Source organism: Rhinolophus hipposideros (genome assembly GCF_964194185.1).
Source record: "Rhinolophus hipposideros genome assembly, chromosome: 5".
Taxonomy (NCBI): Eukaryota; Metazoa; Chordata; class Mammalia; order Chiroptera; family Rhinolophidae; genus Rhinolophus; species Rhinolophus hipposideros.
In genome coordinates this window covers 63,640,581-63,762,476 of record NC_138051.1, presented here as the reverse complement: position 1 = coordinate 63,762,476, position 121,896 = coordinate 63,640,581, and the positions used below count along the sequence as shown (strand labels likewise).

Below are 121,896 nucleotides of genomic sequence, written 5' to 3'. Positions count from 1 at the left end.
TTCAGCACTTCCAAATAGTAAACTTGGTTAACTGTGTCCAAATTCATAATGAATAATCCCTCTGCTATCACAAAAGGTTAGTAACAGCGTTGCAACAAGTTCACAACCTTAATTGCCAGACCTTGTATATACAATGGAATATTATTCAGCCTTAAAAAAAAAATCTGATACACACTACAACATAGATGAACCTTGAAAATATTATACTCACCGAAATAACAATTGAAAGGACAAATAATGTATGATTCCATGTATATGAAGTACCTAAAATAGTCAAATTCATTGATACAAAAAGTATAATGGTGGTTACCAGGGGCTGAAAGGAAATGGGGAGCTATTTGATGGACATAGAGCTTCAGTTTGGTGGATACTGGTGATGGATGTATAACACTGTGAATGTACTTAATGCACTGAATCATACACTTAAGAATGATTAAAATGGTAAATTTTATGGTATGTACATTTTACTACAATAAAAATGTATGAAAGTGGAGTAAGACTGTAGGTGGACTCTATCGCAGATGAGAAAGCAACTATGTGTCCAGACAGTTCAGATACAAACAGAGCTGTAAATAGAGGGAAGTAGGATGGCTGGAAGGAGGGAAATGATCTCACAGTATTCCTACAATTTACACAAGGTGAGTTTCTCAGATGAATTGTTACAATAGTAGCTAAGCTCAGCAGGGACTGTAACTTTCGACAGCCCTGCTCCCAGGGGCAAGGTTAGAACAGGGCCTTAGGCATTTCTGAGGTAGGGATGTGCTTCTAATAAGACACCAGTGCTCCTCTGAAGCACAAACAGTTACTTAGAGGTCAGGAGCCTTGCCTGATTCTCTGTAGCCTAGACTCCCGAAAGCCTGACTCTTAGAAGGTATTTATTACATAGCAGTTGAACATAGATGGAAGTTTCATTACGTTCATAAAATGGAGAACAGATAATGTCTTTTTGAGAGTGGCATATTTGATTAGAATTATGTAAAAACACTGATACAGAGATAAGGCAGTACGCTTAATATAAACAGGACAAAAAAGTCTGAAAATGTCCCTGAATGTCGTAGTTTATTTGCTGTGATCTAAATTCTTGGTGAGGTAAAAGTGATTTCCACTGATGACACAGGAAGCTCTGATTTACCATTTTCTTCTTAGTCATCTTGGAAGGAGTAGAGGACAGAGCTATTTTGTCTATCAGGTTCCTCAACTCTTACTGGGATATAACAAGGGATGAACAAATTAATTTACTATTCAGAAGGACACGGGGTTCAGTTGGAATAAAAACACACTAGAAAAAAATAGTCATTTGTTTCTTTTAGTGATTTTTCTTGCTCCAAACCCCTCCAGTTTTGGATGGATTTGCTGTGCAGGAGGAAATCTAAGATAAGGCATTAAGACTCTCACAAATCTTTCGTGGTAGATCACAGTATGCTAATCTAATAATATTTGACAATAAATTTACTTATCCAAGAAATTTTATTATATCTTGTTTCATATTATCTGCTTCCTATAAATGAGTATCATTTAAATCTGACACACGGAGAACAGTCAAGAATTATATCCTGCATTTATGATTTAAGAAGCTATATTTAAAAATTAAGATGTGTTTATGTGGCTATAATTATAAGGAAATTAGAAACCAAACAGATGGATATTTATAAAACCTGGTATTTCAGGAAAGGACTTAAAGTCAGAAGCCCTTTCCAACTCCTTTGTAAACTGGGGAATATACAATTGTTTTAAGAAGAATTTAATTTTTTCCCAACTGCATTCCAGCTTATGTCAAAGGAGAAACATTCAGAAATCTTAAGACTTTTACTTGCTCAAATTTTAGATGGCTTGCTTTCTGGAATTTTTCTAATCGACATTATATGAAATCCTCTAGCTGACAAAAAGCCAAATGTTTACATTCCTCTCAAGACCTGGATGAATTTGTATGTATTAATATGATGGTATCCAGTATTTACCACACTGAACAGGAAGAAATAATTACTTTCCTCATCCAGGAACCGTACAAATATAAAGTTAAAATACAATTTTCATTGAGGGTCAACACTGCAGATTCCATGTTATGATTAATTCCCAAAACACAAGTTTCTGCATCTTCAGTGGAACGTGTAATTTTCAGTTGTAGCAACATCCTCAAAGAGTTTTCAGTTTGTCTTTATCTTGCTCCTTTTGACTGCAAAGTGCAAAAGATTCCTGAACAAACTGCCTGCACATCGGGCACTGCTGAAAATACTTCACACAGCCATCACACAAGCACGTGTGTCTACACGGCAGGAGCACCCAGTTCACAGTCCCGTTCTGGCAAACAACACAGTCTTTGCTATTCTCCTCTGGAGGGTCTACTTCACTTTCAGAAAGTCCGGCCTTTTCCAACAAACTTTGGTCTGTGCTTTGTTCTTCTGGAGAGGAATTGTTGGAGGGAGTGGAATTATTATTTGCAGACATGAAAAGTTGCTGCAAATCAAAGAAACAAGTTTAAAGATAATTATAAATGACAACTATTCTTTAAACCTGAGGTCATAAGAGCTGCTCAAAAATTTATGAGCTAACAAATCCAATAGCAAATAATAACAAACTTCTATAAAAACTAACTGAAAAATATTATCCCTTTATACATGTTCATTCTTCAAAATTCTGCACGCAAAAGAGAGAAGACCACAGGGAACAACTTACCTTAAGATCATGAAATTGACCTTGAGCCAGGAGTAAATATTGATATAATATTCTACAGGAAAGTTTATAATTCTGATCAGGAATATGAATTACTGACACCATGGAAATCTAAAATAAAAATTGAACACTGGTCAGCACTTAACCTCTTAATATCATGTCACAGATACGTGAAAAATTTGTCTCAAATAAAAATAAATTGATAAATTAGAAAACTTACAAATTATTTAAGTCACAGTCACTACAGAGGAACCAATTATTGATATATTTTTGCTAGAGTTATTTTAATTATACTCAAATTTACAAATTTATTGTGATCCCAACAAAAATACCATTAAGCTTTTTATAGCTGAATCTAAAACTCTCATATAAAAAAATAAAACAAGGAATAGCTAGCTCTAGGAAAATACTGAAGAGAAAACTATGAGGAGGACTAAGTCCAGTCAGATATTAAAATATACTACAAAGCCTCTAACATTAAAACTGTGGTACTGGCACATAAATAGACAGATGGCTGGAACAGAATAAACAGTCCAGAAACAGACCCAATTATATATACAAATATGATAAAGGTGGCATCTCAAATCACTGAGCAAAGAGAGTCTTTTTAATGAAAAATATTGGGACAACTGGATAGCTACTTGGAAAAATAAAAAGGTACATGCATTCCTCATACCATACATAAGAATAAACTCCAAAAGCATGAGAGATCTAATTGTAAAATATAAAAATTATATACAAGCACTACAAGAAAACATGTGAATTCTTTTTTAGTCTCAGTGGAGGGGAAGACTTTCTAACTATAACTCAAACCCAGAGGCAGATAAATGAGACAAATTTGATTACATAAAAATTTAAAACTTGCATGGCAAAAAGCACCATAAGCAAAGACATATGACAAACTGAAATAAAATATTCATAATGTATATCACAGACTAAGGGTTAATATCCCTAATTTATGAAAATCTTTTAAAAACTGAAAAAAAGTGTCCAAAAGTCCTATAGAGAAAAAGGGCAAAAGACATAAACAATTCACAAAAGATATAAACATGGTCCTTAGCCATGTAAAAAGATGTTTAATTTTACTCACAACATCATAAATGCAAATTAAAAATTCACTGAGATATCATTTCTCACTCATCAGATTAAGAAAAATTCAAAAGCTTGTCAATACACATTATAAAGAAATGGTCAGTCTCATATATTGCTGGTGGAAATGTATATAAAAAAAAAAACAGGTTCCACTCCAAAAGTACAACCCCAATAGAAGGAAATTTGGCAACATATAACAAATGACATGCATTTACCCTTCAACCATACAACCTCAACAATATTAAAATACATATACACTGGTTATTCAGTGCAAGGTTATTTATGATTGCAGAATACTGGAAACTACCTGAATGTCCAATCAGCAATTGACTAAATAATTATGGTACCTATACACCCTACATTCAATGGAGTGCTATGCAGCTATAAATAATAATAATAATAATAATAATAATAATAATAATAATAAGCGAGGAAGATTTCCATGAACTGGTCTAGAGTGGTTTCCAGGAGATGTTATAAAAACAAACAAAAAAAGGAAGAACATATATAGTATATATAGTGTGCTACATTCAGTGTAAGAAAGAGAAAATTATATACATATGTATGGATAGATTATACATAATAATGATATATAATAAATAAAATATATAAATATATAAAATATAAAAAATATAAAACAAGTAAAATTATATATAATGAGAGATATAGTACACATATCTCTCCTTATTATTACAATAAGAAACATAGGAAGGATAAACCAGAAAACAATGAACTTGGTTATCGACAAGGGCTGGGATGTGTGAGCCTGGGAGCAGGGCATACGGAGGAGAGCAACGTTGGAGTGAGTATACATCTTAATATAGTTTTTTGACTTTGGGGAGAACTAATCCGAGTAATTTACGGATATAGTGTTTCACTATAAGCCTTCGGTCTTTGGCTGGAAGTACAAAAAGGACAGTTGGAGCATGAAAATAATCAAATTCAGTAATGAATTATAAACCACTGGGAAATAGATAAAAAATAAATGGGCAGTCTCTTGCTTATAGTAAAATACTGAGGATTGATTGGAGGGCAAAAGTTGGAAAATAATCATTTTTGCAACCATCACGGGAAAGATAAAATCTGGTAAGAATCAACAATGGATACTAAATCCACGGGGAAATGTTGACAAAGAGCAGGATATTTGCAGGATCTTAAAGTTGTCTCCCCACATACTGCTTATTATTTGCAGAGGAGGGAAAAAATGGAACAGTGGAGAAATTAGGTAACACCTTGACTGAGAGATCAAAATTAACATCACCAATGACAGAAAAGAACCTTGAATACCTCTAAAGGTGATGCCCTGAAAACGTACATTATCACCTGTGCAGTATACTGGCTGAAAATGAATAATTTCAATCTAATCATGATGAAACATCAGAAAAACAAAATGAGGAATGTTCTAGTGTACAAAAGGGTGTGTGTATGTAACTGTATTTTTCAAAAATGCTGTCATAAAAGACAAAGAAAGGCTATGGAAATATTCTAGATTAAAGGAGGCTAATGATACACGATACATACAGTATCTGACTCTAGACGAGAATTTGTACTGCAGGGGAAAATATGTTATAAAGAATACTGTTAGATCAACTGACAATTGGAATATAGATAACACATTGGACAAAATATTATATCAATGTTAGATTTACAAAGTTGATAACTGTACTGTGGTTATACAAGAGACCATCAGCATTATTAAGAAATACATAATGAAGTATTTAGGTGTAAAGAATCATCATGCATACATGATTACTCTCAAATCATCCATTAAAAAATACACACACACACACACACACACACACACACGGGCAAATAATAATGCAAATGTGCAATGTTAACAATTAATAATAGGAGATCTGGGTAAAGGACATATGACTGTTTTTCCACTTTTTTATTTGCAAATTTTTGAAATTATGTCCAAATAAAAAGTTTTTTAGAAACCCTACTATGGTTAAAAACATACAATATTACTCACAGCCTTATAAGGATTTATTAATTTGGCAATGGCTTTTAAGGCTTGTAATATAAATCAATTTTGAATTCGTGATTGGTAGAAGGTACTAATATTATCATCTCCTACTAACAATACTGTCATTTGTTTTAATATTAAACGCTTCTGAATCTACTATAATGCTAGTTTTAAATATATATGTAGTTACATATATATGTTTTGTATGGCAAAGGTGTTAAAATATACTATTAAATGAAAGCAGGTCACAAAATAGTCTGTATAAGTTGATCCCATTTTCATTTAAAAATTACATATATAAAGGTCTGGAAAGATACAGACAAATATTCACAGTAATTATCTTTGGATGATAGAATAAAAGTGATTATACTTTTTTCCTTTTGGCTTATCTAGATTTTCTAATTTTATTTCCTGCCATAAACATGTATTGTTTGAGTAATACAGAAAACCAACGAATGTAATTAAGTGAAAGTAAAATTTTAAAGGCAAAACCTTGCAATAACAATCCCTGTTTTCCTTTATCTGCCTAAAATAATAAACTAGTTCCTAATTACACTATCTAAACGTAATTTTTTACTGTTACAATAGGAATAAAAGAGTTTACTTTTTTTTAGATTTAGAGTCTCTGACTCCCAGATAAAATACTGAAAAACCACATATGAAAAAGAATTGTGAAACGCTCAGTTTGCTTTAAAATTGTTCTAAGAACAGAGAACATTAATATACTAACAAATATGCTTTAGTTCTAATATTAGGGCCAATCTGAGAGATAAAAGATGGAGAAGCAAGGATTAACAGGGAATAAAAAAAAGGGGAGCCCGCTCATGAGAATAAAAGGCTCAGGCAGGGAGACATACGTATATACAAAGGAAATGACTGTTAACCCTGGAGAGCCAGGCACGGGCTGCCCTATAGGAATAAGCTTCCCACAACTACCACAGGGCCATGGAGTCTTCCTTCCAGTTGGATCAGAGACCCGATAGCAAATCTTTCCCTGTTTATAATGTCATTGAAAAGTGGTTAAAATGGTGAATTTTGTTATATACATTTTACTATGTACACACCAACTCCTTCTGTTTAGATAGAAGAAGAAAATTAGAAAACAAAGAAGACTGACTCTGAGTACCTCAGGTAGACAGAAAGCACCAGCAGTGAGGGGAAAAGGAACCAAAAAGGGGCGGTAGGAGGAAGGTGACTGAGAGCTGACCCTTTTTGTTTGAAATAAAAGGAAAGTAGGGGAGCGAAGAAGAGGTGGAGGTATGGTGGTGAGAGAAGGGTTGCAGAGCCTGGGTAGGCAGGGTTATGAAACACCATACCGAACAGATCTTATTTATCTCTAGTTGAAAAAGAAGGGAGGGGGAAGAAACCAGAAGATTTCTCCTATACACTATCTCATGTACATGCAAGTAAGGAGTTTGCTGTCCAGCTCTATGAGGCTCACTAACATTGTTTGGTATGACTTTTTTCACTTACAAAATTTATTGAACACCTACTGTGTTCCATGCACTGTGCTAGATTCTGAAAATACACTGCTGTTGGTATGTCTTTTATTTGGAAAAAACAAGCTGACTTAGGCTCAATGGAACTTCAATTTGATAAGATTAAAAACCCCAAAGCCTAGAGAGACTTAACAGCATATGAGCAGGGTCTCGATTTCCCAGTAAGGGTCTACACCTTCCAAAGCTCAATGAATGCTTGTTTTGGAAAGATAGTCCTGTTAAAAAAAAAAAGGTGGGGAGAGTACTGGCCCAGGACTACTAAGGTTCAGGGTTCAGCCCATCTCTATTTCCTCAATGACTAGGATTTTCTTTGGATTGCTTCAGTCTCTGTAAGAAGGATTTTGCTCTAACACACAAGCTTATTGGAAGGAATAAATAAGTTAATGTTAGTGAATGTACTTTGTATATTACAAAGTACCACGAACATGTTACCATATCTTTATTAATGAACATATCTATATCATGCGCTTTAGAAAAGTAGTAAATTGTCATTCAAGAATACTATGAAGGACTATATGCCACCAAATTCAATAACTTAGAAGAAATGGACAGTTCTTAGAAACCTATAGCCTTCCTAGGCTGAATCACGAAGAATTGGAAAATCTAAACAGACCGATCACCAGTAAGGAAATTCAGTCATCCAAACCCTTCCCAAAAGCAAAAGTCCGGGACCAGATGGCTTCACTAGTGAATTCCACCAAACCTTCAAAGAGGATCTAATACCAAGCCTGCTCAAGCTCTTCCAAAAAAATTGAAGAAGAGTCTGTACTCCCTAACTCATTTTATGAGTCCAATATTACCCTGATACCAAAACCTGGTAAGGACAACACAAAAAAAGAAAACTACAGACCAATATCTCTGATGAATACAGATGCAAAAGTCCTAAACAAAATTCTAGCAAATCAAATGCAACAATGCATTAAAAAGATTATTCATCACGACCAAGTGGGGTTCATCCCCGGGGCACAAGGATGGTTCAACATCCGCAAATCCATCAATGTGATACATCACATAAACAAAATAAAGGACAAAAATCAATATGATTATGTCAATTGATGCAGAAAAAGCATTTGACAAGATACAACATCCATTTATGATAAAAATATTTAATAAAATAGGTGAAGGAAAATACCTTACTATAATAAAGGCCATATATGACAAACCCTCAGCTAATATCATAATTAACAGTGAAAAACTGAAGCCCTTTGCTCTACGTTCAGGAACACAACAGGGCTTTCCCCTGTCACCTCTGCTTTTCAACATAGTGTTGGAAGTCCTCGCCAGAGCAATCAGGCAAGAGAAAGAAATAAAAGGCATCCAAAACGGGAATGAAGAAGTTAAACTATCACTCTTTGCAGATGACATGATGCTATATATAGAAAACCCTAAAGACTCCACCAAAAAGCTATTAGAAACAATAAATACAGTAAAGTTGCTGGCTACAAAATCAACGTACAAAAGTCCATTGCATTCCTATACACTAACAATGAAATCTCAGAAAAATAAAAACAACAACAATTCCTTTTGCAATTGCAACAAAAAGAATAAAATACCTAGGAATAAACTTAACCAAGGATGTGAAGGACCTATATGCTGAAAACTATAAGACATTTTTAAAAGAAATTGAAGACACAAAGAAATGGAAAGACATTCCATGCTCATGGTTTGGAAGAATCAACATAGTTAAAATGGCCATATTACCCAAAGCAATATACAGATTTAATGTAATCCCCATCAAAATCACAATGGCATTTTTTAAAGAAATAGAACAAAAAATCATCAGATTTGTTTGGAACCACAAAAGACCCTGAATAGCCAAAGCAATCTTAAGAAAAAAGAACAATACTGGAGGTATCACACTGCTTGACTTTAGCTTGTACTACAGGGCTACAATAATCAAAACAGCATGGTATTGGCAGAAAAACAGACACATAGACCAATGGAATAGAATTGAGAACCCAGAAATAAACCCACATAAATATGGACAGATAATTTTTGGCAAAGAAGCAAAAAACATACAATGGAGAAGAGACAGCCTCTTCAATAAATGGAGCTGGGAGAATTGGAAAGTCATGTGCAAAAGAATGAAAGTAGACTGCTATCTGCCAACATCTAGCAAAATTAATTCAAAATGGATCAAAGACCTAAGCACAAGACCTGAAACAATAAACTACATAGAAGAAAACATAGGTACTAAACTTATGGATCTTGGGTTCAAAGAGCATTTTATGAATTTGACTCCAAAGGCAAGGGAAGTAAAAGCTAAAATAAACGAATGGGACTATATCAAACTTAAAAGCTTCTGCACAGCAAAAGAAACCAACAAAATAAAGAGGCAACCAACTGAGTGGAAGAAGATTTTTGCAAACAGTGCCTCCGATAAGGGGCTAATATCCAAAATATACAAGGAACTCATGAAACTCAACAACAAAAAAACAAACAACCCAATTGAAAAATGGGCAGACGACCTGAAGAGACATTTCTCCAAGAGGACATACAAATGACAAATAGACATATGAAAAAATGTTCAACATCACTAATCATCAGAGAAATGCAAATAAAAACCACAATGAGATATCACCTCACCCAGTTAGAATGGCTATCATCAACAAGACAAATAGTAACAAGTGTTAGAGAGGCTGTGGAGAAAAAGGAACCCTCATCCACTGTTGGTGGGAATGCAGGTTGGTTCAGGGCTGTGGAAGGCAGTGTGGAGGTTCCTCAAAAAATTACGAATAGAATTACCATATGACCCAGTAATCCCTCTCCTGGGTATCTACCCAAAAAATCTAAAAACATTTACCCATAAAGACAAGTGTGCTTCAATGTTCATTTCAGCTTTATTTATGGTGGCCAAGACATAAAACAACCAAAATGTCCTTCGATAGATGAATGGATAAAGAAGTTGTGGTATATATACACAATGGAATACTATTCGGCGTTAAGGAAAGATGATATAGGAGCATTTGTGACAACATGGATGGACCTTGAGAGTATAATGCTAAGTGAAATAAGTCAGACAGAAAAAGCAGAGAACCCTATGATTTCACTGATATGTGGTATATAAACCAAAAACAACAAAGAAACAAGACAAACAAATGAGAAAGAAAAACTCATAGACACAGACAATAATTTAGTGGTTACCAGAGGGTAAGGGGGTGGGGGGTGGGAGATGAGGGTCAGGGGCATCAAATATATGGTGATGGAAGGAGAATTGACTCTGGGTGGTGAACACACAATGGGATTTATAGATGATGTAATACAGAATTGTACACCTGAAATCTATGTAGCTTTACTAACAATTGTCACCCCTATAAACTTTAATTTAAAAAAACGTTAGTAAATTGTGTATAAGGGCATTCTTACCATATGATTTCACCAAAAGTTTATTTTATGTATAAGCGTCTACCTTACTTAGAGGATTGTCATGGCTCAGGTCCTCTTAGATCTCTAAGATGCTTTCACCTTCCTAATAGGGATAAACTATCAGACTAAAGAAATAATTAGTGTATAATGAGAAAAATAATTACTGAAAATATAGGGACCAAACATGTATAAGATGGAGGTGTAGCAGGGACTCTGATGGAAACAAGATGACTATAAACATGCGAAGAAAAGAATGGGTACCATCTTAAAATCGAGCACTTGTAGATCACTACAATGCTTACTTATTTGGCACTAAGAATATTAATAATACACATGCTTCCCAACAGATTCTTTCCTAAGTAGGAAACATGACAGAATATAGAATGATGAAATTAATCTAATTCAAATATATCTTTTATTTTCTAAATAATAGCATATTCTTGCAACCCATACGGGGAAAAAGGTCATACTCTGAAGGTCCTGTTAAAATATATAAAAAAATCATACAGGTGTATTTCCCATGTAGGCATTTTTTGAAGAAAAATGTGTTATAACTTTCTATGTCACCAAATAATAAAGACCCATTATCCAAATCACTTCAAAGTAATGCTTCCAGAACTTTAAAATTACTTACAATATCATAAATTTCTCGGTCATCCTCATCAGCTAGGGTCAACAGGGCTACCAACGGATAGCGAGATCTGGGCACTATACCAAAGTCTTCAATTTTAGTATCTTTTGGTAACTGGCAATATATTTCTTCTTTGCTGTCCTTTTTAATACTTGTTGAAGATGTAAAGGTAAATTGACACTATAACCAAAAATATAATAATACACCAAAGGTGATCAACAGTACCTTCGCAACACTTTATTTTATCTATAACAAGTCTAATGTCTAAAGTTTTCAGGTGCTAATGGATATATCAGATAAAAGGATACAAATATTGTTCTTGATAGAGATATTCGCTATACAGAGCATCTTCCAATGCTTGGGGCGTGCTTATTCGGAAGCAATAAAAGTGCTTCTGCAGAGCCTCGTATAATTTCTGAACACTGCACCCCCAGTAGCATGTAAGGAGGCTATCTTCAAGGCAATCTGTTGTCAAAGTTATACCAGCTGTAGAAGACAAAGCAAAGACAATTACCTAACGTCATTTCTAATACAATCATACAGAGCAAGTCACAAAAGCTTCCTTTTGGAAGCTGGCTAGGCTGCAGGCAGTTAAAGGAACGCATTAAAGGGTATGTGCCTATAAATGAAGGAACTGGTCTCCAAAACAAGATAGATCAAAACCTCAATATCTACAATTTTGAAATGCTATCAGTAAACTTCTTATTTATACATTTATGCTTGGAAATTATCAATTAAATTTTTTTTGGTGACTCCAAGGCTTTCCCCACATAGATTTTAAACACTGAAGTATAGTTCACTATTGTTAACCTACCCCTCTAGTAGTGTCTATATCCCAACTACAAGGAACAGCAGAGCTGTCTCTGAAAGTGGATACACACCACCCATGGGTCCACAAGACGATCACTGGAGTAGGAAACATATTAAAAAGAAATTGAGCTTTACTAATATTAATATATACATTGACAACATTAATATACATCATTAATATACATTCTTGTCACACAGTTAATGTCCCATGTAATATGCAAAATATCCCAAGGAAAGAGTGGGGATTCCAAAACATGGTGATGTCCTCACTTTCAGCATAGTAAAAGATATTACAATTTGAGGAGACCTGACTAAGTGGACATACAAATTATATCATATAGTTTTACCTACTTACTCAACACTTAATTAGGATTTACTATGTGGCACCTATATGATTTCTTCCCTTGCTTGTAGCCATTGTAGCAATATCAAGTTCAAGGGCAGCAACATCCCGTGTCTCACAGCTGGCGGTGTAAACTGCAACATGTAGTGCTCAATGGCAGTCGTGTACTTACTAAACCAAAAGGGCACTTTTGGTCATTGTTCCTGGCTGACCAGACTTGGTCTCTGATTCTGGCTCTCCAAAACCTTCTGGCAAGTCTGTAAGCCATCCAATATCCTTTCATTGGAGTCATTTCTGTTGCTTGCTAATAGGAATTCTGACTGACACATTACCTATTTCTTTTAAAGGTGATCAAGAGTATGTGTTGGAAGGAGATACACGAACATAACCAGATGATCCACAGGCTACCGAACATTGATTGATTGTTTCCACTTTTTTTCTCAGTATTTAGTAGTAGGTACACAGTCTCAGATTATGAATATGTATAATAGCAGTGACAGAGAGCAATTTCCAATCATAGTTCAGCAAAAATTGTAATTGGCAGAAACTTTGCATATACAATTAGAACAGAATTTGATTTCAAATTTTTCTAATTCCAATCATGAGGTATTAATTAAAGAATGAAAAGTTCAATTAGCTATTTTTTCAATTAGTTTTTAAATAACTGAAGAAAAACACTCCATTAATACAAATTTAATATATATATAATTTAAAATCACATATAATTTTCTCTGTCACTTCAGAACAACACGATGCAAGAAAAAAAGTTGGAAGTAGACAAGAAAAGGAAAAAATTTTAGAGCATACAAAAAAAGTGGAAAAAGGAAAAAAGAACATAGAAAATGAATACTTAATATTATTGTGTTACTGGCAAAAATGAAAAAAACAGTATGTATAAGGCTATTCATTGTAGGACTAGTTATATCAAAATGCTGGAATCCATCCCGATATCCATCAATAGGGGATTAAATGAATAAAATATAGAATACTCTCCAATGAAGAAGTACTTTTCAGCTCTTAAAAAAGAATTGAGGTGTATCAAAATATCTCTATATACTACTACTGTGGAATGAGCTTTAGAATATACTGTTAAATGAAAAAAGGTGGAGAAAAGTAAACATAGTATGGTAGCGTTTATCTCATAGGAGAGGATGTCCATGTGTATGCATTTGTTTATACTAAAAAAGAACAATGGAAGGATAAACCTTAAAATAAAAACTCAACTTACAGAACATACAAAACTACCCGTTTATTTGTGAAAAGAATCAGTTTACAGAGATTCAAAGCTGCATAAAACTTGTTTACAGACTTTGTATACCTGACTAAAATGAGGAGAGTGTCAGAGACTAATGATAACCGGATATTAATCACACTTTACTATAATGTCTCTGAAATCAGTATTATAAGTAAATGAGGAAGAACTACAGAATCTATAAAACATTCCACAGTCTTTCATAAACTTGTCCATTACATAGACTGAGAGAAAAATATATTGATTTACACTAACTGATAATAGTTCAAATACTCCTACGCAAAACTATTCTGCCTTTAGTTTTTATCACTTCTTCCACAAAGATCCTTATATTCAATTCCTATTCTTATATTTTCTTAGTCTTCTAAAATTCAGTGCACACACAATGTCAGTTTAGATCAATAACATTAACAGAATCAGGATATAGACATACACCAGACAATTCAGAATCCACATGAAATGAAGCCGGCTGGGTGTGATCTCTCGCCACCTGCCCTTACCTGCCTAGCCGTAACAGCCAAATAAAGGGTAAGAGACAATGTAAGAGACCATCGTGCAAAAAAATGGAAAAAAATAGGGATGATAGTCAAATGAGTTGAGCCATTAAAAAAGGAGAAACATGCAGGAGGAAAGCCACAAACCTCCTTGCAGAAGAAGACTTGTGAGAGAAGAATTAATATACCAGGAGACCACCCATGAGGGTAACAAAACCAGAATACTGGGAGATGAAAATTTTAGGTTGTAAGGATCAGAGGTTCACAAATCCTCCAAAAATGCGATGTGTATCCTTTTGCTGAACCCTTTTACTTTATGTCTCTCAGGGAGAATAAGTCAAAATACAAAGAAACTGTTTGCAAAAAAGGACCGCAGAATTCCTGATCCAAATTAATACTACTTTCAATTTCATTAAGGCCTCTACACTGGGGACATGGAAACATCATAAATCCAAATATAGTATCGTTACATAACAACAACAACAAACCCTCCCCCCCAAAAACCTCTAGTAAAGAGAACTAAATGAGTAAGATTAAAACTGATTCTCTGGTTTATCTTCAAGTATATTAGGTCTCCAGATGTTCCCTTTTCCTCCTCTGTGTGTCAGGCATCTTAGATACAGTGGTAAAAAAAGACCTGGATTTTTAAACTATCTACAATCAAATGAAATAACCTTTTAAAATGTCACGATTATTGCTTAGAATATTATTTCAATACCCTGGTTAGGCATCTTTAATGACAACCATTGTTCCATAATTTTAACAAATGAATTTTATTCTGCCGAGTACAATTCCCACCAAAATCCTTCTCCTTATTTCCCCATAGAAGACAGATAATGAATGATATGTATTGCTATCATAAAAATTAAAATATTTCAAAAACCACGCTATTTAAGTCCACACTTTGAAAATTTTTTTCATGTACTTCAGTAAAGCTATTATACCTTACTGTTGGTTAGCACCTAGTGTGTTGGGCAGAGCAGTATTCTACTTAGTGGGTATCTTTTCATTTGCTTCTAACATTTACAGGGCAGGCTCTATTTGAGACTTTCTGTCTTAAAGGCAGACTGATGGATTTCCTGACACTTTCTAGCTCACAAGTGTCCTGTGTTTGCTTGCTCACAATGTATCAGTTATTTTTTCAGTGTTTCCAGGCTTGTGGATCTGTGCTACAGGAAGCACCACTTTGTAATAATGGTAGTTGTTTTTTACTGTAGTCCTGCTTAAGAGCCAGATGTGACATTATAACAGGTCCCAGTGCATGGCCACAAAGGTCAGAGATCACCAACCCTCATTATTCTGCACATTTTATTCAGGCATGTTTTCTAAATAAGTTAGTTTTCTCTGTCATATCTTGAAATTTGGTTTTCCCAAGTGAAAAGTGTCAGAATGACACTTTTTATCTACCATTAGAGGAGGAAAAAAGTAGTCCTTAGTTCTCCTCAATTCATAAGGGTTATATCTATGAAGCTATCGATACATATATCATTTACAACTAAGGAAGAAGAATAAGACATTTTCTCCTTTTCATTGTAAATCAAGATTTACTTAAGGTTGATAATGCCTGTTGACTAAGTACACTAATTTCTGACAAGCAATTCTGAAAGTTACAGGCAGGAAGATGACTAGACAATGTTCATAGAAGGAGCAGGGTGTCAGCAAGGAAGGACTAGCTAAGGCTGGTAAACACTGCAAAGAGAGACCTAACTCAGGCCTGAAAAGTATCCACTGGATTTCAAGACTGCTGGGGGTCAGAGGTGGGGGCAGAAGTGGTAATTACTGACCTTGGAGAAATATATTTCAATAAAGGGGTTCAGGTAAAAATCAGATTACATTGCTGTAAGGAGTAAAAGAGAAGCAGGCTAAGAGAAGGCAAATGCAAACTGCTTTTAAGAAGCCTGGCTTGAAGGGGAGATGAAAAGGTGAGAAAGTTTGGGGTTGTTTGTTTCTTAGATACTGGAAATGTGAGCAAGTGTAAAAGATGACAGGGTCTCAGCCCAGAAATCTTTATAGAGCTACAAAACTATATCTAGAACTGCCTACTCTATATCTCTACTTAACTGTCACAGAGGCATTTCATAGTCCAGAAGTTCAAAATTGAATTCATTACCTTTCTTCCAAAACCTATTGTTCCACCCTTATTCTTCATCTCAGTAAAAGGACCTGTCGATGGAGGATCCAAACAAAGAATCTGAGTCTCTCTCACTCTCTCTTATCTGTCCGCAGCACCCTCCCTTCTCTTTCATTCCACTGGTTCCTAGATATTCTTGCAGGCAATATTTTCTCCCAACTTAAGGATATAAACAAACAACTACCATCTATGATTACCATCTACCAAAATAACATTTTATACCAAAATACTAATTTCAGATTAAAAGACAGCTGTTCTTCAGAAGGTTAGCAACTTGACGTTAACTGTGCTTATACTACACCCTTCTTACATTTCTCACTGCACTGAAGACCAGTGAAATGGTACAGTGTCCTAACAGACTTCTCTTATGAACACGTGTGATACTTTATTTTTCTCAGACAAATGCTTCAGTTTACTAGTTGACAAATTCCTTTAGAGCAAGGTTTGTGAATTATTAGTCTTTGTATCTGTAGTATGTAATACAGCTTCTGGAACAAAACAGGTGCTCAATACATGTTTGTCAAGTCTAATGAAGAGAAAGCAATAAAGAAACAAAATTAAAGGGCTAAAAAAGGGGCATGGAAAGAAGGAAAAATCTTTGGAAAATGGCTACCAACTTGTAATTGAAGCTGAAGAAGGATTAGTGATCTCTAAGCCAAAAGGATTCTTGACTTGTCTCATTTGCTTTTTGAAAACTCTTGTATGGAACTGGGTCTCTTCTGAATTTCTCAGAATTACTGGAACATCCCAACCAAACCTGAAGAGAGGTAAAAATAATACATAATTTTAACAAATGAAACTTTATGTTATATGTAGAGTATGTTATGCTTCATTCAATATTCCTTTTGACATAAGTATCAGAAAAAGAGATAAAGTTACTCAGTTTACATTCTATTGTAGAATTAATCTAGAATTAAGAGAGATTAGAGGTTTCATAGAATTGCAATATATTGTTCAGCTGGCTGAATCGATATACTCTTGGAAACAAAGAGCTCTATTGTTAATAGTATTGTTAACAAAGGAGTATAGTGATTATAAATTGTATCTAATGTAACAGCAAAAACATAATAGAATTATTACATTTTTTAATGATACGGAAAACAAATAGATATTTAATATACAGACTATTTGATATTATTTATAACACTTAAACACCAAATCACTAGACTAGACAAGAATGTTCATAGAAGACAAAGGAGCAGGGTATCAGGAACGAAGGACTAGCCAATGCTGGTAAACACTGCAGAGAGCCCTTCATTCAGATAACATATTTTCTCCTTTTAAATTTCATGTAAAAATGTGATAATGCATACTGAACAGACTTAGAAGGAAAAAGAAAGGGATGAAGTTCAATTCTTTATAAAATTAGAAAGCAGCTAAATTTACTCAATTTAAATAAAATAACTTAAAATAAATACACATTAGTTAAACCAGTGGACTTAGGTTAAGCTGGCAGTTAGGTTCATACTTTGATGCACTCTCTTCTCTTCAAACACTTAGTAGTGATAGATAAAAAATAAAAAGAGAAATCAAAAAAGACCCTGCTGAAATGAGTACACAAACTGTGGTATGTTAAAACAAAGGAATAGAGGTACTCAGCAATGAAAAGGAATAAATTATTTCTACGAAATTATTTCTACGAAAGAGTACATGCTATATGACTCACACAGATAAATCTCAAAAATAACGTGCTGTGCAAAACAAGCCTAACGTGAAAGAGTACATGCTATATGATTCCGTAACATGAAATTCTAGAGCAGGCAAAAGTAATCTATGGTACAAAGAAAAAAACAGAACGAGGTTGCTTCTGGGGGTGTAGGAGTATGGACTGACTGGGAAAGGGCATAGGAAACTTTCTCTGGTAATAGTCTATATCTTGATAGAGGTTTGAGTTGTATAGATGATGTGTTTGATAACACTTAAGATCTGTATATTGCATTGCATGTAAATATTACTTCAAAAGAAAAAAGAATTATAAACAAAAACAAATACTGTACTCTAGCTAATAATATGCAATGCTTTAGTACTTATGGGTGAAGAATACAAGTTACTTTGAAGTGATCAAGAAATAAGATGGACTGATGGGTGGAGAGAGGAATGGATGGATCAGGACAGATACGTAATAAAGACATAGCAAAATGTTCATTTAGAAACTAAATGATGAGCATACGTGTGTCTTCTGTGTAATTCTTTCAAGTTTTCTGTAAGTTTGAAAATTTTAATAATAAAATGTTGGAAAAAGAGACATAGCTGGGTTCAAAGACAAAACTTTATGGATCTCAAAAAGGAAAAAATACAAAGTAGTAAGGTTGATGCCATGGTTTGATGGGTGCTGAGTCTGGCAGCAGGCAGTGGCAACTAAGCCTTCACAGAGTAAGAGGGACTTATAGGTTGTCTACTCAAGACAAGGACCAGAGCCAGGTTCACAACTGGAATCTAGGAGTTGGGTTAGGCCAATATCACTATGGGACAGAAGACATGGTCCTTTATGGCGGGGGGGGGGGGGGGGTTGTTCTACAAATCTGGGCAGAGGCAATTGTAAAATGGTTAAACAGAAAGGATGAGGACAAAGTGGGGGTCGGGGGAGCTTCCACTAAAATTTAGGTTGCAAACTAAAATTTCAAAGCACATGAATAAATTTATGCCAAGAGAAAGCCAATAAAATTAACAAATGGAATAAAATTTCACTCTAGATGAATTTAATTTTATAGAACAGTTGGATAAGGCTGTTCTTGTCCTGCCTAAAAAAGCTGAAGAGGAAGCCTCTAGCAGATCAAATGTTAACTGTTTCCAAGTAAGTTAACTGCATCCCAAAACAAAGCTCAAGAATATTTACATGAATATAAAAACATCCAGCACCAGATAAGGTAAAATTCACAATGTTTAGGGTTCAATAAAAAAAAAATAACAGGCATGCAAAGAATCAGGGAAATATGACCCACAAAGAGGAGAGAAACTAATCAATGGAAATAGACCCCAGAAATGATATAGGTACTAGAATTAGTAGATAAGGACATCAAAACAATTGTTATAACTATACTTTTTCAAGAAGGTAAGTAAAGATTGAGCATATTATACAGAGACATGGAAGATATAAAAAAAAAGACTCAAATCCATTTCTGTAGATAAAAAATACAATGTTTGAGATTAAAAATACAATGAATAGGATTAACAGCAAATCAGACATTACAGAACAAAAGATTAGTACATTTGAAGACCTAGCAGCAGAAAATATCCAATATGAAACACAGAGAGGAAAAAAAGGCTGAACAAAACAAAACACCAGTGAGCTGAGGGACAACTCCAAGCAGTCTAATGTATAACAGAAGACTGCAGAGGAGGGGCAGATAATACGAGAAAACTACAGACAAATATCACTCAGGAACATAGATGCAAAAATTCTTAACAAAGTTTAGGAAATTAAATCCAATAATATATAGAGAGTCATACATTATGACCTAGTGAGGTCGAACTCAGGAATGCAAGGTTGGCTTAACATAACATTAAAATTTTAATATAATTCACCATATTAACAGACTTTAAAAAAAACATATGATCATCTCAATACATGCAGTAAAAGCACTACCTACAATCCAATATCTATTCCTGATAAAAACCATCAGAACACTAGGAATGTAAAGGAACTTACTCAACCTAATAAAGGACAGGAAAAAAAAATGTACAGCTAACATCATACTTGAAAAACTGCTTTACTCCTAAAAGCAGGAACAAGCCATGTAATAGCTATGTGTCCTTAAGCAATCACTCAACCTCTGTGTAACTGTTCCCCCACCTGCAAATGTTAGTAAGAGGGTGTGGCACTATGTAAGGACAAGCAATGATAGTGATGATGATGAAGTAGACAGGAGTTCGCAGAAGAGCTAGAGTAAAAACAAATCCAGTAACTTCCCCTCTTCCAGCCTCAGAATCAATTACCCCACAGGTCCTGTCCCCACTGCTCAGCCCTGCCCCAGTGCCTTTTAGAGGTTCAGTCAGGTAGGTGGAGTGGTAGGACACCAGATAGCACCTTCCTATGACAACCGTAAGATAACACCTGCCCCTTCTTTCCTTCATCCCTTGGAGTGAAAAAAGCACAAGAAGAAAACCACTCTATACATACTCATTATATTCACTGGCCCTTTCCTCATCATTCCCCCCCACACACACACTTCTCCCCACCCTTTTTTTTTTCCTTTACCTCCACTGCCTGGCTCCTTACACCCCTCCTTTCCTACCAGCAGAAAAAGCTAGCATTCAGATCTCATAGTGTTCGCTTCTACTGCAAGTTCAAGCACTGTATTTCAGGTACTTTACCATGCTGTACCTAGAAATTTCAATTAAAGAATCTTTGGAGATGTAAAGAGCCAGAAACTGCAAAAGGCAGGGCTTTGGGGAAATAACTGGAAGCAGCACATGGTGAGCATGAAAATTCCTTTATAGTGTGCTTTATATTCTCCATGGTATATCATGGTTTTAATATAAAAAATATTTCTCCAAATCTATACATAAAAATCAATGTTGCAGGAAGTTATACCGTATCTGGTCTCTGGCTTTGTATACACCTCGGAATGAAACAAGTAATTTCAGATGGAAAATGTTGCTTCACTTTAAGCACAGATATCCAAGGCTGCTTGGCTCAGCATCACAAGAGTTGACAAAACACACTTATTATTAAAAGAAACATACCTTTCCAGACCTTTTTATTTCTCTGCTTCATCCTTAATCATGGGTCTACGTTTTCTAATATCCTAAGGTCCTTGATTTGATATATATACATCTTTTCAAATTAGTATTATGAATTATGCTCGATCTTTGGGCTTTTTATCTGTGAAGGTAACCTTTCCTAAAAAAAGACAACCTTTTTACTATGAAGGATAACATACATATAGAAAAGTACACAAAGGATAGTGATTACAAAGTAATTGTTATTCAGGTTAAGAACCAGAAAATGTCCTCAGAAACGCTCCTTGTGTCACCTCCCATGAAATACCCCTTTCCTCTCCACTACCTTGACTTCAATTACCATAATTTAGTATGCTGTTTTTGAATTTTTATATAAATGGAAGTATGCTGAAGATACTTTTACTTCCTACTTTACAGCACGCTTAAAGATTCGTCCATGTAGCTATCTATATTCAGTGCATTTTTTGTACCTGTACTCTATTGCATAAACATGCCATAATTTGCTTACTCATTCTACTCTTCATGAACATTTAAGTTGTCCTCACATTTTGGCCACTATGAATACTGCATACATGAACATTTTCATACAAGGCTCTCAGTGCACAGACATGGATTTCTTAGGTATACACTGGGAATGGAATATCTCAGCCCTAAGTCTGTGCTTCTTCAACTTGAGTGGATAATGCGAACAACTGTTCTACATGGTAGTATCAATTTACACTCCCATCAGCAATGAATGAATTCTCCCCTTGTTCCGTATCCTTGCCAAAACATCATTGGTCATCCTGTTAGGTGTGGTGGCACTGCATGATGGTTTTAATTTCTATTTCCCTGCTGACTAATAAGGTTCTTATGTTTATTGCTACTGAATATCTTCTTTTGTGAATGCCCTTGTCAAGGCCTTTCCTTGTTTTTCTACAGGTCTTTTTCTTATTCATAGAAATTCTTTATATGCTCTGAATATGAGCCCTTTGTTGGATTTATCTTGAGCCCTTCTACATCTTGCCTTTTCAAGTTCATAATGGTATCTTTTGATGAACAAAGCTCTTAATTTTAACACAAAGTTATTAACCTCTTCTTTTAAGGTTAATGCTTTTGCTCCTTGGCTTTTTATTACAGCCTTATCTGAATTATGTTCTAACACTGCTCCATTCTGAATTATAATCTCAGACATTCTGTATTCCCGTCCTCTCAAAGGAGGGAGCCAAGCATGGCCAGGGCAGTCAGGCCTTGCCAAAGTCCACATTTGACCTTGCCAGCCCTGTCGCCCTGACATCCTCATGTCTTGGAGGGAAAAAGAGGGGCAGAGGGCAGAATTCGCTGTGTAATAGAGTGGCATCGTAGTCTGATCACACCTCTTGTCCTAAACATTATGCTTAATGGACTCTAAGATCACGCAAGTTGTTTTTTGGGCAGCTGACACATTGATGACTCATGTTGAGCTTTCAGCTTAGTATAATCCCAAACCTTTTCACATTCCAGCATGAACTTGCTCATTTTGCACAAAAATCCACAACTTTCACAGACTGATGCAGGCCAATATTTCTATCTTTAATATATTACTCAAAAGCAAATGTGCAGAAATGCTTTGGAATGAGGTTAAAATTTGGAGACTGGTTAAACAATCTATAATAGGTGCTAGGAAATGATTCTGTAAAACACTGGTAAGCAGACCCAGTGACCACCATCCTTACATATGGCCTTCTCCACATTTTTAAAAACATTTTTATAAAAAACATAGCTAACATACAATATTATATTAGTTTCAGGGGTACACCATAATTATTCAACATTTATATACCTAAAGAAGTGATCGCCATTAAGTCCAGCAACCATCTGACACCATAAAACACTATCACAATATTAACGACTATATTCCCTTTGCTGCATATTATATCCCCATGACTTATTTTATACCTGGAAATTTGAACCTCTTATTTCCCTTCACCTTTCCCTACCTTTTTCAATCTTTCAATTACAGCTGACATTCAATATTATTTTATATTAATTTCAGGTGCACAGCACAGTGGTTAGACGTTTATATAATTTAAGAAGTGATCGCCCTGACTAGTCTACTACCCATTCAACACTATACATAATTACCATATTATTTACTACTCATATATTCCCTATGCTTTACTTTACATCCCCATGACTAATTTTGTAACTACCAATTTGTACTTCTTAATCCCTTCACCTTTTCCACCATGCCCCCCAACTTGCCTCTCATCTATCTATCACCCTGATAAATCTAGCACCCATCCAACACCAGTCATTACACATTATTGACTATATTCCTTATGCTATACCCCACATCCCCATGACTACTCTGCAACCCCCAACCCCCAAACCCCCCTCCTACCCAGAAACCATCAAAATGTTCTCTGCATCTATGAGTTTGCTTCTATCCTGTTTATTTTGTTCTTTAGATTGCACATATAAGCAAAACCACATTGCAGCTGTCTTTCTCTGTCTGACATACTCCACTCAGCACATTACCCTCCAGATCCATCCATATTGCCACAGATGGCAAGAACCCATTCCCTGCCAGGGCTGAGCCATATTCCATTGTATATATGTACCATCTCCTCTTTATCCATTCTTCCATTGACAAACACCCAGGTTGCCTCCACCTCTTGGCCATTGTAAACAATGCTGCAATGAACATACAGATACACATATCCACTCAAAGTAGTGTTTAGGGTTTCTTCGGATAAATACCCAGGATTGGGATTACAGGGTCCTTCTGTGTCTCTTGTTATAGCCTTTATTTTAAAGTCTATTTTGTCTGGTATAAGTATTGCTACCCCAGATTTACTTGTTTGTTTCTGTGTTCTTCAAATAACTTTTTCCAGGGTGGCCGGTTAGTTCAGTTGGTTAGAACATGGTGCTAATAACACCAAGGTTACCAGTTTGATCCCAACATGGGAGCTGCATCCTCCTTAAAAAATAACGAAAAACTTTTTCCATCCTTTACTTTCAGTCTGTGTGTGTCTTCTAATCTGAAGTAGGTTTCTTGGAAGTCCCTCTAACATTCCTTGTAATACTGTTTTGGTGGTGATAAACTCCTTTAGCTTTTTCTTGTCTGAGAAGCCCTTTATTTGTCCTTCAATTTTACATGATAGTCTTGCTGGATGGAGTAATCTTAGTTGTAGGTTCTTACTTTTCATCACTTTGTATATTTCATGTCAATCTCTTCCGGCCTGCAAAGTTTCTGTTGAGAAATCTTACAGGGGCTTCCTTAGTTGCTTTTGTCTTGTTGCTTTTAGGATTCTCTCTTTGACTTTAACCTTCGCCGTTTTAATTATAATGTGTCTTGGTTTGACCTGTTTGGGTTCATCTTGTTTGGAACTCTCTGCACTTCCTGGGCTTGTATGTCTACTTCTTTTACCAGGTTAGGAAAGTTTTCAGTGATTATTTCTTCAGTAGGTTCTCAATCCCTTGCTTTCTCTCTTCTCCTTCTGGTACCCCTATGATGTGAATGTTGTTACACTTGACATCATCCCAGAGGTTTCTTAAACTATCCTCATTTTTTTTTTTATTCTTTTTTCTTTTTGCTGTTCTAATTGGGTGTTTTATGTTACCCTGTCTTCCAAATTGCTGATTTGATCATCTGGTCCATCTAGTCTGTTGGTGATGCCTTCTAGAGCATTCTTCATTTCAGTTATTGTATTCTTCACTTCTGACTGTTTCTTTTTAATGGTTTCTATGTCCTTTTTTACACTTGCTATGTCTTTGTTGAAGTTCTCACTAAAGTCATTGAGCATCCTTATAACCATTGTTTTGAACTCTGCACCTGGTAGATTGTTTGCCTCCATTCTGTTTAGTTCTTTTTCTGGAGTTTTCTCCTGTTCTTTCATTTGGGATATATTTCTTTGTTTCCTCATTTTGGCTGCCTCTCTGTGTTTGTTTCTATGTGTTAGGTAGATCTGGTACACCTCCCATTCTTGGTCGGGTGACCTTATGTAGTACGTGTCCTGTGGGACCCAGTGGCACAGTCTCCCTGGTTACTTGGGCCAGGTGCTCCAGGAGTGTCCCTTATGTGGGTTGTGTGTGCCCTCCTATTATAGCTGAGACTTAATAGCTATTGGCACGTCAATGGGTGGGACTGGCCCTCAGGCCGGTAGGTTATGGGCTGCTGCCCGGGGGGTTTACCTCACTGAGCGGGATTTGCTCCATCAGGCTCTGGTATCTGTTGAGGCGGCCCTTTGTGAATGCCGCTTGTGTGGCTAATTGGGATGCTGTGGTCTGAAGCCAACCTCCATGTATGTTGGTTCTGGGGCTTCTTGGGAGGGTCTTCGGTGCAGACCCAGGCCATCCACTGCCTGAGACCAGCCAGGGACAACCTGGTAGGAGCTACAAAGTGATCCATGGTTGGTCACTGCCTCTGCTGAACCTGGAAGTGTGTTGGAGAGACCACACTGCAAACCGAGGATGGCTGCCACCATAACAGTGCCTATAGTAGCTCTGCAAAAAACCAGGACACCCCGAGGCCTGCTGCCACCTACTGGCTCCTATAAGGTTCAGCTGCTGATAAAGCCTCATGCAGTACACGAGCTGGGTGAGGCAGGGTCAAAGGGAATCACCAGGGTGGGACGAGCTGTGTTTACCAGGTTAATGTAGATTATGGTTTGGTGCCAGTGCTGAGCCTGGAGCTCCTCAGCAACAGTCTCAGAGAACACCGAGGCGAGTCACCTCCCACCTGGGGCCCAGAGACCCCCGATAGTTGTCCAAGAAAGAGTGCAATGCCGGCAGGTATGGCTGCTCACCAAGAAAGTGCCTCCAATGTTGGATGAGTTGGGTAAGGTGGGATCCCAAGGAGTTACCAAGGTAGAGCGAGAGGAGCTCACCAAACCAATTCAGGTTCAGATTTGGCCATCAGTGTGGAGGGAGGGCTCAACACTGCTTGCCTGCTGGCTGAATGGGAGAACCCCACACAGGGAAAATGGCAACTGTTCCTCCAGTCATTGCTCCAAAGCCACACAACTCAGTCTGTCCCCGTATGTCTCTGATGCCCCGAGTCACTGTCCTTACACCAGAGCCCAGCGTGAGTGTCGGTGGGTGAATGAGTCTGTGTGTGAGCTCCTAAAGAGGATGTCTTGGTTTCCCACAGCTTTCAGTCCCACTGTTTTTCACAGGTAGATGTTGGTTGTGGGTGCTCCTTTCCCTGAGCCAGTGCTCTGGGCTGGGGAGCCCAGTGTGGGGGCCGGGTCCCTGGCTCCTCTGGCGGATACCTCCGAGGCTGAGATAACCCTCCCCATTCTCAAGTTTGACACTGGCATGTTCTGCATCTCCACCCCTCCTACTAGTCTTCACATGGCTTCTTTTTTATACCCTTAGTATAAAACTTCTGTTCAGTTAGACTTCAGATAGTTCTCCAGGTTGCTTGTTCTATAATTTAGCTGCATTTTTAGTGTGTTCATCGGAGGAGGCAAGTACAGCGTTTATCTACTCCGCCATCTTGGATCTCTCCTAGCCTTTTCCATTTTAATCAAAAACTTGAATAAAGATATTGATGCCCTGTGTATCAGATCATGGCCGATATGACATTAGAAGGAATGGTAAAATAGAAAGTTAACCAATTTTCTTTTCAATCAAATTCCATCTTTATCTTTTTCCACTCAGTCATTTTGGAAACTGTTAGTAATGGAATACCAACTAAATAAATACTTCTTAAAATCCATTACTTTCTCTTTTATATAAACTTAGTCCTCCCTTTTTTCCATAAAGGGAACTTCCCATTCTCTTTTCTTTCCTGTTATAATTTTATACTTAATCCTCCTGGATTTTTCTATAATTCTGGTTTTTTTCCCCCATTTATAAACTGTTTTTTGCATTTGTTCATAATGCTTAAATTTCCAGCACAGCAATAACCTGTGGACTTCCAATTTTGCCCACATTTTTTCCTATTGCCTATACTATATGTTACTTTGCACACACTTCCTAAGCATCTTGTCAGTAGCTAAAGCAGTAGAACTGACCTCCTTTCCTTGTCCCTGGAGTATTATGGAGTCCCTCATGAATAAAGGTTACTTTGAGGCTAACGTTTCAAGCTCAGCAGTAAACAATTTTTATCTCCCCTTCGGCCTTGAGTTCTAAAACCGATCAGAAAACATAGAGGCAGTTTGTGGAGCCTCCTCTCCTGTGCAATCTCCTGAAAATGGTCTCACTTGGCTAGTTGGATACTGAGACTGAATTAGCATTTAAATACCATGGTAGAGGAGGAGGGTTGCCTCTGAGGGAACTGCTGTGCTAAATATACGACTGTTGAGAAAATGACCCAATCTCTAAAATTCTGTGCCTTTAATTATAAAAAGAAGGGTTAGAAGTCATCTTAAGGCTTTGAAATGCCATTTCAAACAGTTTTGTGTTTTCTTTTAAAATATTCCAAGATAATTCTTGCCAATGCATCATATATTTTGTACCCTAAGCAAATACAAACTAAAGGCATATTCTTTTCCTAAGAAGGTATCGGTATCTCATCACCAACCTTGTCACATACAAACAACCTACTGCATTCGACAAAGGAGACAAGAAATAGTCAAGGTCAGTGTATCAGGCAAGGTTGGCAGGAGACAAACACCCTATCAGTTATTTAAACATCAAGAATTTAAAATAAAGAACTGTTAACCAACTACTGGAGGACTGAAAAAAGCAAGAAAGGGACACTAAAGTATCCTAGCAAGAAGTAGTTATCACTCCTAGGACTGGGGAAACAAAGGGAAGAGTGGGGATTGTTACAAGTTAGAAACTTGGAGAAGGGATCCCCCAGGGCTAGGACCCAGATATTTTAGGTAGAAGTGCTGCTCAGCTGGTGCCAGTACCTCTGAAGGAGTGTCATAAGGCTGGTTCTAGATATGAGGAAAAATTATAAACTAAAACTGCTGCAACTTGGGCCAACTGCCAGGGTGAAGGTCAATGTTGCAGAAACGTAGACCAGGAAAAGGAAGCAAACTGTTAAGTGGAAGTTCCTTCTTCTTCCAGCCTTCCAGTCTCAATCTAGCAACTCCTACTGGCCTGATACAGTGTGAACTCGCATAAGACATATGTGGTTTGCAAAGTCCCACCCTCAGTATCACAAAGCACAGTAGAAGAGCATGTTTGCAGCTGAGAAAATAGCCTTTGAGAAAGATTTGGAGGATGATTTACAGTCTATCCTTGTGGCAATACTGCAGAATATAGGGTCCTTCCCCAGGGGACCTGATCTCCCCTTCGATCAGAGGTTCCCTGTCTATGGATTGGTTTAGATCTAGAAACTGGGTGAAAGGTCATAACTCTCCACTGCAATTAAAGCTCTGATCAATTTTCAGCTCTGTGGCTACATGAAATAAAGTGCTTCAGAACCATAGAAACTCTGATTCTCTAAGACTTCATCTGAGAGTGAAAAGACTTGAGCTTGTCATTTTCTTTCTGTAAGTGCTCCAGTGATCTCAGAAGCAACCATGCCACCATCCCTTACTTCCTAAAGTCATCATTACTACATAGTGGTCAAGTGCTTTAGCCACTTGGCCCTTAAGGCACTTGCTTCAGAAATCATTTTATCACAATCAACCAAAGGTAGTGACTTGATTAACTGTGATGCCAATGCATGCCAAGGATTATTAGCATCGTATTTCCCATTTGCAAGGAGCTGAAGAAACGACCAAACCAATCCCCAAATTCTATCTTTGAGAGTCTCCCACCACACCCCCAGGATTTCATTCTTAGTAACAATTTCTTTCTCCTTATCCTTGTCATTCCAGTCAGGAGACCATATCCACACTAGTTATTTTAATAGAGACAATTTAATATAAAAAAATGTTAATCAGATGTTGAAGAACTGAGAAGGCAAAAGGGGGACACTGAGTATCAAAAAAGTAGTAACACTAGGAAGCAACTATCACTCCTAGGACAAGGAAAGAGAGTCACTACAATTTAGAAATTTGAAGGAAGGACCCCCCACAGAGCTGGGACTAAGATCTGAGGAAACGGTATTAATGTCTTTGAAGGGGTGCAATGAAGCTCGTTCTAAGAGAGTGGAAAATTACAAACTCAGACCAACTATTAATGCCAGATTGAGGCACTCTTGCTGTAGTGAGACAGATAAAAAGAATCAAACAGGAAGCACCAAGTTCTTTTGTCCTCCTCTAGCTTTCCACTATCCCTCCCCTATTGGCAAAGCCTCATGGGCAGCCAGCTAACATAGAAATGTGGTTTGGAGCCTCTGCCCCAGATTCACAAAGCAGAAACCACCACTATTAAACAGAAATACCAAACTGCTAGTGGCATGATTCTTTGCTATTGCTATTGAGACCCCAATAATCAGATGTTCCTGTTCTTTCTTCACTCCCACACAGTACAGCTAGACAAGGAAAACAGTGACAAGAGTAATGGGAGAGAAACTTGGAACAGTACTGAGGTAAGAACCACGAGAGCAAAGACAGATAGATGACCCATAGGGATTATATTTTGGGATTAAAAAAAATTACAAGAGTGAAGAGCATAGTGAATTAATGGAATTACTTTCTGCCTGGGTTACAATTAGAAAGTTGCTTTCATGAGATCCAGATGACTTTCACTGTTTCTACTCAATGAATCTGCGACCTTGCTTAGGTTAGCAAACAGACATTAGTAAAAAGTTTATCTACACGGGCAAAGCTAACCCAGACGGAGCGAATAGTTGGGTTAGGCTCAAGATGACTCGTCAGACCCAAATCAGGATGGAAGGAGCTGGCATTGACATGGTCTTCTGGCCTCAACAGTGCTTAGCCCAGACTTCCAAAAGTTCTATAATTACGTAGGCTTCCACTCTTGTAAAAGCCATACCTAAATGGAATGGTTAGGCAATCATTAAGTTTTCAACCCAAGTCTTAAACCTGGCTGAGCCAGGATTTGAACATAGGTCTGTTTGATACCCACGTCTGTCACTTACCCACTATAAACATGAGGTTCCTGACCACCCTTCACACACAGAGATGCTCCCATCATTATCAATACAGCCTTCACTCATTTTCCTCTTCCCACTACCAAAGATAGATATCTAAGCTATCGAATTAGTTGACCTATTGAAAATTAAAAATTAGGGATATAATGCAATTATCAACTAGTTACCTATTTTCCTTAGTGGAGAAAAATTACATGTCTTTAAGAGAATAACACTAATATTATAGTTATTTAACCTGTGTTAAGACTGCTTTTCTCACTTGGGCAACAGCTTCCTAATTCCAATTACAAACTTTCTTGAAGAACAATAGCAATAAAATCTGATGTGTCAAGCATAACAAATTGTGTAAAATTGGTATTTATCTTTCCCCCACCTACAAACAAGTAATTCCATCTTCTACTGCTTATAGTGTGGGGAGTAGTGTAAAAGTGTTAAAACTTAGTTCCTAGAGTTGGCTTATATTTCCAGAAAATCACAAGGCCTTATGTCTTTTCTTTAAAGTAATCACATATATGTGATTAAAGAGTATTTTTAAACTCATTTTACGCGGCTTGCTCTGTGCACTAACCTGTCTCCTCTGCCCTTCTGCTCATATTGTATTCTCTGAAATACCTTCTATTCTCTACTATACACACTTTACTCCATTTATCTTTCAAAATCTAGCTCAGGTCTCCTCAATGGAGGGACTAGGTACGGTAGTTCGTAACTAGTTGTATTTATAAGGCTTCTCTAAACATGACACAATGGAGTTCAGTTACCAATTATGCTGACAGCGCTGAAGCCAAGTACTGAGTCCACAAGTACAACAATCAGCCTTGTGTGCTGTGCTGTCCATGTCCCTGCACCGTCCCGCAGGTGACGGGCACTCGGAGCACACAGTAGGCCCCAATCCGGGTCAGAAGAAGCCTGTTGGACAAGCACTCTATTCCAACACCAAGACCAGGCCCTGACCGGATGCTTTATTACCCAGAAACAAAGCTGGGCAAAATACTTCAATCCGACACCCCCTCCGTACGCCCACAGGGACTGCGACAGCGCGGTACGACGCGGCACTGATGCAGGTGCGGTGTCCACCTAGTTTTCCCCGCGCGGCCAGTTGAAGCCCTCGGCTCCGGCTCCCCGACATTCCCAGGCGCTCCAGCCCGCAGCTCCGATGCCCCCTGCTCCTCACTGCGACCCCACTCCCCGGCGGTCCGCGCCTCAGTCCCTGGCCCTCGCCCTGAGGCACTTACCATCCCAACACCAGGCCGGTGGTCACGATGAAGCAGGTGAAGACCACCGCGATGTAGAACAGCGGTGAGTACTCATAGAGGGTTACTAGAAACACCGCAGCCATCAGGGTCTCCGACACTGCAGATCAGCTGGGCTGCAGCCGCCCATCCCAGTCCAGCCGCTGCGCCGGGGTAAAAGCCACTACGGTGCCCCGCAGTGGCCAAACTGCATAGATCCGCACTCGCCTGGCGTTACCGTAAACTGCACGTCCGGGCAGCCTCCCGGGATGCGGGAGCCGGCGTGCCAATCACGACGTCGCCGGCAGGGCTCGCCCCGCCCCTCCTGCTCCCGTCCTGAGCTATTGGCTTCACGGAGGGGCGGGGCCCGGGCTCGCACCGCCTCGACTCAGGGGATTGGTCGTCAGCGGGCGTCTGCTCCGTCCGTCTGTCCTAGCGGTTCCCGCTTTCCTGCGGTAAATTCTGAGTAGATATTGGGGTCAACTCCGTCCGAGACTCAGGTAAGGTTTTTCTGATGCCAGAGGGAGGATTCACAGTCCGAAATCCACGTCACAGAGCCTAAATCCTGAAATCCTGCATATCAGATCCGAGGCAAATTTGGGAGGAGGAGGAAGGGCGGCCTCTTGGGTTCTATAAAGTGAAATAACGCCATCCCTGCTCTTGTTCTATCTAGGAAACTTACAATTAGGCCCTGTACGAAACACCAAAAGGAGTCTCACAGGGCAGGTTATGCGAGCCTTGTCGGCCTTTTCAAGTTGGATCGAATGATAGAAGAGAATTAGCGTAGGGAGGTGCTCACAGAAATAGATAAATCAAATGTCTTTACTATCTCCTGTTTTCTCCTCCCCCTACACCCCTCAAATTAAATTGATATTTGAATATTTTTGGTGTTGATTTTCACGTTAACAATTTAAAACGTGTATCATGTGTATGCTTGTGTCTTTATATAAGCGTGTTTCTTTTAAACCGAGCAGAAACGTTTAAGTACAAGGAAGCGAAATGCTCACCGCTTTCTCTCCGTTCCCGCGCGTCAGCTCCCTCAGGTTTGCCTCCCTGGACGTCTCTCACACTTCCACTGACATCTCACTGGTTTGCGATTCGTCCTAAAGCGACACCTCGCTACCACCTAGATGGGGACATGCAGTCTTTTATTCTGAGCAGCAACATCCTTGCTACTAATGGGCGAGAGGGACAGCGGATCTCGGGATGGATAACGAGTGGTCCCTCCACACTCCCAAACCACCAATAAAATTAGTGCCGGAGGAAGGTGAGCTAATTTTGTTCTACGGCTTCACATAGCCCTTGGCAAATAACCACGGCTTGCCTATTCTTTGGAGTAGTGTGCTGTGCGAGAAGCATGAACCAACATCATTTTTAGTGGCTGCACATATGATTTGTGAAAGTATATCGTTTATTTAATCAGCCCTCAATTGTCGGACAGTGTTTTTATTGTAAATAACACTGCAATGAACATTCTTAAACTAAGTCATTTCTTTGGGATAAATTCCTAGTGGTGGAACTTTCCATTCAAAAAGTATGTACATTTTAAGCCTTTGGAGAAACACTGCTCTCCAGAAACGTACCGGTTTACACTCCCACTCTTTCACCCTCAGTTTTGACATCATTTGATAGCATCCCTTAAGAAAAATCTTGGCCAATGTGAAAGGCAATTTTCTTACAATAAAGAATTTTCATGATGAAAACAAAAATGTAGGAGTTCCAAGTAGTATATTAAACATGCCTATAATTTTGCTCTGTTCCAAAACTCCACTAAAACTACAGTAAAGTGATTTTAAAAATAAATCAATAAAGACAAGAACAGGAAATAAAATAATAGCAGCAACATATTGGAAGATGGAAAACAGATGAACAAAGATAATTCACTAACCAGACCATGAAAGCCAAATCCCAAACCAGCGGTGGGGAAAACTGAGACCCAACCTGATTTACACTGAAGAACTCGGAAAAAGAACAGGAACTAACACAAATTTAATTCTAGCCCTTATTTCCCACTTTGATATCTGCTACAACCATTGAAACCTGTCACTTTACTTCCAACATAGATTCTTTCAAACACATATCTTATTTCACTCCACCACTGAAAATCCTTGATTGCCTTGATATATACACTTGACATGAAGTCCCGTATTCCTTATTTGGCATACCCACCTCTACATGACCTGACTCCCACTCACCTCTTACGTATTCAGAAACTGTTTCTTGAGTGTCAGATATGTTCCAGACACTGTAGAAGGCATTAGGGATACATTAATAAGCCAGAAATGACATACCTCTGTTCTCCTGGAGTTTATTGTCTAATGGAAAAGCCAAAGAATCTTGGACAAAATATAAAGGCAAAATTATGATAAGTGCTATTAAAAGAGGTATATGGAGCGCACAACGGGGGAATGGAGAAATATAAGGAAGACCAGGGAGGGCTTTCCTGAAGAATGGACGATGATCTGAGAGCTGATGGAGAGAGGTTTACCATTCAAGGGGACATGCGGGGAGAAAGAGCATTTAGGACAGAAGCTACAGCACGTGCAAAGGCTCCGAGGTGGGAGAAATCATAGCATACCTGAGAAAAGGAAGGGCCAATGTTACTAAAACATGGAGAGTGAGGAAGAGCATACTATGAGATGAAAATGGAGAGAGGTGAGTACCAGACCATAGAGGAGTCTTGCCATTTTAACTACTCGACTTTATCCTAAGAGCAATGAGAAGCTATGGGTATGATTGAAAAAGGGGAGTGTTATGGACAGATTGTGTACCCCAAAATTTACATGTTGAAACTCTAACTCCCAATGTGTCTATATTTGGATACGGGACCTTTAAGTGAAGTCAAAAGGGTGGGATCCTAATCCAATAGGACTGGTGTCCTTATTAAAAAAAAGAAAAGGAAGAGACATAACTCTCTGGGCCTATGCACACGAAGAAAAGGCCATGTGAGGTGGCAAACCAAGGAACCTGTTGGCACCTTGATTTGGACTTCTAGCTTCCAGATCTGTGAGAAAATTTTTTTGTTCTAGCCTCTCAGTTTGTGCTATTCTATTATGGCAGCCCAGGGACACTAATACAGGGAGCGAGATTCTGTTTGCATTTTGAATCAGTCACTTTGGCTATAGTGTAGAAAACTCACTGGAAGGAAGCTGGGATGGATGAGTAAACATGGGGATATCAATGAATAGATTCTTATAAAATTGCAGGCAAGAAATATTGGCAACTGATTAGGATAGTGATGAGGACTTGCACTAAAATGGATTATTTGTTGGAAATTATTTTGACTGTGAGTGACAAAAAAATTAACAGTATCTTACTTGAGATAGTTTATTTCTCTCTCAAGTGAAAGTCCAGAGGTAGGCAATGCAGGACTGATACAGTGTTCCATACTGCAAGGGACCCTGGCTTCTATTTTGCTCCACCACGTGTAGCCCCATTTCCTTAAGTCATGTCGTGGTCCAAGATGCCTGCTGCAGCTCCAGCCATCATGTACATATTCCTGCTAGGAGGAGGGAGGAAAGAGAAGGAAAATAAGACACCACTTCAATTTAAGGAAACCCTAAGGATATAGCACACATTCTATTGGCCAAAACTCAGCCTCATGTTCACATTTAACCAGAACGGAGGCTGGAACATAATCTTTGTTCAGAGTGGCCATGTGTCCGGCTAAAACTAGAGAGTTCTATTACTTACAGAAGGAGAAACCAGAGCTTGAAGGAGAAATAGGTGTCTCTGTCATAGGAGAGGTATAGTGGACCTAATGATGGGTTGGACGTGGGGCATGCGAGAGAGGCAGGAGTTGGTTTCTGGCTTCGTCTACCAGATGAATGGATGTAGCTGTCATTCACTGAAATTAGTTCCTAAATCTCCAATCTCTCACAACTCATTCCTGTTCCCCTTCCCTCATCCCTTCTCCCTCCCCTATAAATACTAATCGTAGACCTACGGAATGACCAATCTTCTAAAATGCATTAAAGATGGATGCAGGTAGGTGAGGCCTGAAGCTCATACCATTTGAGGGACCCATTCTAAGAGTGAACACAAACTTACAAATACAAATTACATAATAGGGCTTAGAAGGGGCCCATGCCAATGAGGGGGCCCCAAACATAACTTTCATTCACTTTAGTGTGCTTTAAGCCTCACCTTTGTCACCAAGAACAAAATTGTAAGACACCCTGGGTCATTAGGTCCCTCCTGATTTCAGAGAAGTTAAAATTGGGGGTTGGGAGGAATGAGTTTTAAAATCAGTGAAATAAGCTGTTTGCAGGTCTCAGAACTGGCCATTGTATTAGGGTTCTCCAGAGAGAGTGGGGGAAAAAGAGATTGGACAAGAGAGTTTGATTTATTGTGAGGAATTGGTTCCCATGATAATGGAGGCTGAGAAGTCCCACAATCTCCCATCTACAAGCTGGAGATCCATGAAGGTGGAGGTGTAATTCCAGTCCAAGTCTAAAGGCCTGACAATCTGGGGAGTCAATAGCGTGGGTCCCAGTCCAAGGGCATGAGAAGACCAATGTTCCAGCTGACTAAGCAGGCAGGAAGAAAAAGGCGGGGGTGGGGTTAGGGTAGGCGGACAAATTCCTCCTTCCTCTGCCTTTTGTTCTATTCAGGCCCTTATTGCATAGGCCGATGCCCACCCACATGGAGGGCAATCTGTTTTGCCAAGTGCACTGATTCAATGCTAATGTCATCCAGAAATACCCTCAGAGGCACACTCTAGATTATTTAACCTGAACACCCCATGGAGAAGTCAAGTTGACACAAAACTGATCATCACCGCTACATCATATGTTCTTCCCTACACCTGAAAAGCCCTTTTTTCCTCCTCCTCCTTCTCCTGGCAAACTGCTAGTTATCCTTAAGACTCAGCTCTCAAGCTCCCTTCTCCAGAAACCTTCCTGGACACTTTCAAACCCTTGAGGAGATGCCTCTCCCATAGGACCCACTGTGGATCTATATGGAGCCCTCTGACCCTGGTGAAAACATCTGCTCACTAGCCTGCTGGGTCCCCAGCTCCCTAAGTTCAGTAATGGCACCTAATTGATGTGTGTGCCAACAGTACCTAACGTGTCTTGTTCTACAGGTGTTTATGGAAGGAAAGGAGGGAAGGAAGGGAGGGAGTTCTCCATAAAATAACTTGGCAGCACAAAATATCTATATAAGTCTCAGATGAACAGAAAGAATGGTTCTTCTTTGTTATCTCTAGCTGATTTTGTTTTGCTCTTGAATCCTCACCCCACTGAGTAGTAAAAGAGAAAAAAAGAGACAGGATAATGGGAACTTAAATGTGTCAAATTAAAGGTATCTCTTCCAGTTTAACCGCCCCTTTGGGTAGCTGGTCTGTTTCAGGAAAATTCTTACTTTCTCTTCTCACTCCTCCCTGTTCTCTTGCTTCTCTCTAAGATGGTATCCTAGGGATACCATCTGTACTGGGTATTCACATGATCTCATAGTAGGGTTGGGAAAACGAGTCCTCAATAAGGTAAAGCAGGTTTCATCTGGCTTTTTATGTCACTGGCTGGCAACCACTCCTGAAATCCAGGGTTCCAGTCATTTACCTCTGATTATAAAGTCCTCATGCACTTTGACCTCTTAGCTCCCCTGGTTCACCATACTGCTCACCATCTCCAATTTTACTTCCTGAGGGAATGTACGAATATGTTGTTTTTCCCATGTGTCACCTGCAGGCCACTGAGAACCAGCTGTTATCTCAGAATACCAAACAAGGACACCTCTGCCATTGAACACTATTGCTCCTGAGTCACATTCAGAGGAGCAGAGCCAAATGCAAGGCCTCTCCTCCTTTCTTAAAGGAATGGACTACCAATTCCTATTTCTTCAGGTTCTCCAATACCACATCCATTTGGGTACTTTAACCTTTTTGTTGTGACAGTCATCTATAGGTGAATGGTATTTCCATGCCGCTGACTGTGGCATTCGACTTTACCCCACAAGTTCAGTGTTCCAGAAAGGAAGTTTAGGAAAGCAGATGTACATTTTTCTATATATTTGTGTTTTTCAAGAATGAATAATAGGAAATTTTTATACAGTAATCATTTATTTTAATAAAATATAGCACCTTAACTGTATTTACTTAAAAATGTAAGTACTATAATTATTTTCTGTGGATTTTTGACACATTTTGGAGAACAAACTTGAAATCAACCCAGTGAAAAGGTGAATACAAACCCTCCCTGCTCACCCCTCCCCCATTCTGAGACTTCAGCCAAAACAGGTTGGGTATGACTGCCTGCTGCATTTACTCAAGCCCTGTCTCCATCCCACCCTTTTCCAGACCAGCACAGAAAGGCTTTCCCTCCTTCCCACTCAGCAGGCACTTTCCTTATGTCATAGTCTCTGTTTTCTCTACCATATGGTATATACTAAATGCCACTTGTAATTTTGTCAAAGTCTAGGATTTGAAATGGTAATGGGGCTTTAAAATTTTATAAAACCTTTCTCTCATAGTAATGTCTGGCTTTTTCGAGATTACTGTGTTTCTTGGGACTCAAAAATCTTATTTTGGTAGTTAAAGCTGCTTTTTCTCTTGTGCATTCCCAACATCACAGCTCTATTTCTCCTTTGAGGCTGATAGATGCTGGCCAACCAAGGAGAGGGCTTCATAAGAGAAATGCAAGCATCATTACTATGTTTTCAAAATTTATTATCTCCATTATATGTTTTTCTTGGAGCTGCCAACCCTTTCATTCATTTTATATGGCCTCTATAGCCCACATTATTTCCTATAAGGGCAAATTTATTTCTGTTTTGGAGACATCAATAGGAACATAATAACTTTGAGTTTCAAATTTTGAGGCAGTCCCTGCACAACAGCAATGAATGAATGTGCAGTTTGAGTATACTCCCATAGATGACAGGAACTGTGAAAAATCGTATAGTACCTAAGCAGAACCTAACCCTTTGAATCTGTTGAATTTCCAAGTCCCTGTAGTGAAAAGCTCTGGTGGTCTTAGGTGTTGGGTTTCTGTCATCCGTATACACTAAGTGGCTTGAGGATACCCGAAGCCCGCTCCAACTAAGCTGACACTGGTGGTTCTTATGGTAGTCTGTGGCCCAACGCTTAGGACAGTCATCTATCCTATAACAGGGGTTCTCAACTGGGGGTGATTTCCCACCACCCCCTCCTGGCAACACTTGACAAGGTCTGGTCACTTTTTGGTTGTCACAACTGGGAAGGTGCTACTGGCCTCTAGTGGGCAGAGGCCAGGAATGCTGCTACACATCTTACGTGTACAGCACAGTCCACCCACAACAAAGAATTCTTGGACTCCAGATGTCAGCATTGCTGAAGTCGAGAAACCCTGATACTGAAAAGTCTACTGGGTCTTGAATTGTAAGAGTACATATCGGCAGAGTTGCCCACTCCCAGTGAAACGGACCATCCTCTCTCAGCGGGCGTAGACACACACAAGTGTCCCGCGATCCGGCGAAGTTTGAGCCGCGCCTCCCACCGTCCGCGGTCACGTGTCGGCCGCCGCGGCCGCGCCGCTGGTGGGGGTGGCTCTTCCTGGCGCGGGGGCAGGAAGGGAGGCGGCCACGGTGCCATTCTTAAAGGGGCCAGAGGAAAGGCGAGAGAGTGCTGACGGCCGGAAGGAAAATGGTGAGCTGCCTCCGGGGAGGGTGGGGGCCAGAGGGCTGGGTCGGCTAGCTGGGCTTTTCTGTTTGCCGGCGCCGGTCCCGGCGGGCAGCGTCCGGGGTGGGTCGGCGGCCGCTTCCGCCCTGGCTGCTGCCCACAGCCGGACTCGGCTTCCCCGCACCGCTGCCGCCGCCCCGCCCAAGGCGGCATCCTCCAGCCGGGCCCGGTGTTGATCCCCCAACAACATCCCCCGCGCCAAGCGGGCTCTGGGACCCAGGTGCGGCCAGGAGGCGTGGGTCACCCTCGCCCGGTCCTTCTAGACGGAGGGGTCCAGCTCCTGAGCTGCAGGGTTGCAGGGGTCCGGGGTCTGGCCCCGCGAAGGGCTCCCCCAATTGCTCTGCCAGGGGCGGGCAGGCGCCGAGCACCTTCGGCCTGGCGGCCTTCGCCGGGAGGGCTAGCTCGAAGTCTGATTCCATTCTCGCGGCCTCACCTGAGCTTGCCTCCTCCCCCGGCCTGCCTCTAAAGATTTCTCCTTATCTGCTTCCTTTGAGTTGCGGCAGTTGGAAACCTTTTGACCCAAGGTTTTGCCGCGTGGCATTAAAGCGACTGTCAAAAGCTTTAGTTTTGCTGGGTCTAGGGGCTCTGGCTTCCATTCTGGTCTGAGCTGGACCCCATGCTCAAAAATAAGTGGAGAATTAAATCAGTTGCCCAATAAGGATCCTCTGGACCTTTCCTATCGGGTTTTTTAAATATACTCATTTCTTTCATTCAAAACCAACCAAACACAAAATCCCCCACCCTCCTATCTCTGACCTCCCACTCATTTCTCAGCCCACCTCCATCGAGTAGATCTTGTTATGGTCACTTAAATCCAAGGGACTCTTCCGTTCTTGACTTTCCTGACCTTTCAGCTGCATTCCAGGCCGTTGACCATGCTCTCCTTTCTGAGGCATTCTCTCCCCTCATGCCTTGGCTTCTGGGATACAAAACTCCTGGTTTTTCTCCTACTTCTGTTGATCCATCTGTGTCCCATGCAGACTGTTCATCCCTGGACATCACACATAGGAGTCCTAGGTTCTATCCTAATGCTTCATTTTCCATTCCGTATTCCTGCTTTCCTGCACCCACAGCTTCAGTTACCACCTACCTGTATGCAGATGACTTGTGAAATTGTATCTCAGACCTCCTGAGGTCCAAATCCAGTCCAGACCTGTGTATCCCATGATTTAGTTAACATCTAGAAAACTTTTCCCCAGTGGGGTTCTTCAAAGCCACGTCAGTCTGTCCAAAATAAAACTTGTGCTCTTTTCCTTCAAACCTGGTCTTCCTTAGTGTTCCTTAGTGAAAAGCAGCACTATTTAGTTCTGTTCCACAAGCGAGAAGTTGAGGAGTCATCTTGGTAACCCTTTTTCCTAATCCACCGCTCCCAATATTCAATCTGTCTGTCACCAGCTCCTTTTTAATGGTTCAGAGAGTGAGTGGGCTAAAGGTCAGGCTGCCTGGGGTGAATCCTGGCTCCACTAGTTGCATAACTTTGGGGAAGATACTTCACCTCTCTAAGCCTTAGTTTGTTGCAAAATGGGGATAATACCCATTTCGTGGGATTGTTTAGAGCATTAAGGAAGATCTGTATAGAGAACATAGCACAGTGCTTCTCTCATAGTGTCTAACATGTTAACTATTATTAGCAGTATTCACTTACTTCTATGTATCCTTATCAGCCTGTCTGAGTTACTTTTCATCTCTCACCTGCGCTAGTCAGTTAACTAGTCTTGCTCTGTTCATCCTGGCTCTCTGCCTGTTTCCTGCATGCAAATCTGATCATGTTTTCCGTTACCACCGGGCTTAAAACACCTTAGTGGCTTCATAGTGCTCATAGGATAGAGACCTTTGCTCTTAGGATAGAGACCAAAATACTTAATATGACCCACTGGGCCCTATGTCGTCCAGCCCAGACCAATCTTCTTTCGTACCATGTTTGCTCATTTTCTGTGCTTGAGTCACATAGGCCTTTCGTTGTCTTAGATGTGCCATACTCATTTTAATCACAGGGTCTTTGCATTGGCAGTTATGGTCCTTCAGATGCCTTTCTCAGGTAAGCCTCCTGTGACCATGCTGTTCTTCACTGGTCATAAGTTCTCACAGCATCCTGTGTCTCTGCTTCCTGGCTCTTATCACAGGTACAAACAAGTGCACATTTTTTTTGCCTGATCCTTTTGATGTAGGTCTATTCTCTATTAGCCTATAAGCCCCTTGAGGGCAGGCCCATATTTTTTATTTGCAGTCACGTGGCGCTTAATGATCCATTCTAAGAAATGCATCATTCGGAGTCATTGTGTGAATATAGAGTGCACTTAGCACAAACCTAGGTGGTATGGCCTAGTACACACACCTAGGCTATGTGGTATAGGGAGCCTGTTGCTCCTAGACTACAAACCAGCACAGCGTGTTACTGTGCTGAATACTTGGCAATTGTAACACAGTGGTAAGTATTTGTGTATTTAAACATACCTAAACACAGAAAAGGTACAGTAAAAATATGGTGTAAAAGATAAAATGGTACACCTGTACAGGGCACTTACCGTAAATGGAGGTTGCTCTGGGTAGGTCTATGAGTGAGTGAGTGTGAAGGCCTAGGACCCTACTGTGGACTTTATAAACACTACATTTAGGGCACGCTAAATTTATAAAACAACAAGATTAATAAGGCATAAGAGAAAATTACACAATCGAGATACAAAAAAAGAGCTATATAAAAGAGCAGTTTTTTTTCCACTTGGTTTCTGATCCTTAGAATGTCAGGATTGTACAAGAAGCTCTGGGTATCAGAGCTGGAAGATAAGACTTCCGTGATAAATTGTTCTTTGCCTAAAAAAAAAAAAAAACCTGAAATATTTAGTAGTTTCACTAATGGATTCTACCTTTGAACCGAAAACATGAGATGTATGAGGCTGCTGTCAGCATAAAACAGCATACTGTTTTACAGCAAACTTTTTTTGGAAGTAGGAAAAGTACACTATAAAATAATGATAAAAAGTATAGTAAATACATAAAGTAGTAACATAGTCGTTTTATCATTAAGTATTATATACTGTACATAACTGTATGTGTTATACTTGTATATGACTGGCAATGCAGTAGGTTTGTTTACACCAGTATTACCACAAACACATGGCTAATGCATTGTGCTACAGCTAAGACGTCACTGGGCAATAGGAATTTTTCAGCTCTGTTACAATCTTATGGGACCACCATCACATGCAGTCCATTGACCGAATGTCATTATGTGGTGCGACTGTTATTTTTTTTATATGATTGTATCCCTAGCATTTAGCATGGTGCTGACACTAATTAAATGTTCGTTGTATGGATAAACCAATAAATGCACACTTGAGCTCAACTCTCCACTTTATGTGTTAATATTTACCATATAAACTTGTTTTCAGGGCATTAATATTGATTCTTAAAGGCTTCTACGAACTGTAAGCAATTAGAATTCGCTGAGCCTGGATCCGTTTTCTTGTAGGAAGGAATTTTTGGCCTTATTATGGTATTGGGAGGGGTGAAATGTAAAAAAAAAAACAAAACAAAAAAACTATATAAATTAAATCAAAGCATTTCTTTTCCCACTTGGTTTCTGATCCTTAATGTATCAGGACTGCACAAGCAGCTCTGAGTATCAGAGCTGGAAAATAAGACTTTCATGATAAATTGGTCATTGCCTATATACAAATCTAAAATATTATTAGTTTCATTAATGGGTTCTACTTTTCATTAAAGAGAGAATGAAAATTGTAATTTTCTGACTTTTATATCTTTCTTGGAAGGTAAGAAAAAATAGACTAAGGTTGAATACTACCTTCAGGAAGCTCCATATAACTTAGCATCTCTTTCTCTAAAGAGAGCTAAAAGGATGAATGGACATGACAACTACAGGGGCCTTATCTGTTGGATAGTACTTTCCAACAGATAAGTATGGGTGGGATGTACTTTCTAACTGTATGATAGCACATCCAATGGTATATCCCACCTTACATTACCAGTGTTCTGAATTTAAAAGACAATTTAAATGGCCGGCCCCGGTGGCTCAGGCAGTTAGAGCTCCAAACTCTGAAGGCTTCCGGTTCGATTCCCACATAGCCAGTGAGCTCTCAACCACAAGATTGCCCGTTCGACCGGTTCAACTCCCGCAAAGGATGGTGGGCTGCGCCCCCTCCAACTAGCAACAGCAACTGGACCTGGAGCTGAGCTGCACCCTCCACAACTAAGATTGAAAGGACAACAACTTGACTTGGAAAAAAGTCCTGGAAGTACACACTGTTCCCCAATAAAGTCCTGTTCCCTTTCCCCAATAAAAGTCTTTAAAAAAAAAAAAACAGACAATTTAAAGTTGATAGCCACTTCCTGTTTTAACATATGCTTTAATTTACCCAACACAGGGTCAAAAAAGCAGGCTTTTATTAACTTTTTATTTTAACTTAAAATTGGAAGGCTTAACCTTTTGGGTTATGAGACATGTATTTAGCATTGATCTCAGAACTGTTCTAATTTTCTTAAAGAAGGATGGAGGAACCTATATATGAAAAAAGACCAAAGTATGTGGACCTTCTTTAGAATCTGACTCAAAAACCAACATAAAAAGAAAAAAAAATATCTTAAAACTGAGGGAAATTTGAACTATCTGAGTGTTTGAGACTGGATTTATTGTTAGTATTTTTCAGGTGAGATAACGCTATAATTGTCCTTATATTTCTAATGGCATATGCTGTCATTTTAATAATACATAGAGAAATATTTACAGTTGAAATGGTTTGTGGGCTTTGCTGTGGAACCGTATTGATGGTGTTGGGTGAAATAAGATTGGCTATGTGTTGATATGTAAAGCTGAGTGATAAGTGCATAGGGTTTCACTATACTGTTCTCTATGTGTTCAAAGTTCTACACGTTAAAAAAGGAAAGTATTCCATTCTTGTGTTTGCAGTCATTAATACATTTGCACCGGTAAAACAGAGTGCTTTTCATCATTTCCTTGCCAAATTTCTGGAAAAGAGTCTAATGTTTTTTTCATAATTTGTAAAAGTTCCTTTTAGTTTTTATATTTGTTTCATCTGGTTTTGCTTTCATAAGTCTTAATAGCTCCTTTTTTGAGTGCCCATAGTGATTTAATTAATATAGAAATATTATTGGTCTTTACTCTTAGGGTTTATTTTTCATACTTTTTTGTATTTGTATTTTTTTCACAGTTGAGACCCAAAAATGAATCAAGGTCTTAATTCTAAGTACAGTAAGATGACTATCCTGTTCTTCCTGCGTAGTGCCAACATACATACTTTCTACCAGCCGGCAGTGATCCTCGACTTTTCCCACATTCTTCCCTTCTTCTCGTGCTAAGAAAATATCACAGTATTATGTGCCTAGTTCTTTGAGATATTTATTAACCAAAGAGAAAGTGAAAGTATACCCTACATATAAGATGAACAAATGTGTGTAATTAAATAATGTAGATACAAGGGTTGTTAGTTTTAAAAGCTCTTTAAGTGTTCATGTATTTCATGTTAATACTGTCACATAATTGTGACATTTGTAGATGTCAGTATACGTGTACCTTTATAAAGGTATTAGGTTTTATAACTTTAACATGTATATATCGAAGTTATGGCATTTTAAACGTTGTGTTCTTTTCTAGAGTGAGTCTTTGGTGGTTTGTGATGTTGCTGAAGATCTAGTGGAAAAGCTGAGAAAGTTTCGTTTTCGCAAAGAAACAAACAATGCTGCCATTATAAGTAAGCTAAAAGTGATTGCCTCTGTTACATGGTGTTAGTTTGTTTTTATCTTATAGCTACATTGAATAAACTGAACCTTTAGAAAGTAATTTACCTCCTCCTGTTTTAAGTCCCACCCTCCTTAGAGATCACTTTAAAAAAATAAATGACAGCTAATATCACAGAACAGTTAGAATGTCCTACCTCCCCCCTCAGCTGCCTACACAGAGCTGGAGGAGATGATCTTTTTGGTCTCTTGATCCTTTGTAGTGATGACCCATCGAACTCCATCCTTTAGTTTCTCAGGGAACTAAAAATTGCCTGGCCATTCATCCTCTAAGAGAAACCTTTGCCGACAACTAAAATGGAAAAGTTCAGCATTGTGTTTAAAGTGATTTGGGGCCTTATTTCAATTCTAGACTCGAATTCTAGTTTCATGGAGAATACATTTAAGTGTCACTGACTTCTGACAATAGAAAGAATGATTTGAATATTGTCTCTCCCATTGTGTGCTGTATCTAATGGTATCTAGATTTACTTTATATTAGGTAATATTTAATATGTGGGTAGTGATTTAGAAAGATAAAGGAAGGGTGAAGGGCTGCAAATGTAAGTCTATAGCCTATGCTTAGCAGAGATGGAGCTAGCAGATGTGAATTAATGAGGTGGTGATAACTTGTCATGAATTCTGGTTCTATTACAAATAAATACTACAGCATAGGAGTACAGTTCTTATAAGTGATAATGTGTGTCAGTGCCATTTTGCCATAAAAGTGAAAGCTATTTGAGAACATATTGTTATCTCAGGATTTACTATGAAACTAGTGCAAAACCAAAAATGGCCAACTTTTCAGGGTGACGGGAAAAAATAGAGGCGTAGATTATCTTTGAACACATTTAATTTGACTTTGGATTATGTTATATATATTTGAATATCGATATCACTGCTATTTGTAAATCACTTTCTCGGAATACCATACTGTACCATGAAATCCTAACTATGGAGAAGCTCAGAATCTGGTGGTGTTTCTATCCTAACTCCTGGTACACTTTCCCCTTGAGCTTTAATCATGTTACATAGACCAATCTCAATCAGTCACCTTTTCAGACCTTATTATCTAGGAAGTTGCATTTGAATTACAAAGTTCTCCATATACACAGCAAATCTAAGGAGTGGACATAAAGTTCTAAATAAGCAAATTAAGTGCTGGGAATTGTGGGTAAAAGCTTTTTAAACACTGACTCTTTGAAAGCAAAGCTAGCTAATAGACCATAATCTAAAACTGAATGAGTTTTATGCTTGTGTTTCTTGATGTTTTAATTTTATATGCCAAAAAAAGGGCTGAGACTCTGTGGTTTGGGTAGATCAAGGCCACATTAGAATCACAATTTACTCATACTATGTTTTTATTTTAGTGAAGATTGATAAGGATAAACGTCTGGTGGTACTGGATGAAGAGCTTGAGGTTTGTTTGGTCAACTAAATACAGTTTTATAGTTAAATTATTATTGCCCAAAAGTTGCTATATTAGTTATATATACTTCCAAAATGAATTCTAAACCTTTAAATATATGTTCATTATGCATGAAAAGCACTTGCTAATTTTTATGTAGTGCATTGTCTTGCTAATTAACCACCTTCTTTAAAAACAATAAAGAAATCCAGTGTAGTAAGTAGTGGAAGGTAGGGCCATACATCCAATAAATACTGAGTCAACTTTATAATTTGCTTCTAAATTACTTGGCCAATAATTAAGTACTAAAATTCTATAACCTAAGAATTTAGTTTGTCAAATTAAGTAATTTAGAGTGAAAATAATTAACTTATTCCCCCCTAAATCAGACATTGTTGTTTCTTCGGTGGAGTTGGCTTATTTCAGTGTTTACTGACAATTGGACTACTGTACCTCTCAGCCCCATAATAAGCGGAATTAAACTGAGTGGGCGGGAGTGGGCTTCCATTAGATTGAGGGGAGGGTTTAGTAACCTCAGCTTGTGTACAATTAAATAAAATAAAATTTTATGTTGTGTATGGTTATGAATTTATACCGATTAGTAGAATGGGTGCTTGGTACAAGGATATGGGTTGAAAAAAAAACTTAAAAGTTGTTTTTCTTTATGGTGCCAGGGCATTTCACCAGATGAACTTAAAGATGAGCTACCTGAACGACAACCTCGATATCCTTTTCTTATGCTTTAAAAAGATTTGGTTTTTTTAATGGTCAGAATTTATGAAGTTTATTTGCTCAACTTTTAAAAGACATACATTTTACAAAATTTTCTTTTATGCCATGATCACAACCATATTTAAAATATGCACGCACATATTGGATTAGAAAATGAAACATTGTATTAGTGGGATGCATTATTTCTTTTACACAATTCCATTAATTATGTGTTTACAGTAAAAATGCTAATGATAAGAAAGCCATATTCAATCCATACTTTTAAGTATATTTATTTTTGAGAGATTAATTGATTTTATAACTTATCTTTGGGGCCCATTTATAAATTTATGGAAAGATAATGAATAATGAAGGTGTGGCCTAAATGGGCAGGTTAGAAATTTACCACTCAGTAGCTTCCTAGGTCTGTGTTTCAAAACATTATTGTAAGTACTTGTCTCAAATAGAACAGTAATTTTAGTTTCTTTAACTTGAGAAAAACCTTCATTGTGTATAGTTATAAATATCAACATGACGATGGAAGAGTTTCATATCCTCTGTGTTTTATTTTCTCCAGTCCTGTTGGTAAGTGAATTTCTTTAAATCGTGCAGGTTTGTTTCTGATCTAATTAATAAAACCATTTTTTGATACTAGACAAATTTTATGCTTGTTTTAAAGATGAGGTGTGTGTGCACACATATACTCGTGAATGCATTCCTGGAAATGTTACTATAAAGCATCATCTCTTAGAACTTGCTTATTTTCTTAGAATAAATTCCTAGACGTGTAGTTGTTAGGGCATTTTATACACACATTTTAAGGAATTTGAAATGCAGTGACATTTTAAAATAACAAAAGTATATTTTCTCCTATATTTTAATTTTTTAATAAATACGTGAACTTCGTGTACAATCATGATATATATTTGAGTTTATCTTTAAAATAGTAGTTACCCATTATATGCCTATGATCTTAAGAATAGTCCCAGAGTTCCTTACATTGGTATTGAAATGCCTTATTGATATTGAAGGTGTGTATTACCAGAACTACTACCATCACCACCACTATTCAAGACAGTGAAGTCTCTAATAATGAGCTCTTCTCTAACCGTTATTATTTGTATTTTTAGCACTTAAAATATACCGCAGTGTATTAACTTAATATGTAATCAGACTGGCTTTTTTTCAGGGCAGATCTCCCTGCCCCCCTGACCCACCCCCATCCCCAAACCTTATCTGTGTTAGGTGTCCATAAAATTGATCTTGATATTGAAAGTCAAAATTAAGAAAATGTTGAAAAGTTTTTAAGTGTTTGCATGACTCTAAAAATCAAGATCTATTTGACTTTTGGTCAGATAGATTTAGCCTCGTTTATTTTTGCTGATCTGGGGCTTGTTTGTTTGTAATCACCTATGTCTCTGTATAGGCAGTATGCAATGTAAGACTCAAAATACGACCCATACGCATTTAGACTGAAGTTTTTGTAAACTCTAAGGCACAGGAAATCCTAAATGTGTCAGTTTTGAAAAGCAAATGAAAACCCAAGACGGTTTCACAATCGAAGTCTCATTTCTGCACTAATGTCTCCTCCAGGGTGTAAGCCTGAACAACAGATGATGTACGCTGGGAGCAAGAATCAGCTGGTGCAGACGGCTGAACTAACCAAGGTGGCGCCTGCGTCTGGCCTGCTCGTTGAGACAGCACTCTCCCCTCCTGTGCACTAGTCCCCCCGCCCTTAGCCACAGTCCCACTTCCCATGGCTTCAGTTACTGGGGGTCAGACATGGTCCACAAATACTAAGTAGAAAAGGCGAGAAATAAACAATTCGTAAGCTTTAAATTGTGCGCCATTCTGAGTAGCTTGATGAAATCTCGGTCCTGCCCAGGACATGAGTCATCCGTTTGGCCACAAGTAGATTGCAACAACTACTTGACTTGGAGCTGATGGGCCCTGGAAAAACACTTAAAATAAATAAACGTTAAAAAAAAAATGTAAGTAGGTTTAGAAAATCCCACTATAACTATTCAATATATTGAGAGTTCTTTACCTTCCATAATAATTTTTAATAGATAAAAGTCAGCACTAAAGCGTCTCTGAGCCTTTACCATAGACGGAATGAGCCAAATTCTGCGCGGGAATTCCATATGATGCAATTGACTGTTGCTTCCAAATCTAAAATTAAATTGTTAAGAATACTTATTCATAGCTTTATTAAGCTAGAACATTCTGTTTTATATGAGACATTTGCTTTTTGATTTAACATGTCGCTGTTTTATGGCATTTTTGAAGGTTAACGGTAAGAGGTGTGCTTGCTCTTAAACTTGAACTTCTTCATATTAGTTTGAGTTGAAAAAGTATATACATTTAAGGTTTTGAAATAGAATATCACATCACTGAAATGGTATTAAGTAATACTTCTTTCAGGTTTTATTGTAAGGACAGCATCAGTGTTTTCCCCTCGGGTATTTACCATCAACCCAGGGGATGTCTTTAAGTGCCCTCTGCTTTTCCCCTTTAGCTATATGATTGTCACTGATACCATCAATTTACAGACACTACTTTTTCTCATTTATACCCTAAGAATTCCCTGGAATTGCTCTAATGGGCTGGGTGTTTAAAAACGAGCTCTGTTAACTGCCTCAGGTCTATTCTAATCCTGGGCGTAACCTAAAGCGATGTAATTAAGGCATGGCAATTTACAAATCACTTTTACAAATAATCCCATTGAATCCTCTCCGCAATCCTGTGAGGGGGTATTCCTGTTCTGTAGATGGGAAAACAGCTTCAGAGGATGAATGACTTGCCCAGAGTTGCATAATAATAAACTACAGAACTAGGATTCAAACTCACGTCTGGCCTCAAATCCCATCCTTTCTGCCATATTATTTTCTCTCTGTAGCCATTATACTTTCTGGGCCTTTGTGTTCAGATTCTTGCTGGAGATTTGTAGCCTTGGACCTCTAGTTCATCTTTATCAAAACAATCTACAGCTGGTATTTCCTCCAATTAAGGAGGACCAGCATATGTTCTTCCTGCTCTTAACTAACTAGATTGATTTGCTTGGGTTGTCTCTTTCAGTGTGTAGGTTTACAGAATTGCTCATTTAGGATATTTATAGATTTGCACTTTCAAGGTTTTTTTTTTTTTTGCCATCTTAATTGCTAAATTTTGGTAACTGAGTACTTAGTATTTAAAAAAAAAAAAGTACCTCCCAAATGGTGTATCTAATTTACACAGATTAAGTTATGACCAATATGCAAAAAAGAATTTGGTATTTAATACTCAAATATATAATGTTTGATTTTTTTTGTTGTTGTTGAGACTATCAGTATAACCTGAGTTTCTTTTCTTAAGGTATTTGAAATCAGAAATACTGAAGACCTAACTGAAGAATGGTTACGTGAAAAACTTGGATTTTTCCACTAATGTGAAGTTCTGTTTCTAAAGTATTTATGTATTAACCTGACCATACTGGAAGCAGACATAAATACTTATTTATGCCTAAAAATGCACTGTTACTTACAGTTTGTTTCCTGCAGTAAAGAAAAATTCTTCGTTTGTTCAAAGTTTGAACAAAGAAGAAATCATCTTCATAGTAACGAAACTTTGTAAAGTGTTTCCTTATATTTGTAATTGTTAGGTGGACTACTTTTCTCCAGGGACTTTTTGCACTCTTGTGACTAATTTCTATAACTTATGGTTCAGAATTTGTTACTATTTACAGACACCATTGGAAAGTGGGTATTAGATTATGATGGACAACAGTTGCCTCCTTTTGACAAATACTGGATATTAGCGGTTTATATATGGAAATGGCATATTATCATTTGTCAAATCTTTGAAATTAATTTGGGGTAAAAGACTTGAGTGACCCAATTTTGAGCCATGAATAATAATTTACTATAGTATAACTTGCATAACAAGTACATTTTTCATCAATTCTATCTCTTCTTTGGTTTCCTGTATCTTTTTAATCAAGTCCAGAAGCTTTGTTCCTCAATCACTCATTCTTAAGGTCTGGGAGTTAGATTTTATAATAGTCATGACTATTCTTAATGGAAAATAGCATCTGATGATGGATTGTAGCTAATCAAGGGCTTCATTCCTGGGTATGTCATTTCTGGATAGTTTTGAATCTAGGTCAGTAACACTTTATTTATAAAGCACCTCTTGATGTCCTGTGAAAACTAGTTATTTTAAATGTGTTAATACTGTGCCTTTGATTTATTAGCTTTAAAGTTAGTTTAAGACTTTTACACTGCCAGTATTCCAGATTTGGTGAAATTAATACTTTTGTAAAGGGTCCAAGTAAAACAATTTTCTAATGTGTGTATCTGAAATTTGTAATAAAATCGACTTCATATTTTAAAAATTCCAACAATCTGCTTGCACTGGTGGATATATGGCAGTTGAGAGTTACAATTTGGGGCATATTTGTGATTAGTTTTGTGCCATAGGAAAAAAATTACTTACCTTAAAACCTTAGCCATAGTTAATAGAATTAACACATCAATAGAAATTATATCTTACACCCTAAACTTCAGAAGCTATTCTAAATTGGCTACCTGTCTTGTCAGATGATGGTATCCTTGGCAAGCATTCTAATATGTAGTGTACTTTAAAAACAAACATATAAGTAACTGTTTAACATTAATTTGACAAAAAAGGTCTTGCGACTCTAAAGACTAACCAAATTTGCTGAATTCTTATATTAAGAATATCTTAGTCATTTCAAAACTAGCAAAGGCATTTTTTTATGTTGACATTATTTTCCATTCATATGTTCTTCACATTTTTTTGAGGTTTCTGTGCCAACTTTAACAAAGGTAAAAATAGTTGGAATTTTCACAATATTGAATAGAGCATCATCTGTTCCCAACACTGTTTGACTTCACTAATCTAGAAACCGGAAGCAATAGGAAGTTAGTTGGAGATGAGAAGGTGCTAGAGTTTTAGTTAATGAATGGGAAGGATTCTTTATTCCAGTTTCCAGAGAGAGAGAGAAAACTTCACGCAGGAAGTTTAAGAATTCTTTAAACAGCTATTTTGATTTTGGACAATAATGCTTATAATTCTGCAGAAATGCAAGTGTAATTCAAGTGAGTGGAGAGTGTTTTTAACGTTTTGAATGAAGGAAATGAGATTTTGTTTCATCTGGTCTGCAGCAATAAGAGAAACGAGTGCTGCAAGAATGTATTTTTTATTGCAGTTCCTTATTTTGTCTTGCACATTTTAGGTTTTTTGTTTTGTTTTGTTTTTTTTAATTTTAAAGTCCTCCATAATGTAAGGTAATATTAACCTCCATATAGAACTTTTAGTTCCCTTGTTCTCTAACAGGGGCAAAGAACTGTGATAAACCATGCTTTTTTGAGCTTGTCTGCTTCTTATGAATAACGTATTTTTCAAGACAATAGATTGAGGTTAGAGGATCAATAGAACATTTTTTACTTCCTCTGTCCTACAGGGAGATTTACAAATCCCATACTCTAGAGTGTTCTCAGACTTTTTTATTTAACTTTCCATCTAACCAAATTTTGCATTGTTCTTTTCAAATACATTCCTTATTTGATCTCTTCTGCCTTCTCTCAAATAACAACTCCAGATTTCATAATTCCAGTTTTTATATTCTATAACTTTCTGGTACAACCATTCCTATTCAGACTTGAATTTTAATCTTTCCTTTTCGGCAGCAGTTTTTTTCCCTGGGAACCTCCTTCATGGTCTTCTAAATCAGCATTCGTTTTGAAATTGTTGGCCTTGCCTAAGTTCTGCATAGCGTCTAATGTTGTCAAAATAGAACCAACTAGTAACCACAGCATGTTTTTAGTATGGTTTTTGTGGCAACGTAAATGACATATGAAGAAACTGTTCTCAGGTTACTATGCTGAAATTCCAAAATGTCAGTTTTGAATAGCATTCGCTTTGTTCTGGTATTGAATCAATTATGTTAGGAAAAAAAGTTGGTTGACTGACTGTTTTTGTTTAATTGACTGCTAAAATAAATGTTCAAATTGTCTATTTCTAAAAAGTTTACTAAATGCATAGTGCAGTTAAACATACTCTTGTTTAAGAGGGTGTTGCTAAATTTTTTATTGTCATTACTAAATAATCTTTGTAGCAAAATGTCTGTCAGCACTTTTCTCTCCCTTTTTATCTCCTATTTTCAGGAGTCAAATGGAGCCATAAATTGTATTCTGGTCTGACACTTTGACTAAAAATTTCCAGTTAGAGGAGCTTATTGCCAAATTAAATTTGGCTGTCTTTATTCCCCACTGGTATAGATAGTAAGGAAGGTGTACTTAAAAAAAGTTTGAACTACTTTAAAATCCGAGCAATGTCATTAATCCGTAATGTGGACTAATGATGGATAGATATTTTCATAAGAGTTTAAATGCTGATATTTGGTGGAAGTAGAGAGTAACTTGTATTCTATCAATTCATATATTCTTTGTACGGTTGCTTTCCCAATTTGTTCAATAGACTGATAATACTGGAATCTATAGAGTTTGAGCCTTTACAACGTATTTGAAGAAGTGACTCAAACATTTCTGGACAAATCTTTTGTATTTCTGGAAGAATGTAAACAAACCTTCTAGGCCACTTAACACCAATGGTCCCATGTTGAATATTCTTGAGAGATTTGTTTCCTATCATGCCATTTGACATTTCAAATCACCGGTCATATTCTAGTAATGTTTAAAACAAGTACATTAAGATTGTGATAGAAACTGTTTTCTTGCTTTTTGGAATAGAGTCCATACACATATAATTACTTGAATACTATTTGAGATCACTAACATGCCAGGGCAGTTCCCACTTGATTTAGATGGTCCGATAGAATCTCATTCAGGAGGCTTGAAACATTAATGGTTTAGTCTTGTGAATTTTAACAGTTCCCTGTCATTGTTTAACAAAGTCAACAACTGGCACTACTTCTTAAGCTGTGGTTTCAGTCTCTGCTAGTTCATACTGCATGTTTATTTTGGACAGTCTTCTGTTAAGCATGTTGCTTGTACTGGTTTAAATAAAATGTTAACATGAAATCACTTCTAGCTTTTCATTTTTTACTCACCTCCTCTCCCCATTGGAGTTACTATCACCTGCCTGGCTCACTTGTGACATTTGTGTGAGCCACACAGGCTCAGCAGTTTACTTTATCTGGAAAAACTGAGAGACAAAATAAAAGGGAATCACTTGGCAGTGTAGGGTTGGGGGAGGGAGAACAAATTGAGATCATAAAACTTTCTAAAACTTGATCCGAGGCTAAAATTATTTGTTTGTAGCAGTAGAGGACATTTCAAATAATGAACTCTTGATTTCAAAGGGAAACTAGACATTAGAGGTGCTGTGTACATCCTAAGAAATCAAATTAAAGTTTCTTTTACTGAATATAGTTTATCACCGTTTATTAAACATCCATTGAAGACCCATCTTGCCTTTATTATAGACTGTTCAACACGGTGAATTCATTTATCTATTGAATGAATTACAACTTACTAATACATAGTTTTTACCATATACTTCTTGTGATTGAGTATGTGGTAGTAGTCACAGTTTGTTTATGGTTGTCAATGGAGTAGTTTATGCCTTCCTATCTTTAAGAATTTTACTAGGAGAATTGACCCAAGTGAGGGAAGCATGTCTTCCTTCTCTAATTTGGCCATTTAGCTACTTGGCTAGCCCCTAACTTTCTTCACCTTCCTTGTCTTTTTGTCCTTTTCACTTTTCAGCAGCAACAAAAAATATTTGTAACCACTTAACTTATGGCATGGGCCCACTCTCCTTTGCATGAGGACACAGCCTGAGTGGATATTGTATCCTTGTACAGTATATTTTTAGCTATGTCAGGGAACTAATTAGATTAAAGATCTTATTGCTAAGCATCAGAGAGTTACACAAAACTCTCATCCTTTACTTGAGCTATGCTCCTGAGCTACATAAAAGCTCCCTCTTTTCCAATTATAAGGAAAAAAAAGAGTGCCTAGCTTGCATCCAAAAGCCACCCTGTAGTACCCAAAGCAGGGAAGGCTGTGTGTACCTACACAATTACATACAGATTCCTTTACCCTGGAATTTAAGGTCCTCCATATTTTGGCCCATTCCTTATTTGTAATGGACGAGCCAAGCCCAAATAGGCCATAGCCCTTTGTTAGGTAGAAATGGCCCAGCTACTGCTGCTTGCTGATGCAGCAAGCCTTTAGGCAGCTGCGATTGGTCCCAAATGGATGTACCTTCCTGTCCTCAACTCTCTCCCACCCTCACAATACACACATGATCTCTTGATTCCAGCCCTTGCCTGTTGAACACAGTGCCAGGCAGCCTGTATGATGTTGCCTGACTGATACCAAACAATGAGCTGGGCCAATCTATAAAATACTTTCATAGTTAATGCCTGACATTGGGAAAATGACCTCATTCTCTGGAATGAGGCAGTCAGCAGTGGGAGCTGAACTTGGAAGAACGCCATTAGATGTAGAAGAGGCCATGTGCAACCTACAGAGCAGAGGGAAAGATGATGCCAGCGAGGGCAGTGTAGAATGAAACAGGCAAGCAGAGAGTAACTGAACCGGAGAGCCCCCAATTGAAGAGACACACTCCTGCCTTTTAGGTTCCTAGAGCCTTCTTTCATCTGAGGCTACTCTTTAGGGTCCCATCTTTCTGAGGTCTGGTGGCTCAGCTCTTCCTGGTTGCCTCAGTATCTCTATCCTTACCCATTCCCCCACTGGGGACTTTGGCAACGGGTCCCTTGACTTGGGCTATACCTCCAATGGCTTTACCACTGCCCCTCCCAGCTCTTGGCTTCTAGTAATCAGCTCTCTGTTATCATCATCTTGCTTCTCCAGACTGGCATCTTAAGCAGGGTCCATACCTGGCCCACAAGAAGCATGCCGGTGCCCTGTCTGTCAGGGTCAGTTCTCAGATCTGGCTTCTGCCTACCTCTGACCTCATTGTATCCTATTCTCTTAGCCCACTACACTTGTGGCTTATTTTTGTTCCTCAAACACACCAAGCTCAGGCCTTCTCACTAGCTGTAGCTTCCCCGGGGAAGATAGCTCACTCCCCGCTGCTCCCCCATTTTCTGGCTGGCTCCTTCCTTCTGAACTGAGCTTAACTGTTGCCTTTCACAGAGGCTTTCCCTAATCATCCATCCAAAGGTAGCTACATACTCACCATCACGTCACCTCTATTTTAATTCTCTGCACAGCACTTACCACCAACTGATACTTTTCTAGTTTATGTAACTGCTCTGATGGAGGACTCTCAAATGGAATAGCGTAACAACAATTTTGGTGGTGTTTTTCAAAAACTGCGACCTCCATTCCCTGTTAAACCTTTCTTTTTTATTCTGGTTAGAAAGCTTCCTTGATGATATAATATTTCCACAATGTTTCAGTGTCTTGGTTGTTAAAAGTGCCTCTTCTGTTCGTTTTAAAATTCAATCTCATATTTGCTTCCAGCCTCTTCCCCCCTTGGTACAGGCTAAGCCTGTGGCTCTGGAACAAGGATGGTGCAGGGACACCTGTCCTCATGTCCTACTCTCTTGCACTGTCACTCTCCCCTGGTGTTGGGGAGGGGAGGAAGGAGACAGAAAAGATGTTAGCTTCTGTGACTGCCCATGGCGGGTTGACTGTGTGCTCCTTCATCGATTTCTTTGTACATTTGCACGCGTTGCTGGTAAGTAGGTCGCTATTCTTTCGGATGTTATTATTTCTCTATTTAACACTGACTGGCTGTGAGTTCCAAGAGTGGGGCAGGTATTCAAATGATGGTTCTTTCTTAAGAGTCATCTTTTGGATCTTTGATGGCTTTTCAGGATGTCTTCAAGATTACTCTTTCTACAACTTTTGTTTCACTTAGATTAGTGATCATTTCCCCCACTTTGCTTCATTTTCAGTGTATTCATTGCTATTTTTTTCCCTACATACCCAATAGATTAGTTAAATGTCTAGCGATTTTGCCAAATGCTTTAACACATAAGAAAATCTGTCAGTTCCTTTTTTTCTCCTTGGAGCTCCCCTTCCCTGCAGTCCATCCTCCCCTTAAAATCTGTACCAGATGCTTTATAGGCATGAGCCACAGCTGTCATCCTGAAGCTTCCCTTGCTTGCTTGTTAGTTAGAGCCCCTTGTTGGGTCCCATGTATTCTCCATCTTGTTAACTCATTTTGCGGAAGCTCATGGTACATGAAGGAGAGCTCTTGTATTTCTGAAAATGTTTTTCATCCTTACTCACAGATGATCGGTGGTTCGGCTGGTGCACCAGATATTTTTGGTTTGTCTCTCCAGAACCACTGCCCGCCCTTCTCTACCCAGATCTCCCCCAGGAGGTTCAACTTTAGGAACTACACCACCTGGCTTCTTGCCCTCTGGTTTCTGCTTGAGTTTAGCCAATCTCTAGGGAAGACGGAGCGTGAGGACAGGGTATTTACTCCCTAAATCATTTCATGAGAGCTTATTGAAAGTCACTCACTCAAGACAGCTCTCTCCACATGACCTGCTCCTCTGAATCCTAGTAAGTGCTACCTTTCCTCCTTACCTGGGCTTAGTGATGGGAACAGCAGAGCTTTGAGGACTATGCTTTTCCACTCTTTAGTAACAGCCCTTTATCAAATCATCCTCAGATTTCCTAGAGTGCCATCTCTTCCCTGGATATCCAATTCTAGGGTGAAAATCATTTCCCTCAGAATTTTAAGGGCCTGCTTCTCCTCCTTCTAGCTTCAGTATGCTGTCAAGATGTCTGATGCCAATCTGACTTCAATTCTTTTGTGAATTACATTTTTTTCTTCTCTCTGGAAGCTTTTGGGATCGTCACCTTATTTCTGGTATTGTGAGATGTCGCTGATAAACCCTGGTGTGGATCTGGTTTCATTCATTTTGCTTAGATATTTCATGGACCATTTGAATCTGGAGATTAATATCCTTAAGTTCAAGAAAAACATTTTCCATTATTTACATGATAACCTCCTCACTATGTGTTTTTTGGGGGGGTCTCCCCACATCAACAATTTTTGAATACAAGCCGGATGTCCTGCAAGTGAACTCAATTCTGACACTATCTACCCAGAAATCGCATAAGATCCTACAGAGTAAAGGTTCAGTCCCACAGGACTGCCCTCCACTTCAGATGCCAATTGCAAGCCCAGGTTGTTATCTGTGTTATCATGTTGTACACCTTAAATTTATATATGTTATACGAGCTCTGACAATTAAGTTCGCGAACATATTGCAACAATGTTGCTAACTATTTTTGATATCAGAGGGATTATTCATTATGAATCTGTACCAACTGGACAAACAGTTAACCAAGTTTACTATTTGGAAGTGCTGAAATGGCTACGTGAAAAAGTTAAATGATTTAAACTTTTTGCCGACAATTCATGGCTCTTGCATCACGACAATGCACCAGCTCACACATCACTGTCTGTGAGGGAGTTATTAGCCAGTAAACAGATAACTGTATTGGAACACCCTCCCTACTGACCGATCTGGCCCCCAATGACTTCTTTCTTTACCCAAAGATAAAGGAAATATTGAAAGGAAGACATTTTGATGACATTCAGAACATCAAGGGTAATACAACGACAGCTCTGATGGCCATTCCAGAAAAAGAGTTCCAAAATTGCTTTGAAAGGTGGACTAGGCACTGGCATCGGGGCACAGCTTCCCAAGGGGAGTACTTTGAAGGTGACCGTAGTGATATTCAGCAATGAGGTAAGTAGCACTTTTTCTAGGATGAGTTCGCGAACTTATGTTTCTGAACTTCTATGTCAACATCTCGATAAAGCTGGAAAAAAAATTTTAATATACATTGGTTTCCTTTCAATCTTTTCACATGTATTTAAAAAAGATATTTGTCTATGGTATATATCCAATTTCACGAGTAACAGAATATATGCATTCTCCATTAAAAAAGAACTTCATGATTTTTCTGAGTGCATATATCATGGTTTACTTAACAATTTCCTTATTGTTTGATATTTTGGTGGTTTCTAAAACTATTGCTAGATATATTTTTCGTGCAAAAGGCTTTTTCCATGTTTTGAATTATTTTCATGATTATTATACTGTGCGGGACTCCCAGAAGCTGTGGACAAGGAAGGCTTGCCAACATTGAATACTTTCATTTATTTACAGTATTGCCTAATTTGATTTACCAAAATGGCTATCTTTATTTTTAAATTTGCTTTTTTCTGATTACTGGAGAGAGTTGGCGATTTTCTCATATGTTGTTAATCAACTGCAACTTAAATTGTGTAATCCTATCCTTTGTCCATTCATTAAGTGGGCTTTTAGAATTGATTTTAGTGAGTTTTCAATATACTTATTAATCTCTTGTCTTTTTGATGGGAATATTTTAGTTTCCTTTTTTATTCTGGTATTTTTTTCTCTTTTAAAATTTTTACTTATTTATTTGCATAACTGATCTGTTGATCAGTTATGTGTGTGTGGTGTGTGTGTGTGGTGTGTGTGTGGTGTGTGTGTGATGTAAATCACTGATTTTTGGTTTAGAAAGTATATCCATGCCCAGACATTTGACAACCCTATGTGTTCTCTTATTGTATGGCTAGCCTTGGATTTACTTAATTTTATGATATAAAGAGAGTATTTAAATTATTAATGTACCTAAACAAAGGTTTTAACATCATCAAAAATATTTTTACCCTATAATTTGGGATGTCTCCTTTAAAGAGTATTTAATTCTTATATGGAATTGGATCTTTTTCTAGAATAGTTATCCTAACACATTGATGTGTTTGTCGATTTTTGTGTCTCAATCATACTTATAACTATTGCAGCTTTATAAAATGTTTTCAAATCTCATAAGACTAATTTCTTTCCACCTTTCTTTGTTTTCAAATATTTATTTGGTATTTTCGTTTGTTCATTCTTTAAGGTGAACATTAAAATAATTTTGTTCCAAATCTCTTTGGGATTTTGGTTACAATTGTGGTAATATAAATTAATTTGGGAGAGATTGACATCTCTTTAAACTTCAATCAAAGAAAATTCCTTATTTATGCTTTTCATCTTTTTTCTCAGTGAGGTCGTATAATTTTTCTTATATTGGTAGCACAAATTCCTTGTTGAAGTTTCTGGGTATTCCTTTTAATCGGGCTTGAGTTGTGAGATTATTCATGATAATGAGGAGATTGACCCAGGAATGGCTGTACAGTTGTGCCTCACTGAGACTGGAATAGGGCTCGGGAACTGAGTTAGAGTTAGCACCTAACTCTAGCTGCATTGACAATTTTCTGGTTTTCACATCAAATGCAGAAGTTTGTTGATCCTCTGCCATAAGGGTAATACAGCAGCTTCCTGTCTGGATCCATGTCCCTGCAGTTGAACCACCTGGCCACGTACTTGTTAATTTTTTCTCATTCTCACTGCTTTGACTTACTCAAAACCAATTTGACTTCCCATCACCCATGGCCTAGCTTAGCTCTTCCTGCGTCATAGCTACTTTCATATTATAAATTCAGATTTAGTTCTCTTTACAATCTTTTAGGCCTGTGGGTGGTAATGGCTCCTGGCTATTGCTGGCTGCAGAGTACTGTACCTTCCTTTGTTAGTTTCCTTCAGCCCTGCCCACACTATTGCACACAGTCCAGTGCATTGCAACATGGTGCACGGCTGGACTGGCACGTGCCCTAGGACAGGCCAGGACACACCCAGCATCCAAAGGTGAGAGTCCTTGTAACATTGAAGGTGAGAGGTAGAATCTCATTGCTGTTCTCCTAGCCTGCGGCCCCCTCTGAGAAACAGAATGGAGCTAGTCCAATAGGACTGCAGGGAAATGGGTTCTTTTAAAATTGTAAACTTTTTACTTTAAAAGAATTACAAAATGTTTCTAATAGTGTATACAATTTTCAATGTACAATTTAAAGGTTAAGCATAAAAGAGTGTAAAATTCAAAGATTAACAAATGATAAAACAGCCATGCACTCACTATCTAAGCTTATTACCACATGTAGAAGCACAGAGAATGGTGCTCGGTGCTAGCTGAGCAACATCTCCAGTTCTCTAGGACTTGTATGTTACATCTGCAAAAATTTGCTCTTTTTATCATGTGTTCTGAGCCAGTGGAGTTATTAGACTCCCAATGTCAGGTTTTCTGATGTTTCAGGGTCTAATGAGGTTGGCCTAAAATGACATGAACAGCAGATACAAATAGCAACCAAGCAGTGAATATATTAAACTTTTGATGATTATTGATTTTTTAATAACTACCCATTCTTGTTTAAGAAGAAAAGCAGGCTCCTGTGGGGGAAGTAGCTATAGCTACTTTACTTCTGCTTAGGCATGGTTTTTATCTACTCACAACATGTGTTATTTATGGTTCCAACTTGTTCTGGGATTCCACTTACTCCTGGGTTCTGTTGATTGATTTCTCTTTAGTGTCTGCCCACTTGTGGCCTTGCCCTCCATTGTGGACTGTCCTTGTATAGTTCACATTCAAACTCCCAGAGAGACAAAGAATCTACTCGGCTAGCAGGGGCGTGTTGTCCTGTTTAGGTAGAGCCAGCTACCCTCTCCTCAATATGTAGTATAGATGGGATACATTTATAAGAAGGGGACTGAATCTCATGTTTTGACTTGAACAACTCCCCGAAAACTCTGTTTGCCCTGAGACCAGGAGACTGCATCTGCCCCTCATTAGTTTATGAATGCTCCTAGACAAATATTGCCCAATGTTGTATTTTGCTATGCTTCTGTGGCCTGTAGTACTGAATAAGTCTTCTTTGATGCCTTCCTGTCTCTCACCATTGTGCCCAATCAATCAACTCCTGCTGAGCTTTTCTTCCAAATACTTTCAAATATGTTCCCCTTTCTCTCCCAGCTTCCACTACTTTAGTCAGAGCCACAGCCACTTTGCCTGGAGACCACTGTGAGCTCCTTGTGTCAGTTCTACACTCCTTTAATCAGTATCATTGTGCACAGCTGGACAGTTTGTATCCTGCACACAGGTGGCTGGTCAAGGAGGTTAGTAGGGCTGAAGAATAGAGCCTGCATTCCTGTACCCTATTTATCTGGACCTCTATTTATCTGGAGAGAGTACCTTTGTAATTTGCACAAGGGTGCCTGCCACATGATCCTGGTGGCATAGACCTGCACTGTCCTAGACAGTAGCCACTAGCCTCACGTGGTTATTTAAATTTTATTTAATTAAAATAAGAAAAATTTAAAGTTCAATTCCCCAGTCATACTTGCTACATTGCAAGTACTCAATAGCCACATGTGCTCGTGGCTACTGTCTTGGACGGTGCAGAAAAAGCAAAGTTCCACCAGTACAGAAAGTGTGTTGCACAGTGCTGGATAGACTGTGCTTCTAAACCATTTGCTATATAATTTGCTAGTTTGAGCGATCTTTAATGCAAATCTAAACATGTGCCTCTCTTGCTTAAAAGCCTTCAATGATTTCCACTTGCATAAGCAATGATTAGTTAGCAGGAGGTAAATCACTTTTGTGTGTCACAACCAGCATTAAAAACAAAACAGCAAGAAAGAATACAAAGGAAAGCACTCATGGATCCTTAGTATTGTTTTGTGAAATTTTTGTTTCAGCTATCTCTCTATTTCTTTGTCTCTATATCCAGATGTCCATCTCTCTATAACTCAATGTCTATGTGATATTCAGGTGGGTTGCAATGAAAAAGTCTAATTGTGTGTGGTGAGCGAAAGAGTTTGAAAAACTTGGGCTTATGTAATTTCATGAAGTCTGAGCTCCTTAACCAAGCATATAAGACCTTTTGTGATGTGAACTCTGGCTAACCCCTTTCTAACTTTCAGCACTGTCTCGCTCTATGTCCCACTAATTTAGAACTGCTGGTAAATTCACCTAAGACACTGAGCTTTTTTCTTTCTTTCACCTCTGTGCCTTTGCTTGCGTGGACAACTTCTACTCATCCTGTAAGCCTCAGCTTAGGAAACGTCTGTTCCAGGAATGCTGACTTGAACGCTCAAGTGCGGGCTGCGTGCCCTTCTCTGACCTTTCATAACATGCCGCATACTTCCCTGTTAACGGAAGATTAACAGGGTTAGAATGTAAAATGATTAATTTAGGTGTTCGTTTATGCAAGTAGTATCTTACTTAGTTCTGCATCTCAAAGGAGAAGACCAGTACCTGAGACATGCTAGGCACTCCTTCAGTAAATATTTGTTCAAAGAGTTAACAAGGGAAGGAAAGAAAAAAAAAATAGCGGTGCGGATAACGTAAGTGCGGCACCGACTCTAGCCATCAGAGGGCGCCGCAGGCCCTGGCCCAGTGCGCAGGCGCGCTGGGAGGGCGGGCGCCGCGGCGGCGGCGGCGGCAGTGGCGGCGTTGGTCTCGGTTGTGGCCAGGGGAAGTGAATGGTTTTACCCAGAGGGCCCTGCGCCGCTTTTCTCCGCTGGCACCGGCGCTGCTGCCTGCTCCTCCTCCCCAGCCATGGCGTTCACGTTCGCGGCCTTCTGCTACATGCTGGCGCTGCTGCTCACCGCCGCCCTCATCTTCTTCGCCATCTGGCACGTAAGTAGCTGGCGCCGGGGGAGGGAGGGGGAGGCGGTGGCGCAGCCTCTTCTCGCCCCGGGCCCGCGGGCGATGTGGCGACGGCTCCCGGAGGTCCCCGCGCCCGGGGGTGGGGCGGGGACGGCGCAGGCCGCGCGGCGAAGGGTCTGCGCTCTCAGCCACCCGGGGGCGGCTGGTCCTGGAGGAGCCGCGGCGTGCGGTGGCGGGGTGGGTCCGCCCACTGTGTCCCGATCAGGCCGCGCGCGCCGCGGCTCCTGTGCTGCGTGCGGGGGCGGGGGTCCCGGCCGGCCCTGCGGACGGCGCGGGGCTCGGCGTGCGCGCGTCCCTGCATCCCCACACCCCGAGGAGGGTGTCGGGGGCGCCGAGGCGCTTCTGCGTCGGGCTAACGGAAACGAAGCTTTCCGAGTGTTACTGAACACAGGTTGCCTTTCTCGTCGGGTCTCCGCAGGGGTATAACCCCCGAAAGACTTCAAGCCTGCGTGAGAGATGAATTGCCGACTCTGCTTTGCAGCACTTGTTGGCTGCTCCTCCAATAAAATCACTTTTTTTCCCCCGGATTCTTGTTTCCCTGTGAACTTTGATGCAGATTAGATTGATTACTTTGTTTATCGCATCTCCGAACTTCCCTCCTAAATCATACTTTGACCGCCAGAGTTTCTCAAGAGACAGTCTTCCTAGCCACCTCTGTGTTCAGGGTAGTTTGATTTAGTAAAGGTAGTTTTGATTTGGTTTTTTAAATGCTCAGAAACCTTAAGCGTTTCTAGGGCATTTCTTGTTTCCCTGTGCTAACCTCGTGCTGCAGGATAGAAACACATCCTTACCGGTCCGCGGAAGGAGCGAGTGAGTTCCCTGTGACTGTTCTGCAAGAAATTTTTCAGAGTCCTGTTTTGTGTAGCACAAAATTCGTAGCAGCCTTCTGGAAATCATTAAAAATGTGTCTTCTATTTATTATCTGCCCCCGACCCTTCCGTAGTCTAGTATCTTCTGAATTATTGGTCGTCATTTGAATGATTGGGTGTGTTCACTCTCATGTAAATTTTAAGTCAGGTTTTATGCCCATAGCCAGGATTTGTTACGGAGCATAGAGGGACAGAGTCATTTAAATGGCAGCAATGTCCTTTGCAAAAAGAAATCTCCAAAGTAGAGTGCTATCACTAATCCATTCCCTTTTGCTAAAGAATGTGATTATGGTTGTAATTGTTTTAGGACACAACTGGTTGTGTGGAGGGGAATGCTTATGGAGGCTGTTAAGGAACTGCGCCTTCAAAATGCTGGTCAGTAGGAACTGATAACTTGAAGAGCGTGGTATGGTCTGTGGTTGAAGAACAATAAATAAAGACAATTTGGGGTGCAGACCAGCTCTGTTTTAGTAAGCCTCTGATGAAACTGAAATGTGTGGTGCCCTTCTATCTGCACATGTGGATGTAAGTCACTTCCTGCTTGATGGGTGCTCTTTGTTTTGTGTGATGATGAGGCTTCATAGAAGAGAGATGTGGATAGCCTTTTTATATTGTGAACCAGATTGTCTTTGGCTGAAGGAAAACCTGAACTGCACTTTTAAAAAATGGGTAATTTAGTGTCAGCTTTGAAAGGAATCTGTGTCCAGTGAAGTAGATAATTTTAAGTCCTATTTAGAGAATTTAAAACAGTTTGTATGCTGCAGATTAGTGGAGAGCTTTGATCCTTAGGTTTTTTTTTTAAGTAGTTCAGAGGTTTATACATCCTTTGAGAACAAATGGAAAATTCTAAGTAAATACATAGTTTTAATTTTTCTGTCAACTACATAACCTTCGGTTTATTTTTCTTAGGTAGTTTAAATACTTGTCAGAAGACTCGATGGAAATTTCAAGTATAAATTTTAAACATTCTGTTTACATTAATCATTGTATGGACGATGTTTTTTATGCTGATGGTTCCGTGGGTCAGCTTAGTCCTAATTCATGTGATTGATGCTCTGTGGAGAATAGAGTTGGGAGCATAGATGTATTTGAATGCTGAAAATGCAGAAGTCGTTCCCTAAAAACCTGCATCAAATTTGAAGGTATCCTGAATTGTGTAATGTGGTATCTTTAGGGATTTATCTGTTTTATTGTTTTTGCACTTCTGTGGAAAATTTTGTGACCATTTATCCAGATGCATAGTCGCAAAAGATTTGAGAACCACTCGTTTAAGAATCTTTTCAGAAGAGTTTGAAAACTAGATCATAGCACTCAAACCGTTAAGCAACATATTCATGGAAAGATAACCTGAAATCTCCTGAAGAAAATGTTAAGTCAAAGAAAGGTTAGTTTTAAAACATAAGTTCTCTACTCTGCTATTAAATTGGATCTTGTTATAGGCAAGTATTTGTGTTTTCGATCTTGTCCTTGTCTTGAACTTTATTACTGAAATGCATTGGGGATATACCACAACTAATATCAGTTAATTGAGTAATAATGTCCATAAGTAATCAGAAATTAGTATCTTATAATTGTATGTTAATATATATATTTTAACATTTTTCTGTGTTAGGGATTATTTCTAAAGGGAAATGCCTTTTGAGTGAGTTCTGTACTTTTTTTAAGCATAGGGCTAATGTTTTCTCTTTTTTCCCCCCCTCCATTGAATAAATATTGATTGAACACTTTTGTATGTGCCAGGCACTATTTTAGGTCCTGGGACATAGCAGTGAACACAGCAAAAATCTTTGCTCTCCTGGAGTTTACATTTTAATGTTTAATTGTTTTCTTTCTATTCCTATTTTAGAGTTTTTATTTGGTCTGGTTGGTCAGTTTTATAAAATTCTATACACTAAAAAAAAGCAATACAATATTTAATGAAGCCAAGAATTTTAACGGAAATAAACCAGCATTTTAAAAGCTAGAAATATGTGACTCCATGGATTACTACTAATATTGAGTAACACTGTCACACATATAAAAATACTACTTGTAACCCACCACCGGAAGGGCAGATTAAGTTCTCTGTCCCCTGTGTGATCAGTGGCAGCAACTAAAATAGTTCCCCCATAAACTTGGTGCCTTTGGCTTCTTGACACCTGACTTAACACCACAAAGTGGTGCATTGCCCCTCTTGATTTTTTAGTACATTTTGACTTTGAAGTTCTGTGTTTAGTGACCCTAAATGTTAGAGTCACATTTCTTCAGAGTGGACGAAAGTATGTTTGCCATGTAATTTAAGTGGAGGTGATTTTTCTCCCCTTACCACATTTATAATTGTTTGACTCCTCACACTGTGGGAAGCTGGCCTTACCTGGGTTTACCCTTGTTCAGTCTTTAGTTTGAGGATCAGATGAAATGATCCGCATGCGGTAGGAATACGTGTATGCATAGCCGTAAAGGGAGGTCAAATGGATCACTTTTATAGTGGCCTTGAACAGGGCTCTGCTCTTGCCTATGTGGTACCATTAGGTGAATTGGAACAGGATGCTTCTGGGGCAGAAGAATCCTCCCTCCTGAACTGACACAGTCCCTGGGTACAGAGCCTGATGCCTAACACATGCCAGGGTGGTTGGCAGCAGGAGCAGGGGCTGGCTAGGAGCCCCCACCAGGCCTTGTGTCCTGTGCAGAAGCTGCCCTACTGTATGCAGCTATCCTGGCCATGACGTTGAATAAGCCCTAGTGTTTATTCTGAGACCATTTCTTGCATTGCCAGATTGAAGCAGGAACAAATGGGAACAAATTGAAGCGTACGAGTCCATCTCTAGTGCCCCACTGAACACTGTGACAAGAGAGCGGCATGCACAGATGATTAAAAATACTTCGCCCTGAGGGGCACAGTCTCATGGGGGCACAAACCTGTACGTAAATGCTCTACTCCAGTGTGAGAAATCCATATTGGCAGCATTATAAAGCCCTGTGCTATGTGGGGATTAGGCAGACAGTCACTTATTTCTGCCCAACGATCGGGGGAACCTACAGAGAGGAGTTGACATATGAAGAGGGTTGTTTTAGGATAAAGGGTAGTTTTGATCGTTGTGGGTTGGGGAGGGGTAATTTCAAGTTGAGAAAATAACTTGAAAGAAGCATTGAAAATTGAAGATCTTTATCACAGTGGTATCAGATCATTTTAGTGATAATATAAAAGTGTTTTCAGTTCTTTAAATCTGTTTCTAGTTATTAGCACATACTGTGTTTACTATAAATTGGTACATGTAATGTTGGTACACTTTTGCTTTTGTTTTATTAACTTTGTTCAATTATTATTTGATGATGTGGAATGTTTGTTGCTGCTTTTTGTTAAAGTGAGAGGTCCTAACTATTTTAATTTTATTTTAGATTATAGCATTTGATGAGCTGAAGACTGATTACAAGAATCCTATAGACCAGTGTAATACCCTGAATCCTGTAAGTTATAATAACAGATTTTTTAGATTTTTAAACCGTTTCTGCCTTTAACTTGATATAATTTGAAAATGGCCAATATTCTCAGTAGCATGATATATTTGTACTTTTTGAAGAAAGCACAATTAAAAAAAATAGATTCTTTTTCCTGTCCTGCTTGACTATTCTGACTATTATTAATCTGCTGGTGATCTTGTCAGCTGTCATACTAACATTCTTTCAATCTGCTTTTTACATTGTCGGCCAAAGACAGTTGAAAAGGTCAAAAAGATTAAAAGAGTCAAAATTGCATTAAAGGTGTGTACTGCTTTTAGTTTAATGTTTTAATGCTATATTCATTTCATGGGGAGGGTTAGGGCATTTGTATTTGTAAAATGTTTTGTTCAGTGTGTTCGTTCATATGCCTGTTGAGGTTTATGATTTCATGAAATCTCATATTTTATGCAAATGTTTGCTTGCTGGCTCAGTCAAGTAGGGAAAGCTGTTAAATGCTTATGCATTTTTTTAAAAAAGGTTACATTATTTGTTGTAGTGTTTGATAGTTGGTTAACATAGAATGACCTTAATAGATGAGATTTATTCTGCTGTTGTGACTTACTGTGAGGTAGTCAGCAAATGGAGTCTTTAGTACTCTATCTAGTTTATCTTTTATTATATCTATTCTGGAATTCATTCATTCATTGTTTCAGCTGATGTTTCTTTAGAACCTTTTTGTTGGAGCCTGTTCTTTCTTTGGCTCTGGAATCCTGTCCTAATGCCGACCGCTGGACTCTCGCTGCCAGAATTTTGTAAATAACAATTTGTATACAAATATCTACATAGTTATTTCTAATATATATCCACTCTAAATTTCTAAAACAGACCTGTCTTACACTAAGTTCTGAGGTCTGATGGATTTAATTATAATGTGGCTCCATTGTGCTTAGGAGATTATATATACTGGGGGTGCCAAACAAAAAAATGTACACAAGTGGACACTTTAGTCAGTGTTGCTCCAGCAGTAGTTGGCCATAATCAGAAGTGTCTGGATGCTGATGGTAACCACTTTGAGCACCTCTTGTAATTGCAGAAGTCAGATGTGACTTGTATTCATCTTTTGTTATTGGTGTATATTGAATATTACAATTTTAATAGTTTTTTCCTTTCTTACAATGTGTACACATTTTTTTGGCACCCACTGTATTTGTGACTTCATTTCAGAAGATTCTCCTTTAGCTTGTAGGTTTGATTTTACCGAATTGATCAGAAACTGAAAGATTGTAAGAAAGCAGTGGGTATGTCTTTAAGAAATAGAGTACAACAATTCATCTTTAAAAATAATGAAGACGAAAACTTGGGTAGTCTTCAGTTGTGTAAAGCCATAATGCACTAGTGTGCTAGAGGTATTTTATTTGGAAAAGGGTCTATAAAGTTAACTTGCTTTATCATTGTTTCCTAGATAAATATAAAATGATGGAATAGATTTCTAGTGTGTCTTTAAAGAACTGTCACAGACTTGCTATAGGTACGAGATGTGATCAACAAATATGATGAATGTTTAAATTAAAAAAAAAATTATTACAGTAATGACACGTTGCCATTAATACCCCTCAAAATACTCTCCCTTGCTTTGAACACACTTTTCCCATCGTTCTTGCCACTTTCTGAAGCAGTTCTGGAAGTCCTCTTTCGTGAGTATCCAGTTGCGCTGTCGTGGCTGCCCCGATGTCCTGAATCGAATCAAAACATTTACCTTTCGTGGTTATTTTGACTTTGGGGAAGAGCTAGAAGTCGCACGGTGCCAGATCTGGTGAGCAAGGTGGATGAGGACACACTAATGTTTTTGACAGAAATTGCTGTACCACAAGTGATGTGTGACACAGAGCCTTTCTGTTGTGATCACAAAATACGATGAATGCTGCTGCCGAGTGCCATCCCATGGAAAGGCAGGGGTCTTCTATACAGGAAGTGGCGCATCGAACCTTAGTAACAGTGTGTGTGACAAGTTTCAACTTGTTCAGTGCAGTCAGCCGGGTGTGAACTATGGTTGAGAGAAAGTGTGTGTTCTGAAGTGTGCCATAAATCATCCTGCATCATGACAACGCTCCGTGTCACACATCGCACTGGTACAGCAATTTCTGTCAGATAAAAATATTATGGTGTGTCCTTATCCACCTTATTCACCAGATCTGGCACCATGGGACTCTGGCTCTTCGCCAAAGTCAAATGATTCAGGACATTGAAGTAGCCATGACAGCACAACTAAAGACACTCACGAAAGAGGACTTCCAGAACTGCTTCAGAAAGTGGCAAGAACGATGGGATAAGTGTGTTCGAAGAGAGGGGGAGTATTTTGAGAGGGATTAATGGCAATGTGTCGTTTACTATCATAAATTTTTTAAATTTATTCACTGTATGATCACACTTTGTACATTTAAAAGTATTAACTTACTAGCTCTTTCTATGCTCTTGTGAAACAAAATGAGATGAATTTGCCTTCTCATTGGAAAGTAATAATGTTCATTGGAAAACATGTTAACCTACTTTTGAAAGTAATTGTTACCAAGAAGTTTAGAAATTGAAATGTCTCCTTTTGGCATCTGTTTAATAATAGTATTCTATCTTTCTTGGCTTTTCATTACTACAAAAAGCCCAAATGATGATGAGGATAGTAATAGCTGAAATCAGATGAGGGCTCTCCTGGGTCCTAGGCTTGGTGCAAAGCATCTATATCTGGTTTTTTTCATTCCATTCTCATGACAATCCTGAGGTAGGTATATTGTTATTTTCATGAAAAGGAGAGTAGTACACTGAGGCTTAGCGATATTAAAGCACTTAGCCCAAGGTCACACAGCTAAAGTGGAGCCAGAATTTGAACCCAGATAGCCTGATTTTTTAAGTTCAAGCCCTTGTATTTTCCTAATTTATTATAAATTTAAGAGGGACTGATTTCATTTTAATATATAACGTGTGATTTCTGCCTTTTCTTAATGGAAAGAAATTCTCAACTTAGAAAAGACACGTGCTTAGGATATCCTGATGCTGCAATAGGTTGGAAGGAAGTTTTTATACAAGTACAAGTTGTCTTTTGGATGGGGTGCCGATAATTGGCTTAATAGCAGTGCATCTGACAGTTTTCCCTATTAAAAATTTGTTTTGATAATTCTGCCAAAGTATGGGGGAAGACAAATATAATTATTTTTAAAAACGTGAACCTTAACTACAGAATATTATGATTTGCATGTTTAAGTACTATCATTTCAGCCATATTCACATAAGGTATGTTTTTTTTTGGGGGGTGCTAGTTTTTGTGTAAATATTAGTTCCTAAATGGGATAATTTTTGTGATGGGAAAATTTCATCATTGAAGAATGATTGGATAGCCCTGGTTTTTGTGAGGGTTGCATAATAAAAGTTTCTGGACTTTTTTTTTTTTTTTGAGGAGAAGGGGCAGTGTGGTATTTGTTTCATATTTTAGAACGGGTGGAGTTAACAGGTTATCTTTATTTTTACTCTTATCAAGGTATATTGTTTAAGAGCAGTAGGGATTATGCTTTGAAAATCATTCTCTCCCTATACCTCAGCCTATAAGTGTAGGATGAAAACTTGGATGATAATTTGTATTGTTAGATATCAATTGGCTTTTCGAGGGCTGAAATAGGCTTATTATAAAGAAAAATCCCATAATTTAAACTACGATTGTAAACAGCCACTCTAGTAAAGTCCTAATAAAATCTCTATTTTTCTTTGTTTGTCCTGGTTGTAGTCATTGAATTTCAAAGATTCCCTATGGACATTTTGTTATTTAGTGTAGGTGTTTTAACTGTGATGTTAGATAAACGCTGGCTGAAAGGTTCATGTTATTTACAAGTTTTTATACATATGCAGAGCTCATCTTTTGTTATTATAGTGCTTAAGTTTGTAGAAAACATCTGGTTAGTGGTGTAGACTGGTTGGTTATACTGGGATTTCATTTAAAGTAACATTCATTAAAAACTTCCCTCTACACCTTTATATTGGAAAAAGTAATTTAGGAGTATTAGAAAATGGGCTTGAATATGGAGTATAACTACATTATTTTTATAGCTATATTTTCTCCTCAGGAAAGATGTGATAATATTGAAGAGTCGTGTAATTTTAATTTGGCATGATGCGACATTTGAGAAGCTGCCTTTGCAGCTGTGACTTGTAGGAAGTCCTTTGGCTGAAACTTCTAATGAAAGGTGTTGATATTTTTATTTTAACCAAGTCATTAGGCTGAAATTTTAGGATGGGAAAGATAATTTAAAATAAAACTCCTGGTCGTTTTATAAAAAGCATTTTGCTTAATTTTTCCTCCCTTAATACTGCCTACTATCAAAAGATTTTGTTCTTGAGTTCTGAGCTTCTACTGGGCTGCTCTGTTTGTAACATTTCACTGGAAAGCAGGCTTAAGAAACAGGAAGGCTATGTAAGTCATGGAAGCTCGGCAATTGGGGACGATTCCAGTTTCATGGATCAGAACTTAAGTCTTTTCCCTCCTACATTGCAGAAAGCACATAGTTTGCATTTGTGCATATTAGCGTTCTTTCCTCCCTGACTGTGCTGAGATTATTGGCTGTTGGCTTTCCATCAAAAAATTACTTTTGTGCTGATGTGATGTGGTTTGCTAAATAATGTATGTGTGGCATTCCTGGTTCTGTTAAAGACTTAAAAACACTAATGTGTAAACTTCTAAAAGGGAAGTTTTGTTTTTGTTGATTTTTTAGTCTCATGTTGCATGTGATCAGATGTATCATTTTTGTATTTTTATCATTGTTGAATAATGGAAAGAAAAAGTACTCCAACTGATAAGCAAATTAACTATGTTTGAACAATGTGGGCTGTAATTTTGTATAAAATAACTTGTTACTCTAAGAATTTGAATTTTGTTTTATCTTATTCTTTTAGTGCAAGCTATATAGCCTCTGGTCAGTTTTCTTGTAATCCTGGTTTTGGTAAAAGTTAAATATGGAAATAAAAAGTCACTAGCATCTTTACTGTGATTCCAAGAAAACAGTGTGTGTTTTTTGTTTTGTTTTGTTTTGTTTTGTTTTGTTTTAATGGAAATTTGGTTGCCACCTGCTTTCCAAATTAGCAATTGACTTAAATGCCCAGGCATTTTGGTAACTGGCTTGTATTTTTCTTCCAGCTTGTACTTCCAGAGTACCTCATCCATGCTTTCTTCTGTGTCATGTTTCTTTGTGCAGCAGAGTGGCTTACACTGGCTCTTAATATGCCCCTCTTGGCATATCATATTTGGAGGTAATACTTAGATACATTTCTAATACTTTTCCTAATTAAATTTTAATTATACTGGTTGATGTGGTTATCTTACATGCTAGTCACTGAAATGACGACTGAAAATTAGTTGGTATTTATTTTAAAAATCAAGTGGATGAACAAATAACGGTTTTAATGATCTCTTATGGAGCTTATATTATTATTCTTTAAAGAGGTTTTTTAAGAAATGAGCTATAATTTACATACAAGAATGTGTGTAAGTCTAAAGTGTACATACAGCTCAGTGTATCTGTACATATGTATACACCTGTCAAACCGCCACCAGATCGAGACATACAACCGTCCCAGCCCCCCAGAAGACTACCTTGTGCCCCATCTCAGCCAGTTACCCTTGTACATCCCAAGGAGAACCGCTGACCTCTAAAAACCTAGATTAATTTTGCTTGTCTTTGAACTTCAGTATAAATCAGTATGTATAGTGTGTAACTTCTTTCTCCATGTTTACCTTATGACTTTAAATGTGGTTATTTGTAAAAGATATTCATATTTCATACCTTCTAAAAGTTCTATCTGATCTATACAGAGTTTTTTGTTTTAAATAGGCATGTAAAAATCTCATTGCCCTCAATTTTAGGAAATACATACTGAAGAAGTGTTTAGGAGTAAAGTGGTATGTCTGTAGCTGACTGATTTAACAAAATGTATGCATAGTTAGAGATAGAACGAGAAAGAGAAAAATGAAGCAAGTGTGGTAAGTGAACATTTGGAACGTCTGAGTTGAAGTGTTCTTGTATCTTTTCTATAAGTCTAAAATTGTGTTAAAATGAAAAATCTTTTTCCTTTTTACAGTTATTCCTATTTTTCTTGGATTTTTGATAAAGTATAGGGTAGATCAGATGTGACTTGTTTAGCTGTCCTGTTCTGCTCATTTAGGGCCTCTAGTTTCAAAAAAGGAAAGAACTCCTTCTATAACTAAAAGTATGCTTTCCTGTGTGGACCACCTCATTGTAACAAATATTAGGAAAAACCCATCCTGAAGGTTTGCTCCCTTTCTGAGTGGCTAATAGACTATGTTTATTACAGGTATATGAGTAGACCAGTGATGAGTGGACCAGGACTCTATGACCCTACAACCATCATGAATGCAGATATTCTAGCATATTGTCAGAAAGAAGGATGGTGCAAACTAGCTTTTTATCTTCTAGCGTTTTTTTACTACCTATACGGGTAAGTTTAAAAAAAATAAACGAAAATACGATTTTAGTTTGCCACCCAAAAAGTTTGCAGGCATTAGGATCTTACTACCTTAGAATCCACTTGAAGGATAATTCAGTGTCTTGAAGGGTGGTTATAACTGGTAATGACACAGAGCACACCAGCAAATTCACACACAGTGAGTATGAATACACTGGTACTTATCGAGGCAGTCCACTGGTGTGCTGTCAGAGGCAGACAATTTGATCAGGGATGCTGCTTCCTAAGTTCTCAGACTCATTCAGTGAGTGAAGGACAATCCTCATTCGCCATTGCAAAGTGATGGCATTGGCAGGATATGGCTTGGTGGGTTTACACAGAAGTGTTTGCTTGACTTTAGTCTCAAGATTGTGTTTCATTTTTTCTTTATCATTCTTTGTAAGCTATATCCTCTGCCCTTTTGGTTTGCTTGATCTAAATGAGATGAATGAAAGAAACAGTTCTATCTCACAGGATGGTGCAATGACCAATTTTTCGCCGTTTCTACTCTGATGGACTCGGGTTGTTCCTCTAGGCCAGGATTTCTCACCTCGGCACTGTTGACATTTTGGGATGGATAAATGTTGGTTGTGGGGAGCAGCATCTGTGTCCTCTACCCACTACATGCCAGTAGCACCCCTCCCCCAGTTGTAGTCACCAAAAATGTCTCCTGTGGGGCAAAATTGGCCCTGCTTGAGAACCAACTGCTAAGTGTGCTATATGTGAAATAAATGGCTGCTTACTAAAACTAGGAAAGGACACTGACAGAAGTGGAATTATAATTTTCCTTTAAGCTACATAAATAGGCCTTTCTCATCTTTTGTTGATATATATTCAACTAGAGAGGGCTTTCCATCTGATTTTCAAATTATGTAGGAAATTAGCTTTAAGAGATGAACTTGTTATAATTAGCTTCCATTCCTTCTGTTTGTTACTTGAAAACTTCCTAAGTATTATGTGGTAGGCTTACATTCATAGTTCACTTTACAGCATATAAATTTCCATTGTAGAAAAGTGTGCATGAAGTGCTAGACTGGAATTTAGGGAAAAGTTATTTTTATGCTTTTTGAGGTTATAATTGTGAAAATGAGTATCCTTTAGCATATATACAGATGTCATTCATATGTGAAACAAAGATACTAAGTTCTGAAAAGTAAAATTACATGTGTCATTCTAATTTCCTGTTTTCATTTTTAAGTTTTTGTGACAAATATCTGGAACAGTGCTGGCATATAGTAGGCACTTAAAACATATTTGTTGAAAGAAAGAAATTAATGATTTGATAACGCATAAAATTAGACATGTATAGTTGTGGGGAAATGCTAATCAGGAGACGATAGCACTAAGACATTCATTTCTGTTTTAAAGTGTCTATTGAGTTTGCGTACTTCCTTGCTTTGTATTCCATTTAGAGATACATGTTTTTGAAGCACGCCTTTCCCACATCACTCTGTAGAATTGTCTGGCAGCCCTTAAGCCTAAATTAAGTGTTTATTGCTTTTTATTTTGCTGGTTTGTCCCCTTTTTTAACCTGCTGCTGTTGCCTAGAGCCTTTCTCTCATGGGAAAGTTCCTTAATTGAACATTCCTATCTGTACAATGGGGATAATAATAACACTCACCTCCTAGGACTGCTTGGAAGGTTCAGCGAGGTCATGTATGGAAAAGACCTAACAGGGCCTGGCATGAAGTGAGCCCTTGGAGATGCCCGCTCCTTTATTAGGCTCAACCCCAGAGCAGTGTGCTGTTTTGGCTGTTGCTTCCCCCCTAAGCTCTGATCCCACATTAAGCTTTCAGCTGTGCTGTTCTACTTGTTAAAATTGGAAAGCAAGTAGAGGACAACTATAGAACACACACTGAGCCAAGTCCTACCTTAGGCAAAAGTCCATAAATGCAGATTAAAGCCATATTGTGAACTTGTCTTTTCATTTTCTGTGATGGTGTGATACTATAAAACCATCTGCCATATAAAGCAGACTCAAGTTTTTGGTGCTTTTAGTTTTTATAACTAGGAATATTTGGATTAACAGCCTTTTTCTTCTTTACAGCATGATCTATGTTTTGGTGAGCTCTTAGAACAACACACAGAAGAAATGGTCCAGTTAAGTGCATGCAAAAAGCCACCAAACGAAGGGATTCTATCCAGCAAGATCCTGTTTCCAAGAGTAGCCTATGGAATCTGATCAGTTACTTTAAAAAATGACTCCTTATTTTTTAAATGTTTCCACATTTTTTGCTTGTGGAAAGACTTTTCATATGTTATACTCGGATAAAGAATTTAAATGGAATTATGCATAAATTAATATAAAATGATTACCTCTGGTGTTGACAGGTTTGAACTTGCACTCCTTAAGGAACAGCCATAATCCCTTGAATGATTGCATTAATTATTGACTGACCTTAGTCCATTGGAAGTTTTTGTTTGTAGGAACGTGTAGGGCCATTTGGTTTTACTGAAATGCCATCGAATTATAAATTAGCTGTAGATATCAGGTGCTTCTGATGAACTGAAAATATATATCTGACCTGTGGGAAACTTCATGGGTTTCCTCATCTATCATGTAGATGATTATATATATGGATACACTAAAAAAAAAATAAGAGTGAGATGTTTTTCTTCGACTTGAATATTATTCCTGTATATTGCATGAATGAGAGATTGCCCATATTTCCATCAGAATAATATACTTGCTTTAATTCTTAAGCACAAGTGAACATGATATAAAAACATATGCTGAATTACTTACGAAGAATGCATTTAAAGCTATTTTAAATGTGTTTTAATTTGTAAGACATTACTTATTAAGAAATTATTATATTTACTGTTCTAATTTGGTGGTAAAGGTATTCTTAAGAATTTGCAAGTACTTTAGATTTACAAAACTGAATGAACAAGAACATTGTATAACCATCCTGCTGTTCCTTTAGTGCAATACAATAAAACTCTGAAATTGAGACTTATTTTCAGTGCATTGTTTTAAAGATTACAAAAAGCTATTTCATAAACTTGCTTAATCCATAATAAAGACAGACATATTACTCACTTTTTTTTAAAAACTAGAGTATTACATTGTATTTTTTTTTAATACCATCTCTGGATCTAAAAAGGATTTTTAGATGGCTACGCACATTACCTTCTGTTGTCACTTGACAGGATTCATTGATGGCACCTCATCATCATTTTTCTTACCAATTTAAAAAGTTATTGTGACACTTCAAATGTTTTAATTTTCTTTTACCTTTTAGAAATAAGTAAAATGACTTATACATTTGAGTTTTTGCTACTTGCAAGGCAGGTAAATTATGGCTTGAATGTTTTCATAAGGATTTTTGTGCTTTATTTGTAATGAGGAAGTTAAGGCAACTGAAAATAGTGTATGTGGTTCAGAAGTTTCTTAAAGGAAAACCAATATATGAGAATTCCACATAATGATCAAGGAAGTTGAGAGCTGTCTTTGTGGCAGTCTTACTCTAAGAACGCCTTGAAATAGATGCTGTTTTACTCTCTAATAGTGAAAAAGGCTTCCTCACGTTTGGGAGAGTAGCTGTTCCTGTTTTGGGATTGGGTACTGGGTTGATGAGTATGTTGAAGAGGATGTAGAACCAGAGGACAGACAAGTCAAACCATTTCAGAATGAAAGAAGCGTTCAAGACTTTGTGTTTTGTAGTCTGGAGAACACCTTGAGGGATCTGACCCTGGGTCAGTAAATTATTTGTTGAGCACTTGCTGGGCACTGAAGTTTCATGCTTTTGAGTATGAGCGATCATTCAGTTTCTGATCCACCTAATTCTATCAGCACCCACTCATTTTACTTTCTTGTTCACAAGTACTTTTGATCACGAGAGACCTGCCCAAACGTTCTGTCTTCCAGAGAGGTTCCCTGGGGCTGTTTTGTATTCCTGTCAAAGTATTTTCATGAGCCCTTGCTGTCTTTTAGCAAACACTACTGTATATGTTTTTAAAAACTTTTTTTAATAATGTATTCTAGGATATTCTCCAGGATTAATGTAAGGTTTACTCGTTGCAATTTGTGGAAGCCACCTTTTCATGCTTCAAAACTTAGATATGTAGTCCTCAGCTGATTCCTCAAAGATGATTGACAGTGAGGTTCACCCATCTTGGTGGTAGGTTGTTAGGTCCCAGGCATGTAAGTGATTAGAAGATTGGGTACCTGGATGATCTCTTAATAATCTACCCATCTTTACCTTTTCTAGTGTTCTACGAAATTAAATCCCGAACAAGAGAAAGCAGAAACAAAATACTCATATTTGACAGTATCCCATTAACTCTTTTCCTTGCTCTGAATTTAATTTGTCCCCCCCCCCCCACTCATTAATCTGTTTTTGGGTGTTCTTATATTCCTGCAGGTCTAGCTGAGGCATAGTTAGCCTGGGTTTGAAATCCTTTCTAGCTTATATTAAACTGCTCCCTGTGCAGCGACAGCTGTTTCATTTAGGTACTTTTTTTTCCTTCCCTTGTTACAGTTACTTTTGATATTACATGCTTTGATTTATCTTTAAGAGCTTTCCAACTCAGAAACCATTAGTATAATACACTGGTTTGTATTTATACTAACAACTCTTTGTCATGGGTACTATAGATTCTCCTGAGTTAAAAAATCTTATATAACAAATGTAGTCTATTTAGCAGTTATTCTGTTGAGTCAGAGCACTATATCATGGCAGTATGTCCCATTACTACTAAGGAGGTGGAGGGATAGCAACTTATTTGAATGCTGATATCTGCATTTTATTGACGTTTGATGTTTTCATACTGCTTAATTGATTTCCTCACCCACTACCCCAGGGTAGAAGAGAGTTGAATCCCAGGCTATAGACAAACTGCTAATTTGTTTGAAATTTGAATTATTTTCCATGGGAAGGTGGAGTGATAGGAAATGACCAGACAATCTACTTTTGACATGTATCAGATATTACTAAAGAATTTGAGTAACCTCCTGGGTTATATACCATGAACTGGCAGACCTACCAGTTAAGTTCTGGCAGTTAATAGTCTATCCAGTTAATGGTCTTTCACAAAGCAACAAAGTACATGGCAGCTTGCAGTATGTGTTTCTTTTAAAGCTTGTTCAGTAGTTTTCAGCTTGAGGACCACTCATGTTAATAGCTCCCATAAGAGTTTGCTCCCCAAATCAACAAATTTTGAAAATATGTCAGATATTTATATAGAAAAGAAGTAGAGATGTAGATATACTTGGAAACTAGCAAAGTATTTTCCTTGGTACAACAGTTTTCTTTTCCTCTAGTTATATGTTTATGATTAGTGTTCATGGAATGTTATTGCCATGGTGCAAATAATGTATCTCTTATACACTGCAGGGGGTGGGCGTTTATCTTAGTTGTGGCTACATCATAGCTTTGTGATATACTGAGCCCATTCAAGTAATCTGTATTTAAAAGTATACATCTAGTTTACTGACTTACATAATTTAACACCCACAAATGTACATCTCTCATTAATGAGTTGTACAGTATAATTGGAAATCAGAAATTCTGACAGCAAAAATATTTTAAAGCAACATTCTTTTCAAAGGGGGAACATAAACAAGTTGACACCATGTCTAGCATTTTCATAAAAGTATTCGTATTCATCATTTTGGGAAACTAATAATAATGTTAATCTTAAATAATTTAAGCTCTTTTGCTTCAACCAATCATTGATCTGCAGTCAGATCAGCAGCTAATGAGTTTCCGGTACCAGTATTATAGCTTAGAAGATGGTTCTCAACTAACAGGTCTCTGGTACTAATGACATAGCTCAGAAGATGGTTCTCAACTAATATATTCCCCAGGGTGACACCAAGAGAAAAAACTTCTGTTTCTGAATATGTTGAATAGCTTTCTTAGGACAATTTTACTTAAAATTGAGCATTCTAAAGCTAAATGTCTAAAAGGAGCCAACAGCTCTGCTGCTTGTTCTGCTTGGTTTTGGAAAGCAGTATTAACCACGTGAGGTGACTGATTGTGGGATTGGAGTGAAGGTTTTATACATTAATTTATTAATGTACATTGTGGAAGTGAAGATGTACTGAACATCTTGACATGAAAAAGAATGAGTAAGTTAATTTTATTGTACAATGCTTTTTCTAAATATTTACATTTCTTTGGTCACCATGTAAATGTATTCTGGAGAAGAAAAATGTCATAAATAATAGATGGGAGAGACTGGGAAGACCCTAAAACTGCTAAGGAAAACAGAATGTAGTTAGCCATCTGTGTTCATAGTTTGTTCAAATCGAAGTTAACCTTAACGGTGCTGTACCACTGTCCAAAGAAAATGCCCTGAAGTAGTCCTACCTTCTTAGAGTTTGCTTGATTTATTTTGCTTTTGTATATTTAATAAAAAATGTCTCAAATGTTTCCTTGTGTAGTTGATGGATAATGGTTGAATCTGTGTGTTAATTCAGTTTCAGCAGCCAACAGGCTTGAGGATGACCTGGGCTCTTACGTTTTCTCTCTGCCTCCCCTCCCCACTGTTTTGAGGTGCTTTCCCATAGGTTAGTCAGAGAAGACACTTCTGAAGAATGTGGGAATTACATATTATTCAACTTAATTGGATCATTATATTTGAGCAGTGCCATCCCATGTTTCTCTGTTATGGAATAATTGGGTGTTTTTCCTTATACTTGGTATTAAAGTAGTTTAGTTAAGCATTTTAAGTGTAGAAGGCTTCACTAGCACTTACAGTGGAAATTGAGAAATGCATGCACTTTGAAAATTCAATTATTAAAGGATTTGATAAATCCATGCCAATATTTTCTCTCCATTCCGTAAGTATTCATGAATAAACTATTCATGAAGTATTCATGAATAAGTATATTTATATTGGGAGAAAGCTAATAATAAGTTTTGATTTGGTCAGGTCAATTTTAGTGGCTTCCTAAAGTTTAATAGAATATGATTTTAAAATTGTATTTGGTTATAATATCAAAATCATGGGGTTCACTCTATGATTGCACCCTGTACTTTAAAAAAACTACTTTCTTGCTGTAATTTTTGGCATTTATTATGTTAGATTAAAAAATCCCTACTTTAAACATTCATATACTGGTGCGACATGTGATTTTCCCATTTTCCTTAGTATTCTAATAAAATCTGAAGTTCTAGAAGCAATATTAAAATACCGATTTTATATTATGGTACATACTAGTCCTCTGGTCTGAAGTTCTCAAACAACACCAGTAATTGTTTTAAAGTATTCTCTAATGAAATTAAAGTACTTCAGGGGCACTAAGAAGAGTGTGAGACAGTAAGATTTTTGGTAATTATATGAGTATTTAAAAATTGTTGATATAGTGAAATTTACTTTGTCTTGTGTGTAAGTGTCTGTGACCACTGGTTCTCATTTGTGATTACCAGTAGCCAAGTGATCCATGGACCTACCTTATGTGACGCTGAAACCACCAATGTCTGTTAAAACAGGTGGCTTTGACTCATTGTAGAATCCTGTCTATAATCCAAATGACTGCTTTTGGTAGCTCAATGTTGAATTTAAAGACAAAAAGACATGTTCAATAGCGTAAGGTAAGGTGAAGGAGAGAATCGGAGATGGTTAATCTATAGATACACGTACGTATTTTATAAAAGTGAAAAGGGGATTAAACATTTCGTGTAGTTTCTAGAGTGAAAAAAATGAATGCTCTGAAAACAGAACAGCTGTTTGAACTAATGTTTCCTTGTCTCTGAAATGTCCTAGCAAATGCTGGATAAATACCTGCTGGGGATGATCCGATAGGTGATTAGATAAATCATACTGCTCCTTACAATTTTGTATGTCTATGAAGTAGAAAAAACAGTAGGAGAGATTTTGGGAGAAATAAAGGGTGAAGGTTATTGAAATAATTTTAGCTTGGGTGCTTACACAAATTTTCATACTTATTACTATGTTGTATATCACCCAAAGTTACAAATAGGAAAAAGGAGGTAAAAGTGTGGTAAATAAATGCAGTCAACTATTTTTCCATATGCTTTTTCAGCATTATCTCCAGATACAATACACCAGAGCAGTCACTGCATTTCTAAAAAGGAAAATTATATAGCAATTTTTCTATCTCTTATAAGAGATGAAAAAGACACAAATTTGTCAATAAAAGCTTTAGGAATATCTGCACATAGACACATTCGCGTTGATAACACTAGAAGTTTAATAAAGATTACGTTAGAGAGCTCTTAAATCTCTGACATGGTCATATATATATATGCTGTTTGAAATTTTTTTTATCTAGATACAGATCTTGATAGTGAATCTCTTGATGATAGATGTGCAGCTAGTTTGTCCCGGAACTCGTGAAGATAATTATATTGCTGAAAAAAGTAAAGATCTATTGAAATACATTGTACAAAACTAGTTACTGTAGTAGTCACAATACTAGTAGGAATCAGGAATCAAAAATAATCTGCTAAGAGCAATTCTATATCCTCTTGGGTAGGGAAGCATTTGTATCATGGGGAAGCTGTATCGTTCAATAAAGCTGCATATAGTGTGAAAAACTATTGCTTTAAAAAATCTAGAAGTCAGAAGATAGCATGAAATACAGATGAATGTTTTATAAATCTGTAAAAATCCTTTTTTCCTTTACTGGCAGGAACAAATAAAATTAAAAATAGTACATGAAGGCATTCTTTTTTTTACTAATGAATTTTCCCTTGCGAGGTAAGTAAGGAGAAGGCACTCTGCGTAGCAATTAACAGCAGTCTATTCAAGAAAATCTATTTCTTAATTTAGAAGCCCTAGTTTTCTGCTTTTTGTGGTGACATATCCATTGGCATGATTTTCATACTAGACAATATTAAAAGTAAAATCTAAACATAAGCAAAATGAAAAAAGCTTTAAATAATTTATTTTGAGTTTTAATAGCTTCCTCGAAGATATTCTGCCAATAATCCCATCTCATCTCATTACTGAGGAGTTGAAACCTTACAAACTTAACATCAGCAGAAAGGAAAAGCCTGTTTTGCCACAGAATGCTGAGGTGAGAAACTGACAGAGCTCTTATTAATGTGGGCTTAATTCTCCAAGATTAAAACATGCATATGCACATGTGCTTGACCATGTATTTTGTTTCAAAGAGAGACTTGAGAACATCTTAAATTTGAAGCATCATTTGATTTTGATAGATAATAAGGGGAGCTCTGTTTTCAGAACCTGTTCAACGAAGCAGATCCTGTATGGATTGTTTTTTGAATGACCTATTTGAACATTGAGAACAGTCTACTTGGTGAGTTTTATCAGTTATAATCATTCACATTCATGACACTTGGTGAGACCCGAACCCCGGGAAGATGGAGTCTCCAGCTCAGGGAGCTGCCTAAGGCCTTTATTCTTTAATGCTCGATCCTGATTTCTAAAGCTGAGGCCAGGTGCTTGGGAAAGGAAGGCAAGTTAGCTCTATAGAGCTACAATTAAGTGAATCTGTGGAATCTTTTCATTAACATGATTAATACATATTAATATCCTGGGCATTGCTACTGCAGTATTTTTGAAGTGTTAAGGGGAAAGGAAATGTTGGAGATGACACCTTTGGCTATCCACAGTGAAAGACAATTAGCATTACTTTACATTTTTTGTATTACAGTCATCTTAATAGTGTTTTGGTTATGTAATCGGATGTTCATTAGATCTTTCTGGCCAAAAATCTACCCAAGAAACTACCAAGTTTATAGTAACTATTTTATTTTTCCAAGTGAGAGGATCTACTCCAGAATTGAACGGGGAAAAAATGAAGTCGTAGATCCTGGAGGAGTAAACTGGGACGTTCAAACTAGGAATTTAAGTCAGGAGTCTTTGCCCATAATAAACCATGATCAGAGGTAACCTACCTATATGGCGGGGCAAACTACTGATTACTTAATATGCGCTGCCCTGCAATGACCTGAAGCCCCAAGCTGCATTTCCTCATCCCTAGCTCAGCATGTCTTATATATCCACTTTCCCTCTCTGTCTCTGAACCTCTTGTGCATATGGAGTCTCTGACTCTCCTGTATGTGGGGTTCCCATGCACAAGAAATTTAATTTGATATTCCCTTGTCAGTCTGTCTCATGTTGATTTGATTATTTAACCAGGCAAAAGGAACCAGAGGAGGGAAGAAGGGGAGAGTCTTCCCTCTCCCCATAATGATGACTTAACACAATATTTATAACGGTCTGCCCCGTAACCACACCCCCATGAGAAGTCAGCCTCCTCACCTTTATGGTTTGTATGGCTCCAGATCCTCTGAGGTCTCTCAGGCTGTCTATGGCTTGCTGTGGTGACACTGTGTCAGACAGATATAATAGGAGACAAGCGGCTACTAACAACATGATAGAAAAATCGTATATTATTAAATAATTAATGATAGGGTAGAACATCTTATATTTAATTAGACTAAGGTTGGTACAGAAGACTGAGTTTAGTGTAACTGAAATGAATTAAAAGACTGAGGCTTTAGTATGTGTTTTTGACAGTTAAATTATGATTTTAAATGACAGGTTGAATTAAAGTTTTAACACTGGCTTCATTTTTTTTTTTTACATAGCTTTATTGAGTTACAATTCATATACCATAGAATTCATTCAAAGTATACAATTCAGTGGATTTTAGGGGATTCAGAGATACGTGCAGCCATCACCACGGTCAATTGTAGAACATTTTCATCACCTCAAAAAGCAACCCTGTACCCTTTCGCTGTCGTCCCCCAGCACCCTATCACCCTGCTCTAAGCAGCCAGTAACCTGCTTTCTGTCTGTGGATTTGCCTATGCTAGACGTTTCATACAAATGGAATCACATGTGGTCTTGGTGACTCGCTTTCACTTAGCACAATGTGTTCAAGATTCATACATACATACATACTGCGGCATGGATCAGTACTTCATTCCCTTTTATGGATGAATAATATACCATTGTGTGGATGTTAACATTTTGTTCATCTATTTGTCAACTGATGAACATTTAGATTGTTTCCATTTTTTGGCTGTTATGAATAATGCTGGTATAAATGTTCATCTACAAGTTTTTGTGTGGACATACGTTGTGATTTATTTTGGGTATATACCTAGGAATGGAATTGCTGGGTCATATGGTAACTCTATGTTTAACTGTTTGAGGAAGTACCACCAGACTATTTTTCCAAAGCAGCTGCACCAGCAGTATATAAAGGTTCCAATTTCTCCACATCCTCTCAAATGCTTATTTTGCATAATAGCTATCCTAATGGGTGTTAAGTGGTATCACATTGTGGCTTTGTTTTGCATTTCCCTGATGACTAATGATGTTGAGCATCTTTTCATGTGCTTATTGGTCATTTGTATATTTTGTTTGGAGAAATATCTTTTCATATCATTTGCCCATTTTTAAAAACTGGGTTGTCTTTCTTATTGAGTTGTAAGAGTTCTTTATGTATTCTAGGTGAGTTCCTTATCAGATACATGATTTGCAAATATTTCCCCCATTCTCTGGGTTGTCTTTTGATTCTGATAGTGTTCTTTGAAACACAAAAGTTTTTAATTTCCATACTGCCCAACACTAAAAGGAGTAACTGTTATTCCAGTGTGGCATTTCATTAACTTTTTTTTCCCTCTAACATTTTAAAAATCTAAAGTTAACATATTGTAATTAACTTTGGTTTTCATACTTATGTTACCTGTGGTTATTATGTAGAAGTTACTGTCAGTATTATAACACCTGCACAGGGAGAAAGTAGAAAACAAAACAAAACACAAGAATGCAGGTGCTAAGACTTGTAAATTGTGCAGAATCCTCAGAAACAATGCTGAAAACACCACCCACTCCTCTCCCAAGCTTCCTAGGAACACCAAATTTAGGGACTTAAATAATCCCTCGGGTCTTAGCAGACTTACTGTGTTTTGTTTCATTTTCATACAGTGAGTGTATGGACCAGAAACGGAGTTGGCCTACTTTGAAGTTAAAAAAACAACAAAACTGAATAATGAAAATATACTTCTTACCAAGACAAGATCTCCCAACTCCTCCGTAACAGCTGAAAGGGAAGTATAGGTTTGAAATTTGTACATTTTCACTCCATCCCAACAATTACAACTAAAGACTTGTTCTTTTTGCCTCTATTTCTAATTCTAATTCCTCGTACAGTGACTTGCACACTGAAATTATTAAGTAGTTTTGAATTAGTCAAGAGCAAAGTGTGCTTATTTATTTAAGGTTCTGAGCCCCTCTAAGGGTCAAGGTAGGCAGGGCCTTTTTAGCGACTTCTTTAAACTCCAGGACCCACAGCTGAGCTGTGGAACGTGTTACTAAGTAGATAGAAATCAGACTATTTTACAAACTGCCCCTTGGATTATTTCCCTCTGTCTGAACAAGGGAAATAGTGGTTATGACCAAGTACTGTCCGTATAGCAACTCTTCATTTATCTAAATAGCACAGAGGTAGCGTGTCACAGAAATTTAGAGCATGGGCTCCAGCAACCCACGGCTGGCTGAATCCTGGATCTGTCACTCATTAGATGCGTGCACCTAAGGAAAGTATTTCGCTCCTCTGGGTCTCGGCCTTTTCACCTATAAAATGTTGACAGCAATAGTACCTAGACCATACTGAGGACTGAATGAGGTCACATTTGCAAAGGGCTTAGATACCTTTGGCGCAGAGTAAGAAGCAAATGAATGTTAGCATTGTGAAGATATTAGTTCTGCATACCTGAGTTTTCCAGAAAAATGAAGATTAACCCTTAAAGCAACAAAACCATTCATTTTAATCATTTTCAAAGATCCTAAGCAATGTATCACGCACTTGCTAACGTTCTCAGAGGGTATACTGAACCTAACGCGATGCTGATGGCTTAACATGAACGTCAGTCACTGTAGCGGACTGTAGATGAAGCTGTAGATACAGGTCTCGTGATAGGACGTGAGACAGAGGACCAAACAGGTATGACCTCTAGATTCATGAGCTTGCTTTCTATAGTGTCCCAGATGTGAGCCTGTTCAGAGATGAGGCCCTACCTTAGAAAGGTAGAGAGAAAGCACTGTAGTGGCTTTCGGCAAGGTTAATACTATATACCTCTTATTTTTCCTACTCTGTCTGTTTGATTGATTCTTACTCATCCTTCAAAACCCAGCTCAAATTTCATTCACGGAAATGCCTTTGTGCCCCCACAGAAGCCATCGCTATCCTGTGTGCTGCATCTTAAACACACCTTGTACAAGTATTGCACTTACGTGACAGTGTTGTTAGAGGGTGGGGGCTGTCCCTCAGTGTGTGTGTTTTGTACTCAGTTTGGGACACAGTAGGTGTTACGGGTTGAATTGTGTCCCCCAAAAGATAATGTTGAAGTCCTAATCCCAGGTACTGTGAATGTGACCTGATTTGGAAATAGAGTCTTTGCAGATGTAACAAGTGAAGATGAGGTCATTAGGGTGGGCCCTAATCTAATCTGACAGGTGGCCTTATAAGAGGAAATACCACATGAAGACACAAACGCATGGGGAGAATCATGTTTTGACAGAAGCAGAGCCTGGACTGCTGCAGCCGCAAGCCAAGGAACACCGAGGACCTACTACCACCACCACCAGCTGGGGAGAGGCAGGGAAGTACTCGGTCTAGAGTCTCAGAGGGAGTGTGGCCGTTGGTTTTGATGTTGCGTTTCTAGCTTCCAGAACTGGGAGAGAATACATTTCTGTTGTTTATGCTACCCAGTATGTGGTACTTTGTTACAACAGCCCTAGGAAATGGTATAATATATTAGGCAAGCACTGTTCACTGCTTTTTATAAAGGAATGAAAATGTCCAGGGAGAACTGGTGAGAGACAGCATTTGCACACAGAAAAGACAGTCAGAATTGGTTTGAAAAATGGGTTCAAAAATTGGAAAATATTTTTCACTAGCTACATCTAATTATCTTACTTTTACCTATTTTACTTAAACTTATAAGAAAATTTAGTAGACTACTATTTATTCTAAAATTTGGCTTTTACAATCAGTAAAGCAATTAATAATTGCTTACAGTGAGAGACTGTGCTTTTTCTCTAGAGAAAGTTTGGAAACTGTAGACTGTAGAATGGCTTCTACCATGTTTCCCTGAAAATAAGACTAACCGGAAAATAAGCCCTAGCTTGCTTGTAATATAGGATTCTTGTAATATAAAATAAGCCCGACCGTATTTCCCCGAAAATAAGACCGGGTCTTACATTACTTTTCGTTCTAAAAGACGCATTCGGGCTTATTTTATATTACCAGCATCCTGAAAAAGCATGCTACGGCTTATTTTCCGGTTAGGTCTTATTTTCAGGGAAACACAGTAGTTCTTTATTCCCAACTCTGCAGGCTATAGTTCTCTGTATATCAGAGTTGAGTTTGGCCACAAACAGGTGGTTGGTTTGCCTTCAGAACAGGAGCTATGAGCATGAGGCCCCTAAGCTCTAGCTCGAAGGAGAGAAGTTGGCTAGGTGTGCCCTTTCCTTATGTGCCCTGAGATGACTTGGTTATTTGGTATAGTTGCATACTTTCTAGCTGAACACAATGACTTCAGGGACTTCAGGGCTTTTGAGGTATCAAACTATTTAGTTCCAGGAAGTGTATCTTGTTCCAGAAAGGACTAGGCAGCTTATTAGGATACAAAAAGTACAATCAGCGCAGAGAAGGACGAATTTGCTACCTGTGCTGGCCCTCTGCTGTCTTACTTCTGGCAGAGCATCTGTTGTTCTCACAGTACCATCTCTCATCTTTGCATTGCTACTGTCTGCTACTGGTTGTTACTCTCCTTTTCTCCAAGCTACATTTTTCTTCTCTCCTCATTTTTTTTCTTAACCCATTTTATTTTGTTTTAAACTTTCCTACCAGCAGCTTCTGTATGGCCAATGACAAACGATGAGTCCTTCTTTCATTCTGGTAGCAATTCATATCATCAAATGTAATTTTCAAGTCATATATTTTTTCTTTCTTAGCTCTATGATCTTTTTTTTTTTTTTTTTAAATTTGTTGGGGTGAGAATTGTTCAAGTCATAGTTTTAAGATTTCTATTACTCAGGGTTGATTTCTTCACTGCTAATTTTTAACAAATTGACTTTCTTGCTGTGGGAAGCAACTGAAAGGCTGACCAGTAAGTAAGGTTAACATGAGAATAATATCCCATCTTTTTGGGGGAGGGGGTGTCCCAAAATTATAGCTAAAAGTTAAGACAAAAGAAAAGAAATGAAAGTCTGTAATCCTAGTCTAAAATTTTCCAAATCTACTCATTTATTGTCCTTACTCTCCAAAAGCAGTAACAGCAAATATCTGAGTGCCTGCTCTGTACTAGACATCATGCTAATACTTTTCATGCGTTATCTATTTTTAATCCTTGCAACAAACTATAAGCTAAGTAATAACTGAAAAGGATGCAATAATTTGAGAAATCATTCTGACTGGGACATTTCTCATGTAATATAAAGAGAAAAGGAGAACTTACTGTATTAAGGTTTTTCGATTATTTTTAAGGCAGATTACAAGCTCTTCCATTATTTCACAGCAGCTGGCTATGTCAGGAGTTCCTCCATCTGGGATTGGATAATGATGAGTGATAATTCCATACTGCTGGTAGAGGTTCAAAAGGTTTGGGACTCTGTATTTTGACAGTTCCCCTCTGGTGCAGAAAACAAATATGTCTTGTATACCATAGCTCTTTAGTTCTTCTGCCAGTAGACCAAGATACACAGACATACATGTACAAAACATTACAAATTTAAATATGGTCAAGAGGGAGAATATGGAGTTAAATTTCTTTAGCTATACTAAGTAACAAATGATAATCTATAAATTTAGAGTGTTTATTGATAATCTAAAAAAAATATTGATCTGTCTTCAAACTAGGGTAAAAATCAAGTCACTAAGCACAAAATAGGATTTAGAAACATCTGAACTGAAAGGTGATTAAAATTAAACCTGACTTTATAATCAAAATTCTTCATACTGAATTTTAAGATGAGTCAATTAGATTTCTGTTCTTGGAAAAAAATGTTTACAGTGCTGCTTTAAAATAAATTTGAAAACATTTAATATTTCAAAATAAACTCTTAAGGAGGGATATCACTTTTTGTTTCTGTTTTCTTCTCACAAAATCAACCATGTTTGCTACTTTCATCACTCTGTTGTTTTGTTTTACCTTAAGCATTGTATTAATACATAACATTGCCAGCACGGCCATCAGAGCTCTTGTATTCTCTCTTACATTTGTTACCATACCACACCATCACATATTTATGTACTAGGTCTCAAGGAAAACATTAATTGTATTAGAGTTATGCAACTTAGCCACTTTCACTACAATGAATATGAACCAAGCAATAGTACCATAGGCCATTTTCTACACCAGAACTTTCTTATGGCAATATTCATTACAGAGCATCTGGTCCATATGAATAACTAATTCTGGTTGATCTGAGCCTCCTCTTCCCTCCCCGTCTCCTAAACCCAAGGACAATTAGCTATTTAAGTACAAAGTGCCTTTGATCATGAACCTCTAGATTTGCACTTGAAATGTGGCTAGGCCAAATTGAGATGTTTTCTAAGTATAAAATACGTATCTGATTTCAAGGATTAAGTACAAAAAAACCCCTATCTCATTAATAACTTGTTTTCTAATCAAAACCCATTGAAATGATACTCTTTAGGCTATATTAGGTTAAATAAAAAATATGAATTTCACCTGTTTTTACTTTTTTTATGTGGCAACTAGAAAATGTAAAGTTATACATATGGCTTCTATTAGTGGCTCCCATTATATTTCTGTTGGACAGTGTTGCTTTAGATAATACTATTATATTTTTGGATTTCTAAAAGGATTTGACCTGTTAACATACGTAACCGTTTTGAAGAGCAGGTAATTTTCTATTTGCCTCTTGTACACTTTGAATCATTTCCATTCTACAGTAGTTTTCAAACTTCCCTAGAAAGGACTCTGAAGAGGGACCACAGGAACCGCTCAGGGTGATTCCAGGCCTCATCCATCAAACATTGTCACCTGTTTTATGAATTGGATTCCATTTAAAATTTCATTGGAAAATAAGAGGTTTAGTAAAATATTGGAAACCTCTTTTATAGAAGGTACTAAATGAACAGGGCTTTCCAAAATGTACAAGCTTGGTTTTTGAACCAATGATTTGCATTAGATTTTGTGTATGACTTAAATGTTCTCCTCATGGAAATTTCCTTCCATGGTGGGTGTCTCTATATAACAAAATCTTTACAAATACTACAAGGGTCAACTCATCTATTAGCCTCTTTGAGTCTTTGTTGGGAGGTAGGGAATACTTTAGAGAAAGTACATCAGCAAATTGGTATTCATAAACAACCAGGAAAACATTTTAAGATTTACAAAATCTATACCAGTCAGAATCAAGCAATATATACATTTTTACTTTGATGTTTTATAAGGACATTGGTAGGACTACTAGCTTTGAGATATTCCAGGCAAACCAGAATAAACTATTTAGAAAATTCAAGTTTTTTAGTATCATGCAATATGTAAATTCCAAATTGGGATAGATTATCAGGATGTTTCTGGGAATTATTAGACTTGAGGGTGTAGTGGTATGCCCTTGGACATGAAAAGATCAGACAGCGCTCCATCTTCCCCACCGAGATGCTGGTGGGGAATTTTTCTCTCCAGGATGGACAATTTCATTGCCACCTCTAGGTTCCCACCTCAGGCTTAATTTCTGCTACCACAGTCGAGTCTGTAAAGAGCAGCATGTTCAAAGATTTGGAGAGTGCAATGTCTATTTACAAGTTTTCTATTTACAAACTTTTCTCTCTGCAACTTATACATTCTGAACTCATATGCAGTTTCTATATGTAACTACAACAATCAGCGAAAAGCAGCAGCATGTTTAGTAAATGGTGAGTTCTCTGTGCCCGTCACAAATACCTCTTCACATAGTAGAACAAGTCTATAGTTTGAAATTTTACAAAATATCAAACATGTATTTGGTATGTTGAGAAGAGACTATAATTTGTTCTTTTTGACAGATTTTCAGTGTTATTAAAAAAAACCTATTAATACGGTTGTTTCATACTATACCCACCTGTATCTTTTTGGATATTTCTTCTAATATCTTTAAATTTACAACCTATAAGTAATAAGAAAAGTGAAAAAGATAGTTTTAGGTAATATATAACAAGTATATCTAAATACATATATAGCTACTTTAGAAAATCATTCCACATGATCATTTATATGATTAAATTCCATTTTGAATGTGAATTTCAATTTCTTATATCCTTAGGAATATAATCCAGGGATTTATAGATCCCACTTGAAGGAACCCCTAACCCAAGGATTTTTTTATTCTGTGTCCTTTCTGTAATAATTACCCAGCTATAGTCCTCAGCATCACATTGTACCCCAGTGTTTACGTTTTATTAAGACAGGTAAATCAGAAATGTAGAACTGTGAATGTGGATCTGGAAGGCTTGAAGAGTTGATAAAGTTCCCTTTATCTATGACCCACCATGAGGGCTTCCCATGCTGATGGTCTGTGACAATTCTCCTATTGCTCAGAATGATGTGTTAGCTGACAAAACAACAACAACAACAAAACCTTTAAATATATTAATAAGAAGCCAACTGTAGTGTTACCCACCTGGAAGAGCACATAAACCGAGAAACTGAGAACAATTCACTCGTGACAGGGGTAGCCTGAAAAGAATAAAACTTTATCAAGTTTAGTTCCGTTTTTAAAAGGTTATAAATGGAAATTCAATTTAACAAATGTGTCTGCTTACCACTGAACATGGGTGTTTTAAAGTTTTATAGTAGTGACAAAACAAAGATTCATAATTAAATATCAATGTGTTGGTTACAAAAAGGCCTAAAAAGACTGGAAGTTTTGAAACAGAGACATCATTTGCTATGTTACAATTTAAGTCTTAAAAGTGGCAGGTTAATTTAAACTTACCTTAAAAATAATAATGCCTAGATTGCCTATAGCTATTATAAAGTGTACTTAAGTTACCCTGTGGTATGTTACCTGAGGTTTTTTTGTCTTAGTAACCTTAGGAAATGAACTGGAAAATGACCACGTGACAATTTCATCCCAAGCATTCATTCTACATTACTATTTTAAGATTTCTTTGTAGACCTTCCTTAAACAGATATAATTTCATATGATAAAAACCATAGGCCACCCATCTTTGTTGTAATGGATTTGAATAAAAATGAAATAATTTCAAGAAATCATGTTCCCAGTTTTCAGTACTCAGGGACAAAGCGGGCAGAGGCTCACCTTGTCTGCAAGACAGAAGATGAGTTTAGAGGAAAATAGAGGGCAGCATATAAATACCACCCGAATTTGAAAGACGAGTTTTGAGTTTAAAAGGGGAGTTAGAAAGGGCAATGAAAGATAATTGTTATTTAATGGCAAAACAAAAACCTTCAGAACAACACACTCTTTTTCTCTTCCTATAATAGGGAACGTTGCTTTCTTAGATTATTACAATTACATGGATGAGAGAAAGCATTTGATTGTTGGTTATAGAGAATCTTGTATAACCAACCATAAGTCACTGCCAAGATTTGGAAGCCAATTTTATATAGAAACATTAGTTTTTGTTATTGTATCTATGGTATGTGGCTTTTTTCTTAAACAGTGTCTGCTGATAAATGCATTACTATGGCAAGTTCTAAGATTTGACTAAATGATAAACAATTAAATATCTCATCCTATGTTTGATACACTATGCTTTTGTCATAAAAGAATAAGTAGGTTTTGGTACTAAATGGGAGATCATTATATTCCTATGTCAGCTCCTTACTTACTTGTTTCTACTATGGTTTTCTCAGGGCATAAAGAAGGACCCATCCTCCAAAAAGCCTAATTCTATCATAGATAGTAAATAAAACATGGAGTTAGATAATCCTTTAAGATTAGAATTATACAATCAGTGGAAGAAAATCATGAAACAGTTTCAATATGTGGACTACAAAGATCAGAAATGTTAACATACCATGATATCTGAATTGGAGTCTGTTCATCTTCAATAGGCTCTTCATCTGATGAGTCAAACTCACTTGTTTGCAATGAACCAGGCTTCAAAAGAAATCAGTTATGTTAAATAAATGTAAAGAATATTCACATATAGTCTAATTATAGCTGATCTTTGCTTACACACACACTAAATGCATATTTGCAATTTATTCAATCTGGAATATCAGAGACATCAGCAATATCAATAGTAAATTATTGCTATTTGCCACCTCACAGCACTATACACTTACAGCACATATAGTGTAAAGAGAGTTGGATTGGAAATTTGGAACTATAAAGTGAGGAGGTTTGTTCATTCACAAACATTTCTTGGACACCTTCATTTGTCAAGGTTTGGAGAGCGAAGATCCACAAATAGCCTACCTTCCATATAGTTGGAGACACAGATGTGTGTACAGATTGCAGAAGAAAGTTGTAAGTGCTAAAATGGAAGCATAATCTATGTATTTTTGAGCAGAAAAGGGAATGACTAAGGGTGCTAGAGAAAGCTTTACAGAGAAGATATATTCGCTGGGTTTTGAAGAATAAACAGGAGGTTTTAGGCAGATAGGGAAGATGTTAAGGCAATTAAGGCAAAATGAGAAAGGGCTTGTGTATTTAGGAACTGTGTTAGAGCAGAGACGAAGCTAGAGATGTAGTTTTGCCTAGCCCATTTCTCAAAAAATGGCCCCATACAGCCTAATAATTTGGCTGGGGGAGCGAAGGAGTATAGGTGGAATAACCTGGCCCCAACTTTGTGAATCATTGGATTAGAGAGATTGAGATGGACTCTATGTTGATCTAAGGAGTTGGAACTCAATCCTGCAGGCAATAAAAAACACATCTTCTACTCCCTAGTTGGAACCAACAGACATAAGACGCCGGAGAGGCAAATGGAGATCAATATATTAGTTTTATTACTGAGCATCAAATGGAGGATATGGCTTTAAATCTGTGGTGAGGTGGGCTTTTCAATTCTTCACTCCAGAATTGGATTTATCCACCCAGTAAGAGGCAGCCAATGACAACCCAGAGCTCAGTGTGGCAGAGAGCACTACATACTCTCTATGTAGAGACCAGGGAAAAAAGGGTACAGCTACTTGTGTTCAGCTCCTCCCAAACTTGAGGATCAGATCACTCACTTTTCCCTTTCTGGGGACAAATAGAGAAAGAGGTCAGGAGGGAAAAACAACTGGTGTCCCTCCATGTGATAACATGGGGATTAGTTCATTGTAACCACCGAATGTCCTTTCTAGTTCTGAAGCTATATTCTCTAATTGTCTTGTTTGTTATTACAAGATCATATTACAGAGGCAAATGAGGCTACCGGATTTGAGTTGCTTTGGATCTCTCTGTATTATTATTACTAACTCAACTCAAATGAAGGCCCTTCAATAAGGTTGTCAACCTTGGTGATGGGTGATGTGAGTCAGGTAGGGTTTCAGCTCCTTGCATCTGGTTTTTCTTTTTCTCTTTCTCTTTAAAGCAGTTTTGATGATTCGAGGTTTTCAACTTGTGTGGCTCACTCACTCAGGCTGTTTTAGCCAGGTTTACAAATCCTAAATTGGACGTTTCCGCTTTCCAGGGCTCAGGGATTCTGAACCCCAGGGAAAGGCACACAGTGCCATCTGGCCCTGGGGGGCGGGGGGATGACAGTGGTGACAACACCTATAAGCGGGGGTTGGCAATCGTCTTTCATGAAATTTTCCTCGTCCATGGTGAGGATCCTCCCCAGGGTCCACTGGGCAGCCCTGGACAACCTTTGAGGCTGTGATATCAGGCAGACTGAGCCACAGAAACAAACTCTCTAAGCCTCAGTTTCCTCTGTAAAACGGGGCTCAGCCCTCTCTGGCAGGGCTGTCGTGAGGCTTAGGAGACCCCGCAGGCGACAGCACATAGCCCACAGCAGGCGCACAGCAAATGTCCATCTTCCCCTCGTCCGCCACCGACCCCGTGTTTTCACAGCCATCGCTCTCTCCAGTCCTAGGAAGCGCCACCTCCCCCAGCCGAGACGGCTGTTCAGAGAGGCATTCCGCGACTGAGCCCGGCCAGTCCCCGGGCCCACGAAATGGCCTTAGGACCTCTCGCGTCCCTGAAGCTGCGCTCCTCCGAGCCTCGACCCAACTCACCGGCTTCATCGCTGGCCTCCCCACGTCGCGACCGGCCACCGCCTCCCCGGGGCAGCACCCGCGTCTCAGCTGCCCCGCGCCGAGCCCGACCCTGCGCTCAGCTCATTGGCACATCCTTCTGTGAGGTGGAGCGCGGCGTCTTCTAGGCACCAATCACACCCGCTCCCCGTTTCGTACTCCGCCCCGGGAGGCCCTGGCTCGGCCTCATTGGTTCCTAGGTGGCTTTTGAAAGACGCGCGGGAGGAGAGCCCCGCTGAATTTTGATTGGCGGAGAGGGCGTCCAACTCACGCCAGTTGGAATCGTGGAGGGGGCGGGGAGCGGGGCGGAGCGAAAGTCTAAACGCAGCCGCAGCGCTTTGCGGATGCTGGAAAGGGTTGCTGCCTCATGGCAGGACTTCTGAGTGGCATCAGAGTAGGGGATTTTGTCTGTTTTCTTTAAAATTTTTTGTTTTGTTTTGAGGGCATAGTGGATAGGGGGTGGAGGAGAACTGTCCAGGAGCGTCTTATGAAAACACACCACATCCCATAGGCTTTATAATTATGGTCGTATCTAATCATACAATTACTATGGAAATGGCTAAAGTCTAGAATACAAATGTACCTTGTATATTTGATAGTTTATGTTCTTTACCATTCCAGGATCTAGACAGATTAAGGTATAGATCAACCTTCCTCTTCACTAAATACGAATGAAATAATATTGTATGAAGGGAAGATAAAGTGTCCAGATGGTTCCAAGTGCCAGTGTTTCTTACATAATTGGCTATAATCTTCAAAATATGTGTTTGATTATTTTCTCCCCCATTTTCCAGTCCCCATTTCGCTGGCCATGGGGAAAGTAGCCACTTGGTGCAATATTACCTGCAGATCTGACAAAAATATGCAGAAGTTTTAGCTCCCTGACTCACATTGTGAAAATAGAGTTATTAGGAAGAATTCCTTAGTAGGGAAGATAGCAATAGGATAGATACATACAGAGATTTATTTTAAGGAATTGACTCCCACAGTTGTGGAAGCGTGGCGAGTCCAAAATCCTATGAGGGAGGCTGGAGGGCTTAAGACTCAGGAAAGAGTTTCAGTTGGAGTTCAAAGGCAGTCTGCAGTAGAACTAGGACTGGTTGATGTTGCATATGAAGTCCAAAGGCTGTCTGATGCAAAATGCCCTTTTGTCTTTTTGTCCTAGTCAGGCCTTCAACTGATTGGATGAGGCTAAGCCACATTGTAGAGGGGAGTCAGCTTTACTCAAAGTCCACCAATTTAAATATTAATCCCATCCAAAAACACCCTCAGAGAAACATCCAGAATAATGTTTAACAAAATATCTGGGCACCATAGCCCAGCCAAGTTGTCACATAAAATTAGCTATAATAGACACACTGGACTAGATTCATTCATTCATTCAATAAATATTTATTGAGCGCTGTCTGTGTCCTAGGTACTATTCAAAGTGCTTGGAATACTGGAATGAACTGTACAAAGTCCCTGCCTTTATGAGACTCACATGCTATTGGGGGAGATAGGTAGTGATCTGTGCTGTGAAGAAAAATTAAAACAAGTGGAGACTGATGAGGATGCTATTCTAGACAGAAAAGTCAAGGAAAGCATCTTTGAGGAGATGTCATTTGAGAAACACCAGAATGAAGAGAGTGAACCATTTGAATATTTAGGGGAAGAGTTTTCAATCTGTTTGAAGAGTAAGGAGGTGCAAAGGCCCTGAGGTGGGAATGTACTAGGTGTGTTCATGGAACCTCACGGAGGCCAGTATGGGAGAAGCTGACTGAGTGAGATGGGAGTGGTAGGAAATGTAGCAGTGCCTTGTGGGAGGCTTAAGAGCTTCTTTTCTGAAGGATTCTAGAGAGGTTCCAAAAAAGATTAGGACCTGGGCTCTAGGTAAGGTAATTCATATGTCTATGAATTACAGGGGAACAAGTCCTTTCTGAGTGGGCTTCAGAATGTTGATACTCTCTTACTTCCTAACTTTTGCCTTCTTGCCACTTCTCTCCATGTTGTCTCCACAGGTCCCTTTAATCTTCCCTTCCATTTCCTCAGAACATACCTTCCCCCTCAGAATTAATGAAGAACCAGCCTCTGTGTTGTGCAAATTCTGCCACCTCTGGCCTCCAATGAACATGAACACAGTCTCAATCTGTTCTAGCCCTGCTGTTTCTGCAGAGAGGAGAGGATGAGTTCCCATAGTAGGAAGGCGGTGGAAGGCTAGGGTAAACTGAAGCATTTCAATTTCTGTTTGTTTCCTCCAGCAGCAGGGCTGTGCCCACGCTTTCTTTTTAACTAGCCAAAGACAAACACATCTCACCTCTGTAGGTGTTTTGTTTGTTTGTTTGTTTTGTTTTTGTTTGTTTGTTTGTTTGTTTTGGTCTAGGTCAGGCAAACTTTGACCCATGGACCAAATCCCACAGGCCTGTTTTTGTGAAGTTTTATTGGAATACAACCACACTCATGTGTTTAAGTATTGTCTATGGCTACTTCTGAGCTATAACGGTAGAGTTGAATAGTTGCAATGGGTCCATATGGCCTGCAAAGCCTAAAATATTCACTGTCTGGCCCTTTACAGAAAAAGTTTGCCCACCTCTGGTACATAGCCAATGAGAGAAATATGTATTTCTTCTAATAACATGACTTTAAGTCTACTTCTTGGAAACTAAGACTCCTGGCTTTATTATGCTAAAATATTTTCCTCTGCTTGGTTTGCTTTCTTCATGATGGAGGGTTCCACATAAACTGACAGAGCTTCTGACTGAGACAGCTGGTTAAGTGGCATCATAATAACTTGGTTTCTCTCTAATTCCCAAGATTCTTCCTGAGAGGAAGAATTTCTCTCTTTGGTGAATTCCCCCTTTCCCATTTCATGTGGTCTTGTTAGGCATATGACTGGGACTCACCCATACATGTACCTATTCCTTCGGTCACACTTATTAGTCCAGGGAATACATGTGACCCAAACTGGAGCATACTTCCTGGTCTTGGATGCTTTGATTGCTGGTGCTCTTATTTCCTTCTTTACCTTCCTAAGATTTCTGCTTTACCCCAGAATGATGCTGAGTTGTGATTTTCCCTGGATAATTGAAGTTGATTGTAAAGTTTATTTAAAATATCACTTAAAATTTAAAATGCCATTGCATTTTATCACTGGAATAGGTTGTATTTTCTATAACAATTTCACTCCTCCCACATGTTCTTCTGCAATGTGACTCTGCCATGCTCTATCAACTTCTCTTGAATATGAGTTGGACTTACAGTCTAGCTTGATGTAGGAGAAGTGACAAATGATAAGCTCGATAAAATTTCATACCCATGTCACCAGCAACCAGATCAAGAAATGGAACATTCCCAGCTCCCAGAAGTCTCCTTTGTGTCCCCATTTGCTATTCTGCCCCAAGGTTACCTTTGTTTTGACTTCTGAAACCATAGCTTAATTTTGCTTGTTTGTGAATTGTATATAAAAGGAATCTTTCGTGTCTGGCTTCTTTAGCTCAGCTTTATGTTTGTGAGATTCATTCTTGTTGTTGTGTATAGTTATGTTTGTTTATTCTCATGGCAGTATTCCATTGTTTAAATATACTATACTTTGTTCCAATCTGCTGTTGATAGACATTGGGTAGTTCCCAGTGTTGGGCTATTATGAATAGTGCTACTATAAACACTCTTGTCCATGTCTTTTGGTAAACATATGTATACATTGCTGTTGGGTATATACTAGGAGTAGAAGTGTATATGTTCATCCTTAGTAGGTGCTGCCAGACAGTCTTCCAAAGAGGTTATAGCAATTCACACTTCCACTGGCACTGTGTTAGAATTCTAGCTCAACATCTTTGCCAACATTTGAGATTGCCTGACTTTTACATCTTAGCCATTCGGTGAGTAAGTCATTTTATTTCAAAGTAGCATCTAATTTCAAATTGTTAATGACTAATACTAATCAGTTGGATATCAGAGAGAATCAGTAGATGCCATTCTTTAAGAGGTAGCAAAAGTTTATAATTTTTAGGAATTTTTAGAAAATATTTCTACATTATGTGTTAATTACCATGTGTATTTTTCTACATTATTTTTAAAATGCAAGTATCATAGAATGTATATATTTTGAGGGTTCATACCTTCTGCAGACCATAAAACTACTGATATGAACTGAGTGGCCCCAAATTAAGAAGGTTCCCAAACTTAGACAACACCAGTGAACCTCACACTGTGGTGGAAGAAATATTTCTTAACTTTCCCAGTCATCACCAGCTTGGGCCTAAAATTAAAGTCAAAATAACCATACTTTGAAATTATATTTTCCTGGTTCTTCCTCTGTCCACTATGTGAACTGTAGCCCCTCTCTATTCTTTATAATAGTTCAATGGGTCTTCAGAGATGACCACAATACAAGAGAAAGGCTCTCCGGCTCTCACTTGCTGGAATAATGTCACAGATAACTGCCCACGCCTGACAGCAGCCATGCTGACTACCCACTAACTTCCCACCCAACTGCTGTGCCAACTGCACCTTCTCTGTGGCTGCTGAAATTGCTGTCACAGGATTTTGCTAACTCTTAAATCTTCAATGTCCCACAGAAATTTTAATGAAACAGCTCTTTTTAGTTTCACTGACTTTTTAAAGCCATGGAACCTGGGTCACAGGATGTAGGGTGCAGCCAACACTGGGCAGCACCATCCCCCCCCTCTGGCCCTGTCTTGATGTCATTGAATCCAGTTTGTGTACTTTGACTTTTCCCTTAGGGTGAGTTCCTTCCCAGGAGTCCCCTAGCCTATCCTGTAAACAACCCTAGCAAGATTATCTCACCCTCTACAAGCTGTAAACAGGCATGTCTGAGTACTGAGTGCTTGGTCTCAAGCGAGGGTGACTGCATGTCTGGGTTGGCCGGGTTAGTCCTGGTTTATGACTGTTGTACTGGCATAATTATTAACAGCTCTTTTGCTTTCAAGTTTCCAGGTTTGGCTGGTAAATGATATATGGCCACCGTCTCTCAAGCCATCTCTAGGAAAGTTTTCCAGAGGTAGATCAGAATCAACAGCACATTTTAGAACAGTCAAGAAAGAATATGTAGAAAAGAATTTTGAACTCTGAAATCTGGTGTTGGCATTGCAGTGACCTGCCTAGTTCACTGCCCCGGCGTTTCCTCTCAGCCTCAAGGCTGGCATCCGCTTGGCTCCACCTACAGGCTCTTCTCTGCTCTGGTCTAGATGGAAATAGCTGGAATAGACTACTATGAAACTCAGTTGGAGGTCAATGCTTCTGGTGGGTCCCCCTGGCATGCCCTGTGCCCGGTTTTCCTAATCTAGCTTTTGCTGTTTTACTGAGACAGTTTCTGTTTCATTCATATGTTGGTTTTCAGTGGGGCCCTCATTATCTCTTGCCATTCCCCCATCCCTGGCCTTCCCTGGAACTGGACGCTGGCTCCTGAGCCTCAATCACATGGGTCTTACTGTCCACTGCCAGCTTTCTCCATGAAGCCTGTCCCACCCTGGTGCCTGCCCTGCTGCCCCCATCAGTGCGTTTTGTAACCTCTTCTTGTACTTGCGTGTGGTTTACCACTAGGAAGGTGAGGTACCCCATTAGAAAAGGCAGGGGCATTGAAGTCAAAAGACCTGATTGAAGTCAAAAGATTCTGACTTCTGAGCTCAGAGAATTTTCAAGTGAATTTGTTTGCTATGAATCATTGACCTGCGGCTGGATCAATCTTTGGGAAAATGAGATTTCTGAACTTGAGGAATCAAGGTTCTATTATATTTCAAAGAAGCTAGGGAACAGAGCCTTTAACTGCTGGCTTGATTTTCTACCTTCATGTGAGGAGAAAGCTTGGCCAACTCCTGAAGCTGGGCTACTCGCCGATCCCAGTTGCTCCAGACAGCTTCTTCCAGGAAAGTGTAACTAGCACCTTTTCCCCATCTCATCTCATTAGTTTTGGAGAAACCAATTTATGAAATTTGTCGGGAAAGGAGAAGAGTCTGATACTCTTACATCTCTGTCTTTCAGGATTACTGAGCTCATTTTCAATCTAAAATAAGGAAAAAGAGCACTATTTTCATCACTTCGTACTGGAGTGAATTCAGAATGAGTTGGAAACATGTATGTTCTAAGCATGCATATTAATGACGTAAAATATAGAACAGAAATTGGCAAGACCAACCAGATAATAGTTTTGTTCTTCCTGAAATGGGAGATGGCAGCGGAGAAATGTACTTCCGTAAACATCTACCTCCTGTGCAGAAATCCCCAGTGTGGGACTCAGATCTGATTAAATGAGTCAGGCTTACATTTATTACGGTATATTACAAACATTTTTCAGCATTCAGAAGTGATTGATGTCTCTGTGGATTTGGCCAGTTCCTGGCAATTATGCACTTGGCCTCTAGTGTAAACCAGTGTGCCAAATGCCTGGAATGACGATCCCATGTCTGAGTGGCTTTCAGTCTGAGTGGCTTTCAGGATGTTGTTCAAACACCGCGTTCCTACCCAGGGTGGCCAAATCCTGGTTGCAGTTCTGTCCTTTAAATCTGTTTATCCTGAAACTTGACCAGAAAGGATATGGCCACATCCCTTGCCCCTTTCAGCTTCCGCAACAAACACTTGGGGGACCTTGCCTGGATTTTACAGCGTCTATCTGCCGCTTAGTCAAGAAGTAGTTTCTTGCCTAGTGCCTTAATCAGAAAATCACATTCTGAACATAACACGTCAGATGGATTATTAGAAAACACTGATCCTTTCAGAGACTGTTAATTCTGGAGACCTGGCCAAATCTCAAACTTAGTTATGGCATTATCTTTCTGAAATGTCCTTCCAGTTTCATTTGAATGGGTATTAACCAACCTGTCCTCAAATGTAGCTGATTCACACTTGTTCTTTTTGCTTCAGCCCTTTGTTAGGAAGAGAGGCTGTTGCTTTGGCGTGTCCTGGATGGCAGTGGAAGCTGCAGAAAGAGGAAGAAAAAACCTAGACACTGTGGGAACATGAGCAAGGACTATCTTGGCATGTACAGAGAGGACGGGAACATGTGCTCTATGAGGCAGGACTTTTTGTCTGTCTTGTTAATGACTGTTAACAGTATGTAGACAAGCATCTGGCCCATAATAGCCACTCAGTAAGTGTTTGTGGATGAATAAATCAGTGAATGAATAATTATAAGCCCACCCCTTCTTAATTGCACATTAAATATCATCTTGTCCATTCCTTATTCTCTTTTATTTTTCTCCCTTTGTTTTTATTCAATTAGACAGAATGCAGTTAAAAGCATTTGTTTACTGAATGGGGCAAATGGAAAGTACATTTGGCTGCTTTCACTGGGGCCTTGTGTGTACTTGTCAATCTTTTTCACTGATTCCTGTCTTTCTTCTCCCCCTAACCGTCACCACTCTCCTTGAGAAGTAGCCTCCTTTCCCCTCGCTCAGCCTGTGGCCTATCCAGGCCTGCCTCATTGAGAAAAATTTGTCTGTACCTATAACATTATGTGGCCACAGCAATGCTCACCTCTCTACCTCTAGTTGGAATGAGGCGTCCCTTCTATACAAGACAGATTCCTTCCCTTCTGTGGAATCTTGTAGCATCAGTTTTTTCGTTTGTTTTTTTTTGCCTTCTCCGCACTATTGGCTTCTTCACAACTCATAGAAGAGCTCAAGTCTCTCCAGTATTAAGGCAACCCCCGCCCCCTCTCGCCAGAGTAACCTGATCTCACTTTTACCCTCAGAGCCTAGTTTTTCAATAGGAAGGTCTGTATTCTACTTTCTCACTTCTTGTTTATCCTATTATCCTTTGCAAAATTACAAAAAAAAAAAAAAGTTATTTCAGAAGGAAAATATGAAATCAGAAATCGTCTCTCCTTTAAGAGTAGGAATAGATTTTTTTCTTCTCTGCTAGCTAGATTTCTTAGGATAAGAGCATAAATCCCAAATCAAATTGTTTATCATGGAACTTTCTGGTGGCGAAATCTCTTGACAACAAAGGAGAAAAATACAAGAACAATCTTTTATTGTAAAAATTATTTATAATCCTAGAGGAAATCCTCATTTGGACCCCTTATACTGGAGTTTGTTTTAAAGTTGATGGACTGACTAGGTGAAATAAATGATGGTTCTTAAATTGAACCAGTTGATGTAAATGAACCAGCAGGACATTTGCTAATCTTCTTTCCTAAGGTACATAGTTGGAAATGGTATAAAAAGGCCATGTGGTTACCAGAAGGTAAGGGGAGGAAAGGGGTGGTAGATAAGGGTAAAAGGGATCAAATATATGGAGATGGGAGGAGAACTGACTCTGGGTGGTGAACACACAACATGAATATAGATAATGTATTACAGAATTGTATAATTGAAACCTATGTAACTTTAACAGTTGTCACTCCAATAAACTTTAATTTAAAAAAAGGAATTCAAAGAGTATTCTTTTAACTTTTCTGTAGTTTTGCATTTTAATAATTAAAATTAAATGTATTTAAAAAAAAGGCCATGTAAACTTCTGTTAAAGGGAACTATTCCAAAAGCCGTCTTTCTCCCATGGTAGAGTTGTTTCTAAAGTAATTTCTGATATTTATTCCTGAATCCTAAACACAACACAGCGTCTTTTGTTTAACTTAGTATTATCTTTCATGCTTACAATTCTAGCCTGTACCGTTGCATTCTTTTTTTTTTAATTAAAAAAATAAATGGTTTTACTTCATATATTATTTTTTTAAATTGAAGTTTATTGGGGAGACAATTGTTGGTAAAGTTACATAGATTTCAGGTGTACAATTCTGTATTACATCATCTATAAAGCACATTGTGTGTTCACCACCCAGAGTCAGTTCTCCTTCCATCACCATATATTTGACCCCATTTACCCTCATCTACCACCCCCACCCACCTTACCCTCTTATAACCACTAAACTATTGTCTGTGTCTATGAATTTTTGTTCCTTCATTTGTTTGTCCTCTTCTTTTGTTGTTTTTGATTTCTATACCACATATCAGTGAAATCATATGGTTCTCTGCTTTTTCAGTCTGACTTATTTCGCTTAGCATTATAATCTCAAGATCCATCCATGTTGTCACAAATGGTCCTATTTCATCTTTTCTTACTGCCGAATAGGATTCCATTGTGTATATATACTTCAACTTCTTTATCCATTCATCTATCGAAAGACATTTTGGTTGTTTCCATGTCTTGGCCACCGTAAATAAAGCTGCAATGAACATTGGAGCACACGTGTCTTTATGGATAAATGTTTTCAGATTTTTTTGGTAGATACCCAGGAGAGGGATTGCTGGGTCATATGGTAATTCTATTCATAATTTTTTGAGGAACCTCCACACTTCCTTCCATAACAGCTGCACCAGTCTGCATTCCCATCAACAATGTATGAGGGTTCATTTTTCTCCACAGCCTCTCCAACACTTGTTACTATTTGTCTTGTTGATGATAGCCATTCTAACTGGGGTGATATCTCATTGTGGTTTTTATTTGCATTTCTCTGATGATTAGTGATGTTGAGCATTTTTTCATGTCTATTTGCCATTTGTATGTCCTATTTGGAGAAATGTCTCTTCAGGTCCTCTGCCCATTTTTCAATTGGGTTGTTTGTTTTTTTGTTGTTGAGTTGCATGAGTTCCTTGTATATTTTGGATATTAGCCCCTTATCGGAGGCACTGTTTGCAAAAATCTTCTCCCATTCAGTTGGTTGCCTTTTTATTTTGTTGATGGTTTTTTTTGCTGTGCAGAAGCTTTTGAGTTTAATATAGTCCCATTCATTTATTTTAGCTTTTACTTCCCTTGCCTTTGGAGTCAAATTCATAAAGTGCTCTTTGAACCCAAGGTCCATAAGTTTAGTACCTATGTTTTCTTCTATGCAGTTCATTGTGTCAGGTCTTATGCTTAAGTCTTTGACCCAATTTGAATTAATTTTGGTACATGGTGACAGATAGCAGTCCAGTTTCATTCTTTTGCACGTGGCTATCCAATTCTCCCAGCACCATTTATTGAAGAGGCTGTCTTTTCTCCATTGTATGTTTTTTGCTTCTTTGTCAAAAATTATCTGTCCATATTTATGTGGGTTTATTTCTGGGTTCTCAATTCTATTCCATTGGTCTATGTGTCTGTTTTTCTGCCAGTACCATACTGTTTTGATTATTGTTGTCTGTAGTACAAGCTAAAGTCAGGGAGTGTGATACTTCCAACATTGTTCTTTTTTCTTAAGAGTGCTTTGGCTTTCGGGGTCTTTTGTGGTTCCAAACAAATCTGATGATTTTTTGTTCTATTTCTTTAAAAAATGCCAGTGGGATTTTGATGGGGATTGCATTAAATTTGTTTATTGCTTTGCGTAATATGACCATTTTACCTGTGTTGATTCTTCCAATCCATGAGTATGGAATGTCTTTCCATTATGTTTGTGTCTTTTTCAATTTCTTTTAAAAATGTCTTATAGTTTTCAGCATATAGGTCTTTCACATTTTTGGTTAAGTTTATTCCTAGGTATTTTATTATTTTTGCTGCAATTCCTCTGTATTCTTTACATGCTCTGTGAAGGTCACCTTCTACTGATATCCTCCTGTCACATGTAGTGGACATCTTAGGTGACATTTCTGGGATCCTTGATTTTGATGACTGATCCGTTCTTGAAATTCCCTCTTCCTTTAGTTCTCAAGGAGTGAGCTCTCCTACTGTGTTTCCCCGAAAATAAGGCCTAGCCGGACAATCAGCTCTAACTCGTCTTTTGGAGCAAAAATTAATATAGGACTGATCTTATTTTACTATAAGACTGGGTATAATATTATAATATAATATATAATATAATATAATAAATATAATATAATATAATATAATATAATATAATATAATATAATATAATATAATATAATAAATATAATATAATATAATATATTATAATGTAATACAATACTGGGTCTTATATTAATTTTTGTTCCAAAAGACATATTGGAACAAATGTCTGGTCTTATTTTCCGGGAAACATGGTAGGTGTCCTATCCTCCTCCTCTCACTGTCTAGGAAACTTGGCATTCCTTGGGGTTCTTTTCTTGGCTCTCTCTTTTTTTAAAATAAGTTTTTAATTTTTTTAATTACAGTTGCCATACAATATTATATTAGTTTCAGGTGTACAGCATAGTGATGAGGCATTTATATAACTTATAAAGTGATAACCTCAATAAATCTAGTACCCATCTGACACCATACATAGTTATTACAATCCTTGGCTCTCTTCTAACTTCCCATACTCTTCCTTGGCTGTCTTACTGATTTTGTGGCTTCAACCGCCAATAAGTAGGTGAATTCCTAATCTCTCTTTTGAGTTCCAAACCCATGCATACAACTATCTCCCATCTTGATGGCCCTCAGGCAATAAAGCTCAACATGTACAAGGCTGGAATTATGATCCCCTCCTAAGACTTGCTTTTCCTTCTTATCACTGTAGCCCCACACCTGAGGGTCATCCTGTATCTTCCTGTGGCACCCCCTCCAAATTTAATTGGTGACTGAGTATTGCCTTTTTTAACTTTTAAAAACTTTTTTGACCCCCTTCTCTTAATCTCCACTGCCACTGCTCCAGATCAGACATTATTCATTCTCATCATGAATATTGAAAGAGTTTTCCACCTGCTTCCTTTCGTGGGGGACTCAGACTCAAAGGTCTACAGTGGAGGGAACAGTGGAGACCAGGCGGCGGGGTTGTGAATTGGAGAGTTCATAACCCCATCTAAAGGGGACATTCTTTGGCTGGATGGAAATTTGGGCTCAGCCAAATTAACCATATTTTTTTTCATGAGAAGCTGTTTTTTTATGTTAAAGTTCTGTTTATTAAATATTGGAAACTAATTTAAAAATTAAAAAACATTGTGTGGTAGTTCATTATGAAAGTGGAAAAGAAAAACAAACCCATGCTCTGTGGACCAAATTAAACACATCTGCGTAAGATTGTGCAAGATTGATGCCTGTATCTATCAGCTTCCCCTGAGTTCTGCATTCTAGCCACATGGAACTGCTTCCAGTTCCCAAACGCGTGGCATGCCTCTGCACCTTTGTTTTTGCTGTCTTCCTCTGGAATGCCCTCTTTTCTCTTCACACTCCTCCCACCACACCCCCACTCTTTCTCCAAATAAATGGTAAAGAATTTGGAATTTATCTTTATTTGTCAAAACTTCCCTCATAAGTCCCTTCTCTCTGAAGTATTTCCTGACATTCCCTCACCCTACTTTAGGAAGACCCAACTCTTCTACATTCGCATTCCAGTAGGTTGTATGGAATTTTTTTTGCTTTGTTTTTTTATTTGTTTCCATCATGCAATCGCTATACTTTAAGCTCCAAGGGGACAGGTCCCATGTCTAATTTATCCATGCTTCCTCAGGGCCGATCACAGTGATTGGCAAATAGTAGGCACTTCATAAATATTTGTGAAATGAATAAACTACACAGCAGTTAGTTGCCAAGATGTATACTTTCTAAAATTGACACTTTAAATTTATCAAAAAAGCCAAAATGTTATTTTATAGTTGAAAACTTAATATAATTCCAAAATCCTAATAAAAATTGATGTCTCCTTTGGAAGCTAGTCTCTGAAGATGGCCCCCAATGAATCATGCCTCCTAGTATTCACACTCTTGTGTGGTCTCCTTCTCTAGAATCTGAGCTGGCCCTGAGACTTGCTTTTTGACCAAAAAATGAGGTGGAAGGGACACTGTATGACTTACAAGACTGGGTCATAAGAGGCCTTACCACTTCTGCCTGAATTCCTTGGGATACTTGCTCTTGGGACACCTTTAAAACCCAGCTGCTGGGCTCTGTGGAGCTCAAGTCAAATGAAGAGACCACATGTAGGCCACTTATGGACCGCTGCTGGGCTCCTAGCCAATAGCTAACATCAACTGCCAGCATGCAAGAGGGGCATATTGGACATTCAGTCCAACTGAGCCTTCAGATTGAAACCATAGCCAACTTTGCACTTCAACTGCATGACACGCCCAGTGAAAATCATCTGGCTGAGTCCATTGAAACCACAAAACTGGGATAATAATTAAATTACTCTTTAATTTAATTAGTTTTAATTTAATTACTTTGTTATGCAGCTATGGATAGGCAGAATACCTTGGAAGTGAATAAAATATTATGCTTGAAATTATTATGTCAAGAATAGTTTAACCTGAAACTAATATAAAATAATATTGAGTGTCAAAAAAAGAATAAACTATCTTGCTATAATTGACCTTGGAGTTCTGTGCTACATTATTTCACAAATAACCTACTTGACCTCACGCTGCGATGGGAGTTTTTAAATGTTCAATTTCCTTCATTTAGAGTTATGTGCTACTGACACATTTTCATTTTTACCAAAAAATCTTAGTTAAGTTCTCCAACAGGTTCATACGCATCAAATCCTTACACAGTGAATAATTTGATGATAAATTGTTAGTATAAATTCCACCTTATAATAGCCAGTGCATTTTTCATTTCATTAGAATGAAGTTGTAGAAAAGATTTTCTATTGTCCTTTCTATGTAGCGGTTATTCTGTCATAATACTCATGGCAGGTTTTAGTCAATAACATTTATTTAGCTCCTATATGTGGGATAGTTCTCTTTCAGCCATTTTATAATTATGCTATAATTTATATACAGTACAACTCACCCTTTTTAGTATATAGTTCTGCAAGTTTTGACGAATATAGACAGCTGTGTAACTACCAACACATTCAAGACACAGAATAATTCCATCACCCCCAAAATATCCCTGTGCCCCTTTCTAGTCAAGGCTCCCCCTCGACCAATATTTTTTAAAAATAATTTATTAAAGTGAAATTCATATAACATAAAAATAATAATTTTAAAGTGAACAATTCATTGGCATTTAGTACATTCACAGCCACCACCTCTGTCTAGTTCAAAAACATTTCCATTACTTCAAAGCAAAACTCCTTATAGTTTCCTTTCCCATTCTCTCGTCCCTCAAGCTCATGGCACCTACCAGTCTACATTCTGTTTCTATGGATTTATCTGTTCTAGATATTTCATATAAATGGAATCATGCAATAAATATGTGATTTTTTTGTGTCTGGCTTATTTCACTTTACAAAATGTTTTGGGGGTTTATCCTGTTTGTAGAATGTATTAGTACTTCATTCGTTTTTATGACTGAGTACTATTCCATTGTATGGATATGATCTTTTTGTCCCTATAGTTTTGCCTTTATAAGAATGTCATACAAATGAAATCATATAGTCTGTAGCCTTTTGAGTCCAATGAAATGTTTTGATCTTTGCTTTTAGAGTTTATGGTGCCTTCCAAGGTCCCTATCACTATTAAACATTTTTCCTAATGATTCTGCGAGGGGATGATATTTTAGGGCCATACCTTGTGTGTATCCTTCTCCGCTGTGCATTGTTGAACTTCCTCCTTTTTATTTTGAGGCCCTTTCCAGAGCCTGGGTGCGTGACATTAGTCATCATCGCTTTAGGGAAAGGTTGTTGGTGTGAAATCAGAGAATACAAGTGTCTGACTGTTCCCTTTAAATTCAAAAGCCATTTTATAGGTAAGTATGGGTAAGTAAGATTTGTGAAGAATACGTAAGGACTCAAGTTTTTGCCCCCATGAGCCATAGAAGAGAAAAACTATGGGCTACAGACGTGAGATAGAGGCAGAAGTAAGAGTATGAGGTGCGTCTGTGTTGTCGGAGAAAGCAGCAGCTGTTGCTCCCGCCTGCTTCCTGAAGAACATGTATTGGGGCAGGGGCAGCATGCAAGGACATTCAGATCGGCAAGGGGATATAAGGACAAAGGGAGCTTGTAATTATGTCCAGGAAAGGGTCTGGGAAAGCAAGGCAGAGGCTGGACTTCCCTACTGCACTCACTGGTGTCTCTGAAAAAGTGTAGGTAAGGCAAAGGATTCTATCAATGCTGAGAGGGCCTCAACAGCCTGCCTGGTTTCCTGGTGGAGCTGACCTTGGGAGAGCTTAAATGGTTTCACACCACTCGCGAAGGGCTTGGAAATTAGCCGAGAGGCAGAGCCAGAGCAGCGGGTCCTGAAGGGTCTTTTGGTAGGGAGACCATCTGTGGAGAGAGTAGGTACTGAGTGGCTGGCTAGGGACAAGATGTGAATCCAGCCCCCTCAGAAAATATTGGCCATCCATCAGATACTGGGTCATCCATCAGAGCTGAGAACCAAACGGGGCTGAACATCTCAGCAGAAGCCAGTGTAGGGCAGATGATGGCAACAAGGGACAAGGAGCTTTCTTCAGATGTCATGATGCTGCATGAGTCCCAGCAGCTTGAAAAACACCCAGGGAAAGAAGAACGGATCCGAAACTCCAGAATTGGTTTTAAACTGGAAATAACTAAATGTACCTAGAATTAGCTTGGAGTGTAATTTCTGCCAGCAGGTGGAATTGGAGCTTGAGATAAAGAATATGAATAGTAGACTTACTAACCTCTCTGTGCCTCAGTCTTTTCATCTGGCAAAGAGGGGGCAATCTCAGTACCTCCTCACAGGGCAAGTGTAAGGGTTAAATGAATTAACGTGCCTGGCACAAAGCAAACAGTTACTAAATGTTAACTCTCACTATCTGCAAAATACACGCACACAAACCACAAGCAAACAAATTGAAAACAAAAATTGATAGGAAAAAAAAACATGGCTTGTAAACCTTATCTGCTGTGGTTCTGTGCTATTGGACAAGTAAACCAGGAAATCAGAGTTCCTGCCCCTTGGAGCTTTCCATTTAAGACATAATCAAACTTCTGATCGTCTCTACTGTTGTTTCTAGAGCTGAATTATCAATAAATATTGACTGCATGCTAAGTGAATTAAGATGACAGCAATAAGGCTGCCTGGGTATTTCAGGCATGGCTTTTAGGATCTCTGCTCCCAGGGAGTTATTTGGATCTTGCCCTCAACTTCATGGGCTTAGCTCTATTTATTTACCCAGAGTGCTCTCTGTTTCTCTCTATATATATTACATGTAAAATTATTTTCTGTGCAATTCTTCAGTAGTTTAAAAGATGTATTGGTTAATTTGATAATAGCATATCATTATACGTGTTACTGCTAGGAATTAGTAGTCAAAGTAAAATATGTGATGTAGTTTTCCTTGTGGCTTCCTTGCTCATTTTTACTTTGTTCATCCTAACATTTTTAGGCTTGTTAACCATGTTATTTTGCTCATCGTTCACCATTCCGTACTACTGGTTAGTGTCTATCGATGTCTATTGTAATCTTGTACTGTTGGCTTTCAGCCTGTTAGTTATTGTTGGATTCTTCTCCAGAAAATTGGCCACCTTCTTGATTGCTGGCTGCAGCCCTGCACCTGAGTCAGCCTGGTATCCTGCTCATCACCATTTTCAGCAGTCCTGGTTCTCTGATTTTACACTTATGATGCAAAAGTTCAAAACTTAGTCCTGTAAAAAGAGTTGTGTGCCTGGTCTGACTTTCTGGCACCAAAGCCAAATAAACAATAAACCTATAGAGCCCATTTTAAAAATCCACATCACATTGGGAGAAAATCTTTTTCTCTGATATCAAGTCTTTATCAGGAATCACTAGGTCTGGGGCTCCCACTGAGCTTGTTTTGGACCCTTATTAAGATGGTATTTCATTGATTTGGGATAGTATCTTCTAGAGCTTCTTTCTGTTGTAATAGGGGGCAAACGATTGCTTTTGCTTCCAAAAATTCATTTTAAAAAATATGCTAAAATTCGTTGGTGACTGAATCATTGTAGTGAAGCACTTGGAAACCTTTTTATTCTGGAAAGCTCTGGGTACAAGCACATCCTACAGAGTGCATTAATACCAGGCTCCCACCTCAATTGTCCTCCCAGGGAGAAGGATGAGCCAGGTAATAAAACAAACAGTGGGACGCCAGCAGCCTCTGTTAGCTCAGACGGAAGAAGAGCAAGGACACAAAAGAAGCTTTCCAAAGGCCACAGAAGCTTGCTTTCAGGGAAAAGAGAAGCAGTAATTTATTTTTCAGCAATCTATTAACCAGTCTCTACATGATAGTCACTTTTTCTACCCCCCTTCCGCCCAGCTTTATTGAGATATAATTGCACTTTTTCTTTTCAGCTACTTCCAAACCTCTCATCACTCTGCAATTGAAGTGATGGCTGCAAACAGTCCAACTTCATAAGAAAATGTGAGAACCAATGAGGAGAAATTAATGTGATTTTTAGTGCTTTCCTCACTTTGCTTCCCAAATTGCTTTCATATATAGGCAGGAGAGCCAATGTGAGCAAGGTCCCACCCGTGGCTGGCTGGGCCGTGGAGTTCACCGCCACTGGAATGCCTGAGCTGTGAAAACACGGCTCTTTGCAGTCGGGCTGATTTGGGAAGCCCTGAACAGCTTGCTGAATTATTACTTCATTCTCGGCTGAAGCAGCGGGAGGCGAGATGATGAGTGAGTGAAAGAGCCCATGGACTCCAATGTGGGCCGAGGGAACCAAAACAAACACGGAGAAGACAGGCCAATATTTAAATCCATTTAAAGGATGGAGCGCGCAGGAATGTTTGACCATATTTTGTCTAGTGAACAGATTTCAGTTTTTAATGGCTGTGTTAGTCAGTGGAAAGCAGAACTGCAGGATGGAATCTGTTTTTCTACTACCTCCCCCATGCCTCTTGAGACATTCAGGGACATTTCCCCATTCTTAAGGTAGCCTGGAAGTTTTACAGTGAGACTGGTTCTGAACCTGAATGCTGGGTTTAGATGCCCAGTCCATGTCCTCTTTGTCTCTCCTTTCCAAATAAACTTTGCCTAAGAATATTGGGAGCGAGGAGAAGACCATGGAGGGAACAATAAAAGCATTTGACAAGTTATGATTTCCCATTTTTCAGCCTGCTCAGCTCTGGTTGAGGAGCATTAATCTCATGGACAAATAGCCTTCCTTTATCCCTGTTCCAGCTGTGTCATAGGTGCCTCTCTCTGGATATTCTCTTTTGTTCTTTCCCTTGTATATTTTTATTTTTTACTACCTCACATCAGGTTTTCATGTTTCCATTCATCTCCTTACTTTTTCACTCAAGACCACCTTTCCATACATTCATTACATTTTCAAACATGAAAATATTGTCTTTCAGTTGGTTGTTTCCAGTTCTCCACCTGGCTTCCTGCCACTGTCACTTGCCGGGGAAGCCAGTCCCTTACCTTGTTGCTCTATTAATTTATAGCAAATACATTTCATTGACTTGATACCAAATATTTTGATGTACGTGAGATGATCATTGAAATACATGTTCTATCCTTAGAATTACACAATGAAATAGAATATTGGTTAGTAGTGAGAATATACGTGTACACATGTGTACACACAACACACACAGACACACACACACACACACACACACACACACACACACACACACACACACACGGTCTTTCTTTTTGGTCTATGGAGGGGGCATATTACCCAAAAGGGAAAACAAATGAATTTCTGTGTTTACAATAGTCCAGGAAAGCTGCCTATTTCACTTCATTTTTACATTTTTCTCTGGTTTTCAGGAAAGTTTTGGAGGAGCTGGATTTTCATGGGTGGCATGGGCTTGGGGGAATGGTAATTTTCATTCATACTATTAATAAAAATAAACATTTTCCCAGGCTTACTTGGTTCAATAATAAGACGCAATCTAGCCTCATAACTGTAGAGGGCACTCGTGTCTTAATAATAGCATTGCCTTGTCACTAGAAAAAGAAGCCAGGTAGTGGAGAGAGAGTAAGTATCCTTTTATTACTAGATATTTTATAGGAAAGGAGATAGAGTGTGTTTTGGGATAGACACTAAATCCATACTGTTTTCATATTACCTTTTACAATGGTTTTCTTCTGAATAAACTCATCTTTCAATTTGTATCCTTTGGTTCATTTTTTAAAAGATTTTTATTTAAAATATAGTTACTATACAATATTATATTAGCTTCAGGTATACACCATAGTTATTCAACATTTATATACCTAAAGAAGTGATCACCATGGTAAGTCCAGCAACCATCTGATACCATAACACGCTATCACAATATTATTGACTATATTCCCTTTGCTGTGTATTACATCCCCATGACTTACTTGTTTTATATTTGGAAATTTGAATCTCTTATTCCCCTTCACCTTTCCCCCTTTTTAAAATCTTTCAATTATAGTTGACATTCTATATTATTTTATAATAATTTCAGGTGTACAGCATAGTGGTTAGATGTTTGTATAATTTAAGAAGCGATCCCTCTGACTAGTCTAGTACCCACCTGGCACTATACATAGTTATTACCATATTATTGACTATATTCCCTGTGCTTTACTTTATATCCCCATGATTGTCTTATAACTACCAATTTGTACTTCTTAATCCCTTCAGCTATTTCATTCTGTCCCCAACCCCCTCCCAGCTATCACTCTGACAAATCTAGTAGCCATCTGACACCATACATAGTTATTACAATATTATTGACTATATTCCTTATGCTATACCCCACATCCCCATGACTATTTTGTAACAACCAATTTGTACTTCTTTATCCCTTCCCCTTTTTCATTCACCACTAACCCTCCTCCCATCTAGTAACTATCAAAATATTCTCTATAACTATGAGTTTGTTTCTGGTTTGTTTATTTTGTTCTTTAGATTCCATATATAAGCAAAACCACATTGCATCTGTCTTTCTCTGTCTGACATACTCCACTCAGCACAATGCCCTCCAGGTCCATCCATGCCGCCACAGATGGCAGGAACCCATTCCCTGCCAGGGCTGAGCAATATTCCGTTGTGTATATGTACCACCTCCTCTTTATCCATTCATCCATTGATGGACACCCAGGCTGCCTCCACATCTTGGTCATTGTGAACATGCTGTGATGAACATACAGATACACATGTCCACTCAAAGTAGTGTTTTGGGTTTCTTCAGATAAGTATCCAGAGGTGGGATTACTAGGTCCTTTTTTGTCTCTTATTATAGTCTTTGGTTTTTTTTTTTTTTTTTTTTTTTTTTAGCCTTTGTTTTAAAGTCTATTTTATCTGGTATAAATATTGCCACCCAGCTTTTTTTTTTTTCCATTTCCATTTTCATGAAATATCTTTTACTTATAGTCTGTGTGTGTCTTTTTGATCTGAAGTGAGTCTCTTGTAGGTAGCATAGGTAAAGGTCTTGTTTTCTTATCCATTCAGCCACCCTATGTCTTTTGATTGGAACATTTAATCCATTTACATTTAAAGTAATCGTTGATAGGTATGTAATTATTGACATTTTATTGTTCATATTTTTAATTTTTTTTCCATCTTGAAGTCCCTTTCAGATTCCTTGTCATACTGGTTTGGTGGTGATGAATTCCTGTAGCTTTCTCTTGTCTGGGAAGCTCTTTATCTGACCTTCGATTCTAAATGATAGCTTTGCTGGGTAGAGTAATCTTGATTGTAGGTCCTTGCTTTCATCACTTTGAGTATTTCCTGCCAATCCCCTCTGGCCTGCAAAGTTTCTGTTGAGAAATCAACTGACAGTCTTATGGGAGCTCCCTTGTAGGTAACTAACTGCCTTTCTCTTGTTGCTTTTAAGATTCTTTCTTTTTCTTTAATCTTTAGCATTTTAATTATGATGTGTCCACGTGTGGGCCTCTTTGGGTTCATCTTGGTTGGGACTCTCTGCACTTTCTGAGCTTGTATGTCTATTTCCCTCGCCAGTTTAGTGATGCTTCCCATCATTATTTCTTCAAATAGGTTTTCAATTTCTTTCTCTCTCTCTTTTCCTTCTGGTACACCTATGATGCAAATGTTGGTTTGCTTGATGTTGTCCCGTAAACTGTCCTCATTCTTTTGGATTCTTTTTGCTGTTCTACTTGGGTGTTTTCTGCTACCTTATCTTCTAAATTGCCGATTCAGTCCTCTGTTTCATCTAATTTACTGTATTCCCTCTAATGTATTCTACATTTCAGTTATTGTATTCTTCATTTCTGACTGGTTCTTTTTTATGTTTTCTATCTCCATTTTTATGTTTCCTATCTCTTTGTTGAAGTTCTCCCTGAGATCACTGAACATCCGTATAACCAGTGTATTGAACTTTGGGTCTGGTAGATTGGTTTTCTACATTTTGTTTAGTTCTTTTTCTGGAGCTTTGTTCTGTTCTTTCATTTGAGATATGTTTCTTTGTGTCCTAATTTTGGCTGTCTTGCTGTGTTTGTTTCTATGTATTGGGCAGGGCTTCTTTGACTTCCACTCTTAGTAGAATGGCCTTATATAATAGGTGTCCTGTGAGATCAGTGAGATCAGTGGCACAGTCTTCCTGTCACCAGAGCCAGAGCCAATTGTTCCAGGTGTGTCCCTGTGTGGGTTATGTGTACCCTCCTGTTGTAGTTGAGCCATGATTGCTGTTAAACATTAACACATCAGTTAATTAACACATTAACATTAAACATAAGTGGGAGGGATTGACCCTGAGGCTGATTGGTTATAAAGACTGGCCATGACTACAGTGGAGGAGCTGTGGTGCAGGCGCTGACCTTACAGAGCAGGGTTCACTTTAGCAGGGCTCTGGTGCTTGCCCAGTCTGCTCTTTGGGTCTGCCATCCTTGGAGGTGGCTGGGTGATTCTCTTGCTTGGTCAGAAGCTGGCTTCGTGGCCTCCCAGGAGGGGACCCACTGCAGACTAAATTCAGCTGCAGTCTGTTCCCTGCTGGGGACCACCTGGCATGAGCCACAAAGCAATCCACAGGTGGGTGCTGCTTGCACTAGGCTTGGAGGTGCCTCAAGAGGCTAAGCCACAAACCAAGGTCAGCTGCCACTAATACTGGGCTTAGGTCTCCTCCGCCAGAGGTATGGATCATGCCGAAGCCAGATGCTGCTCGTTTGGATTTTGTGAATCTCCAGGGCAGGACTAATAGTGTTAGCCGGGTTGATGGAGGCTGAGATATGGTGGCCACCTGCATCTGCATGTGGGGAAGGGGCAGGGCTCAACAAGAAACAATGGTTTCCTCCAGCTTCTTCGTTTGGGATAAAGCTGCCCTTCTAGCCCTCGTCCTGCAGCCAGACAACTTAGTTCCTCCCCATATGTCCCTTGGGCCTTTGGAGCTGCTGCCCCAGCGCTGGAGCTCAGAATGAGTGAATCTGTCAGCAAGTAAATCTCTGTGTGGACCTTTTAAGAGGGGTTTGTGGGATTGCAGCTGCCCTCCATCTCACTCAGCCACAATCTCCACTCGTTTTCACAGCCAAAAGTTATGGGGACTTCTCTCCTCTGCCCTAGAATCCTGGGTTGGAGAATTTGGTGTGGGGCTGGATCCCCTCACTCCTCTGAGGGGGATCATCCAAAGCCAAGATATTTCTCCTGGTTTTTAATGGTCACATGCGGGTGGGGGACCAGCCTGTTCTGCATCTCTGCCCCTCCTTCTAGTCTTAAGATGGTTTCTGTATATCCTTAGTTGTAGGGCTTCAGTTCAACTAGACTTCAGGTGATTTTCAATGATGGTTATTCTGTACTTTAGGTAAAATTTTGATGTGGTCCTGAGAGGAGGTAAGCACAGAATTTACCAACTCTACCATCTTGACTGGAAATCCTCCTTTGGTACCGTTTTTATTAAAAGTATGCAAGCCCCACCCAGGGAGAATTAACCTCTTTAATGTTTTATCCTTGTGTGGGTCCTGCGACTGGGTAACTGATGCTTTGTGTGCAGGGAGCTGTAAGGGATTTTTCTAAAATGGCAATCAGAGCAGGGCCAGTTAGAAAATGGCCCCTTAAATACCTTCAGTGGATTTTGACCTAATTTAGGATGAACACCCTCCTTCTTAATGTGTCTACCAAGGCCTTGTACGATATAGGCTGTTTGACTTATGAAACTTGTCTCTCTTTCTCTTTCTTTTTCTCCCTTCCTTCCCTGCCACCCAGCCAAATCTGGGACAGTCTCTCTCATGTGCAGAGCTGGTCCATATTCAGTGCCCTCTGCGTTTTTCCCCTCCATCACTCGGTAAGCCTGTCCATGCATCTTTCCATGGTGGCTCCTTCACATTTCTAAGTCCCTTGCCTCATATAAATTCCTCAAAGAGGCTTTCTCCTTTGTCTACCATAGCTAAATCAGGCCCCTCCACCCCAGCTTTTTTTTTTTATTAGAAAAATTTAAATTGCATTATGATTCACATTTTATATAGCATAGAATTCACCATTTTAAAGTGTACAGTTCAGTAGGTTTTAATATATTGACAAGATTGTACAATGATCAGCATTACCTAACTTCAGAACATTTCCATAACCCCCCCCCAAACCCCATGCCATTAAAAAGTCACTCTCCACCCCTCATTTTTCCCCAGCCTGTGGTATCCTCTGATCTACCTTCGGTCTCTATGGATTTACCTATTCTGGACATTTTAGACCCACCTCTTTTGAACCATTAAAGCACCCTGTTTATTTCCTTCCTGGTACATATGCATTTGTGTGTTTACTTCAACATTTATTCTATTAAATAACTTGTAGAGTTTCTTTTCTTCCTTCCTTTTTTTCTTTCTTTTCTTTCCCTTTCCTTTCTTTTCCTTTCCTTTCCTTTCCTTTCCTTTCCTTTCCTTTCCTTTCCTTTCCTTTCCTTTCCTTTCCTTTCCTTTCCTTTCCTTTCCTTTCCTTTCCTTCCCTTCCCTTCCCTTCCCTTCCCTTCCCTTCCCTTCCCTTCCCTTCCCTTCCCTTCCCTTCCCTTTCTTACTATATTATCTTTAATTAGGGATGAAGACTTCCAATCATGTCACCAGAGATCATTTTACCCACTTCTCTGTTTGGCCGCAAGTACTCTTGTTTCTCTTTTCAGCAATGGTGAGGCAGATACCCTTTACACGGGGAAGAGAAATCCATGTTTTGTTGCTTTTGCCAATAACAAAAATGTTCGAGGGCCAGGTGGCAAAGTTGTTGCCATTGGCATCTTGCACATGAACTACACAAAAGAACCAGGGTATCTCTCTTTGTTGGTAATCACACCAATTCTTCCCAGGTTGGCACCTCCAGTTACTATGCATAGGTTGCTAGTGTCAAACATGATGAAATCAGTAATTTTGCCAGTCTCCAAATCAATTTGAATGGTGTTATTCACCTTGATTAGGGTATCACGGTAGCGGATGGTATGAGCATCATGGGTGACCAAATAAGGGATTCCTTTTGGGCCCACAAAGATCTTTCTCATTTTGCACAACTTGTACTTGGCCTTTACAGGAGTAATACGATGAACAGCAAAGCGACCCTTGGTGTCGTAGATCAGATGGAAATTCTCTCTGGTCTTGCCAATGCTGATGACATCCATCAAACCAGCAGGGGAGGTTATATCAGTTTGAACCTTGCCATCAATCTTAATGAACTGCTGCATGCAGATCTTCTTTATCTTTTGTTAGGGTTCCAGTCTGTTCCTTAGGAAGGTGATGAGAGGGAGACATTCCCTCAGCTTATGGGGACTGGTAGATGGACGAGGAGCAAATACACTGTTCAGTTTATCCAGCATCTAATGCTTTGTAGCTGCTACATGCTTGAGATGCTTCTTGGGACCACAAGCCATGGCTGCACTGGGCACAGAAAGAGCTAGAGTTTCTTCTCAGTTCCATCTGCCTAGCAATGCAGCAAGCTCAGCCTCTCACTGTCACTGTGGAGTGAACCAATGTGGTGGTGTGACCACTTTACGGACTATTGTAGCAGAGACTCCTCTATGGGAAGATGACCTCTAAGAGCTCTTCTAATTCAAGGCTTCTACATTCAAGTGCATTCCCATTCATTACATTTCCAGCAACAGCTCTTTGGGATTCCAGGTCTTCTCCACGTATTTTCTGTTCTTCACTTGCTTAGTGATTTAATCCCATGCAACAAAGTGCTGCATTGGGCTTCTAGAAGATTCTTTAGGGCTGGGATCATGCTGTAGCAATAATAATAACATTTATGGAACATGGGCCATGTGCAAGGCACAGGAATGTGTGTTTGTTACTTGCATTTTTTTTTTTACTTACTACAAGGTTTTATTACAACCTTGTGAGATAGGTACTACTATTATCACCCCATGAGATGAGAGCACTGAGGCTTAGAGAATGGACACATTTTATTCAGCTAGTTTGTGGCAGAGCAGGGACTAGAGTCCTTGGGCCCATTTTCTTAACAACTCTGTTTTTTATTTGGCTCTTAGTTTTAGCCACATGTTTGCTCTAAGTGCTGCTGTAATGTTTGCATGCAGTATATGAATTAATATTATTGCTCCTGTTAGAATTGTTCACAACAATGACATAAATAAAAAAATATTCCTGGCAGTTTTTAGTACAGCAGCAGAATATCAGTCAATATTTGTTGAATGTCTATTATGTGCCAGGCTCTTTCTAAGTACTAGGGATAAGTACAGTGAACAGACACTGACAAAAGTACTTTTCTCAAGAAACTTATATTATGGGAAGTGAAGAGAGACAGACATGTAAAGAAAATAAATAAATAAGAACTATATCATAGAGCAGATGGTGATAAGTGAGAAAGGAAATAGGGAATGCCATGGTTGGCAGCATGGGTGAGGTGCTGATGGTTTGCATTATGAAGTACAGTGGTCAGAGAAGGCCTTACTGGAAAAAAAAAGTGCCTTTTGAGTAAGAGCCAGTCATGCAGACGACAGGAGAAAGAGAACTCCAGGCAGAGGGAACAGCAAGTGCAAAGTTTCTGAGCAAGGAGTGTGCCTGGACTGGAGAGAGATGGGGGGAGAGTAGTGGGAGGTGCAATGAGAGTAGTACCACGAGGCTAGAAGGAGTTGTGAGGGCTCCTGCTTGTACTCTGAGAGAGTTGGAAGCCACCAGAATGCTTTGCATAGAGAAGTGGTGACATGATCTGGCTGCACTGTTGAGAATAGACTATGGGGTGTGTGTGTGGTGGGGGTTAGGGGTGTTGGAGGAGGAGTGT

At 38.5% G+C, this 121,896-nt stretch overlaps 4 protein-coding genes and 1 pseudogene across 7 annotated transcripts; 2 read left to right on the top strand and 3 right to left on the bottom strand.

Annotated features, from left to right (window-relative positions):
- Positions 1 to 1,448: 1,448 nt before the first annotated feature.
- CGRRF1 (cell growth regulator with ring finger domain 1) lies at positions 1,449 to 40,168 on the bottom strand. Of its 2 annotated transcripts, XM_081049818.1 has the most exons (9): positions 39,840 to 40,168; positions 34,410 to 34,591; positions 32,100 to 32,218; positions 31,096 to 31,657; positions 16,875 to 17,014; positions 11,536 to 11,713; positions 11,231 to 11,378; positions 2,674 to 2,781; positions 1,449 to 2,454 (listed from the first exon to the last, which is right to left on the bottom strand). In XM_081049818.1, exons 4-9 carry the CDS (start codon positions 31,197 to 31,199, stop codon positions 2,134 to 2,136), a joined length of 999 nt encoding a protein of 332 aa, XP_080905944.1. In that variant the 5' UTR covers positions 31,200 to 31,657; positions 32,100 to 32,218; positions 34,410 to 34,591; positions 39,840 to 40,168; the 3' UTR covers positions 1,449 to 2,133. The 2 variants fall into 2 exon arrangements, with proteins under 2 accessions (XP_080905944.1, XP_080905945.1); XM_081049819.1 differs by lacking the exons at positions 32,100 to 32,218; positions 34,410 to 34,591; positions 39,840 to 40,168 and adding an exon at positions 20,944 to 21,100 and having other exon boundaries at positions 31,096 to 31,283.
- Positions 38,592 to 53,665, top strand: GMFB (glia maturation factor beta). Its single transcript, XM_081049820.1, has 7 exons — positions 38,592 to 38,716; positions 44,379 to 44,475; positions 45,871 to 45,920; positions 46,583 to 46,633; positions 47,120 to 47,204; positions 48,213 to 48,286; positions 49,974 to 53,665. The coding sequence occupies exons 1-7, from the start codon at positions 38,714 to 38,716 to the stop codon at positions 50,043 to 50,045; spliced, it is 432 nt and encodes a 143-aa protein (XP_080905946.1). The 5' UTR covers positions 38,592 to 38,713; the 3' UTR covers positions 50,046 to 53,665.
- A 9,050-nt stretch (positions 53,666 to 62,715) lies between these two features.
- CNIH1 (cornichon family member 1) lies at positions 62,716 to 80,321 on the top strand. Of its 2 annotated transcripts, XM_081047965.1 has the most exons (6): positions 62,911 to 63,124; positions 67,402 to 67,470; positions 67,717 to 67,764; positions 72,617 to 72,729; positions 73,792 to 73,935; positions 75,989 to 76,992. In XM_081047965.1, the coding sequence occupies exons 1-6, from the start codon at positions 63,044 to 63,046 to the stop codon at positions 76,014 to 76,016; spliced, it is 483 nt and encodes a 160-aa protein (XP_080904091.1). In that variant the 5' UTR covers positions 62,911 to 63,043; the 3' UTR covers positions 76,017 to 76,992. The 2 variants fall into 2 exon arrangements, with proteins under 2 accessions (XP_080904092.1, XP_080904091.1); XM_081047966.1 differs by lacking the exon at positions 67,717 to 67,764 and having other exon boundaries at positions 62,716 to 63,124; positions 75,989 to 80,321.
- A 1,763-nt stretch (positions 80,322 to 82,084) lies between these two features.
- Positions 82,085 to 96,125, bottom strand: CDKN3 (cyclin dependent kinase inhibitor 3). The gene is made up of 8 exons (XM_081047964.1): positions 96,045 to 96,125; positions 93,896 to 93,978; positions 92,533 to 92,588; positions 91,975 to 92,019; positions 89,361 to 89,583; positions 85,908 to 85,939; positions 84,148 to 84,251; positions 82,085 to 82,265 (listed from the first exon to the last, which is right to left on the bottom strand). The coding sequence occupies exons 1-8, from the start codon at positions 96,051 to 96,053 to the stop codon at positions 82,179 to 82,181; spliced, it is 639 nt and encodes a 212-aa protein (XP_080904090.1). The 5' UTR covers positions 96,054 to 96,125; the 3' UTR covers positions 82,085 to 82,178.
- A 23,621-nt stretch (positions 96,126 to 119,746) lies between these two features.
- On the bottom strand, positions 119,747 to 120,529 carry LOC308497744 (small ribosomal subunit protein eS4-like; annotated as a pseudogene). Its single transcript has one exon. The product of its transcript is annotated as a small ribosomal subunit protein eS4-like (transcript).
- Positions 120,530 to 121,896: the final 1,367 nt, after the last annotated feature.

Bases quoted from the DNA above. Each gene is read 5' to 3' on its own strand.
- CNIH1 (XM_081047965.1), top strand. From the start codon at position 63,044: ATGGCGTTCACGTTCGCGGCCTTCTGCTACATGCTGGCGCTGCTGCTC. The intron at 63,125-67,401 runs GTAAGTAGCTGG...ATTTTATTTTAG, and splicing joins TCTTCTTCGCCATCTGGCAC to ATTATAGCATTTGATGAGCT. The intron at 67,765-72,616 runs GTGTGTACTGCT...TTTTTCTTCCAG, and splicing joins GAGTCAAAATTGCATTAAAG to CTTGTACTTCCAGAGTACCT.
- CDKN3 (XM_081047964.1), bottom strand. The intron at 92,589-93,895 runs GTATGTTAACAT...TATTCTTTTCAG, and splicing joins ACTCCAATTCAGATATCATG to GCTACCCCTGTCACGAGTGA. The intron at 92,020-92,532 runs GTGGGTAACACT...TATTACTTATAG, and splicing joins CGGTTTATGTGCTCTTCCAG to GTTGTAAATTTAAAGATATT.
- CGRRF1 (XM_081049818.1), bottom strand. From the start codon at position 31,199: ATGGCTGCGGTGTTTCTAGTAACCCTCTATGAGTACTCACCGCTGTTC. The intron at 17,015-31,095 runs GTAAGTGCCTCA...ACCTCTCTTCAG, and splicing joins ACCGGCCTGGTGTTGGGATG to GTTTGGTTGGGATGTTCCAG. The intron at 2,782-11,230 runs GTAAGTAATTTT...TTTTTATTTTAG, and splicing joins ACCGAGAAATTTATGATATT to ATTTCCATGGTGTCAGTAAT.
- GMFB (XM_081049820.1), top strand. The intron at 47,205-48,212 runs GTAAGTGAATTT...TGTCTCCTCCAG, and splicing joins TATTTTCTCCAGTCCTGTTG to GGTGTAAGCCTGAACAACAG. The intron at 48,287-49,973 runs GTGGCGCCTGCG...TCTTTTCTTAAG, and splicing joins AGACGGCTGAACTAACCAAG to GTATTTGAAATCAGAAATAC.